Source organism: Oryctolagus cuniculus, chromosome 5 (genome assembly GCF_051225735.1).
Source record: "Oryctolagus cuniculus isolate XC-2025 breed Fujian yellow rabbit chromosome 5, ASM5122573v1, whole genome shotgun sequence".
Lineage (NCBI taxonomy): Eukaryota > Metazoa > Chordata > Mammalia > Lagomorpha > Leporidae > Oryctolagus > Oryctolagus cuniculus.
This window is the reverse complement of record NC_142871.1, coordinates 95818662-95962840: the sequence shown is the minus strand read 5'-3', so window position 1 is coordinate 95962840 and position 144179 is coordinate 95818662. Positions and strand designations below refer to the sequence as shown.

Here is a 144179-nt window from a genome sequence, read left to right as displayed (position 1 = left end):
CCAAAACACTCTGGCAGAAAAAAAAAAAAAAAACAACCCAACCCTAAATGAAAGATCTCTGTGAGTGAGATCCCAGTGGAAAGAACAGGTCTTCAAAGAAGGAGGTACCTTTCTCTGAGGGGAGGAGAGAACCTCCACTTTGAATATGACCTTGTCTAAACAAGATAAGAGTCGGTGAACTCAGAAGGCTTCCATAGCCTTGGAAACTCATGACTGGTGCATAGGGAGATTACTGATGCCATAAACAGGAGTGTCAATTTGTAAAGTCAACAACAGGAGTCACTGTGCACTTACTCCTCATGTAGGATCTCTGTCGTTAATGTGCTGTACATTGAGACTTAATGCTATAATGAGTACTCAAACAGTATATTTCACTTTGTGTTTCTATGGGGGTGCAAACTGTTGAAATCTTTACTTAATGTATACTAAACTGATCTTCTGTAAAAAAAAAAAAAAGAAGAAATTATCAATTCCCAACTTGACTCTCACTGGGATTAAACATGACAATAGGTCTGATCTGATTTCATCATCATTTAAAAAATCATCTATTATTTTTCACTTTATGTTTGTGTGTGAGCAAACTGTTGAAATCTTTACTTAATGTATGCTAAACTGATCTTCTGTATATAAAGAGAATCGAAAATGAATCTTGATGTGAATGGAAGGGGAGAGGGAATGGGAAAGGGGAGGGATGCGGCTGGGCAAGACGATATGGGGGGGAAGCCATTGTAATCCATAAGCCATACTTTGGAAATTTATATACATTAAATAAAAGTTAAAAAAAAGAAATACTAATGAACTGTGATGTCATAACCACTATTGTTATTTCATAGACTATTATATGTGATATCATATTCCATACAAAGCCATTGTAACTTATAAACCAACTGCTCTGATGTAATAATCAATTATGAAGTATCATGATCAAATGTAATTTCATAAACTACCATTGTGATATCATGAACACTGTGATGCCATGGACATTGTGATATCATAAATCATCATAGTACTGTAATAATTGTGATGTTATGAAAATAATTGTCATATACCAATATCCTGATGCTATAAATCTACCATTTTTGTCATTAAACAACCATTACATTGCCATAATAAAAAAAAAGAAAAAGAAAGTAAATGGATACAAATTGGGAAGGAAGAAGTCAAACTATCCCTCTTTGTAGATGATATGATTCTTTATTTAGGGGACCTAAAGTACTCTACTAAGAGACTATTGGAACTCATAGAAGAGTTTGGCAAATTAGCAGGATATAATTTCAATGCACAAAAAACAACAGCCTTTGTATACACAGGAAATGCTATGGCTGAGAAAGAGCTGCTAAGATCAATCCCATTCACAATAGCCACAAAAACAATCAAATACCTTGGAATAAACTTAACCAAGGGCGTTAAAGATCTCTATGATGAGAATTACAAAATCTTAAAGAAAGAAATAGAAGAGGATACCAAAAAATGGAAAAATCTTCCATGCTCATGGATTGGAAGAATCAATATCATCAAAATGTCCATTCTCCCAAAAGCAATTTATAGATTCAATGCAATACCAATCCAGAAACTGATGGCTATACCAATGGAACAGAATAGAAACACCGGAAATCAATCCAAACAACCACATCCAACTTATATTTGATCAAGGATCCACAACCAATACCTGGAGTAAGGACAGTGTCTTCAACAAATGGTGCTGGGAAAATTGGATTTCCATGTGCAGAAGCATGAAGAAAGACCCTTACCTTTCACCTTACACAAAAATCCACTCAACATGGATTAAAGATCTAAATCCAGTACCTGATACCATCAAATCATTACAGAACATTGGGGAAACCCTGCAAGGTATAGGCACCGGCAAAGACTTCTTGGAAAAGACCCTGGAGGCACAGGACGTCAAAGCCAAGATGAACTACTGGGATCGCAACAAACTGAGAAATCTCTGTACTGCAAAAGAAACAGGAAAGTGAAGAGGCAACCAACAGAATGAGAAAAATATTCACAAACTATGTAACAGATAAAGGGTTAATAAGCAGAATTTACAAAGAGATTAAGAAACTCCACAACATCAAAACAAACAACCTGCCTAAGAGATGGGCCAAGGACCTCAATAGACATTTTTCAAAAGAGGAAATCCAAATGGCCAACAGGCACATGAAAACATGTTCAGGATCACTAGCCATCAGGGAAATGCAAATCAAAACCACAATGAGGTTTCACCTCACCCTGGTGAGAATGGCTCACATTCAGAAATCTACCAACAACAGATGCTGGAGAGGATGTAGGGAAAAAGGGACACTAACCCACTGTTGGTGGGAATGTAAACTGGTTAAGCCACTATGGAAACCCAGCCATCCCACTCCTTGGAATTTACCCAAAGGAAATTAAATTGGCAAAAAAAAAAAACAAAAACAAAAACAAAAACAAAACAAAAAAAACCAAAACTCTCTGCACCTTAATGTTTATTGCAGCTCAATTCACGATAGCTAAGACCTGGAATCAACCCAAATGCCATAAACAGTAGACTAGATAAAGAAATTAAGGGACACGTACTCTATAGAATACTATACAGCAGTCAAAAACAATGAAATCCGGTCATTTGCAACAAAAAGGAAGAATCTGGAAAACATCATGCTGAGTGAATTAAGCCAGTCCCAAAGGAACAAATATTTTATGTTCTCCCTGATCGGTGACAACTAACTGAGCACCAAAAAGGAAACCTGTTGAAGTGAAAGGTACACTATGAGAAACAGTCACTTGATCAGGCCTTATTTTGACTATTGATGTACAATTTAATACTTTATCCCTTTTAGTATTTTTTGTTTGGTCTACTTAATACTAGTGGTTGAACTCTGTAATTAACACACAATTATTCTTATGTGTTTAAATTTAACTGAAAAGTAATCCATGTTAAATGTAAGAGTGGGAATAAGAGAGGGAGGAGATGTACAATTTGGGACATGCTCAGTCAGACTTGCCCCAAATGGTGGAGTTAGAAATGTGCCGGGGATTCCAATACAATCCCATCAAGGTGGCATGTACCAATTCCATCTCCCTAGTCCAAGTGATCAGTTTCAGTTCACAATTGATCATAATGATAGGACTAAGAGTCAAAGGGATCACAGAAATAAGACTAGTGTCTGCTAATACTAACTGATAGAATCAAAAATGGAGAGAATGATCCAACATGGGAGGCGGGATACACAGCAGACTCATAGAATGGCAGATGTCCTAAACAGCCCTCTGGCCTCAAAATCAGCCCTTAAGGCATTCAGATCTGGCTGAAAAGCCCATGAGAGTATTTTAGGCATGGAAAGCCAAGACACTCTGGAAAAATTAAAAGGAAGACATAAACGGATGATCTCTGCGAGTGAGATCCCAGTGGAAAGAACGGGGCCATCAAAGAAGGAGGTACCTTTCTCTGAAGGGAGCAGAGAACTTCCACTTTGACTATGGCCTTCTCTAAATAAGATTGAAGTCAGCAAACTCAAAAGGCTTCCATAGTCTTGGGAACTCATGACTAGAGCCTAGGGAGATTCCTGACACCACAAACAAGAGTGTTAAATTGTTAAGTCAACAACAGGAGGTACTGTGTACTTACTGCTCATGTAGGATCTCTGTCCTTAATGTGTTGTCTAATGTGAATTAATGCTATAACTAATACTGAAACATTATTTTACACTTTATATTATGTGTTGGTGCAAACTGATGATATCTTTACTTAATATATACTAAATCGATCTTCTGTATATAAAGATAATTGAAAATGAATCTTGATGTGAATGGAATGGGAGAGGGTGCGGGAGATGGGAGGGTTGTGGGTGGGAGGGAAATTATGGATTGAAATCCGTAAACTATACTTTGGAAATTTATATTCACTAAATAAAAGTTAAAAAAAAAAACAAATTGATGAACTGCACTACACTGCTATGCTTAAGCAACATGTCCAGCCATTCTTACAAAAGATATTTTGGTGCTATAATCATTTGAGTATCTTTTTTCCTAAAGTATAATATTTTGCTCGTCATAAACCTGAGCATTAATGGAACCCAGTGTCTGATAAATAGATTTTTATTTAAAATCAAGTCAAAATAGAAAAACAGAAACCAAAGCAAAATCTATCTCAAAAATTAATGATACTAGGATTCCAAGACAACCCAATAGGGAAAGGGTATACTGCTCAGGCAAGGGATAAATGGGGAAAAAAGGGGTGAAAGAGGGAGCATATTCTCAGGGGAGAGTTAGAGAGTAAACTGCAGTGAGAATTCTATGAAAAGAAGAGGGATGCCATGGATCTGCATGGAAGGTGCAGACATGCGGCACAATCACGGACACAACCCATGATCCCAGCATCCAAGAGTCAGAGAAACTCCAGCTTTGGAGAGTGAGGTGAAATTAGACTGCATTATCCTGTGCCACTGGTGATATAGCCAGAGGGAAAGCTTGGCATGAACTTTGCCTGGAGCACTAAGGGAGATCGGGTATACACTAACAAAGTGGAAAAAAAAATAGTGGCATGTTTCTCTTCACCATCCCCCAACAAAGCCTCCTGGTAACCAGCTGAGAGAGGGAAGGCACCATTTTGGTTGTAAACAGCAGCTGCAGAACCTGTCATGCACGTGCCCAGCAACTGGTCAAGAGAAGACACCATCTCATCAGAAGAACTAGCAGCAGCAGCTTGGGTGTGCACACTTGGCAACCAGCAGGGAGAAGGCAACATAATGTAATGAATAAGGGCGGTGGCTGGTGGCTCTTGTGCATGTGTGTGATCCAGAAAATCTACCAGAGAGAAAAACCCAGGTTCCCCACTGACTTTGAGTCTGGCTAGCAGGATTTACTGGGGTTGGGTACCTATGCAAGACTGTGAGGTGCTCCCAGCCTCTAAATACATCACTTGCTCCAGGGCTCAAACTGCCTTTGCAGTGTAGCCACAGGCGGCTGGCTCTGGGAATGTCTCTGCATCTATGTGGATGGGACAAGCTAATGGGTAAGAATGCATCCTCTGCACGCCATGACTCTGGGAGCCTTGTGTGCAGAGACTGGGAATTCTGTGACTGCAGAAGATGGCTCAATGTGTAGCTAGGTCTCTGGGCAATCTATTTGAGCAGCTCTGCATGCTCAGATATTCCTGATTGCCTGGGTGGGCCATTGCAAGGTAATCCATACTCACACTGAATACTGCACGATCCTTTGGGTGGTTCATATAGCAGCATGGATAATATTGTCCCCAGTGAGGACTAACACCTGGGCATGGATCACCTTGGAAGATAGCAAATGAGAGTGTGATTATGCCAACGGAGATGACCATACCCTTCTTTCTGTTAAAGAGGAACTCTACCACACCTAACTTGCGTGTCACCCTGGATACTTGCACAACCCTGGAGCACTAACCAGAGTTCCCTGGCCATATCCAGCACACACCTCTCAGTATTGACCAAAATATCAGTAAGCTACAGAATCATAGTTCAAAGATAAAAGCCATCAGAGGAAAAAAAAAAAACAAGTATCTCCACAAATACCTAAAAATAAATTCATAAATTCAAGAAATGAATAAGGAAAACAACATGACCCCCTCCCCCAAAGGAACACAAGAACACTTCAGTATTAGAATGTGAAGATGAAGAGATTGATAAAATACCTGAAATAGAATTCTAAATGTCAATCATAGGATTACTCAGAAGCAATGAGAAGAAAATTTACTAGTTAAAAAAATCCATACATGGCATGAATGAAAAATTTTTCATGAAATTGAGATTTTGTATAGAAATAAAAATGAAACATTTAAAATGAAAAATCCAATATGTCAAGTAAAAAGTACAATGGAAAGCCTTAACAACAGACTTGGTGAGGCAGAAAAAAGAATATCTGAACTAGAGAAAAATCTTTGAAAAATTTTCAGGAAGACAAAAAAAGAAACTAGTAAAATTAAAAGCATTGTTGGAGATATATGGGTTATTATCTAGTGACACAATATAGGGGTTATATAGTTACTTCAGCTTTAGAAAGAGATGATGGATTAAAAGTCCTATTTTGTGAAATAATTTTATAAAATTTATCTAATTTGGAGAAAGGGATATTTAAGTACATGAGAAACATAGAACTCCTTATAGACATGACAGAAAAGATCTTCACCATGACACATTGTAGTCAAATTTCAACAGTAAAACATAAAGAAAAGGATCTCAAATGTGCAGGAGAGAATTGCCAAATTACTTTCAGAGGATCTCCAATTAGAATTACAGCTGACTTCTCATCAAAACCCCTACAGGCTAGGAGAGAATGGCATGACACAGTCCAAGTCTTAAGAGAAAAAACTGTCAACACTGAATACTGCACCCTGCAAATCTCTCCTTTATGAATGAGGGTGAAATGAGGACTTTCTGAACAAACAGAAATTGAAAGAAATTGTCACCACTGACCCAGCCTTACAAAAGATGCTCTAGGATGTGCTACACACAGAAAAACAGAAATATAGTGATAATTATGAAAGCATATGAAGGCAGAAAATTTCCTAGTAAAAGTACAAAGAAAATCCAAAGCAAGCAATAGGAACATTTAAGTAAAAATGGCAGGACCAAGTTGTTACTTATCAATAGTAAAATTGAATATAAAAGGTCTAAACTCTCCAGTTAAGTTACACACCATCTGAATGGATTAAAACACAAGACTCATCTATTTGCTGCCAATAAGAAACATACCTCATGAACAAATATACATGCAGACTGAAAGCAAAAGGGCAGGAAAAGATAATCCATGCCAACAGAAAACAAATGAGCAGGTACAGCCATCCTAATATTAGACAAAATAGACTTTAACCAAAAACTGTTAAAAGAAACAAAGAAGGGCACTATGTAATGATTACAGCATTCAACAGGAAGGTATGACCATAATAAATGTATATGCCTCCAATGCCAGGGTATTTAAAACAAATATTAATGGATTTAAAGGGAGACAGACTACATTACAATATGAACGAGGGACTTCAACATCCACTTTCATCAATGGACAGATGAACTAGATAGGAAGTCAACAAAAATCAGAGATAATCAACACTAGGACCAAATGGACTCAACTGATATCTAGAGAACTTTTCATCATCTTGTTACAGATTACATATTATTTTAATATGTGGAACTAATATGGAACTTTCACTAGGATAGGCAAGTCTCAGCAAATTCATAAATATTGATATCATACCATGCATCTTTTGTGACCATAAAGGAATAAAGCTGGTAATTAACAACTCAAAAATCTTGAAAACATATGAAAACATATGGAGACTGAACAACATGCTCCTGAATGAATAGTTGGTCATAGAAAAAATCAAAAAAGAAATGAAAAAATTTCTGGAAATGAATGAAGACAATAATAAAACAGCAAAACTTATGCAATAAGGGAAAAACAGTGTAAAGAGGGAGGTTTATAGCAACTGGTAGTCACAAAAAAAATTGGCAAAGACCAAATAAATAAGCTATCAATTTTTTCATCTCAAGAAAAACACCAAACAAAACTGAAAATTAGAAGATATAATTAAAATTAGACAACAAAATTGAAACAAAAAATGCAAAGATCAGTGGAACAAAGAGATTTTTTGTGAAAAAATAAACAAAATTGATACACCATTGGCCCAATTATCCAAAAAGAGGAAGGAGAACAGAAATCAGTAAAATCAGAGCTGAAAAAGGAAATGTAACAATAGATACCACAGAAATAAAAATGAATCTTGAGAAATTACTACAAAGTGCCTTACACCAACAAATTGTGAAATCGAGAAGTAATGTATAGATTCCTGGACACATACAATTTACCAAAATTGAGTAATGAAGACATAGCAAACCTAAACAGACCAATCACCAAGATGGAGATTGAATCAGTAATATTGACCATCCAAACTTGGGGGCCAGTGCTGTGGCGTAGTGGGTAAAGCTGCCGCCTACAGTGTTGGCATCTCATTTGGGCACCAATTGGAGTCCCAGATGCTCCACTTCTAGTCCAGCTCTCTGCTATGGCCTGGGAAAGCAGTAGAAAATGGCCCAAGTCCTTGGGCCCCTACAGGAGACACAGAAGAATCTATGACTTCAGATCGGCACAGCTCCAGCTGTTGTGGCCAACTGGGAAGTGAACCATCAGATAGAAGACCTCTCTGCCTGTCATCACTCTCTGTAACTCTGGCTTTCAAAATAAATAAATCTTAAAAAAAGACTGTACAAACCAAGAAAAACCCATGGCCAGATGGCTTCAGTGCTGAATTCTACCAGACATTTAAAAAAGTACTAATTCCAATTCTTCTAAAGCTACTCAAAACAATTGAAAGGGAGAGAATCCTCCCAAATTCCTTCTATGAAGCCAGCATCACCTTAATTCCTAAACCAGAAAAGATACAACAAGAGAGAGAACTATAGTTCAATATCCTGGAAGAATATAGATTTGGACATCCCCAACAAGATGCTAGCTAATCGAATCCAACAACACATCAGGAAGATCATATACCTGGACCAAGTGAGATTTTCCCTAGTATGCAGGCAAAGTTCAAAATTCACAAATCAATAAATGTTATACCTCACCTTATCAAACTGAAGGACAAAAACCATATGTTTATCTCAATATATGCAGAAAATGCATTTGATAAAATACAACACCCCTTAATGATGAAAACCTTTAGCAAACTGGGTAAAGAAGGGAAATTCCTCAACAAAATCAAGGCAATTTATGAGAAAACCACATCCAGCATCCTATTGAATGGGGCAAAGTAAGAATTATTCCTACTAAGATCTGGAAACAGAAGATTGGCCATTTATACAATTGATAGACAATATAGTCTTGGAAGCTTTAGCCAGAGGCATTAGGCAAGAAAAATAAAAAGCATACAAATTGCAAAATAGGAAGTCAGACTATTGCTATTTGCAGATGATATGATTTTATATATAGGGGAACTGAAAGACTCCACTAAGACTATAAGAACTCATAAAAACTCTTAAAAGAATTTGGTAAAGTATCAGGATATAAAATTAACACAGAAAAAATCAATAGCTTTTGTATACACAGACAATGCCATGGCTAAGAACTTGTAAGATCAATCCCATTCACGGTCACTATAAAAAATTCAATGCCTTTGAATAAATTTAACCAAAGAGGTGAAAGGTCTATATGATGAAAATTACAAAACATTAAGAAATAGAAGACAAAAAAATGGAAAAATCTTCCATGTTCGTGGTTGAAGAATTAATATTACCAAAATGTTCATACTACAAAAAGCAACTCACAGATTCATTATGAGCTAATCAAAATACCAATGACATACTTTTCAGATCTAGAAAAAATATGCTAAATCAGTTTTATACAACTAAAACAATGCCAGAGACATCACAAGATCAGATTTCAAGACTTAACTGCAATGCAGTTGTAATGAAAATATTCTAATACTGAACAAAATAGATACGTATACCAATGTAACAGAATAGAAACTCTAAAAATGAAGCCATGCATCTCCAAACAACTTACTTTTGGCAAAGGAGTTAAAATTGATCCTTTGAGAAAAGACCATCTCTCTTCAACAAATGGTGCTGGGAAAACTTGATCTTCTCATGCAGCAGTATGAAATAAGATCCCTACCTTGCACAAAAGTCAACTCCAAATGGATGAAGGACATAAATCTATGACCCAATACCATTAAATTACTAGACAACAGGGAAAGTCTACAACACATTGTCATATGCAAAGATTTCTTGGAAAAGACCATAGAAGCAAGAAAATCAAAGCCAAAATTGACAAATGAGTTTACATCAAGCTGAGAATCTTCCGCACTGCAAAAGAAACACTCAGCAAAGTGAAAAGGCAACCAACAGATTGGGAAAAAATATTTGCAACTACATAACCATTAAAGATTAATATTCAGAATCTATAAAGAGCTCAAAGAACACAACAACAAAAAGATAAACAATACAGTTAAGAAATGGGTTAAAGAATTGCATGGGAATTTCTCTAAAGAGGAATGTCAAATGGCCTACAGGCACATGAAAAAATGCTCAGAATTACTAGCCATTAGAGACATGCAAATCAAAACTCAATGAGTTTTCATCTTACTCCAGATACAATGACTCTCATTCTGAAATCATTAAAAAATAAATACTGGTGTGTCTGTGTGGGTACAATCTGTTGAAATCTTTACTTACTATATACTAAATTGATCTTCTGTACATAATTAAAAAAATCTTAATGAAGAATGGGATGGGAGAGGGAATAGGAGATGGGAGGGTAGTTATGGGGGGAAAACCACTATAATCCAAAAGTTGTACTTCCTAAATTTATATTTATTAAATAAAATTTTAAAAATAAATACTGGCCAGGATTTGGGGAAAAAGATACCCTAATCTATTGTTGGTGGGAATGTAAACTGGTACAGTCACTGTGGAGAAGAGTATGGAGATGCCTAAGAAATTTAAAAAAAGATCATATGACCAGAAATCCCACTCCTGGGAATTTATCCAAGGGAAATGGAATCAACATATGAAAGAGCTATCTGTATGTCCATATTCATTGCAGCTCAATCCACAATAGCTAAGCTATGTAATCAATCCAGATGTCTACCAACTGATGACTGGATAAAGAAATTAGATAGATAGATAGATAGATAGATAGATAGATAGATAGAGTGGAATACTACTCTCTAAGCACCAACTCATGTCCTGGCTGCTCTATTTCTGACCAGTTCCTTGTAAAAGCACCTGGGAAAGCAGCAGAAAGTGGCCTAAGTGGGCTTCAGTCACCCATGTTGGAGAACTGGATGGAATCCCAGAAGGAGTTCCAGGCTTCTATCTTCAGCTTGGCCCTACTGTGGCTGTTGCAGCCATTTGGGGATTGAACCAGTGGATAGAAAATATCTCCTTTTCTCTCTTCCGACTCCTTTCTGACACTCTGTCTTCCCAATAAAAATTTTTTAAGCTTTAAATTTTTGGCAAGACTTTGCTGGGATAAATTTCTTTGAAATACGAAAAGATAAATTATATTGGATATACAAGAACCCAGCATTGAACCAGCACGTGTCAAACCCAAAACACTCTGCTCATCCCTTTATAATATAACAAATGTAACATGTATTGAATCATCCCTTCAATGTTAATTGAATGTTTTTATATTATATTTATTAAAATGCATTTTTATTTATTTGAAAGTTAGAGTTACACAGAGATAGAAGAAAAGGCAGAGAGAAAGATAGAGAGAGAGAGAGAGAGAAGTTCTCCAACCACCAGTTCCTTCCCCAATTGGCCGCAATGGTTGGAGCTGCACCTATCCGAAACTATGAGCCAGGAGCTTGTTCCAGGTCTCCCATGCAGCTGCAGGGACCCAAGGACTTGGGCTGTCCTCCACTGCTTTTCCAGGTCATAGCAGAGAGCTGGATTCGAAATGGAGCAGCTGGACTTGAACAGGCACCCATATGGGATGCTGGCACTACAGGCATTAGCTTCACCCACTACACCACAGTGCCACCTCCTACACTTATATTTATAATTGCAAGAGATTGTTATTTTTATCTTTATTTCACAGATGAAGAAACTGATAAGATCATGTAGCTCCATGAAATTTTAATTAGTTTATGTCTAACATCAGAGCTGAAGCTTCCAACCAACAAAGCTATTAATTTTTGAGAAGCCACTCAGATATCCAAGAAAGTCATGATGGTTTTCTTTATGAAAAAAATGGAGAAATGCCCTAGAATATGTAGCTAAAAGGAAATCTTATCTGACACAATTGCAATTACATGATTTTAATACAAAATGGTTTTAAATTTCAAATGAGACAGCGATAATTAACTCACTCTCCTTTAATTCTTTTTCGTTCAATTTCTCATGTTACCTATTTTTTTTTTTTTGACAGGCAGCGTGGACAGTGAGAGAGAGAGACAGAGAGAAAGGTCTTCCTTTGCCGTTGGTTCACCCTCCAATGGCCACCGTGGCCGGCGCACCGCGCTGATCCGATGGCAGGAGCCAGGTGCTTCTCCTGGTGTCCCATGGGGTGCAGGGCCCAAGCACTTGGGCCATCCTCCACTGCCTTCCCGGGCCACAGCAGAGAGCTGGCCTGGAAGAGGGGCAACCGGGACAGAATCCGGCGCCCCGACCGGGACAAGAACCCGGTGTGCCGGCACCGCTAGGTGGAGGATTAGCCTAGTGAGCTGTGGCGCTGGCCATGTTACCTAATTTTTAATCACTTAATTTCTGGCTTCATATCTTTCCACTTTTTCTATATGAAACCAAACCCTAATACAGATTTTCCACAGGTCTTGTTGCATAAGAAACTATTTGTGAGTTGAAGAAATTGATATTTCAGAAAATGACACCATACATATCTAACAGAACAACTTGCCACTTCCAGGATTCATGTGAAGCAGGCAAATATTGTTCTTTTGAGTCATATTTTGGCCTTTAATGTTATTCTCTTCTAAAAGGAATCAGAGTTCCCTTGGTTATAGGCGATTCAGTTGCTTATAGAAGAAAGAGAGGACTCTAGGATTTTCAACAACTTTTACTTATTTGAAAGTCAGCCTTACAGAGAGAATGGGAGAGACAGAGAAAGAGAGGGATCTTCCATCTGCTAGTTCATATTCCAGGTGATCAATATAGAGAGGATTTGGGCCAGGCTGAAACAAGGAGTCAGTAGCCTCATCCTTGTCCCCAGCATGGGTACAGGGGCCCAAGAATTTGAGCCATCTTCTACTGCTTTTCCCAGGGCATTAGCAGGGAGCTGGATTCTAAGTGGAGCAACTGGGACAAGAACTGGTGCCCATCTGGGGTTCCACCATCACAGGCAGTGGCTTTACTCTATAACCACAATACCAGCTCCTACTCTATGATGTTTTCAAAGATCTAATTATTTAAAAGCACTTTTACAGCAAAATTGGGAGGAAGCTACAGAATTTTCCCATTTAGTTTTATCCCTACACATGTGTATACATCATCTCTCATCAATATTCTCCAACACAGGTCATTTGAATAGTTGATGAAAATACACCAACATAGCATAATGACCCAAAGTGCATAGTTTACATTACAGTTCACGCTAGGTGTTTGTGTTGTACATTCTATGGGTTTATACAAATATAGAATGACATGTATTCACTACTACAGTGTACAGAATACTTTCGCTGCCATGAAATTCCTCTGTGTTAATCCCATTCAAACCTCTTTCCCACACCTAAGCTTTAACAACCACTGCTCTTTTTGCTGTCTCTGCATAGTAGCCACAGCTACTCCACTACCTGTGGTTAACTGCAGTATGAAAATATTAAATGGAATATTCCAGAAATAAATGAATCATTAATTGCATACCATTCTGAGCAGTGCGATAAAATTCACTCTGTCCAGTTCTGAAATAAAGCAGATGATTCTCCTTCAAATGTGTTGAAAGAAAGTCAATAGTAGCTTAATGCTACATCAGCAGCTTACATTATTCACCTCAGTTCATCCTGCCACTCAGGCACTATATCTCTCATACTGCCACACCAGAAGGGGGTTCGTACAACAAGATATTTTGAAGGAGATGAAGGAGTATGTTGTTATAATTGTTCTGTTTAGTTATGAGTTAATAATTTCTTACTATACCTAATTTACAAATTAAACTTTCTCAAATATGTAGATACATAGGAAAAAAATCACAGTGTATTCATCTCTCATTATCGTCAGGGAATTGGTTTTTAGTTCTTCCACCAGATACCAGAATCTATGGAGACTCAGGTCTCCTATGTGAGATCACATAGTACTTGCATATGAACTACTCACATCCCTTGCATACTTTAAATATCTTGATTACTTATGAATGCCTAAGACAATGTAATGATATGCAAATAGTTATGCTATATAGCCTAAAGAATAATAAGAGTCACTACACATTCAGTACAGATACAATTTGTTTTTAGAATATTTTGATCTTTGGTTTGGTGAATCCAGCTGTATACACATTAGGCCTTCTATATCCTCAAGTTCTACATCTGTAGATTCAACAGTAGATAAAAATTTTCAGAAAAATTGTACTGAGCATGTGTATATTTTCTTTTAATTGTACCACTAATAACAATTATTGACATGGTAGTTATTATGTATTAGATATTATAGGTAGTCCAGAGATGATGTAAAGTATACAGGAGGATGAATACAAGTTACATGCAAATATGATGCACATGCATACATTATATATTCATTTTACATATATATAATTCAGTTCCATATAACACACTTGTGCAATCATGGATTTGGGTATCGAGGGCAAGGGTGTTCTAGAATCAATCCCTTATGGCTACTAAAAAATAATTGTATAGGATTTGGTACTAGCTATGGCTTCAGAGCATCTACTGAGGTCTTAAAATATGGGTACTAGCTGTAGATAAGGTGGGACTTACTATCGTTTTTCCTTTTCCAGAATGTCACATAGTCAAAATCATATGGTATGTAGCCTTTGCAGAATAATTTATTTAGCAATATACATTCAACATTCCTTCATATCTGTCATGACTTATTAGCACATTGCTTTTTAGCACTGAATATTGTTCTATTATCTGGATATAATACAGTGTATAGATCCTGGAAGTTATGAATATAGTTTCTATAAAATCAATGTGCAGTTGTTAGTCTGGACATGTTTTCAACTCTTAGACAGAATATGGGATTTTTTGTGTGTGTATGTGTCAAAGAATGTGGTCACAGTACTCAATGGTTATAATAATAACAATAAAACAAAGCGAAAGAGAGGGAGCCTAAATTAAAAGAAAGTGACTAAGGAGAAACATTGAGTTGTAATGGAGAAAGCAATCAGAACAGGTTTGTATCGATGCTAACATGAAAAGTAACAAAAGTTGTGCTAAGGGCAAGTTTTTGTCTTGGTAGTTAAGATGCCCACATCCTATACTGGAGTAACTGGGTTCAATGCCTTGCTTCAGCTCCTGACTCCAGCTTCCAGCTAATGTAGACCCTGGGAAGTAGCAGTAAGGACTCAAGTGATTGGGTCTCTGCTGCCTACCAGAATGACCTTGATTGATTTTCCATTTCCTGGCTTTGACTCAACTCAGCCCCAGGTGCTTTGCATTCTGGAAGTAGGTCAGGAGATGGGACCTCTTTCTGCTGTCTACCTCAAAAATAAATTTTTAAAAAATCCTGCTAAAAGAGTAATGTATACGTATTAGCTTTTAGTCACTTTAATAAAGATATTTGAGAGTATCTTCTTAGCAAGAAAAGTTTTATATTGGCTTACAGCATGGAATTCTGCAGTTCAAGATCAGGTGGCCCCACTGGTTTTGGTGAGGCTAGAGGATGGCTGAGAGATGATCACATGTTGAGCCGGCAAGCAGAGAAAAACACAGGGAGCACACTCTTTACCTAACCTGTATGTTGTCTCTCTTTATACTGCCATCATGTTTAACCATTGGCTCTACCCTAGCAATATAATCCAACCCAAGTACTTCTCGAAAGCTCCCACCTCAGACACCATCTTCAATCAAGACTCCACCCTAATCTACCAAGTATTAGCATTAATCCATTAACTATTAGTGTAGGACTTTGGAGTTTATGCACAAAGTCTTATTCCATCTGTAACAGTATAGAAAGGTAAGCTTTCTTGATGTCTATGGTGAGACACAGTCTTAGCTTACCTTAGCTTACCTTTCTATACTGTTACAGATGGAATCTAAGGTTACTGCTGATAAATAGCTTAGGTAAATGATAAAGTTGTCATCTTTGATGTTTAATTTGTTTAGGTTATATCTATCGAAAGAACTGCTTGCTAAAATGTGATCACTGATTTAGAATAAGTCTGCAAAAATTCACTTTAGAATCACATCTAACACATCATATAAATTCCTTGGCTCATTAAATTCATTAAAGAATCAGCCAAGTAAATTTAATAAGTACTTTATATTTTCCCAATTTTATCTGCTTTCCATTTTATAGAACTAAAAAGTAACACTTTGCAGCAGAGTTATAAATTCTGAGTGAAGTACAAATTTAACTAAAACTGATGGATCCAATTTGGGATAATTGCTTATTACAGCTAATTCCTAATAGCTATACAAATTATCATGTACAATAAGTGTTCTATGCATAAAAGTTGTAACTTTCAAGATTCTAAAACATAAGCTCATATGATTTGAAGTTTTATCATGCTTTGTAATTTCTTTGTTCTATAAGTTGTTGGAGAACCAAGTCCCTGTCTAAACTTGATTTTGAATTTCAAACCTAGAATGTTTCATGAGCACAGGAGATTAATCATATAGCCTGCAACTATAACCTCAACATTTTTTGGTCACTGACTCCATGTTTTTTTTCCCGATAATCTTAGATGAATGTGCTTAATTTTCTGTATTTCTTCTTAGTACACATTTCTCTTTAAAATTATACCCTATTATGGCACAACACTTTGGCCTCTGCTTCAATAGTGCAATTCTTGTTCTTTTTAATTTCTCCATTCCCTTCATGGATTTGAATTTAATTAACCTGGATTCAGAAATGTATTCTAAAATGTTAGCTGAAGGTGCATCCTACCAAATGTGTCAGGATCGAACAGTTTAATCCTTAAGGACTGAAATGTTAACCAAATTTCATCTAGTTGTTCAAGCACCATGGTTTTTTAACAAGCAATAGAAAAGGCACCTGCCTTCTCCCACTGGTTAATTCTAATCCTTGCACAAATCACTGAACAGGCCTCTGAGTCAAATATATGAATTTCTGCATCAATATGTATGAGTATTTTTATTAAAGCATATATTTGATATGAAGTCTTCTGATGTGGCTATTTATGAAAACAGGATTTTGTTATCCATCAAGTTGCTAACATCTCTATGATCTTTTACATTTTTATTCATGTTTTATCTCTTGCTGAAATCAATGAGCTGTGTGAATTTCAACATATGGTATAACTGCAACACAGATAAAACACAAATCTTCAGAATCCTTTTCTTTAATACCTTTTTGTTTGCTTTTCTATGCACCTCTAGTACAAGCATTGGAATGTCATTTTTATAGACAACATTTTGTACTGAATGGATAAAATCAAACTCAGAATGTTTCAGTAGTAAATTTAAATAATTGCAAATGTATTTTAAAAATAATTTTGAATATTTAAAAAAAGTACCTATTGTTACTTGGGGAAATGGACCATAATAAATTTAACAGCAAACTTTATTATATTAGCGGTGATTGGCCAGTTAACCTGTAATAGAGGAAGGCATTAAAAGTATTCGTCCTAAAGTCAACCTATCGTGCTCTCAATTATAAAACAAAGTTTGGTGATATAAATACTGATGTTGGCCCAAAATGTAATGTAACATTATTAGCTCTTAAGAACCTTTAGGTTCTCTGCAATTTTACTGCTTCTAAAGTTAGTACCATCATCTATTCCCTTAATATAATGTAGCAAATAAATCCAATACTTATTTTTACTGGCTCCTAAACCCCCATTTTTAAGCCACTAAGCAACCAGCTCACACATAGTCCACAGCTTATGAGTTCTGCCTTTTATGTTCATTATTTAATTTTGTGTTGTGTATATTTACCCCAGAGCATGACATTTCAATTCTACCTGACTTCTAAAAGCTTGCCTCAGCAGATGTTCCATATGGAGCTGGGAGGAGTTGCCTGGTAGTTCAGTTTCTCTAATTTTAATCTAATGTTCAGTCATGTGAAGCCAGAAGGAGTTTCTATTTGAATTACTAGAAATTCCACACAGTGCCACTGTGTAATGCAAAAAAGCTAAAAGGTTGGAAAGTCAGTCGAAGTACAAATAAAGCTGTATATCTGATTCTTTCTCTTGATTCATCTAAATTTAAATTGTAAGGTAGGATTTTCTCTAAAGCCTCACTCCCATCTGGTGTCATAAATTGTTTTTCGGCATATATATGTAAGTCTCAAATCATCACAAATTTGAAATGTGTGTATTCTTGAGAAAAGGAAAACTACTGACTTTCTACAAAGGTGTTGATTACTGGTATTAGACCTATGGATTGAATAATCATTGAGGGTGGGAGAGGTATTGACAGAGGATGGGGCAAAGGACTTAAACAAGAAAAGAGGAAGCTAAAGCCACATTTTCTCCAATTTACAACCTAAGACAGCTCTTTCCTTCAATCTTGGAAAAGATGTGCAAAACCGACAACCAAAAATTGAAATGACTAAAAATGATTACAATCAAGCTCATATAATGATTTTATAGATTTTATAGCAGCATTTGTCCCTTTATATTATCCTACTTTAAAACTAAACTCACATACCAGTTTAATGAAAAAAGCTGAAACCTTTAAAATGGTGGGAGATATATTTAATATTTATATACCCTTCCCTTTGTTTTTTTTTCAGATGATATGATGTACAGATTAAGATCATATAATAGTTTGAAGAGAAAAATCTTAAGTCAGAGAACTTTTTATGCCTTTGCACACATTCGTCTGAACTCTTGGTGTGTTAAGTAATTTTAATTACTACTTTCACTAGTGCTATAAAAATCTAATATCTATAGAGATATCATTTGTGTTATTTAGACAAATGAAACATAATTTATATGGTAAATTTTAAAGTAAAAATATGAGTTCCTATCATGCAAAAAATGATTTAAAATTGTTTCCAGTCATTAGTTAATAGTAGTGTTTTGGACTTGAAAAATAGTTTTGAAAGATATTTGCAGAACAATTCACAGTTCAGCACAGAACTACCTCAGTCTAAAGGATAAAGCCGCTGAGGACAGGTTAAATTATGTTGCACTGATAACCTCAAAGTTGCAGGGGCCTAATGCTTCATGTCCAAGGCAGACGTGTAAGAGGTCTATTCTTCACACTAATTCAAATATCATATGAACAGATATCAAACTGACACATAACTCCATGATCTCTGAGGAAAGTGTAAGTGTGGCAAATCACATGCTGGCTCTAAACCTACAGCACGGAAATGACACAAGACATAGCTGGTCAAGATGTCACTGGCTAAGGCAGGTTGGATGACCATGCTTATTAAATTAATAATAAAGTCCAATTCTATTTGTTCCTGGAAGGACAAGGAGTTGGATATTTGTGATTAGACTCAATGGTCACTGTCAAGAAAAGGGAAGGGCAACAAAGAGGAAGAAAACAAAGAGCAAGCATTTCTCAAACCTGGAGGCTGCTCAGAAGCTGCAAAAAATGGTGGTGGATGTGGAAATAGGCAGTAATGACAGGATTCAATCCATTCCACCGTAGGAAGATGGCTATTGAAAAAGCCACAGCATAGCTCCAAAGGGCTTCCAAAATACTCTGCTGCCGCTAATTCTCACTGATAATAGTAAAAGCAAGACAAGAGTAACTGAGGAATAAATGGATCATAAAGACTCAAACCATAACTGTAAATGCCCTGTGTGTATGAATCAATGTTAACTATATAGGCAAATAATTATCTGTTCACTTAAATTGCATTCTTTTGTTCTACAAAAAATTCATGCTGCTTACTTATTAGTAGTATGTCTTTTATTCTCATAGAAAGTGAGTACTTACCTATGGTTTTATCTGCAAGTGTGACATTCACCCAGCTCCCAACACACCTTCCACAGGTTCCCCTTTGGCAACAGTTTCCTGTTGCAATCTCTGAACACTAATGGCAGCATGTTTCTATCTATTTACCAATATGTATCTACATTAAATTGTCTTACCCTTTTATAGAAATCTGATATAGAGTTATGTTTGAATGAAAAGCACATGCATTTTAGCTGTTCCTTGTCCATGCACTTAACAAAAACTATGACAGTATCATTACTTAGAGTTCAAGGCTATTTATATATCTGTCTTTCATAGTCATAGAGAGCAGAGTCAAGGACAGAGAGAAATTTTCCACTGGTTCACTCCCCAAATACTCAGAACAGCTGTGTGGTTCAGGCTGAAATCAGGAATCTAAAACTCAATCTGGGGTTCACACATCAGTGTCAGGAACCCAAGTACTTAGTAATCAACTGATGCTCCCCAGCACACAGGTCAGTAGGACGAAAGAATCAGAAGCAGAGTTGGGACACAAACCCAGGAACTTTGATCAGGGATGTGGTGTCCCAAACAGCATCTTAAATGCTGTATCTAAATGCACGTCACACTTCCCCACAAACTTCTTGAAGTACCCTTGTGTAGGTTTCAACTAGACTTGATAAGATTTTCTTTCTGCAAACAAAATCATTTATTAACTAAATTTGTTAGCAAATATCAGCAATGCTTCCCTCAGTGCTAGGGAACAGCATCCTGGCATGATATTTCGGTTTAGCGGTTTCCTATTTATAATTGCATTCATCCTGTGGCTGTACTGCCTGACTTCTAGGAAGTTCGTCATTAAAGTTTAAATTCTCTCTTGCTCTAAGTAAAGTTCCTTTTTTCCTTTGAAATTTTCATTAAATTCTTAGTCTAAATGCATAATGCCTTAAATTAAAATGAAAAATACCATAGCAGAACTTTTACTGGACATTATTGTTATTCGTATTACTCTTTAATTTGTTGATTTTACTGTCTCCAACTTTTAATATTTTTCATGGAAAAACAGTTTTTGGAGATTTAAGAAACTGACAGACTAAGAGCTCTTCTTGGGGATATATAAAAATGTTTTGCCCTGCTCTCAGTGAAAATTAAGGGAAAAAAATAGATTTTATTTTTTCCTTATAAGATAGCTCTGTTTGTTTTCATAACTCCTGATAATAAGTAGCTTTCATGATATTCTTTTATAATAAATAACTTTGCCCCCAAGTATGCAACCAAATTGAGAGGAATCAACAATGTTAATGAAGTTTTAAGTTCAATGTTAAACAAAATCAGAGTTGATCTCAAATGGGTACTGTTTATCAAATTCAGTCTTACCTAAAGCAAGTATAATTTTAAAATACTTTTATTTTGATTTTAATTGGAATTTTTCATTTCCCATTGGCAATAGTGAAATATTAATCAGTATATTGTATAGTTCCTGATTTCTTAAAGAGGAAAGAAAATAAGAAGAGAAAATAAACGAATGTATTTCTGTGAAAGATATGAGACACCACTTATCCACCTGTGCTTATATAACTATCTCTGGGCATTTCAACTCTGAGGTTTATAGTACTAGTTTCAGCAAAGGAGATATAACACCCATTTCATCATACTGTTGCAAAGTCCAAGGGAGACTGAATATGATAGGGGCAAGGTCAGTGCCTATAAGTCGCATCCAAAAATGGAAACTAGTGTTACAACATAGGCCACGGCTCGGACTAGGAATTTCAAGTGATCCTTCACTTCTCTCTGACTTGCATGCTGCACAAAACCAATTTAGCACTATTCTGTATATTTAATTATTCTTTAACTTCCAGTTGGGTATCATTTGAATCTGTGCATACCTTTCTAGTCACACCACAACTATTTTATTTCAAGCCTCACTTTTCATGAGGTTTACTCTCTAAATATTTATTGAATGAATGAATATTTGGCCATCAATTTCATTTATATCCTGTTAATATTGCTTCTTCAAATTTATCCTGTCTCCTCCTGTCTCCTGAGTTAATTGTTATTTATTTATTTACTTTTGAGGGGGGGGGTAACATTACTGCTCATGCCTGAATTGTCTTCTTTCGGAGGATCCTATGGGGACCTAGTTTGTCAAAGTCTTGTTTAGCAAGCCCCCTGGATGCTTTTCCCCATGCAAAAAGAAAGTAATATGCTCTTAAATTTAGCTAACGAAACACGAGGTCTGTAGCTTAAATGCTTCTAAGAGCCTAAAACAATTTCTTGTACTTAATTGAAGCACAGTATTCTTTGCAATGTATATGAGGAAATTTTTAGGATGCAAATTCCCAGGATCTATCCTAGCCTAAAAATTCCAAACTGCTTGCACAGGATTGCAGGACATTTCAGGTGGTTCTGATGCATCCTCTATGTGGATAAGCAACACAAAATACTTACATATTCACTAGCTATTGCCAATGCCCTTGTGTGACCTCATCCCCCTGCCTGGTCATACCTGGGTGCCCACCAGCCAATCAGGTTAATTAACCACTCCCCTTTGGAAGTGGGTTAAAAGCCTGGAACATGGTGTGTCCTGGCCCTAGGCTTCCTGGCCTAGATGCTCCTCCACGTGGCTGGTTCCTGGTGCTTGGTATGAACCCAGATTTACCTCTCTCTTAATAAAGCTCTCACTCTCCTATGCATCTTTCTCACTAAATAAAAGCTTAAATGTACCATGCTGCTTCGTTTATCTGTGCTGGTATTTAGAATTCTTCTCTAAATATTAGGCAAGAACCCTCTTGGGCTTATTAATATTGGGGATTTATTAATAAGCATATGGTGAAATCGTATGGCACCCCAAATTCCGGCACATATGTAGCAACCCAGATGGCGCTTCTGGGGAGCTCTAAAGGGCCACATTTTAGTATAAATTTTAGGGGTCATCTCCAATTTCACATCCAGTTCTCACACATGGGTAGCAGGAACCCAAGTACTCAGTCCATCATCTGCTGTTTCTCCATTTTATTAACATAATGCTGGATTGGCAGCAGAATCAGGATGTGATCCCAAGCACTTTCATATAGGATGCAAACATCCTAAGTGATGGCTTAACCTGCTGTGCCACAATTCTATAGTGAAAAAGTTCTGAGATATTTACATTTTTTTAGAAGACTATGGTTTTAGATGCCATCTAATATTTAAAATGAATAGAAAAAAATCTTCAGGCCATTATAAACCATTACTGGAAATTTTCAAATATCAATTTTTATAAACATGAAGGAAAAACAGAAACATTTAAAAACAGTGATCTAAGAGCATTTATGTTTCACAGTTTGATGGAAACCAGTAGAGCAATCAGAACATTGAGGGAACCATGAGAAAAGCATTACAGTTGACTCATCTCTAGTTAAAAAGAACTAAAGATGTTTTTCCAAAAAGTGCATAATCCTGAAAATTAAGGTAGAGGCAATGAATATGAACATTGGAAAGCAAATTGAACTTGCAAATCAGTTTTGTTTTCAAAAGTCATAACGGTTGGGCAACCTAACTCTGTTGAAACATTTTGAATGTCTGAAAACTCTCAACATGGTATGTTAGGTATTTGTTGTAGTGACAAAAACTAAGCCTAGCCACTAATGAGAAAAGAAGATTGATTTTGTCTCATGGTATAGAAAGTCTACAGTCCAAAGATCAGGCAGGTTCTTGATTCAGTGTCTAGTGAGGCTGGAAGATGGCAATGAAATAACATGTATTGAGTAGCGAGAAGAGGGCGGCAAGATGGTGGTATAGCCATGAGATGTTCTGAGTCGCAAAGGGACAAATGGATAATCACTGAGAAGAGGGGATAAAGCAGGTGTTGGAATCATGAATAGTCCATGCGGAGTGGCCCAGGAGTTCACCAGAGATTGCTCAGGTCCATGCCGGGGAAAGTAGAGAGGTGCCCAAAGTGCAGAAAGGGAATGGTGCGAACCCAGCAAGGAGACAGCCACTGCTCCCTCAGCGAACCAGGTGAGAGGTTGCGAGCCCACAGAGATGCAGACACAGATGAGTGGGGAAATTTGGTGAACAGCACTTGGAGCTCTAAGTGGGAAGAAGGAGAAATTCTAGGGGACGGGCAGAGAGGTTGAACATGCCATGGTCCCTCGGTGTTTTCCCCCTCCCCCCAGTGGGAGCTGCAGCTGATGGGGAGAGGCTATATTGATTGTTTACGTTTTAAAAAAAGATTTATTTTATTTATTTGATAGAATTACAGAGAGAGGTAGAGACATAAAGAGAGGTCTTCCATCCACTAATTAAGTCCCCAGATGGCCACAACAGCCAGAGCTGTACGGATCCAAAGCCAGGAGCTTCTTCTGGGTCTCCCACATGGGTGCAGAGGCCTAAGGACATGGGCCATCTTCTACTGCTACCCTTGGACATAGCAGAGAGCTAGATTGGAAGAGGAGCAGCTGGAACTAGAACCGGAGCCCATATGGGATGCCGGCATTTCAGGCTAGGGCTTTAACCCACTGCACCACAGTGCTGGCCCCTGATTGTTTACATTTTCAAGTGTGGGCAGCAGTGTGCCACTTTTTTAAAAAAAAGATTTAGTTATTTATTTGAAAATCAGAGTTACAGAGAGAGGAGATGCAGAGAGAGAGAGAGAGAGAGAAAGAGAGAGAGAGAGAGAAAGGTCTTCCATCTGATGGTTCACTCCCCAATTGGACATAACAGCCAGAGCTGCGCCGATCTGAAGCCAGGAGCTTTCTCCATGACTCCCACATGGGTGCTGGGGCCCAAGGATTTGGGCCATCCTTCACTGCTTTCCCAAGCCATAGCAGAGAGCTGAATCAGTAGTGGAGCAGCTGGGTCAGGAACCGGTGCCCATGTGGAATGCCGGTGCCTCAGGCCAGGGCGTTAATCCACTGTGCCACAGTGCCGGCCACATTGCCAGCATCATATTGAATGTGGAAAACTTGGAGGCATTTCCACTGAAATCTGATACCATACAGGGTTGCCCACTCTCACCATTGCTATTCAATATAGTCCTAGGAGTTTTAGCCAGAGCCATTAGGCAAGACAAAGAAATCAAAAGGATACAAATTGGTAAGGAGGAAGTCAAACTATCCCTACTTGCAGATGATATGATTCTATATATAGGGGATCCAAAAGATTTCACTAACAGACTATCAGAATTCATAGAAGATTTTGGTAAAGTAGCAGGATACAAAATCAATGTACAGAAATCAACAGCCTCTGTACACACAGACAATACCATGGCTGGGAAAGAATTTCTAAGATCAATCCCATTCAAAATAGCCACAAAAACAATCAAGTACCTTGGAATAAATTTAATCAAGGATGTCAAAGATCTCTATGATGAGATCTTTGAGATTTATAAAATGTTAAAGAAAGAAATAGAGGATACAAGAAATGGAAAAATATGTCATGTTCATGGATTGGAAAAATCAATATCATTAAAATGTCCACTCTTCTGAATGTAATTTACAGATTCAATGCTAAACTAATAAAAATACCAAAGACATTCTTCTCAGATCTAGAAAAAAATGATGCTAAAATTCATATAGAGAAACAGGAGACCTCAAATAGCTAAAGCAATCTTATACAACATAAACAAAGCTGAAGGCATCACAATACTAGACTTCAAGACATACTGCAAGGAAGTTATAATCAAAACAACCTGGTACTGGTACAGAAACAGATGGATAGACCAATGGAATAAAATAGAAACCCTGGAAATCAATAGAAACATCTATAACCAACTTATATTTGATCAAGGAGCTAAAACCAATCCCTGGAGCAGGGACAGTCTCTTCAACAAATGGGGCTGGGAAAACTGGATGTCCACATGTAGATGTCTGAAGCAAAACCCCTACCGTATACCCTATACAAAAATCCACTCAACATGGATTAAAGATCTAAATCTATGCCACGACATCATCAAATTAATTGATAATATTGGGGAAACCCTGCAAGACATTGGCACAGGCCAAGAATTCCTGGAAAGACCCCACAGGCAAAGATAGTCAAAGCCAAAATGAAGAAATAATATTACTTCAAATTGATAAGCTTCCATAAAACAAAATAAACATGAAAGAGAAGAGGCAACCAACAAAATGGGAGAAATTATTTACAAACTATGCAACTGATAAAGGATTAATAACCAGAATCTACAAAGAGATCAAGAAAATCCACAGTTGCAAAACAAACAACCTAGTTAAGAGAAGGGCCAAGAACATAAACAGACATTTTTCAAAAGAGGAAATCCAAATGGCCAACAGACACATGAAAAAATGTTCAGGATCTCTAGCCACCAGGGAAATGCAAATCAAAACCACAATGAGGTTTCACCTCACCCCAGTTAGAATGACCTTCATATGGAAATAATCAAGCAAAAAATGCTGGAGAGGATGTGGGGGAAAAGGGCACCCTAACTCACTGTTGGTGGGAATGCAAACTTGTAAAGCCACTATGGAAAACAGTATGGAGATACTTCAAAAATCTGAATATAGACCTACCATATGACCCAGCCATCCCACTTCTTGGAATTTACCCAAGCGAAATGAAGTCAGTAAACAAAAGAGCTATCTACACCTCCATGTTTATTGCAGCTCAATTTACAACAGCTAAGAGATGGAAATAACCTAAATGCCCATCAACTGAAGACTGGATAAAGAAGTTGTGAGATATGTACAATATGGAATACTACATACCAGTAAAAAAGGATGAAATCCAGTCATTTGCAACAAAATGGAGCAAGCTAGAAAACATCATACTTAGTGAAATAACCCAGTTCCAAAGAGCCAAACACCATATGTTCTCCCTGATTTGGGAGTGCTGTTAACATGAAAGCTATAGAAGAGAAATTGACACTTTTAGAATCATTGAGTTTAATAGTCCTTGACCTATCAAGGGACAGTTTATCATTGTTACTTTTTATTTGTATATCTTTTTTTCTTTTTTTTTTCTTTTCTCCTCTTCATACTGTATGTTGAACTCTTTACGTAATATCTAGTTAATCATATGCATATTGAATCAATTAGAAAAAGATCCCAGTTAAAAATAGGAGGGGGAATAAGAGTGGGAGGAAGTAGTCTGTAACTGTAAAGCAGTATAGTTCTGCATACAATTCCACAGACTTAACTTCTAAAGGTACAGCCTAAAAACATGTCATGGGACTCCAAACCCATAGAAATTGTTGGTGTAAATGCCCTCTTAACTTTTAAAATAATCATATTAAATGTTAAAGTCAACATGTAGATAGGTTTAAGTGATTATATAAATAATATAAAGTGCCTAGTAATAATAATAGAATTAAAAAGGAAGGAAAGTCCAATATGGGAAACAGTCCACAGAGCAGACTCCTAGAATGACACTTGCTGTAAATAACACTGTGACCTCAGAATCAATACTTAAGGCTCTAAGTCTGGCTTAAAGGCCTGTGAGAGCATTTCAGGCATGGAAATCCAAGACTGTAGCAAAAAATATCCTACACAGAGCATCTCTCTGAGACCTCAGTGGAAAGAAATGGCTATCAAAAAGGATGTACTTTTCTCTGAAAAGAGGAGCAAACACCCACTTTGCTAATGGCCATGTCCAAATTCTGATGGAGTCTATGGTCACAAAAGGATTCCATAACCTTGATAGCCCATGCAAAGAGCCTCAGGTGATCACTGACATCAGAAATAAGTGTGTTATTTATTAGAGGAACAACAGAGGTCACTGTGTACTTACTCCCCATGTAGGACCCCATCCTCAATGAGTTGTACTATGAGAATGAACTGCAAATCTTGTTCTCAAACTGTACTTTATATGCTGTATGTGTGTTCAAACTGTTGAAATCTAACATTGAGTTTGTCTTCTGTATACAAAATTAAACTAAAAATGAGCCATAATGAAGAAGGGGATGGGAGGGGGAGAGGAAGGAGGGATGGGAGTTAGGGAGGGAGAGGGTATGGGGGAAAGAACCACTATATTCCTAAAGTTGTATCTAAGCCACTATGGAAGTCAGTCTGGAGATTCCTCAGAAACCTGAATATGACCCTACCATACAACCCAGCCATCCCACTCCTTGGAATTTACCCAAAGGAAATTAAATTGCAAACAAAAAAGCGGTCTGCAAATTAATGTTTATTGCAGCTCAATTCATAATAGCTAAGACCTGGAATCAACCCAAATGCCCATCAACAGTATACTGGATAAAGAAATTATGGGACATGTACTCTATAGAATACTATACAGCAGTAAAAAAATGAAATCCGGTCACTTGCAACAAAATGGAGGAATCTGGAACACATCATGCTGAATGAAATAAGCCAATCCCAAAGGGACAAATATCATATTTTCTCCCTGATCAGAGACAACTAACCAAGCACCAAAGGGGAAACCTGTTGAAGTGAAATGGACACTATGAGAAACAGTGACTTGATCAGCCCTTGCCCTGGCTGTTGATGAACAACTTAATACTTTATGCCTTTTAGAATTTTTTTTTTGTTCTACTAAATACTGGTGGTTGAACTCTGTAATTAATAGACAATTATTCTTAAGTGTTGAAACGTAACTGAAAAGTGATCCCTGTTAAATATAAGAGTGGGAATAAGAGAGGGAGAAGATGTACAATTTGGGACATGCTCAAGCTGACTTGCCCCAGATGGTAGAGGTAGAAACATGCCAGGGGATTCCAATTCAATCCCATCAAGGTGGCATCTCACTAGGCCAAGTGATCAGTTTCAGTTCACAATTGATCATAATGATAGGACTAAGAGTCAAAGGGATCACATAAACAAAACTAGTGTCTGCTAATACTAACTGATAGAATTAAAAAGGGAGAGAACAATCCAACTTGGGAAGCGGGATACACAGCAGACTCATAGAATGGCAGATGTCCTAAACAGCACTCTGGCCTCAGAATCAGCCCTTAAGGCATGCGGATCCAGCTGAAAAGCCCATGAGAGTATTTCAGACATGGAAAGCCAAGACACTCTGGGAAAAAAAAAATGAAATGACCTAAATGAAAGATCTCTGTGATTGAGATTCCAGTGGAGAGAACAGGCCATCAAAGAAGGAGGTACCTTTCTCAGAAGGGAGGAGAGAACTTCTACTTTGACTATGACCTTGTCTAACTAAGATCGAAGTCGGCGAACTCAAATGGCTTCCATAACCTTGACAACTCACAACAAGAGCCTAGGGTGATTCCTGACACCATAAACAAGAGTGTCCAATTGTTAAGTCAACAACAGGAGTCACTGTGCACTTACTCCTCATGTAGGATCTCTGTCCTTAATGTGTTGTACAATGTGAATTAATGCTATAACTAGTATTCAAATAGTATTTTACACTTTGTGTTTCTGTGTGGGTGCAAACTGTTGAAATCTTTACTTAATATATGCTAAATTGATCTTCTGTATATAAATTTAATTGAAAATTAATCTTGATATGAATGGAAGGGGAGAGATAGCGGGAAAGGGGAGGGTTGCGGTGAGAGGGAAGTCATTGCGGGGGAAGACATTGTAATCCATAAGCTGTACTTTGGCAATTTTTATTCATTAAATAAAAGTTAAAAAAATAAAAAAATGCACTCATTAAATAAAAAAAAAGAAAGTGAAGTAGCAGTCAAAAAAATGTACATGTGTTGAGGAATGACCACATGCTGCATGAAAAAGCAGAGAGAAAAATTGCATGAGCAAAAGCTGATACAACTAGCCCTCTCATGACAACTATCTTCCAATGGCATATACCCTCTATGACCTAAGGATTCACCATTAGGACTACCTTCTACTAACTACAATTGGATAAAGCCTGAATCCTATAACTATAACCAATCCATGACTTTTGGATTTGATGTCTACATGAGTTGGTGAGCCATTCAGTTGAAACTATAAAGCAGATGGCAATTTTGTCTACTTTCTAGGAGGTTCTTATAGTGAAAATGTTATTCTTACATGGAATTAAAAGTTACTTTGAAGACATTCTTCTCAGATCTTAAAAAAAAAAGACCCAAAAATTCATAGGGGAAAACAAGAGACCCTGAATAGCCAAGCTAAAGCAATCTTAGACAACAAAAACAAAACCAGAAGAATCACAATACCAGATTTCAAGACATACTACAGAGCAGTTACAATTAAAAAAAAAACAAAACCTGACACTGGCACAAAAATAGACATGTAGACCAATGTAACAAATTAGAAAATGCAGAAATTACTCTACGCATCTACAACCAACTAATCTTTGATGAATGAATTAAAATTAATCCCCAAAGAAAGGACAATCTCTTCAACTAATGGTATTGGGTAAATTGGATCTCTCCATATGGAAGTATGAAACAAGATTCCTACCTTACACACTATACAAATATCAACTTACAATGAGTCAAGGATATAAACTGAAACCATCAAATTACTAGAGGAAAACATAGGTGAAACATGTTAAGACATTGATATAGGCAAAGACTTCCTCAGATTATACCATAGAAGCACAGGAAATAAGAAGGAAGACAAATGGGATTACATTAAGTTAATGAGATTCTGGACAGCAAACAAAATACTCAATAACATGATAAAATGAGAGAAAATATTTGCAAACTACACATCTGATAAAGGATTAATATTCAGAGTACTTAAAGTACTCAAGAAACTCAACAACAAAATAATCCAGTTAAGAAATTGGCAAAGGATACAGGCAGGCATTTTTATAAAGATGAAATACAAATGACCAAGTTGCACATGACAAGATGCTTAGAATCACTTGCCATCAAATACAAATCAAGATCACAATGAGGTTTCACTTCATCCCAGTTACAATGGCTATCACTGAAAAATCAAAAATAATAAATGCTGATGAGGATATGGGGGAACTGGTACCCTAATACACTGCTGATGGGAATGAAAACTAGTATGACAATTATAGAAGACAGTATGGAGATTCCTTAGAAATCCAAAAATGATCTACCATAAGACCCAACAAACATACTCCTGGGAATTTACCCAAAAGAAATGAAATCAGCCTATGAAAGAATCGTCTGTACCCCCATGTTTACTGAAGTTCAATTCATAATACCTTAGATATGGAATCTGGGTGTATTTGGATGATGAGACAAAGAATATGTGAATAATAAAATAATGAAATCCTATCTTTTGAAAGAAAATAATGAAATCCTATCTTTTGAAAGAAAATAAATACAATTGGAGACCATTATGCTTAGTGAAATAATTCAGTCCCCAAAAAGACAAATATCAAGTTGTCTTTGATTTGTGGTATATAGAGAATACAAAAAATGTAATGTATATGAGGGAAAACAAATGACTTTGTAAATAAATATAATAGTTTATTCCAAACACATTTCATCTTGTTAGATATAGAACAGATTTACAGCTCATAGAGATCAATTTGAGTAGTGATTCTGTAACCTAATATATCTGTTATACTCCAAGTTTCATGATATCTGTGCTAAGGAATCACCTGGTGTACCCCAAACATGATAAAGCTTTGTTCTGGGATGAAGAAATGTTTACCTAATCTGCCCCATACAAAAATCCAAGAGCAAGATGGCAGTTTGTACTGGGGTTCATTTAGACAAGATGTGTCCAGTGCATCTGAGATTTTTATTTTAGCCTTTGTAAAGGAAAAAATGGAATGGGATAAAAGGAAGTTTATGTGGACAACATAGAACATAAACTGGGAAAAAAGTATATACACCTTTCTAAAGGATTCATCAACTTCTGAACTAAAACAAAATGGAAATTAATCACCTCTTGAATACAACTGAATGTGGTTCAAATTTTTACATGTTTAAATTATCTGGAAAGCTAATTCTGAACCTCTCTAACTTGCAGACTAGGTTTAGTCCTGCATGATTTATAGCTGGTAGCTTTTATAAACCATGCATGCATCCTAAAAGCAGGGAGCAGTCACAGAAGATGCTTTAGGAAACTATCTCTGTTTTATGTTTACTCTCATCTTCCTCATTCTAGAGATGTTAGTTTCCTTCCCCTCTCGGTTCCTCTAGAGTTGATAATTTTCTTGACCTTTTCCTTGTGAAAGAGATGAGATTTGATTTTTAGTTATATCAGTCCTCCACTATAGAAGCTTTTTAAACTTTTATTTAATGAATATAAATTTCCAAAGTACAGAATATGGATTACAATGGCTTCCCCCACATAACGTCCCTCCCACCCGCAACCCTCCCCTTTCCCACTCCCTCTCCCCTTCCATTCACATCAAGATTCATTTTCATTTCTCTTTATATACAGAAGATCAGTTTAGCATACATTAAGTAAAGATTTCAACAGTTTGCTCCCACACAGAAACATAAAGTGAAAAATACTGTTTGAGTACTAGTTATAGCATTAAATCTCAATGTACAGCACACTAAGGACAAAGATCCTACATGAGGAGTAAGTGCACAGTGACTCCTGTTGTTGACTTAACAAATTGTCACTCTTGTTGATGGCCTCAGTAATCACCCTAGGCTCTTGTCATGAGCTGCCAAGGCTATGGAAGCCCCCTGAGTTCACCGACTCTGATCATATTTAGACAAGGCCATGGTCAAAGTGGAAGTTCTCTCCTCCCTTCAGAGAAAGGTACCTCCTTCTTTGATGACCTGTTCTTTCCACTGGGATCTCACTCGCGGAGATCTTTCATTTAGGTATTTTTTTTGCCAGAGTGTCTTGGTTTTCCATGCCTAAAATACTCTCATGGGCTTTTTAGCCAGATCAGAATGCCTTTAGGGCTGATTCTGAGGCCAGAGTGCTGTTTAGGACATCTGCCATTCTATGGGTCTGCTGTGTATCTCACTTCCCATGTTGGATCATTCTCTCCCTTTTTGATTCTATCAGCTAGTATTTGCAGACACTATTCTTGTTTATGTGATCCCTTTGGTTCTTAGTCCTATCATTATGATCAATTGTGAACAGAAATTGATCACTGGGACTAGTGAGATGGCATTGGTACATGCCACCTTGATGGGATTGAATTGGAATCCCCTGGTATGTTTCTAACTCTACAGTTTGAGGTAAGTCAGCTTGAGCATGTCCCGAATTGCACATCTCTTCCCTCTCTTATTCCCACTCTTATATTTGATGAGCAACTTGATATGTTATCCCTCTTAGTATTTTTTTTTGTTTGTTCTACTTAATACTTTTGGTTGAATACTGTAATCAATACACAATTCTCCTTAAGTGCTGAAACTTAACTGGAAAGTGATCACTGTTAAATATAAGAGTGGGAAGAAGGTTTTTTTTAAAAATTTCTTTGACAGGTAGAGTTATAGACGGTGAGAATGAGAAACAGAAAGGTCTTTCTTCTGTCGGTTCACTCCCCAAATGGCCGCTACTTCTGGAGCTGCGCTGATCCAGAGCCAGGAGCCACGTGCTTCTTCCTGGTCTCCCATGTGAGTGCAGGGGCCCAAGGACTTGGGTCATCCTCCACTGCCCTCCTGGGCCACAGCAGACAGCTGGACTGAAAGAGGAGCAACCGGAACTAGAACCGGCGCCCATATGGGATGCTGGCGCCACAGGCAGAGGATTAACCAAGTGAGCCACGGCACCGGCCCTTATAGAAGGGTTTTGAACTTTATAGGATCACTCAGTAGTCTGAATGCTTTTATCCTTCCAAAAATCACGTGTTGAAATCCTACCCTCCAAGGCAATGGTATTAGTTATTGGGGACTGAAGAAAGTGATTAGTTTATACAGGCAGACCGCTCATTAACAGGACAGGTGTTCTTATAAGAGACCTCCAAGGTATCGCAGTGACCTCTTTCTCAGAAGACACAGAAAAAGGAACGAGCATTTTAATGCCAACCTGGATCTTGGACACCTGCATCCCATATCAGAGTCCTGGTTCAAATCATGGCTACTTCATTTCCAATCAAGCTGCCTGTTAAAGCACCTAGAGAATGCAGCAAATGATGGTCCAAGTCCTGACGACCATGTGGGAATAGATTTGGCCTGGCACAGTCCCATTTGTTGCATTTAGGGAGTAAACTAGTATGTAGAAGACCTGTCTGTGTCTCTCTAACTCTTTCTGCTAGTCAGATAAGTAGATAAATCAATTTTTAAAAAGCCCCTGTAAAAAAGTTCTATAAATAAACTAGAAAGTGGGTTGTAACAATATGTCAATTCTGCCTTTCTGCCTTGATCTTAAATTTCCCAGTTTCCAAAGTTCTAAAGAACACATTTCCTTATGCTTATGTTGTGCCATTTTAGATTTTTATTTCATTCCCCTTCCTAACACTTTCCATTTCCTTTTTGAATTATCCATTTCTCATTTTGTCTGTGCTGCCATAGGAATCCTTTCAAAGTTTGTTGTACTCATCAACTGAGAGCCAAATTAGGTCAGTAGGTGTTTCTTGTGAAGCTTCAAATCCTAAGGAGAGAACTTCAATGGCTTAAAAATGGCTGGTGTGCACTTGGTTTAGCTCCTCCTCAGGAAAGTTCATTGAATATGCAATTATACACAGTTGCCCAGAGCCCTGGTGCTTATACTGAGGATTGTGCTGTACTACATGTGTAACCTTGGGCAACTTGCTTAGTTCTATTTCTTTAGCTGTAAAACAAGAACATTAATAACATATCTCCTAGGATTATGGTGAAGATTGAATGAGACACCCTAGTGCTGCTGTTCTAGTTCTTTTCACATATTAAGCACTACACCCAGTGCATGTTGCCATTAAGCTTGCTTCTCCAGCCTTACAAAAAATTTCCTTTTGGCAAAATTTAATGTGTTGTTTTTGTTTCTTGAGATCAACACAACCTGTCTGATTTATCCATCATCTTCTGCTTCCAGCTCATCAGACCATAGCCTGTTCACACAAGGCTATGCATTCAAAGGAAGCAATGGACTAAGGCAGTCACTACCCAGCCTCTAAGGACAGTTCATAAGCTATTTGGATAATAAATTTTTTTTACTTATTCAATTTCCTTCAATAAACCCTGTTTTATAGTAGAAAAGGGCTGGATTTCAATTGAAGTACCAAAAAGAACACTTGCTTGGGAAATAAGACAAACACTAAAACTGTGTTACTCATATGTTCTTCTTCTTTTTTTTTATATGTTCTTACTTTAAAGCAGTTCTTGATATACCTATGGCTGACAAGGATGAAAATTGCATCAAATGCCTTGTCAATTCATTTGGAACCCTCAAAACAGCAAATCACTCATTACCCATTACACAACTCACTACTCCCCTGATCAATGGTTGTGGTCAGTTTTCAAAGCAGCATTATCCTAACTTGCACTGTCACTGTTTACAGGTAATATTCTGTTGAGAACTTAATTGATATAATAACTTGTACTGGGGGCATGCATTCAGCCTAGAGGTTATAACTCTAGTTATCATGTCCATGTTCCACAAGGGAGTGCCTGCATTTGATTCCCAGCTCCAGATCCAACATCTGACACTCAATTCCAGCTTCCTGCTAATGTGAGCCTTTTCAGGCATTGATGGCAACTCAAGCAGTGGGGCCTTGAGCACCTGTGAGGTAGATTTGTTTTGAGTTTCTGGATTCCAGCTTTGGCTATTTACCCTGCCCATTGCAGGCATTTGGAGATCTCTCTCTTCTCTTTCTCCCTCTCTGTGTCAAATAATTTATTTTATGAAATATTCTATTGAAATTTAGTTGTTTAAAATATTGAGGATATTGAAATGCAGTTACTAAAATAGAAAATATTTTGGCTTCTCATTAGATTTACTACTTGTAACTTAAAAGTTATATGAAGTTTATATATTTTATGATTTTTTAAAATAGATTATTTGAAAGGTAGAGTTATAGAGAAAGAGACAGATCTTCCATCTGTGAGTTCACTCCCCAAGTGTCTGCAACAACCAGGCATGTGCCAGGCTGAAGCCAGGAGCTTCTTCCAGGTCTCTCATGTGGGTACAGGGATCCCAAGGACATGGGCCATCTCCCACTGCTTTCCCAGATGCATTATCCAAGAGCTGGCTCAGAAGTGAAGCAGTTGATATTTGAACCAGTGCCCAAATCGGATACTGATACTGCAGGCTGCAGGTTAACCCACAGTGCTGTCCCCAAATTTTATGATTTTAAAAGTAATTTAAAAACTTTTCAGACTTTCCATACAATTACAATTTTGACTTGGAAAGATGTTTGCCATTATCTCATAGCTTAGCACAGGGCTTAGCATGTCGTTGTATACAACTCAGGCATCAATTTGTTAATAGATAATTCTAATACAATCCATCATGTGATTTGTTTGTAATAGACAAATTTCAAATTTTGATTCATTTAAGATAATAAATATTTAAACTTTGAAAACACTGAACATTCTGTGCACAAAATAGCTGCAGAGACTTTATTGGTAAGGAAAATTCTTTACAAAGTTTTACTTTGTTGGACAATAAAACTTTAAAAAAAAGCAGAATATGAATATGTAGGCTTGGAAAAGAAATTGACATAACTCTGTAGGATCATTCAGATTAAGATGCTAACACTGGCAGCTTTTAGGTTAGTCTTTTTTTTCCCTATGAAATCCATGACATAAAAATTTAGTGCTACAAAAAGCTAGATTTAAATAGCTGTGGTTGAACCAGCAGTAAAATGAAAAGTTTTCATCTCTTTCCACTTCAGTCCCCAAAGGCACTAGCTCACATTTGATGTGGGTGATTTTGTCAATAATGACTAAATTATGGACAGTTGAAATGTCTTTTGAAATGAACAATTCAACTCAGTTTTTCTCTAATAATATTTTTTTAAGATTTATATTGAGATAAGGAAAAAATCTTCTGGCACCTTTCACTGAATTTAACAAAAAGTTAAGCAAAAATTATTCTACCTTTTTTGTCATAGGATTATTCAATATCCAAGCAGTTATAAGTCAAATATAATATTCAGCAATGGCATGTTTTGAAATTTATATTATAGGCTGGCACCGCAGCTCAATAGGCTAATCCTCCGCCTTGCAGCGCTGATACACCATGTTCTAGTCCCGGTCGGGGCCCCAGATTCTGTCCCGGTTGCCCCTCTTCCAGGCCGGCTCTCTGCTATGGCCCGGAGTACAGTGGAGGATGGCCCAAGTCCCTGTGCCCTGCACCCAAATGGGAGACCAGGAGAAACACCTGGTCCTGGCTTCAGATCAGCGCAATGTGCCGGCCGCAGCAGCCATTGGAGGGTGAACTCACTGCAAAAGGAAGACCTTTCTCTCTGTCTCTCTCTCTCTCACAGTCCACTCTGCCTGTCAAAAAAAATTATATTATAGAAAAGCAATTTTATTGTTCCAGAAAAGTGTTTTATTACTCTAAAACTTAAAAAATCACTAGTGCACATGTATTATTGTATTCCAAACTAGCAGCAATTTATGTGGAAGTCTTTCTTTCTCCTTTTTACATTCTATAATATTGAGTCAAAATATTTATTGATTTGTTTGGTTTCCAATACATAAAATGAATTATCAACAATTATTAATGGCAATTTTCTATTAATATGTGCCAGCTAAATGGGATTATCTCTGGGTTCTTTGCTTTCTGACCAAGCTAATAAGTTAGGAAATATCATACATGGTTTCCTCAGTTTTCTCTTCCAATAATCGATATTTATCTGATTGAGGCAAGCATTGTGGCATAGCAGGTTAAGTCTTAGCCTGCAACACTGACATCTCATATGGGTGTTGGTTAGAGTCCTGGTTGTTCCACTTTTGATTCAGCTCCATTCTAATGCACCTGGGAAAGCAGCAGAGTAGGGCCCAGAGGCTTGGGCCATCCACCCATGTAGGAAACCCAGAAGAAGCTCTGGGCTCTTGGCTCTTGCATGTCCCAGCCCTGGCTATTGCAGCTATTTGGGGACTGAACACTTGGACCCTCTCGGATTGACCCTGATACTCTGACACTCTTTCTCTCTCTCCTCTCTTTCTAATAAATAAAAAATCTTAAAAAGTCTATCTGGTGAAAGTTCAGGATGATGTTCTTGCACATACTGTACAAATTTAGCCTCATTTGCATTTTAGAACCAGCCTGGGTTGATTCAGATTGATCTTTTGGTACTGAGAAGTTCTACAGATAATGTTAAGTTTTGTAGTTTTTTTTTAAATAGCACAGAAAATTCCCTTTAAAAATTATTCTAAGTTACAACATGAGTCTATTAGTTTTATTCTCTAGTAACAAACATAACTAAAAACTGTGGTCATGGTTTTCTAAGGTTAATTAATTTGAAATTATTACATGTTTTTCAAATATATTAACAAAATATCAAATCTGTAAATTTTTTACAAATGCATTAATATCTGGTAAATTATATAGGGACTAATAGCTGGGAATTTCATTAGTAGCTAGAATAGAATCAATTTCAGATCATGACTTTGTATTTCTAGTGCTGGTAACTCAGTGTGTGTACCTTTGTTAAACTGTGCTTTAAAGCTTATATTCATGTTTTCAGTAAGACCTGTGTCATGTTAATCAACACTCCAGAAAAAGTCAATAAAGATGAAATAAATGATTATCAAATTTAAAACAAGCTAATTAAAGAGCTTGTTATTTTAAAATATTTGATATGTTCATTATTTCCAGGATTTTGATCTCAAAGTTATCCATTTTCTATGTTTGTGTGATAGATTGCACCAAAGGCCATGCTCTTTATTCCTCTCCATGTCTTTTGCAAGGTTTCTTTGTAGCTATTTTACCAAGAGATCTCTTGAATCCCAGATAATTTTATGACTGTTTTGACAAATAACAATAGAGTAAATATGACAGTGTGTCAATTCCAAGACTAGATTTCAGAAGCTGCATATGCATCCTTCTCTATTGGCACTCTGCACAACCACCCTATGAACAATCAAGAGCTAAGCTGCTGGACCATAAGAGACTGTGATCCAGTGTGGTGTCAGTCTAGTTTTTCAAAAAATGCCCCCATGACAATGAGAAAGCCCAGCCAATATTAGCTAAGCTGAATACCCAACTAAGCGTGAATAGGGGAGCCCAGCCAAGAGAAAAACTCAACTGAGCCTTTCTAAATTCCCATCCAGGAAAGTTATTACTTTCCATTTATTAATGGACATCATTTGAAGCCAGTAAGTTTTGAACCGCTTTATTTCATAGTAAGAGTTGATGCAAATAGAGCTTGCAAAGTCTAATAGATTTATGCTATCAGTTGATATTTCACTATGAAATACCATTCTATAACATGTAGGTAGCAATGATTCTTGTGTACAATGTCAATATTTCCCCTATTGCAGTTATCTAAAATTATACATGCTAAAATATGTTGCAGTTGTTTTACTGAAAGCCAGACGAACATTCTCTTTCTGCTTATAACTCATCTTGTCCTCCTTTTTTCTTCCTAAATCTGTCTATACTTTTATCCCTAATTCCCCTCTGTCTCACATAGAAGGACAGAGGCAACTCAAAGCTCCAACAAAAGCTAGAGATGGCTTACTTATTCTACTGGCAAATTAGGCTATTTACTGATTTATATAGAAGTCTATCAGAGCAGTAATTCCCAGACTTTCTCTCAAAACATTTAGTGCAACAGTTCAACAGTATGCCACTTTGTTTAGTTTTCTTTCAATCATTTATTACAGATTTAATAAAATGTTAGGAAATGATGATGGAAAGTTCCAAGGGCTTTTTATTATTTCCACTTAATGAAGCAATGTGTATGGAACAGAGATTGCCACTTTTTTTTTTTAACCTTCAAATAGGTTTTCAGCTACTCCTATGTAATTATATTACCTGAATGTACTAGATCTCTCAGGAACTATTTGCTTCCCTAAGACATTTTAGAACGTGTTTGTTTCTTATGAATCATTTCAAATCAGTTTTTAAATTTATGTTAATGCCCTCAAAATGAAATTTTCAAAATAGTATAGAATTTTATATTATATCTTTCAGTTGGTTCTATTATTGTATACTTATTTACATTATTTGAGATATCAAGCTAACTCTTACAGTCATGACTTAAATCTCATCACTAAATTATGGGTACCATGGAAAACTAGACCTGTACCATGGTTCCAAATAGCTGCAGTGAGTCCCCATTTAAATGAAGAGCTTGTGTTTGAATACGCTGATTTAGCTAACAAATATTTCCAAGCAAATACTTAGGATCCTGCATTTTACTAGTTTCTGGAGGACACAAAGTCAGATTTTTTTCTTCTTTGAGATGCTCACCATATGCACCATATGGAAGAGAAGACAATATATAACTAAAGATTGTATGTGAGAGTATAAGAAATTGAATAAAGGTGAGGAAAAGTAAATAGGAGTAGCTTTCTGAAAAGTTGAAAAATCTTCACAAAAAGAGACAGTTTGGACTGGAAAAATCCTTTGATTTATCATGTATGAAGATGAAAAGAGCAGGTACTGATTTATAAGAAGAGCTGTTTCCATCACCTCCTATTCACCCTGTTAGCGGGGGAGGTATTCTCACTGTATGGTTATAGGAATGACTGCAAACATCCACCAAACATGAAAGATGAGAGTAACAGCAGTTATCAGTCATATACCCTTGGGGCCAGGAAGAAGAGGACACTGCCAGACAGGACCACACTGGGGCATCTCTGTGGAAGAGAAAATCAGGGCTCTCACAACAGGCTTTGTAGTTACAAGAGGGAGGAGTACTCCCTTTGCTCTCATGTGATTGGTTCATTTGAATAATTCCCTGGCTATTGGGAAACATCACTCAGAGACAAGCAGGAAATATGTCTTCCTCTTTGAAAAGTAGGTTTGTTTAGTTAGGAGCCCTTATCTGTAGAGGCAGAATGTGGAGGGGAATTTGATGTTAGGACATTCAAATCCCTCTTGATTTTACCAATGTCAAGGTAGCTAATAATTTTGAATATTAATTTTAATAATTACACTGCAAAAATGCATATAAAGGAATAGAATTTTGAATATTCTTGATTTTATCAAAAAGGATTAGTTAAGTGTTAAGGAATACATCAATGAAACATGACAGAGATGGGAGGTTTTACATATATTTGGTCTCTATGACAGGTTTTAAGAAAATAGTAATGCTGTGTATTTTGTTCAAGACTACATGCCCAGACTCTAGAAAACTGATACTTAGAATGATTTTACAAAATGTATTCTGAGTGAATTACTAAAATAGTGTTTTTTTGACAAGACATGTTGGCACTGAGGTACACAGGAAGAAGATAAAATCTGGACTTTATTTCACAGGCACATTGTCAGAAAAATAAGAAAAAATATAATCACATAAGTGGCCTATGAAAAGTATACTTAAGTATTATGTTGGGGATATATTTGCTTAATAGGCATTGAGAAAGAGAGACAGACCTCCCATTCACTGTTTCACTACCCAAATGCCCAGGAGCCAGGAATTCTATTGAAGTTCCCCATGTGTATGGCATGGGCCCAACAACTTGAGTTATAATCCCCCATTTGCCAGACTGTACAAAAACAAGAAGCTGGAATCAGGAACAGTGCCAGGACTTGAAATCAGGCACTCCTATACAACATATGAACATCTTAACTGCAGGGTCAAACTCCCACTCCTGGGAACACCTATTTTTAAGAAACCTATAAGGTAAATTGCAAGTTTATATTTCTTTTATAAAACTTATTTGAAAGGCAAAGCAACAGAGATATAAAAAAGAAGAGAGGAGAAAGGGGGAGAGGAGAGAGGAAAAGAGAAGGGGAGAGGGAGAGGGAGGGAGGGAGGGAGGGAGAGAGAGATATCTTACATTTCCTGGTTCACTTCCTAAATGGCCACAACAGCCAAATCTGGGCTGAGCAGAAGCCCTGAGCCAGGAACTACATCCTGGTTTCCTACATGAGTGGCATGGGCCCAAGTACTTGGGACCATCTTCCACTTCCTTCCCAGGCACATTAGCAGGAAGATGTATTGGAACTGGAGTAGTTGGGACTCCATCAGCACACAGATATGGGATAGTGGCATCACAGATGGTGGGTTAACCACTATGCCACAAGGCCAGCCCATATGTTTAATTTTATAGTCAATGGGGTGATGAGGGAAGTGTCAAACCCTCCACTAATATTATTTGTTATTGAGGTAGAGAACTATAGTGACAAGAATAAGTTTCAACTGAATTGGCAAGAGGCCATAACTTGTACTAATCAAGAAGAGACATTATAGGTATGTGTATTAAAATAGAAATATTTGGCATGGGTGGAGTAATAGATAAGATCATTTCAAATTCCTATAAAAAAGCACATCAGGAAGTGGTGATTGGCATATAGTATAGGAAGCCATCTCCTAGACTATGTGCAAAGGGGAATTAATTTGAATTGCTAGACCCTGAAAAAGCTTAATACTTTGAAGCAGTGTCAAAGAATGTGGTTGTGTGTAGGCAGCCTTTGGACAAGTTAAGGCCAATCTTGGCTTATGGAATTCCTGGGATAAGAAAGTCACATACTCCCATCCTGAAGGAGGATGACATCCTGAAGGAGGATGATAATCAAGAACACTCTGTTAAAATTATCTGTGCCACTGGAGGCCCCGATAAGTTGGTTACGTATGTTGTTATCTTTTGTGCTTCTTTGTTCTGCAGCTGGTTATGTATAAATACCACTGGGACTTTAGAATAAACGAGCCTTGATCACCCTTGTTGTCTTGGCTCCATTCTCTATGCCCTTGTCCCTCTTTTCATTCCCACTCCCTCCTTCAGGTTCCATTAGACTGGTGTGGCAGGCCCACACAGTTGTGAAAATTGAAACATTTGCAGAATGAATAGAGAACAATAGAATGTTGCACTCTTGTGTATAGAATGCTTGCAGGTGAGTATTTATTCCCTCAAATTGGAAGGGAGGGAAGAAACAACAGCAATATGTTTATTTTCTATAGAAAGCAAACAGTGTACAAATATTTTTAGTTACAAATGGATATGCAAAGAATATTACACATTGAAGATAACTAACATGGTAAATATAAAAAGACCAAATTAAAACACAAACAATGACTGTAGGTCCAACAATGACAAACCAAGGATCATGACTAACACATGAGTTCAATATCTAGTTAACAAGAATATGAGGATAAGAAAACAGAAGGGAGAACTTTTCAAAGAAAAGTTTATTTAGGGGCTGGTGCTGTGGTGTAGCTGGTAAAGTGGCTACCTGCCACTGGCTGCTCCACTTCCAATCCAGCTCTCTGCTATGGCCTGAGAAAGCAGTGGAAGATGGTCCAAGCCCTTGGGCCCCTCACCCATGTAGGGGACCTGGAAGAAGCTCCTGGCTTTGGATTGGTGTAGCTCTGGCTGTTGAGGCCACCTGGGGAGTGAGCCAGCAGTTAGAAGACCTCTCTCTATGTCTCTACCTCTCTGTAACTCTGTATTTCAAATAAATAAATCTTTTTTTTCAAAAAAGAAAAAAGTGTATCCTAAAATGGAAGTTGTATAAGTCTTTAGATAGGAAGTGCCAACCATGTGAATTTTAAATTTAATAAAGCAAATGAAGACATAAAGATAAATCTCTGTAATTCCATAGCATCAAATAAATGTTCAAAAGCACACAGAGCTAAAACAGATGATTTATAAAAGAATCAGAATAAAGCAGTCTTAACAACACAAAGTACCAGAATCTAAGGGAATTCATTCCACATTTCAGTGAGGTGAGATCTTTTTACTCTGGCTACACAACATGCCTGCACAACTGTTTGCCTTTTATTCTTATCTCATCAACTTTAAAAATTATAAAAGCCAAACCAAACCAAACACAAACCTCATTCTGACAATAGGGTAGTGACTCTTAATTTTTCAGTGATGAGTTTTTATTTTTTCATTTTTTTATTAGGACTTAAGAATATTTGGGAGAGTTTCTAGGTAGCTGTTGAATCAGGTGCCTAAAACACATTATGAAATGCTAATTCAAACAGTAGTATTCAGCAGGATTATATAGCCTCGCTTTATTGCTTTCTATTGGCAAAAGCTAACAAGAAAACAGCAGACAAAGAAGAAATACATTTTGTGAAGTCCTTGATCCATCAACATAAAGCAAAGTATGGAAGGGTGAATTCAAAGCTCAGAGACTATTTTTACCCATATAGCAATAATACTTTCAACAAGATGAAGTTCTCACTTAGGGATACTCTTCTGAAAAATGCAACCAAATCTCAACTATCTATCAATTTCTGATTACCAGCTGCCGCGTTCATGTCCTCCAATTCAATCACAGTCTTAACTGACTAGTACGTAACTTTTAAAAGTCACTCATCAGATAGGCATTTTGGTACAGCAGGTTAAGCCACCACTTGGGATATGTATACTCCACATTCATTGGAATGCCTGTAATTGATTCCACCTCTATTTCCAATTCAGCATCCCACTAATGCATACTCTGGTAAGAAGCAGGTGATGCTCAAATAGTTGGGTCCCTGCCACCAAGTGGGAGACCTGGATGGAATTCCTGGCTCCTGGATTTGACCCGGCTCAGCCCTAGCTGTTTTGGGTATTTGGAGTGAACTAGTAGATAAAAGCACACTCTCTCTTGCTCTCTCTCTCTCTCAAAATGAGTAAGTCAATCTTAAAAGAAAATTGTAGCCAGCATCACGGCTCACTTGGCTAATCCTCCGCCTGTGGCACTGGCACCCCGAGTTCTAGTCCCAGGTGGGGCGCTGGATTCTGTCCTGGTTGCTCCTCTTCCAGTCCAGCTCTCTGCTGTGGCCCAGGAGTGCAGTGGAGGATGGCTAGGTGCTTGGGCTCTGTACCTGCATGGGAGACCTGGAGGAAGCACCTGGATCCTGGCTTTGGATCGGCGCTGCGCACTGGCCGTAGCGAACATTTTGGGGGTGAACCAACAGAAGGAAGACCTTTCTCTATCTCTCTCTCTCTAACTCTGCTTGTCAAAAATAAATAAATAAATAAATAAATAAATAAATAAAATTGTAGTTAACCAGTGACAAGAATCCTTATATAAAATGAGAAAAATTTGTGTACATATCAAAAGCAAACAAGGTAATCTGTATACCTACAATTGGTTCATTTCTCCAACTAGATCTCCTACATGGGTGGCAGGGACCCCAGCAGTTGGGCAATCTTAGACCACTTTCCCAGTTTCATTAGCAGGGAACTTTTTGGAAGCCAAGTAGCTTGAACTCAAACTGGAACTCCCATAGCAGAAAGCTGATGCGAGTGTCAGTCAGTGGCTTACCATGCTGTGGGACAACTGCCCAGATAGTTTTATTTCTATAACTGACCACAAGGCTGTAGTTGACATTTGAAACTTCCTTCTTCCACAAACCATCCCATGTTCCCTGTATAGTTGGTTAATACCTAAGGGATTTGGAATTCTTCACCAGGTTATCCCTGATAGGTTTGAAATCTCAGGGCTGCTGCCAGTTTTGGACTATTTTGTACCCCATGCTTGGAAGCATTGCTTTCCTTATGAACTAAAATTACCTTCACGAACAGGGGAGCAAAATTCCAGGTGATATGGATAGGAAGTAATCTACAGCTAAGTTGATTAAGTATAACAGTGAAAAGAGCTAATCCCACTTCCACCTTTAGGAGAAAAAAGTAAGGGAATTGACTTCTGAACCATTTCTTTGTCAACTGCCAGGATCAAGGAAGAATACCCCAGGTAAAGGCAGTCAGGAAATTGTGAATGATCAACACATAAACAGGTTGGTGTCTGGTTCTCCTGGTAAACAAACAAATGATATTGAGTAGGAAGAGAATATTTCTCCTAAGAATGATTTCAGTAGGCTGTGTCTGCCTTTGGTTTGGTATTGCTTATGGTGTAAACTCACAATTCTTTCATGCAGACTGACATATGAGAATACAACTTGGAGCCGGCGCCGTGGCTCAATAGGCTAATCCTCCACCTTGCGGCGCCGGCACACCGGGTTCTAGTCCCGGTTGGGGCGCCGGATTCTGTCCCGGTTGCCCCTCTTCCAGGCCAGCTCTCTGCTATGGCCAGGGAGTGCAGTGGAGGATGGCCCAGGTGCTTGGGCCCTGCACCCCATGGGAGACCAGGAAAAGCACCTGGATCCTGGCTCCTGCCATCGGATCAGCGCGGTGCGCCGGCTGCAGCGGCGGCCATTGGAGGGTGATCCAACGGCAAAGGAAGACCTTTCTCTCTCTGTCTCTCTCTCTCACTGTCCACTCTGCCTGTCAAAAAAAAAAAAAAAAAAAAGAATACAACTTGGTGTGGAAACAGAAATACTATACACCCTGAACACTTCCTGGTGTGTGAAATGACTTACACTCTTCACTGGATACATCATCTGTTTCTCTAGGTCAGAAGGTCCTGGAGAATCACACAGAATGGCACAGAGCTATCTCACTTCACCTGTAGCTTTTGATTGTTTTTGACCTTGAAATTATCACAAAAATATGTTACTGGGTAACATATCTAGTTGTGATTTTGATCCAATAATTCAATCTGCTCTGTTAGTTCCTTCATTTAATTCTTAGACCCATGTATCATAGCTGTAGGGGTAAATAGCACCATTTGTTGGTCACTAATTAAAAATTTTTCTACAAACAATTCATAAATTTACATAAAAATTCATTTTAAGAGTGAAAACCTACCTGTAGACATTGTCTAAATGAACTAGAATTAATTTTGCATTTATTAAATGAGAACATTTTAAATAAAGTAGTAAAACTCCATTTCTGGGGCTGGATTGTGGCAAGCAAGTTCAGCCTCAGCCTGCAATGTCAGCATCCCATATGGGCACTAATTCAAGTCCCAGCTGCTCTACTTCTGATTCAGCTCCCTGCTAATGTGCCTGGGAAAGCAGCAGCACATGGCCCAAGTCCTTGGGCCCCTGCACCCATGTGAGAAATGTAGAAAAACTCCTGCCTTCAGTCTAGCCCAGTCCTGGCCATTGTGACCATTTGGGGAGTAAACCAGCAGATAGAAGATCTCTTTTTCTCTGTAACTCTGCCTTAAAAAAATCTCCAATACCATCATGCTTCTCTTAAATTGAATGCAAAAAAATCTTGCAGAAGTACAATGTATCTTCTGTTCAGAAAGAATAGGTGACAGCAAGTGCCAGAAGCTAGCATTTGATTGCTCAAATTCTCTGGGATTATTTCATAGTAAGCTTGTCTAAAAATAAAGATCCTGAGACCATCCTGGCAAAACCAAATGGCAGGTGAATATATTTTGATAAATGGTCATCTATCACCCATCCACCTATTGATTCTTCCCAGAAGAAATATATGGCTTAGGGGCCAGTGCTGTGATATAGTAGGTTAATCCTCCGCCTGTGGTGCCTGCAGCCCATATGGGCGCTGATTCTAGTTCAGCTACTCCTCTTCTTATCCAGCTCTCTGTTATGGCCTGGGGAAGCAGTGGAAAATGGCCCAAGTGCTTGGGCCCCTAGTACCCATATGGGAAACCTGGAAGAAGCTCCTGGCTCCTGATTGGCTCAGCTCCAGCTGTTGCAGCCATTTGGAGAGTGAACCAGAGGATGGAAGACCTTTCTCTGTCTCTCATTTTCACTGTCCGTAACTCAACCTCTCAAATAAAAACTTAAAAAAAAATACTGCTTAAGTCAATGTTCTGTTAATATGTATAGGTATTTTCCAGGTAAAATATACTTGTCATTAATAAATGGATAGCTCATTAAGTGATTAGTAATTGGCTTAATTAGCAAGCACATCACACACATATAAGCATGACTACAGTTTATCAGATCCATTGATTTTGAAGAATGTAATCTGTCAGGTTTCCACTGAAATATTCATGGAAAATATCCCTAGTGTTGTAATTGATCAACCATAGGGATATATTTCAACCCTGAACTTGGTTTTTCTCAGGTGGTAGCTTTTGCCTATACTAAACAAATTTGACTAGGAAAGACTCAAAGAAAAACTACATGACTTAGAGATATAGGAAGACTCCTCCTGACAGAGATATTTGTCAAATTGAAATAAATGTTCTTCATAGACCTTTAATGATTAGTTATCTCCATACAAATACTTAAGCACTCATGTGATGAGAACAAATGCAGCTTAAGTTGTCATTGATTTTATTGTCAAATTCATGGTTAAAAACCACAGTAAATGGGGTCAGCGTTGTGACATAGCAGGTAAAGTTGCTGCCTGTGGCAGCAGTATCCCATATGAGCACTGCTTCAAGCCCCATCCACTCCACTTCCAATCAAGACCTTCGCTAATGCACATGGGAAGATAATGGGAGATGGCCCAACTGCCTGGGCCCCTGTACTTGCATGGGAGACCTGGAAGAAGCTCCTGGCTTTTGGTTTCATTCTGGCCCATTTCTGGGTGTTGCAGCCAATTGGGGAGTGAACCAGTGGATGGAAGATTTCACTCTCTGTCTCTGTATAACTCTACCTTTCAAATAAATAAAATACATATTTTAAAAAATACCATAAAATCATCCCTCTCACCCATGTTATTCTCTGTAAAGAAAAATATCCATAGTAAGTTAGTCTGTTTAGTCAATAGATACTTCTCTAAGTTCTTTCAGTTTAGGACAAGAAACAGGCCATGATGTTTTAAAGCTGGAAAAAGTTTTAATCAAGAAATTACATTCTTTAAGGAGCAGATTCTAGGCTGGATCTCTTATAATGATTACCAGAACAACATGGAATTGATGCTTGAAAACCACTACCACACAAAAACTAAAACCAAAAACAGAACATCAGTTACCAACATATCTCACACCCAGAATAACAAAAATGAACTTAACTTTAGGCGTTAAGAAGCACAAACAAAATCTCACCTCTACGACTATTTTCTTGATACCTGAAAGAAGATATTGCATTGTTGAAAGCCAGCCACATGTTTCTGAGGACTTTCTGGTCAACAGCAAAGCCATGAGGCATGTAGCTTCCGTCTCATTTCTGCTTTCCAAAAATTATGAACACATCTCAATGGCAGAAACTAACTCATAACAGCCCAGTTGCAAGAGTATTTGGGAAAAGTTTTCAAATTTTCCTCATAGAAAGAAGTTCAATAGGATAAGCCAAAGTGATCCATAAAAATCTTAGGGTTTCAGGAATTTTATGGATAAATTAAAGAATAAGCTCCCTTTACTAGTTAAAAAAATATCCTGACCATGTATCTGATAACCTAAGCTATAAGTTTGCAGACAGCAACATTTGCCTGATAGCAACAAAGAACAAATAGAAATTTACAAAATGAGAAAATTAAACAGAAAAAACAGGTCCTACTATATCATTTAGGATATAGTAGTTATAATTTCTTATATTGTTTCCACTTCTTCAACTTAAAAATGGTGGTATATTGATGATTTCAGTCTATAATTATAATTTGGTCAATGTAGCTCTATAATACCAGTATTTTGGTATGTGAAATTATAGCCCAATGTGGTCATTTCAAAATTTACAAAATCTGTGAAGCACACTTATTCGTTAGTTTTGGAGTGAGTGCACCTATATTTGTCCAGTAGATCAAACCTGATCACGGAGCTATTTAAATCTTAAATATATCTTGGTTATTAAAGTTATTTTATCTAAGAATAAATTGATCTGTTCCTTGAAGTTATGTAAATTTTTTCACTATGTATTTTAAAGATGTAGAATTATTAAAAATCAAGACAGAGCAGACTGAGGCACTTCTAAGATTTTAGGCCAGAGGACACAGAGACTTCAGTCACAAATATATCAGAGAGGTTTTTGTCCCTGCACAGAGATGTGTTCCTTTTCCAGCATATCTGAGCCCTCTTAACATCCAAGACTCTCTACATCCTGTTATTTATGGGCTGAGAACGATAGTTTTCATTAAACTATGCAATACTCCCAATCTACAGATAGCCAACAGTATTGTCTCACCCCTCCGTCCCTTTCTTTCTTAGTTATTTGTCCCTAACCTTTCAATCTTCTCTTAGGTAAAATGCTACACAAAATTGCTTCATGTAGATTCCTTACTTATCCAATCTTTTACCTACAAGACAGTCTGTTACCTTGCCTGCACTGATCTAAAGTCTTGACAAACAATTTGTGTAATCCCCCATCCCACTTAAAGTCTTTGCTATTAATACCTATTTTAGATCTTGAGACCTTGGAACATGGTCTGGTCATGTCATGCCTGGTCATGTCTTTGCTGGCTGCAGCTCTGAAGAAGTTCAAATAAACTTTTTGTTTCTTAATTGATTTTTCCCTTAGTTTCTCCAAAAGGTCATAATTGGTTATAAATTGCAACTTAAATCTTCAAAGTATATTAAATCTTTTTAAGAGAACAGTAAATTCATTTTTAAGATTTTTTCCCTTAAAATCTATTCTGCAAAGAACTAGCATGAGTCCAAGACCAATTTTTACTTGATTTTAAAGCTGATATTGATTTTTCCATCCATTTAGGTTCAGCTTGCCTTTCACATTATAATCAGTTGCGTTTCTTGTAGCAGTTTGATTTTTGACTGTCTTTTATTATTAGATCACTTTCAGTGGTTATGACTGTTTATGTATTTCTATTCATTTCTATCTTTTTTGTGTTTGATATTTGTTATATTCTAGCTATTTTTCTGCTTTGATTTTTGCTTTTTCAGATTTTATCATTCTATTGTTTTTTAGCGATTATCTATGATGTTTTAATAGATATTTAAATCTGAATGAAGTTAAAATAATCAATCTTTTTCTCTTCCTGAAAAAAATATGAGCTGCTTAAGTTATTTTCACTAATATCATTACACTTACAACGCATTTGCTGTTTTCTAGAAGTTTAATTCTAGCTTGATTTTAACCCTCAATTTTGGATTTTTTTAATACAAGTAATGTTTTTCAATTTACTCAGATTTGTCATTTTATCCATTGGCATTTTCTTTTTGTGTCCTAGCCTGTGGTCATTTTCTTTACACTGAAGTAGATTTTATATGGACCAAAGGTTCCTTTAATGTACGTCTGTGTGTAGCAAACACTCTTGATAGTTACTATCTGACAATACCTTTATTCTGAGGTCTTTACTGAAATGTAGTCTTTCTTGTCGCTCCCCCTCTTCGTGGAGGAGCAACACAGGACCCTGCGCTGTTCTTTCGTCTGCTCGGCCCTCCCCGGGTTTGCTGCTGGTTCTTCCCGGGTTGGCTACTATCCCTTCCACCTCCGTGGAAGGGCAGTTCCCCCTGGCCACATTCCCCACTTCCGCAGGGGAGCGGCACACCGCCGGCCGGCTCTTCTCGGGGGCTGCACAGGTGTTCCTTCAGCTAGATGTTCCCCTTAGATGTTCCCCGGTGCATGCCGTCTCTCTCCTCCTTTATAGTCCTCCTCCGCCAATCCCAACTCGGCTGCCCACACGCCGAGTACGCTGCTCTCCTCCAATCAGGAGCGAGTCCTACAGTTTATTGGTTGAACTGGAGGCAGCTGTGCGGAAGCTGTTCACTTCTCTCCCAGCGCCATATTGTGGGAGAGCAGATGCATAGAATAAGTCTTAATTCCAGTAACTCAGTCTAGTCCGGTTTGCTCCCCACATTTCTGAATTTACATTTATGAACTAGAATATTCTTTCTCAACATGTGAAATATATTACTATTTTCTTTCAGTTTCTATGAGAAAATAGTGTTTAAGTAATCAGTCTTTTATCTCTGGCTAGTTTTAAGATCTTCCCTTTGTCTTTTTGATTCTTTAGTATTTACTACAGTGTGTTTAGGTGTGAGTTTAAAAAAAAAAATTATCCTGGGGATGGCATTGCGGTGTAACAAGTTAAGCCACTGCCTGTTGCACTGGCATCCATATTGGTGTCAGTTCGAGTCCCAGTTGCTTCACTTCCTTTTCGGCTCCTTACTAATGAACCTGGAAAAGCAGCAGAAGATGGCTCAAGTCCTTTGGCCCTGCACACATGTGGGAGACCCAGATGAAGCTCCGGGCTCCTGGCTTCAATCTGGTCCAGCCTCAGCTTTTGTAGCCATTTGGGGAGTAAACAAGTAGATGAAAGATCTCTCTCCCCCGTCCTCCTATCTTTACTTTTCAAATAAGCAATGAATCTTTAAAAATTATCCTGCTCCAGGTACATGGGCCTTTCTGAATCTGAGAATTTATGACTTTAAAAAATTCTAGGAGGGGAAACATTATCAATCATAACACCTTTCTTCTGCTTATTATCTCGCTCTTGAACACTTTTGGATGTGGGTTGGACTGTCTTGTTGGACTGTTTGTGTTCCAATCTCACTTTCATTTTCCTATTTGTCTTAGTTTCATTCTGAATAATTTCCTTTGCTCTTTCTTGTTATTAATTACATCTTTGTATCTATAAGAAGTTATGTTTGTTTCAATTGATACATGCTGTTTTTATTCTAGAAATTCTACTAGATTCTTAAAATCTACCTTGTAAATATTAGCAAGCTAATATTCTCTAATCATTCTTGCAGTTCTTTTAAAGATTGTATCTTTAATTTATATTCTTTCTCTCATCATTCTAATATCTCTAATCTTTATGGAAGTCTGATTCTGCAGCTTGTCAATCTACGACTCTTATTCATAGTAGAGTGTCTTTTCATATATGCATGTATCGCATTTTGCCTATTTTTCCTTTGATGAAAATTTGTTTACAGTCATCCACGTTCATATATTTTAGACATATGTACTAATCTGTTTTACAGATACATAGGACTTAAATGACTGATAACAGTGTTTAGCCTCTGAAATAGCTTTATACAATTATTTCCACTGATAGTGTGAAAGGTGAGTTACTTTCTAGAAAACCTCATCAATACCTGTTATTAGAATTTTACATTTTTACTATAATAATTCCGTCATACATAATTACAAAATTATGTATTTCAAGATCACAATATTGTAATACATTTGTGATAGCAATAAATAGTTTTATACCTTTTATTCACTTCTAAAATCAAATAATGATTATTATTATTTGTTGTGTTTGTTATTGCTTTCTTCTAAAACCTGATACTTGGCTTTGTGATTGGAAAGTCATGTATGTATTTTATTTTCCAGACATGCTAGCAAGGTTGCTGTATTTTAACATTATGAATGATCAATATTAAAAAGTTTCATGCTAAGAATCATTTACAACCCACCCTCCCTTATAATCCATACACTTTCTAACCATTCTGTTTCTGAAGTAACACCTGGAAATGATATCGCAGTAGGTAGCAGGGAAAGTAATTTGCACACTTATGCCTTGAGAGCTATGTGAAAAACAAGTCCTACACATAATATTTCATATTTTAAAAAGTTGTATCATGGCTTGAGCAAAGAAAAAGTAACTTTAGATGAATTTAGCTTTAATTATCTTTTTAGAAAGTAAAAATATTCTGAATTTTAGGCGTCAAGGTGCTATCTTGCTAATGCCATAAGATGTTAAAGTACAAATGTCAAAACTCAAGATGCGATGTTAAAGTACAAATGTCAAAACTCAAAATGCCACTTGTCTCCAATATTACATTAAATTCTACAAATAGATAATATGACTGCCTCAAAGATTTTGGAAACGTAAAATAAACAATCCCAAAGCAGCAAGCATCTAGTCCTACATCAATTGTCATAGCTCAAACTAATTAGCTCAAATGTGAACCGTCAGAATTATTTTCAGGCTGATTACTCCAAATGCCTGCACCCTTTCAGCGATTTATATAATCATTGAGAAAAAAGCACTTTAATAGAACTTAAGATCCACAAATATTTAAAACCCCAAAGAAATTATAAGGAATTTCTTTGCTTCATAAATTGAAATTTATATATGTATACACACTCACACATACAAACACGGATAGAGCTATGCATTATAACATTTAATAAACTAAAGCCTTATATGAGTCTAAGAAGCCAATTTTAACTAATTTCCATAACCAGGAATCAACCATTAACAATTAATCTGGAGCCTACTTATAAGTCTATTGTGAAGAGTAATTATTTGCTAACTTAAACTTTATATTTTGACTACTGCTACTAATAAAATATTTAGTAAGACTGGATACTTTAAAGATATATAGGGAACATACAATTCTGTAGATGCTTGTAAAATTCAAAGATATTAGCTCTTAGTTGTAAGCAGTAAACGACAAAGGAGACAGATTTTAGATAGAAAACTTTAGAATTTTTTTCAAACAACTTTTAACTATGTATTTATTCATGCTGATGAAGTTCATTCACATGATTAGTTGTAAAAATTCAGATTTGTTTGGTGAATGTGAATAACAAAATTTATTAGTGTATACCTATGTCCAAAAGCAATATTGTGAAAGAGGGCATGAAACACTGTTGCTAGGCAACAGGCTGTCCTTTCAACTGCAGCCAGCCATTTTAAAAGAACTAATGTGAGAGTGAAAAATTCTCAAGATTATTAAACGTACAGCCAATATTCCATCATTCAATTAAGTGAAACCATTACTTGAAAAACAGCTGAATAAAGAGGTCAAACTGTTCAACAAACATTTTAAAGTAAGGAGGCATTGTGGTGTAGCAGTTAAAGCTGCTGCCTGAAATGCCACCAGCCCACATGGGCGCTGGTTTGTGTCCCGACTGCACTTCCTCTGATCTAGCTCCCTGCTAAGGGCCTGGCAGATGCAGTGGAAGATGGCACAAGTGCTTGGGCCTCTGCTAACCTTTTGGGAGGATCTTGAAGAAGCTCTTCGCTCCAGCTTGGCACAGCCCTGGCCGTTGTGACCATCTGGAGAGTGAATCAGCAGAAGAAAGATCTCTCTCTCCCTCCCTCTATGACTCTCAATTTCAAATATCTTTAAACAATAAGATAACCTCTGATCTGATTTTCATAACAGCTGATAGGACAACCATGTAAATATTATTTTCATCCTACAAATGAAGTTATGACCCAGAGAAATTACACACCTACTAGGCTATAGACACACAATTCAAACTTGGTTTGTTGGTACACAAATCAATTTTTTATGGGACATTTTTAAAAACTTGACTTTTGGGTTGGTGCTGTGGTGTAGCGGATAAAGCCACTGCTTGCAGTGCTGGCATCCCATATTGGCATTGGTTCAAGTCCTAGCTGCTCCACTTCTGATCCAGTCCTCTGTTATGGCCTGGGAAAGCAATGGAAAACAGCCCAAGTTCTTGGGCCTCTGCACCCACATGCGAGACCCGGAAGACGCTCCTGACTCCTGATCGGCATAGCTCCTGCTGATGTGGCCATTTGGGGAGTGAACTAGTGAATGGAAGACTTCTCTCTCTGCCTCTCCGTAACTCTTTCAAGTAATAAACTCTTTCAAGAAATAAATATTTTTAAAAAAACATGAATTATGCTAAAATATGTATTTCAAACCATTGGTTAAGCCCAGTTTGATATGGAAAGAGATTAAGGAAAAATAACCTAATGAACCTCATTAGATTTTGCTTTACATGTAAAAAATAAAGATAATTGAAAACAAATCTTGATGTGAATGGAATGGGAGAGGGAGCGGGAGATGGGAGGGGTGTGAGTGGGAGGGAAATTATGGGGGGGGGGAGCCATTGTAATCCATAAACTGTACTTTGGAAATTTATATTTACTAAATTAAAAAAAAAAGAAAAAAAATAATGAATGGGCAAGAACCCAAACAGAAATATCCTCTCTGTCATGGAAGTAACTTGAATGGCTATCGTAACCTTATGCTCCCAGTAATATTCAATGGTTCTTTTCTATAAAAGAAAACCCGAGACTCATAAAAAGGAGTATTAGTCTCTGCCAACTGATAAATGACAGAGCAGGAGTTTGGATTCAAAATATCAAAAGCAGTTTTCTGTCAAAATTCCAGGATTATCATAGAACTCCTAGGATAATTTAAAATAGTAAGAATTAGATCTTCCCAGAACATCGGAGATACATTAAACTTGAACTACAGTGATACAATATTGATAATTAGTGTTCTCATTATGCGACCAACACAGGCTTTAGATTATGTCAATAGTTAACAAGTTACACTTTTTGGAATATAACTCTGTAGATGGTAGTTCATTTGGACACTGTTAATCAACTATCCACTGTCTAGATAAATTTTTAGCAAGCCACAAGTCTTCATGTCTCAGTTAACTGTGAAATGTTATTCCCACTGTGTCCCTTATTCAGTGTCCTCTCTGTGCTGCTTTTCTGACTCACTGAGTAGAAATAAGTCGATTTGGACCCACAGGTTTACATATCATCTGAAGAACTCACTGGGTTATAGCTAGTAGTTAACAGTTGAACATTCAAATGTTAAATAACAATTTTACATGACAAATTTAGAAATATCTATTTGTCCATGACTGTAAAATAAAGCCATAAATTGTGTCTACAAAAGCATTTTATGCAAATAGATATTTTTAGGTTTATACATATTCAAAAATTCATATTACTCTATTCAAATTAATAAATCTATCCTAAAGTTTTTGAAAGAGAATTGAGATCTATGCAAAAATAATAGCTCTAAAATAATCATTTTGTGGACTTTATTATGAACAGTTAAATTAGTACCGTTAAATTTGGTGATTTGTGGTGGGATGGAAAATTTGATACAAATTAATTTTTAAAGAAAATAAAATTTTTATGAATATTCCCTGTTGCACAGCCTAAACTTGAAATATTGCACATTCATGACATTTTCTTAAATGACACTATTTTTTTAACTTTTATTTATTGAATATAAATTTCCAAAGTACAGCTTATGAATTACAACGGTTTCCCCCCATAACGAAATGACACTATTTTTATGTTATTTAGTAATAAAAAGAGATCATAATGGCTACCATGTATTAGGCACCAAATACTATACTGTGTAGGCAGTCTTCATACACATCTTCACATTGAAATTTCAAACCAATGCTAGGCTGTAGGTGTCTTTATTTGCCCTATTTTATAAGTTCACAAATGACAAGTAAGTAACCCAGTCACACTGATAGTAAATAGAAAAATCAGAGCTTAATATCTAATGCTAATTCCTGAGTCAGTGCTTCTAACAACCATGAATTATGTTTACCATGGAGTATTTAGGATGATCATAGAGTAGAAGAGATTATAAACATGTCTACATTCTTTGCCTAGCCATTTTATGATGACATTGTCCAACATATTGCTCACAAAAGATTAACTTTCCTAAGCTATAATGGGCATTACAGAGTATGTAATTAGATAAATTAATGCAATTCAATGCCTACTTATTTGGCAAAAATTATTTTCTCTTGCCATAGAACACAATTCCACTTCAGGTCTCACATATTTCACATTTTTCATGACAATACGCCAAACTGCGACAAGTTTAAACACAAAGCAGGAAACTGCCTAGGAAAAATAAAGAAATCCATACAATATAGATTTAGTTATAAAACCATTAAACCACACTGGTAGCAATCATTAAATGATAGTTTATATAACATTGAATGCAGAGCCTGTTAGGAAAGACAGATTATCTCAGACTAGAAGGCCCTTATTAGTCTCTAAATTGTTAGTCATTTGTATGTCTCAGAAGATTTTTTTTTTTTAAAGCCAAAGACCAGGCCTATTAAAATTCCTCCATGCTAGTGTGACCTCAGATTCTCTTTGGAAGTTGGGTAAGTCAGGTACTCTCAAATACTTTTTTTGCATCATGTCAAATATGTTTAAAAGACCATACTATTCAATGACATTAAGTGTTATAATGACACTATTACTAAAAATGACTACTTGGATTCCTATTAGATGCATTTTATATTCTACAGCACTCATTACTTTAATTGAAAGTACTTCAATTTAAGTTCTACAATTATTTCAAAAGAAATGCCATCTAAACTTCATAATATACATTCACCGTTGCACAATTTTAATCACATTAATAGTATGATACAAGTCTTATGGGACACATTTATAAGAAATAAGGCTGTGCAGTCAGAGTATCGAGTTTTATCATTGAAAATGATTTTAACACATATAAAAGTGTTTGTAGAACTTCGTTCATAAGAATTGGAGTCAAACCAGGGCCAGGGCTGCGGTGCAGCAGGCTAAGCTGCTGAGATGCCAGTATCCCATATGTGTACCAGTTTGAGTCCCAGTTGCTAAACTTATGATACAGCTCCCTGCTGATACATCTGGGAAAGCAATGGAAGATGGCTCAAATACTTGGACTCTTGCACACATGTGGGAAACCTGTGTGAACTTTCTAGCCCCTACCTTTGCCTGACTAATCCTTGGCTGTCACAGCCATTTAGGAAGTAAACCAGTGGATAGAAGGTTGGTTCTCTCTCTCTCTCTCTCTCTCTCTCCCCGCATCCCCCTTCTCCATGTAACTCTGCCTTTCATGTTAAAAAGAATTGGAGTCACCTCCAAATCTTGAGATAGCCAAGTGTCAAGTGATGATGATTAAATATCAATATGAGGATTAGAAATTAAGGAATAGGACAGTAAAGATGTGGAGAAGTGCCACTCCGTCAGGTTGTTCAGTACACTCGAGACAAAAATATATAGGACTGGTTCATGAAATAGATGGCAGCATGATACAATTAGTGATGATTTACTGTATTAAAATCTTCAGGCTTACATTCACAATAGTTCATCATATCTACCAACATAAGTGGAAAAATAGGAAGAGATAGATTATTTTAAGTATTTTTGACATTCATTAGTAGGAGATGAAATACATATCTATACACCCACACACCCACACACACAGCTGGTAGGCTGTGTTCTAAACTATTTTTAATGGGGTAGAAGGAAGATGACAGTAGAGTAAAAAGCTCTGGTGAACACATCTCCATAGACACATCAATGTGAATGGCTACACATACACCAAATCACTTTCACAAGTTTGGAAGCCAGATCAACAACTATACTAACAAATTCAGCATGTTCTAGTATTTTAAACATGATGTGTAAGTCATTTATATTTTTACCAGGAATAAAAACATACAATTACTACATTAAAATGTTGAGGGAGAGGCAGAGATTCTAGGAACTTGCCCCAATATCAACTCTGCACCTTGCTAAGACAGACTTTTTTTTTTTTTTTTTTTTAATCACCACCTGCATCTCAGAAGCCTGGTATGCACTCAAAATATTGCACAGGGTACAGTGATTGTAGGACTCAGATGTGACCTACCCAGGTCCTGCCTATGTAGTTGAGGAGCTCCATCTCTTAACTCCTCCTAAAATCTTAAGCAGACATCAAGGAATTACAGGACTGTTTTAAAGCTCCATGTCAATTTGATAAAATCCAGCATTGAACATATTCTAGCAGACCTTGTTCCCAGGTCAGTGTTTGCAGACAAAGCCTCTGGACCTGCTTCCGTGCCCAGTAGGGTTCTATGGTCCCTGATGAGCAGTTTCAGCACTTAAGAATAACTGTGTATTGATTAAAGTATTCAACCAAAAGTATTAAGTAGAACAAAAAAAAATACTAAGAGGGATAACATATTAAGTTGCTCATCAACAGTCAGGGTGAGGGCTGATCAGGTCACTGTTTCTCATTTGACAGGTAGAGTGGACAGTGAGAGAGGGAGACAGAGAGAAAGGTCTTCCTTTTGTTGTTGGTTTACCCTCCAATGGCACACCACGCTGATCTGAAGCCAGGAGCCAGGTGCTTTTCCTGGTCTCCCATGCGGGTGCAGGGCCCAAACAAGTGGGCCATCCTCCACTGCACTCCCAGGCCATAGCAGAGAGCTGGCCTGGAAGAGGGGCAACCAGGACAGAATCCAGTGCCCCGACTGGGACTAGAACCTGGTGTGTCGGCGCCGCAAGGCGGAGGATTAGCCTATTAAGCCAGGGTGCCGCACCGGCCAGTAATTGTAATTTTTAAGCACACATTCTTCCAGTATTAAAGCATTCTGACTTCTTTGCTAAGTTACTTGTACAAATGAGTTTTCTACCTTTTGAAGTTTTCTTAGTATTTCTTTAAATTTGAAGAGCTCCTCCCCGCTCTCTCATTTGAAGGAGAGCTTTAAGGATGTAGTATTCTTAGTTGGCAATTTTCTTTCCCTTCAGTATCATAAAAGTTTCTTCCTACCCTCTCCTGACCTGAAAGGTTTCTGTTAAGTAGTTTGCAGTCAGATGAACTGCAACCCCTTTATGTATTATTGGCTTCCCTATTGCAGCTTTGAAAACAGTCTATAAGTGAATAGCCTGATTATGTCGTGAGGTAGACTTATTTTGGTTGAATCTAATTCATAACCTTAGATCTTCCTTGTTTGGATAGTTGTAGCTTTACCTATGCTTGGAAATTCTTTCTCTTATCTTCTTGGATATGCTTTGGACCTCTTTGGCATTCTCAAGTCCCACTTAATTCCCAATAATTTGAATATTTTCTTTCATGCCCTCATAAGCTTTCATGCTTCTCATAAGCTTTCTTCATTCCTATTGATCATTTTCCCCTCCTACTGTATATTTTAAAATAATCTGTCTTGAGTTTACTGCTTTTGAGCTGCTTCTGCTTGAACTATTCCATCAATATCCATCAATGCCTTCAATGAAGTTTTTAATTTCATATAGTACATCCTTTTTTCAAAGATTTACTTATTTATTTGAAAAGCAGAGTTACAGAAAGGCAGAGAGAGAGAGAGACAGAGAGAGAGTTCTTCCTTCTGCTGATTCACTCCCCAGATGGCCAGAACAGCTAGAGCTGTGCTGATCCAGAGCCAGGAGTTTCTTCTGGGTCTCCAACATGGGTGCAGGGGCCCAAGGACTTCAGCCATCTTCTGCTTTCTCAGGCCATAGCAGAGAGCTGGATTGGAAGTGGAGCATTTGAGACTTGAACCTGCATCCATATGGGATGCCGGCACTGCAGGCAGCAGCTTTACCCACCATGCAACAGCACCGGCCCCTCATGTAGTATCTCTTTTAGTTCAATGATATCTGTTTCGCTTAGCTACTTCTATCCTTCCATCAAATCTCTTGATTAGAATATTGAATAGTTTTTCTGTGCTTTCTAGAGTTTAATTGAGTTTACATAAAATGGCTACTTTAAAATGATGACCTTTGGTGCTTAGTTGTCACCGATCAGGGAGAATATATGATATTTGTCCCTTTGGGGAAACTTGCTGAAGTGAAATTGACACTATGAGAAACAGTGACCTGATCAGCTCTTGTCCTGACTGTTGATATACAATGTAATACTTTATCCATTTTAGTATTTTTTTTGTGCTAGTACTATTGGTTGAATTCTGTAATTAACACACAATTATTCTTAGGTGTTTAAACTTTAACTGAAAAGTGATCCCTGTTAGGAATTTGGAAAGCATTATGCTGAGTGAAATAAGCCAGTCCCAAAGGGACAAATACCATATGTTCTCCCTGATCGGTGACAACTAACTGAGCACCAAAAAGGAAACCTGTTAAAGTGAAATGAACACTATGAGAAAGGGTGACTTGATCAGCCCTTGCCCTGACTGTTGATGAACAACTTAATGTGTTATCCCTCTTAGTATTTTTTTTTTGTTTATTTGTTCTACTTAATACTTTTGGTTGAATACTGTAATCAATACACAATTCTTCTTAAGTGCTGAAACTTAACTGAAAAGTGATCCCTGTTAAATATAATAGTGGGAATAAGAGAGTAAAGAGATGTGCAATTTGGGACATACTCAAGCTGACTTACCTCAAACGGTAGAGTTAGAAACATACCAAGGAATTCCAATGCAATCCTGTGGGGAGCAATCCGGACTGGACTGTTACTGGAATTAAGACTTATTCTATGCATCTGCTCTCCCACAATATGGCGCTGGGAGAGAAGAAAACAGCTTCTACACAGCTGCCTCCAATTCAGCCAATAAACTGTAGGACTTGCTCCTGATTGGAGGAGAGCAGCGTACTCGGCGTGTGGGTAGCAGAGTTGGGATTGGTGGAAGGACTATAAAGGAGGAGAGAGACGGCATGCACCAGGAACATCTAAGAGGAACATCTAAGGGGAACACCTGTGCAGCCCCCGAGAGAGCCGGCCGGCGGTGTGCCGCTCCCCTGCGGAAGTGGGGAATGTGGCCAGGGGGAACTGCCCTTCCACGGAGGTGGAAGGGATAGTAGCCAACCCGGGAAGAACCAGCAGCAAACCCGGGGAGGGCCGAGCAGACGAAAGAACAGCGTAGGGTCCTGTGTCGTTCCTCCATGAAGAGGGGGAGCGACATAATGGTGCCGTGACTCGGATATGAAGCCTAGGCAGGGCTTAGTGTCGTTCCTCCATGAAGAGGGGGAGCGACAAATCCCATCAAGGTGGCATGTACCAATGCCATCTCACTAGTCCCAGTGATCAATTTCTGTTCACAATTGATCATAATGATAGGACTACAAACTAAAGGGATCACATAAACAAGAATAGTGTCTGCAAATACTAGCTGATAGAATCAAAAAGGGAGAGAATGATCCAACATGGGAAGTGAGATACAAAGCAGACCCATAGAATGGCAGATGTCCTAAACAGCACTCTGGCCTCAGAATCAGCCCTTAAGGCATGCGCATCCGGCTGAAAAGCCCATGAGAGTATTTTAGGCATGGAAAGCCAAGACACTCTGGAAAAAACAACAACAACAACAACAAAAACCAAATGAAAGACCTCTGTGAGTGAGATCCCAGTGGAAAGAACGGGTCATCAAAGAAGGAGGTACCTTTCTCTGAAGGGAGGAGAGAACTTCTACTTTGACCATGGCCTTGTCTAAAAATGATCAGAGTCAGTGAACTCAGGGGGCTTCCATAGCCTTGGCAGCTCATGACAAGAGCCTAGGGTGATTACTGATGCCATAAACAAGAGTGTCAATTTGTTAAGTCAACAAGAGGAGTCCCTGTGCACTTACTCCTCATGTAGGATGTTTGTCCTTAGTGTGCTGTACATTGAGATTTAATCCTATGACTAGTACTCAAACAGTATTTTTCACTTTATGTTTCTGTGTGGGAGCAAACTGTTGAAATCTTTATTTAATGTATGCTAAACTGATCTTCTGTATATAAAGAGAATTGAAAATGAATCTTGATGTGAATGGAAGGGGAGAGAGTGTGGAAAAGGGGAGGGTTGTGTGTGGGAGGGAAGATATGGAGGGGGGGAGCCATTGTAATCCATAAGCTGTACTTTGGAAATTTATATTCATTAAATGAATGTTAAAAAAAATTACAATTACTACATTAAAGTGTTAAGAGATGTGCTTTATAAAAAGTGAAATTTAACGTAAATTCAAAATGTAGGGAGGAATGGAGTACAAATTTAAATACATTTGTTAGGATTTCTTATGACTGTTTTAAAATAATTTTTATTTGCATAAGGTAAACAAATTTCATGTATTTCATATGAACAGATTTAGGAGCATAGTCATACTTTGCACCCTACCCTCCCTACTGCCCATGTTCCCACCTATCTCCTTCCTTTCTTATATTTTAAATTTTTTTTCTTTTTTTATTTAGTAAATATAAATTTTCAAAGTACAGTTAATGGATTACAATGGTTCCCCCCCCATAATTTCCCTCCCACACACACCCCTCCCATCTCCTGCTCCCTCTCCCATTCCATTCACATCAAGATTCATTTTCAATTATCTTTATATACAGAAGATCAATTCAGTATATGTTAAGTAAAGATTTCATCAGTTTGCACCCACACAGAAACACAAAGTGTAAAATACTGTTTCAGTAGTAGTTATAGCATTACTTCACATTGGACAACACACTAAGGACAGATCCCACATGAAAAGTAAGTACACAGTGATTCCTGTTGTTGACTTAACAATTTGACACTCTTGTTTATGGCATCAGTAATCTCCCTAGGCTCTAGTGATGAGTTGCCAAGGCTATGGAAGCCTTTTGAGTTCGCCGACTTTGATGTTATTGCAACAGGGTCATAGTCAAAGTGGAAGTTCTCTCCTCCCTTCAGAGAAAGGTACCTCCTTCTTTGATCTTATATTTTAAATTTTATTTAAGTTATGCAATTTTCATGTAATTCACATATACAGATTTAGGAACACAGTGATACTTCCATCCCTATGCTCCCTACTGCCCATGCTCCAACAGTTGCTCCTCCTCCATCTCATATTTCCACTCTTAATTTTTACTAAGATCTATTTCAGTTTACTTAATGATCATATAGTTAACCCTATACTAAGTAAAAGAGTTAAAAATAGTGTGAAGAGAAAAAAAAAACTGTTCTAAAATGGAAGAGACAAGGCCTGCAAACAATTATCTTATTCTTTCTCTGAATTTTTACAATGACTTACTGTCATTTTATTTTATAATCATAAGCTTACCCTTCCACTTAAATAATTCAACAGTAAAAACTGTTCCTCAACAGTAGAGACAAGCACTGTAGACACTGAAATCTCTAAATGTTACTTTAAATATCATGAACCGAAATCTCCAATTAAAAAATATAGATTGATTCAATGGGTTTTTGCAAATAGGACCCCCATATATGCTACTTACATGAAACCCACATCACCTCTAAGAATACACATGGAGTAAAATTGAAAGGATGGGATAAGATATTTCATTCAATTGGAACTAGATCATAGCAGAAATAGGCATACTTCTATCAATTCAAATATATTTTAAGTTAAAAGCAGTACAAAGATACAAGGCCATTATATAGTGATAAAGGGTTCAATCTAGCAACAAGACATAACACTTGTAAATTTATATGCACCCAGTATTGGAGCAGCCAAATATATAAAGCAAATATTAATAGATCTAAAGAAAGAGACTCCAATACAATAGGGGAACTTCACACTGCATATTCATGAATGGAAGAATCATCTAGATTAAAAATAAACAACAGAGTCATGTTGAACTCAGAACAGTCGGATCTAAAGATCTCTACCAAATTTTCTTTCCAACAGCTAGAGAATACCCATTGTTCTAAACAGCACACGGTACATTCTCCAGAATAGATCATATTGTAGGTCACAAAACAAGTAAACAAGTTTAAAAGAAAAGAAATTGTACTGAGTATTATCTCTGACCACAATGCAATAAAACGAGAAATCAATAAGAAAACATATGTAAACTACTGAAACACATGTAAATTAAAGTACTCATCCCTGTTCAACCAATTAATTAGGGAAAAAACCAAGGAGGAAACAAATGAAAAGGGAAATACCACATACTGAAACCTATGGGATAGATCAAAAGCAGCACTAAGAAAGTTTATAGCAATCAATGTCAGGATTAAATTCAAATGTTACCACAAAAAATTAAAGGAAACAAATAAAAGGAAGGAGGGTTGAGGGATGGAGGGAGAGGGAATAATGGTTATCTTCTTAGAATAGTATCTGTGAAATACATGCAATATGTTCTCTTTGTATTAATAAAACTTTAAAATTGAATTAAAAAACTCTAAAAGATCTCAAATAAGCAACTTATCACTGTACTCCAAGAACTAGAAGAACAAATCAAATTCAAGATTGGTAGAAGAAGGGCCAGTGCTGTGGCGTAGCCAATAAAACTGCCTCCTGCAGCACCAGCATCCCATACGGTGCCAGTTTGAGTCCTGGCTGCTCCTCTTCCAATTTGGCTCCCTGCTAATGTGCCTGGGAAAGCAGCTGAAGATGGCCCAGGCCCTTGTGCTCCTGCACACATGAAGGAGACCCAGAAGAAGCTATCGGCTTTGGATGGGCTCAGCTCTGGCCATTGTGGCCATTTGAGGAGTGAACCAGCAGATGGAAGACCTCTCTGTTCTCTGTAACTCTGCCTTTCAAATAAGTCAGTCTTAAAAACAAAAGAACAGAATTGGTAGAAGAAATAAAACAGTAAAAATAAATGCCTTAGGGAGTAAAAAAATAGTGCCAATACTAATCAATTACATATTGAGTTGGTTGTTTGAAAGCAAAGAGTTTTTACTCTTAGCTAGATTCATCAAGAAAAAAAGAAAAGCTGGCATTGTGGTACAGCAGTTAAGCTACTGCTGTGATGCCAGCATCTCATATCAGGCTGCTAATCTGAGTCCCAGCTACTCGAATATCCAGCCCAGCTCCATGTGAATGTGCCTGGGCAAGCAGCAGATGCTGCTGAGTACTTGGGGTCCTGCCTGCCACGTGGGAACCCTGGTTGGCAGGGGATGGAAGTGGGGAGGGAGACATTGGGAACGGTTGATTGATGAGCACTTGATTAAATATAGGTAGTATTAAGAACTTCGGAGGTTCTATTGCACTGTAGGGTAAGGTTAAAAAAATGGTAATTTACTGTATTTTTCTCTATGGATAACAGATAAGACATTTGGATGCTTTCTCTTCAAGGAGATGTTAAATGCTTGAAAGAATAAATGTATTCATATCAACTTGACGTTATACAATGTACTCATTTAAAGAAATATCACCTCATATCTTGTAAATATGTATAACTTTACATTTCTGTTAGCTTTTTAGTAAGGAATTGTTTAACTCTGGAGTTTGTAACAGGTGGACACATCTTTTTTGGAGAATCCAGTTCAATAATAGATATAGGGACTGGGTGAAGGAAATGAGAAGAGGGAAAATATTGGAGATAGGGTGACTTTAATAAGTTTGTCATCTATAATGTTTCAGGTTACTTGATTTTAATAGTTCAAGTCCTTACTTCATTTTTTAAAGATTTTATTGATTTGAAAAACAAAGTTTAGAGATAGGTAGAGAGAGAGGTCTTCCATTTGCTGGTTCACTCTCCAAATGGCTGCAATAGCCAGAGCTGTTCCAATCCAAAGCCAGGAGCTTCTTCCAAGTCTCTCACATGGGTGCAGGGGCCCAAACACTTGGACCATCCTCCGCTGCTTCCCAGGTGCATTAGTGGGGAGCTGGAATGGAAGTAGAGCAATGAGGATTAAAACCTGCACACATATGGGATGCTGCCACTGCAGACTGGGACTTTAACCTGTTGCACCATAGCATAGCCACCCCCCCCCCTTCATTTTACCAGTTTAATGGTTTGAGAATATCCAGTGTAGGTACAAATTAAACATGTAAAGTAGTTTTTCTGTGAGCTGATAAATATCTTCACTTTCTCACTGGCTACATTAAAAGTCATCAAATAGGGTAATTCCATTTTCCACCACTTAAGCTTTACAAATGAGGAAGTGTCATATTTTTGCAAATTCTCCCCCAAGGGCTGTACTGAATTTTAGTTTGCTAATGGACTTAGAATTTTCTAATCGATAACAAATATGACATTAGAAAATCAAAATGATTTTAATTATTTTAATTGCTCTCTGAACCTTGTCTGGTACATTTAGAAAAACAACAGTGACCCTTTCATCATTAATCAACAAAAGATGTATAAATAATAGAAGCCAGAAATGATGTATTTTTCAGCAGAATTCTTAGTTTAAAATATTGAGAGAACAGGCTGCATTTATTCCAGTTCATTGGCACTGGGCCCTTTGGGGTTCTTCAGTCTGAAGAAAGCTAAAGCTTTCTCTCCAGAAATACAATGAACATAGACTCTTTAAAATAATTTTGGTCAGTGAAGTTTTTTGCAATGGGGTCAGGGACCCAACCTGCTTATTTTTCTAGTTCCTTTAAAAAGCTTCAGAAAATACCTTTCTATGAATAACATTGTATTTTTCTGCCCTAACATGTAAATACTGATTTTATCCTTCTTATTAATAGCCTAAAATCTTTTCCAAATGTCCATTTAAAATGATATAATCTATTTTACTTAAGAAGCATGCCCCTTGGGGCCTGCGCTGTGGTGCATGGGTTAAAGCCTTAGCCTGAAGCGCCAGCATCCCATATGGGCACTGGTTCTAGTCCCAGCATCTCCTATTCCGATCCAGCTCTCTGCTACGGCCTGGGATAGCAGAAGATGGCCCAAGTCCTTGGGTCCCTGCACCTGTGTGGGAGACCTGGAAGAAGGTCCTGGCTCCTGGCTCCTGATAAGTGCAGCTCCAGCTGTTGAGGCCATTTGGGAGTGAACCAGCAGATGGAAGACCTCTCTCTCTGTCTCTACCTCTCTCTGTAACTCTTTCAAATAAATAAATCTTTAAAAAAAATAGAAGCATGTTCCCAATGAACTGCCTCTTTCAATATCAGTAAGAATAAAATGCCACATTTCACAAGACCAGTGACATATTTAAAATTAACTACAAAATAAACAATACAATTAATAATACATTCTCATCTTGCCAGGCTATGTAAATTTTATATAGTTACCATGTGAGATGGTGTTGGCACATTAACTTGCTTTTGAACAAAAAGTATGAGTTACAGATGCATCTGATATGTAGCTCACACTTAAGAAATATTTGGTGAATAAGTGGCCCAATGCTGCCTTTGAGATGGAAGTGAAGTAGGCAGGCATACAGGATAAAATAGATCAGGTTTGTGAGCTGGAAGACCATGCCTTCGCCACACCCCTGTGTGACCTCATTCCCCTACTTGGCCACACCTGGGTGCCCACCGCCAATCAGGTTAATTAACCACTCCCCTTTGGAAGTGGGTTAAAAGCCTGGGACTTGGTGTGTCCTGGCCCCTCTCTTCTTCGCCCTGGCCTCTAGTCAGGAGGGGTCTGGCTGTAGCCCTGCGCCTCCAGGGCACAAGGCCTTTGGGCCACCCGCCCTAGGCTTCCTGGCCTAGATGCTCCTCCATGTGGCTGGTTCCTGGTGCTCAGTATGAACCCAGATTTACCTCTCTTAGATAAAGCTCTCACTCTCCTATGCATCTTTCGCACTAAATAAAAGCCTAAAATGTATCATGCTGCCTCGTTTATTGATGCCAGTATTTAGAATTCTTCTCTAAATATTAGGCAAGAACTCTCTCAGGCTTATTAATATTGGGATTTATTAATAAGGATATAGTGATATCATAAGTCACCCCAAATCCCAGTAACATATGTGGTATTCCAGATGGCGCTTCTGGGGAACTTTAAGAAGCCACATTTTGGTATAGATTTTAGGGGGTCACTCCCGATATCAGAAGCAAGTGAGAGAGTGTGTGTTTAGGGAAGCCTCCACAGCATGTCATATTATTGTCCTTATTAACATTAACATTCCTTGCTCATATCTAACATTTTCACATCTTACACTAGCAGTGCGGCATATCTGCTATCAAAATGTCATGAAGTATCCAAAATGCACTCATTTTTCAACCAGGGGACAGGTCTACACAACTGTTTAATAAAATGTATATATTCTTCTCATTTAAGCTGCTGGTCCCTAGGAATAATTTAACCTTTTCTTATTGATTCATGTTCACCTTTAACAACATCAATAAAAGCAAGAATTCAAGCCTCGGGAGTATGCCCTCACGGACACTAAAATTGGGTGTGACAGTTTTTACTTAATATTAAACAACTACAGGAAAACTGCTTAAATTATTTTCAGAGAAAAACTTTTGCATCATTTTGTTTGGGTTTCATGGATTTTTTTCCTGTTCTCCCTGTTATTGCCAGATGAATAAACATTTCAAGATTGGTTCTATCTTTGCTGACACAAAACAGACAACTTCATTTTTCTAAGCTGCTCTGTCTGATCTGCTTTCAATTAGCACAAAGGGTAATTATGTGCAAAATTAGACTAAATGATCAGTTGAGTAAAGCCTTGAGGGAAAAGTAATACTTGGCTATTGGACCTGTATGTCTGGTACTTGTTCTGTAGTATTTGCAGTTGCCAGCTATATCTATGTGTCATAATTACTACACATAGGATGAACACTGAAAGGATAAACATTGATAAGATCCACACTTCTTTGTTGAGGTTGTGTTTTATAGGCAAAGGTCCTCCCTGTGCTTGTTATGTGTCTGATAATTCCCATTAGTTCCCACCTCCTACTCTACTATGTCCAGTTGATTTGACCAAGGAGGGCACTCGAAGACAGTTAGATAGCTGGAGGAGGGGGAAGTGAGTGTATTTTCCCCACCACCTGCTTAAGTGGCATTTTTATTTGGTCAGTGGCTACATATCCTTAATATTCCAGCTTCCATTGAACAGCTGCTCCCAATCTGGGTCCAGATGCAGGCTTCTGAGTCCTGCTGATACCCTCTTTTCAGCATTTTTTCAACTCTGGGAGTGCTGTCACCATCCTCTTATTGCTAATCTCTGGACAGAGTTGTCATGACGTTGTTTACAAAACATAACCTGTCAAATATTGCAGTTTCACTCTACATACAGTAAAGGAGAATGACCACTCAGATTATCCATGAGCCTTTAGAATACATGAAGTGAAAGTATATGGATATTCACAGCTCGGCAGTCTAGAAAAATTTGTAAAGCTTCTAGATACTACTTACCCTTTGCTTTTTTAATTTTTTTTTTTTTATTTGACAGATAGAGTTAGACAGTGAGAGAGAGAAAGAGAGAAAGGTCTTCCTTCCATTGGTTCACCCTCCAAATGGCCGCCACAGCCGGAGCTATGCCGATCTGAAGCCAGGAGCCAGGTACTTCTTCCTGGTCTCCGATGTGGGTGCAGACGCCCAAGCACTTGGGCCATCCTCCACTGCCTTCCTGGGCCACAGCAGAGAGCTGGACTGGAGAGGAGCAACCGGGACTAGAACCCGGTGCCCATATGGGATGCTGGCGCCACAGGCAAAGAATTAACCAAGTGAGCTACGGTGCCGGCCCCGGCAGTCTAGAAATTTTGTCCTGTCTCCTTACACATTTTTTTTATTTGACATATAGAGTTATAGACAGAGAAAAAGATCTTCCTTCTGTTGGTTCACTCCCCAAATTGCCTCTACAGCAGGGCATGAGCTATGCTGAGCTGAAGCCAGGAGCCAGGAGCTTCTTCTTGGTCTCCCATGTGGATGCAGGGGCCTGAGCACTTGGGTCATCCTCCACTGCCCTCCCAGGTCACAGCAGAGAGCTGGACTGGTAGAGTAGCAACCGGGATTAGAACCCCATGCCCATATGGGATGCCGGCACCGTAGGCAGAGGATTAACCAAGTGAGCCAAGGTGCCGGCCCTGTCCTTCCACATTTTAATGTATTATTTTATTTGAAGGGCCAACACAGAGATGGAGGGGAGAGGGAGAGAGGGAGATGGGTCTAGGGGAGAGAGGGAAATGGTTGGAGGGGAGAGAGGAAGATGGGATACAGGGGAGAGAGGGAGAGAGGGGGAGAGGGGGAGAAGGAGAGAGGAGAGGGAAAGAGAGGGAGAGAGGGACCAACCTTACTTCTGCTTATTACTCATTAAATGCCTACAACATCCAGGGACAGGCTGAAGCCAAGGGCCAGGAACCTACTCTGGACCTACCACTTGGGTTGCAGGGACCCAACTACTTGGGTCATCACTTGCTGCATCTGAAGGTGTGTATTACTGGGGAGCTGGAATTGGAAGTTGAATTGAGACTGAAACACAGAAAATCCAATACAAGATGCAGGCATCCCAAGTAGAATCTTAACTGCTGTGTCAAATGCCTGCCCTCTTCTCACATTTTAATTTTAGAAATGTGTCCTTAATCAAAGGCTAGAAGAGAGGTTATATAAACAAACAATACAGGAATAGACAATTTTGGCCTATGTGGCTGAATAGAAAATCAGAATGGAACAAACCAGAAGCTTCATTGTGTAATTGCTGAGATAATAATGTGACAACTACAAGGAAGGCAATATACTTTATAAGAACAAAAGTAACATAATAGTAACTCAGGTTAGATCTCTGTGAACTAGGCTACAAGTCACACATTGAGACAGATGCAAATGGAGTTTACATACTTAGTTCACGCTGTCACTTTCCCTCTGTTCAAAGTATCTCTCCAACAAATGCTTTTAGCATAAAATATTTGCTAACATGTTATTGTAATTTATGATTTCTTTAAAAATATTATCAAATTTACATGCTACAAAACTGTAAACTTTCTTGCTTTCATTTAACAAGACTGAAGTTCAATTTTCATTGCAATGGTAATAAGTGGGACCATTAAGAGGTGAGAAGGCCATAGGGTTTTGTTCTCATGAACGAATGAATTTCATCGTTGAAGGAGTAGTTCCTTGTAAAATTTTTCTGGCTATCCCAATCCTTTATTCTCTGCCATAGAATTGTGCAGTATATGTCTTTCTCAGATGCCAGCCTCTTGACCTTGCACTTCCTGGCCTCTAGAACTTTAAGAAATAAATTTCTGTTCTTCATACATTACCCAGTGTGTTGCATTTTATTACAGCAGCAATAAATAGGCTAATACAAGGACATGAAACCTACATCTTTCAAATAAAAATAAATGTTACATTTAAAAAAGTGAAAGGTTCTCTTAAAGATTTATGATTTTTAAAGGCAGAGTTAGAGAGAGAATGACAGATCTTTGATCTACTGGTTCACTCCCCAAATGGCTACAACAGCCTAGGTCTGGGCCAGGACTCAGCCAGAACACCGAAACTCAATTCAGGTCTCCCATGTGGATGGTAGGGGTCAACATATTTGGACCATCTTTCACTGCCCTTCCAGGCACATTAGCAGGGAGCTGAATTGGCAGTGGAGCAGCTGGGACCCAAGTTTGGGCTCATATGGGATGTCAGTGTTGCCGGTGGTGGCTTAACCTGCTGGGCCACAATGCTGGCTCCGAGAATCTTCCCACTATTAAGATACAAAACTACAATTTAAAACTTTTTAAATTAAACCTTTTATAGAACCTATGCTTTATTGCCTATTTATTGCTTTTCTTGATTTTTTTTGGCTTCAATAGAGCATAGTGCTTATATTTTATTAAAATTTGACAAATATTAATAAAATATAAAAGTGAAAATTATAAATGTTTTAAGTATAAAATTGACAGTATCTTAAAAAATTTTTCTATGATTTCTAATTGGAGAATATTTCTTTTTTTTTTAACTTTTATTTAATGAATATAAATTTCCAAAGTATGATTTATGGATTACAATGGCTTCCCCCACATGCCGTCCCTCCCACCCACTACCCTCCCCTTTCCCACTCCCTCTCCCCTCCATTCACATCAAGATTCATTTTCGATTATCTTAATATACAGAAGATCAGCTTAGTATACATTAAGTAAGGATTTCAACAGTTTGCTCTCACACAGAAACATAAAGTGAAAAATAATAGATGATTTTTTTAAATGATGATGAAATCAGAGCAGACCTATTGTCATGTTTAATCCCAGTGAGAGTCAAGTTGGGAATTGATAATTTTTTTTTTTTTTTTTTTTTTTTACAGAGGATCAGTTTAGTATACATTAAGTAAAGATTTCAACAGTTTGCACCCCCATAGAAACACAAAGTGAAATATATTGTTTGAGTACTTGTTATAGCATTAAATCTCAATACACAGCACATTAAGGACAGAGATCCTACATGAGGAGTAAGTGCACAGTGACTCCTGTTGTTGACTTTACCAATTGACACTCCTGTCTATGGCATCAGTAGTCTCCCTATGCTCCAGTCATGAGTTTCCAAGGCTATGGAAGCCCTCTGAGTTCTCCGATTCTTATCTTGTTTAGACAAGGTCATAGTCAAAGTGGAGGTTCTCTCCTCCCTTCAGAGAAAGGCACCTCCTTCTTTGAAGACCTGTTCTTTCCACTGGGATCTCACTCGCAGAGATCTTTTGCCAGAGTGTCTTGGCTTTCCATGCCTGAAATACTCTCATGGGCTTTTCAGCTAGATCCGAATGCCTTTAGGGCTGATTCTGAGGCCAGAGTGCTGTTTAGGACATCTGCCATTCTATGAGTCTGCTGAGTATTTCACTTCCCATGTTGGCTCACTCTCCCCTTTATTTATTCCATCGGTTAGCGTTAGCAGGTACTAGACTTGTTTATGTGCTCCCTTTGACTCTTAGTCCTTTCATTATGATCAATTGTGAACTGAAATTGATCACTTGGAATAGTGAGATGGCATTGGTACATGCCACCTTGATGGGATTGAATTGGAATCCCCTGGTATGTTTTTAACTCTACCATTTGGGGCAATTTATTTGACAGGTAGAGTTATAGACAATGAGAGAGAGAGACAGAGAGAAAGGTCTTCCTTCCGTTGGTTCACCCCCCTAAATGGCCGCCACAGCCAACGCTGCGCCAATCTGAAGCCAGGAGCCAGGTGCTTCCTCCTGGTCTCCCATGCAGGTGCAGGGGCCACAGCAGAGAGCTGGACTGGAAGTGGAGCAACCAGGACTAGAACCTGGTTGTCCATATGGGATGCTGGCACCACAGGTGGAGGATTAGCCAAGTGAGCCACAGCACCAGCCCCAACTTGTCTTGATTTTTTAAGGTAGAAATTTTAATGCCTTTCTGTTGGTAGGCTTAGTGTTGAATAATCACAGTTGAATATTTTTATTAAAGATTCCAAATTGTATTTGAGCAAAATGCAATGTTTAAGGAATCATTTACTGAATTTTTAAAATCTTTATTTGAAAGGCACAGACACACACACACACACACAGCTCTCCCATTTGCTATTTGACTCCCCAAATGCCCACAACAGCTGGAAAGGGTCAGGTCAAAGTCAGGAGCCAATAACTGAGTCTGGGTCTCCCACTTAGGTATAAGGAACACAACTACTTAAACCATCACTGCTACCTTCCTGGGATGTTCATCAGTAGGAAGCTGGAATTGGTCATGGAACCAGAATTTGAATCCAATCACACTGATGTAGGATATGGATGGGCCATGTATCATCACTGCTAAGTGCAACATCTGCCTCCAAAATGCTTAAAACCATTTACAAAAAACTTTAATTGTCCCAAGCATTTGATAATTCTCAAACACTTTTAAAAATAAGAAAACCAGAAATTTTGAGATCTGTGGGATACTATCACCTAACCAAACATATGTGTCTTAGAAATTCCTGAAGGTCTGAAAAAAAGGATGGATTAAAAATCTATTCAGTGAAATAATAGCAGAAAAATTCCCTAGTTGGGAGAAAGTTACATTCAAGTACAGGAAACATATGGAACTGATAACAGACATAATCGGAAAAGATTTTCACCACAATACACTATAGTCGAACTTTCCACAGTAAAGCATGAAGAAAAGGTTTCAAAACGTGTATGAGAGAAACATCAGATTACATGCAAAGATACTCAATTAGAGTAACAGCTGATTTCTTATCAGAAACCCTACAAGCTAGAGGAGAATGGAGAGAAATAGTACAAGTCAAAACAGAAAAAGAAATGTGAACCCAGAATACTGTACCCAGTACATTTATAAATGAAGGTGAAATAAAGATGTTCCATAACAAACAAACCGAAAGAATTTGTCACCACTTTTCCAGCCTTACAAATGATTCTTAGTGATGTGCTATGCACATAAAATAGTTATCTTTATGAAAAAATATGAAGAAAAAAGTGGAAAGAGTACAGACTCAGGGAAGACAGGGAGAAAATAGCAAAGGAAACTATGTAAATTGGAGGAACACAGTGTATCTATGTGGAGGGTGAAGATGCGCACTACTTGGGACTCCACCAACCTGCACACCAGCGTTGGAGAGCAAGAAGAGAGCAGCCTAAGCCACTGGTAGAAACGCTGTAGGGAGCCCCATGGGGGATGTGTACCCACCAAGCTAGAGGAGAAAATTCAAAGGGCAGGGGCACAATTTCTTTTTCCCTGATCACCCAGCAAAAGCGTCCTATAACAGGCTGACAGAAAGCATGTGCCATTTTAGACATATGTAACAGCTGCACTAGCTCATGTTCATGCCCAGCAACCAGCCAAGCAGAGGTTCTTGAGCTTGGTGGGGGAGAATAGAGGGTGCTGGGTGCCCATGACTAGGAGAGGCTTGTGTGTTGGGAATGTGAAAACACTGAGGGTATGTGGGAAGACTCAGGGCACAGCTGGGACTTTGGGCAATTATTGTGGGAGGCCCCACATGATCAGGGCTCCTTAGTTACCTGGCAAGAGACACTGAGGGGGAATCTAAGCTTACACTGTGGACTGCACAGATCCTTTGTGTGGTTCTTGTGGCAGAGTGGACAAATAATATACTCACTGGAGCTAATGCCAATGCACTGGTCTCCTTTGAGGAGGGGAGCTCAGCTGAGTCTATGCCAACAGAGAAGAAATTTCCCACATGATATCTGATAATTAAAAAAAAAAATAACCACAGCAAACTTGGAAACCTGGGTATGTCACCGCAGATAAGCCCTTCACCCTGGAGCACTTAACATAGCTCTCTGGCCACTCCCACCACAACCTCTAGTTATTCCCCGAAAGCAGACACTCCATTAATTCAATCAGACATAGTCCAAAGATATAAACCACCACAGTAAAAAAAAAAAAAAAAAAAAAAGCACAGAAAAGAAAAAGAAAAAGAAACCAAATAGTATTTCCACAAATGCCAAATAACAAACGTACCAATCCAAGAAACAACAAGGAAGACAACATGGCACCCCCCAAAAGAACACAACACTTCAATACTAGATTGTGAAGATGATGAGATTGAAGAAATGCCAGAAATGGAAACATTTGATCACAGGATTACTTGGAAGGAATCAGAAGCAAATGCGCGAACTAATAAAATGAACACATGACATGAAAGAAAATTTCTCCCATGAAATTGAGATATTAAGGAGAAATCAAAATTAAATCTTAAAAATGAAGAATAGAATAAAAAATACAGTGGAGAGCCTTAACAACAGAATTGGTGAAGTAGAAGAAAGAATATATGACTTATTAGACAAAGCACAGGAAATCATACAGTCAGACCAAACAGAAGAAGAAATTAGAAAACCAAAAAGACAACTTTTGTTCATCTACAGGATACTGTGAAATGACACAACATACAGGTTCTAGGATTTCCTGAAGGCATGGAAAGAGAAAAAGGATGAGAAGGCATTTTTAGTGAAATAATGGAAAATCTCCCCAATTTGGAAAAGAAAGGGGCATCCAAGTAAAGGAAGCACATAGAACTCCTAATAGACATGACCAGAAAAGATCTTCACTATGACAATTAGTAGTAGTCAAACTCTCCACACTAAAACATAAAGAAAAGATTATAAAATGTGCACGAGATAAATACCAGATTACTTTCAGAGGATCTCCAATTAGATTCACATCAGACTTATCAGAAATCCTACAGGCCAAGAGACAATGGTGAGACATAGTCCAAGTCTTAAGAGAAAAAACAACTGTCAACCCAGAATACATGGCAAAGCTCTCATTTATGAATTAAGGTGAAATAAAGATCTTCTGGGACAAAAAAAAAGAATGTCACCATCCGTCCAGCTGTGCAGAAGATACTTAAGGATGTGCTGCACACAAAAACACAAACATGGTCATAAATAAGAACGGAGGTAAAGGAAGAAAATATTCCAGTAAAAGTAAAAAGTAAATCCAAAGTAAAAAACAGGAATATTTATGGGAAAATGGAAGGGCAAAGTCATTACTTATCAATAGTCACCTTGAATATAAGTGGACTTAGTTCCCCAGTTAAAAGACACAGACTGTCAGAATGGATTAAATCACAAATCCCATCTATTTGCTGCCTACAAGAAACACATCTCACCAACAAAGTTGCAAACAGATTGAAAGTTAAAAGATGGAAAAAGATGTACTATGTGAACAGAAACCAAAAAAGAGCTGGTGTAGCCTTCCTAATATCAAACAATATAGACTTTAACACAAAAATTATTGAGACAACGTACCCTATGTAATGATTAAGGGATCAATCCAACAGGAAGATGTAACAATTATAAATGCATATGCACCTAATTACAGGGGAAATGGCTATTTAAAAGAAACGTTAAGGGATCTAAAGGGAGGCATAGTGTCATATACAATAGTAATGGGAGATTTCAATACCTCACTTTCAGCAGTGGACTGATCAACCAGACAGAAAATCAGCAAGGGGACAGCAGAGTTGATCGACACTATAGATCAAATGGACATAATAGATACCTATAGAACTTTTTATCCTTCAGTTGCAGAATACACATTCTTCTCACCTGTGCATGGAACCTTCACTAGGATTGACTATATGCTAAGCCATAAAGCAAATCTTAAATTAAAAAAAATTGAAACCATACCATGCTTCTTCTTGGACCACAATGCAATGAAGCTGGAAATCAGCAACTCTAGAACATACGTACTCACATGGAGACTGAACAACACACCAGAAAGATCATTCACCTGGACCAAGTGGGATTTCTCTCTCATATGTAAGGATAGTTCAACATTCACAAATCAATCAATGTGATACAAAACATTCTGGGGTATGTACTTTATGGAATATTAAACAGTCATAAGAAAAAATGAAATACAGTCATTTGCAACAAAATGGACGAATCTGGAAAACATCACACTTAGTGAAATAACCTGGTCCCAAGGGACAGTTACCATATGTTTTCTCTGATCTGTGAGGACTAACCGAGCACCTAAAAGGAAATCTGTAGAGGTGAAATTGACACTTTATGAAGCCATGAATTGAATAGCCCTTGTCTTTGACAATCAAGGGAACAGATTTTTTTTTCCTTAATGGAGAATGGACTGGGAATGGGAGAGGGAGGAGGTAGGGTGGGAAGGCAGGTATGATGGAATTAATCGCTATATTCTTAAAGTTGTACTTATGAATTTTGTACTCAATGAACAGTTTCTTTGGGGAAAGAAAAAGAATATGAAGGCAGAAAATCTCCTAGTAAAAGCACAAAGGCAATCCAAAGCAAACAATAGAATATGTATGGAAAATGGTAGGAGCAAATTGTTACTTATAACTAACAATCTTGAATGTAAATGGCCTAAACTCTCCTATGAAGAGATACAGATTGGCTCAGTGGATTAAAAAACAAGACCCATGTATTTGCTGCCTGTAGGAGTCACACCTCACCTACAAAGACAAAGACAAAGTGAAAGGATGAGAAAAATAATCCATGGTAACATAAGGCAAAAACTAGCAAGTGTAACCATTTAATATCAGACAAAATAGACTTTAACACAAAAAAAATTTTTAAAACAAAGGGCATTATGTAATGATTAAGGGATCAGTTACAACATGAAGATGTGACATTTGAAAAAACTCTCAGTATCACTACCCAACAGAGAAATGCAAATAACAGCAACAACGGGGTATCTCCTTACCCTAGTTAGAATGGCTATCATCCAAAAATTGAAGAATAAATTATGGTGAGGATGTGGGGTAAAAGGTCTCCTAATACACTGTTGGTGGGAATGTAAACCAGTACAGCCTTTATGGAAGATAATATGGAGTTTCCTCAGAGATCTAAAAATAGATCTACATACAATCCACCCATCCCACTCCTAGGAATTTACCCAGATGAAATTAAATCAGCATATGAATTATTTGTATACTCCATGTTTACTGCAGCTCAATTCATAATCACTAAGATATGGAGTCAACCCAGATGTCCATCAACTGATAACTAGATAAAGAGAATGTGGAATATATATATATATATACACTATGGAATATGACACAGCAACAAAAAAGAGTGAAGTCTTGTGTTTTGCAACAGAGTAGATTCAAGTGGAAACCATTATGCTTAGTGAAATACGCCAGTCTGAAAGACAAATATGTTTTTTCTGATATGTGGCATTTAATATAGAATATCAAAAATTGTATAGGAAGTGAAATGGTCATTGTGAGATATGTTTGTCATTTCCAGCTCTTGTTTTTACTCCTGTGGAACTGTTGTTTTCTTAGTTTTTACTTGTTGAATACTGTGATTAGTGGTAAATTAAGCCTGTGAATATAGACTGAATTAAAATTATGACTTTGCAAAACTGATGGAGAGTGTGAAGGAAGGTTGGTGGGGAACAAGTGAGTGAAGGAAGTGTGGTTGTATTTTTGGAGCTGCACTTACAGAAAGCCTAAAATCAGTTTTCTTTATATTAATGAAGAAAAATGAGCAAATGGATATAGAACAATTCTCACTTACCCAAAAGCCCTCTCTCAAAAATAAGTATGTAGATACATCTCCTGCAACTATGTGTGTAAAGTTATTGCCTTAATGCACATAAGACAAGGGCTAACATTTTAGTAGGTTCTGATAATTTTTAGCAGTATTAGTGCTTGTTTGGATTTTTCTTTGAATTTTTAAATTTAACATAAAATATCTTTACATTTTTGGGAAAAAGTGTAACATTTCAGCAACTTAATGCAATTATGCCAGGCATCTAATCCTTCCATTTCCTTTATCACATATTATAGTTTTCCTACTCTTCAGTGGAACACCAGAATCCACTCCCTTGACCTGCCTGTACTTTAGTTTCCTTTTTTTTTTAATTTATTTGACAGGTAATGTTATAGACAGTGAGAGAGCGAGACAGAGAGAAAGGTCTTCCTTCCATTGATTCATTTCCCAGATGGCCACTATGGCCAGCGCTGCACCGATCCGAAGCCAGGAGCCAGGTGCTTCTTCCTGGTCTCCCATGCAGGTGCAGGGGCCCAAGCACTTGGGCCATCCTCCACTGCCCTCCTGGGCCATGGCAAAGAGCTGAACTGGAAGAGGAGCAACCAGGACTAGAACCAGTGCCCACATGGGATGCTGGCACCAAAGGTGGAGGATTAACCAAGTGAGCCATGGTGCCAACCTCAGTTTCCATTTTCTGATCACCTCTATCACCTTACTCTTTCCAGCCTCTAAGAATCACTATTTTAGATAGACTATATATAACATACATATTTTTATTTATTTTATTTATTTTATTTTTTATTTGACATGTAGAGTTAGACAGTGAAAGAGAGAGAAAGAGAGAAAGGTCTTCCTTCTGTTGGTTCACCTCCAATGGCCGCCACGGCCAGAGCTACGCCGATCTGAAGCCAGGAGCCAGGTGCTTCCTCCTGGTCTCCCACGTGGGTGCAGGAACTCAAACACTTAGGCCATCCTCCACTGCCCTCCCAGGCCACAGCAGAGAGCTGGACTGGAAGAGGAGCAGCTGGGACTAGAATCTGGCGCCCATATGGGATGCCGGCACCGCAGGTGGAGGATTAGCCCAGTGAGCCACGGTGCCATCCCAACATGCATATTTAATATGTAGTATTTGTCTAGATTTTTTCAGTAAGCATAATGATCTCCATCTCTGCCACGAGCGTCTCGGGGAGTCTGGCCAGCAGACTCAACCCAGGGCCCCCAGGGCCGTGACAACGGTTTCTCGGAAAAGAACGAACGATGTTTATCCGTCTTCAGTTGACTTTTTATTAGAGAAAGTAAACGTGACAGAGGTAGAGAGGAAGGAGGAGAGGAGAGGAGAGAAAGAGAGCTTCCTCCTTACACCCGCGGCTTATATACAAAATGCGACCAATCAGGAGCAAGCTAGAGTCCATGCATCAGGCACACCAATCCGGTCTCTGTTCATGTGAAGGGCACGCGTCATTCGGCCAATCAGGTGAGGTGTCACGCAGCAGGCAGGCAGGGGTCCTGCCGCCATCTTGTTGTTTACCGCGACCTCGATCCCTTTGCCTCCGGAGAGCCCCACCCTTAGGAAAGCCCGTGGTCACAACCGAAAGTAAAAACCTCCGCCTAGCGATACTGCTGCGGACTATTCCCTGACACATCTCATCTGTATTTTGCAAATATAATGATTTTGTTCTTTTTTGACTAATATTCTAATAATATATTTTATTCATTTATCCATTAATGGGCATCTATGTTGATTTTGTATCTTGCTGGCTGTGAATAGTGTTCTAATATACAAGAACATTACAGGTACATTTATAAACTAATTTCTTTCAGTTACATTTCCAGATTGGGATAGCTGTGTCATATGTATACCTATTTTTAGTTTGAGGAACTTCCATACTGTTCTCCTTCTGGTTTTAATTTTATGAATAATCTCTCTATAGATTTCATGGGAGATGTAAATATTGATAGACATGTACAAGTTGCACAGTCATCAACTTTGAGATTCAGATATTCAATTTTAATGTTTAGTTAAGCATGTGGTCACATTTTTTCATTTACTGCTTCCAAAATGCATATTGATAAACTGTTTATGAAATAAAGGATCTAGTTGAATATTTACATCTTATGATAAATGACAGATGATAGCAAACATGCTATTGATTTCTACATGTTCTAGAGAAGGTTTAAGTCTTCACTCTCTGTAATAATATTTTCCTTCTAGAAACCTTTTGTTTAAGGTACACAAACTTCATGTATTTCATAAGCACAACTTTAGGAACATAGTTATTCTTCCCACCCTACCTGACCTTTCACCCTCACTCCCACCCTTCTTCCTCCTCCCTCCCATTCTTGATTTTTACTAAAATCTATTTTAAATTAAATTTATACATATATGATTAACTCTATTCTAAGTAAAGAGTTCAACAAATAGTATGGAGGGAAATTATGGGATATGTACACCATGTAATCCTATATAGCAGTTTAAAGTGGGAAAAAAAAAAATCCAGTCATTTGAAATGGATGCAACTGGAAAATATACTGAAGTAGGCCAGTCCCAAAAGGACAAATAGCATATGTTCTCCCTGTTCTGTGGTAACTAACAGAACACCTAAAAGGTAACCTATGGAAGTGAAATTGACAATTTCAAATGTGATGAGTTTGAACAGCCCTTGTCTCAACTACAATAATATTCTTTACTGAAATATACTTCAGTACATGTAATCTACAATTTCCTACATTTGTTTTTGTCAACTTGAAAGCTTGCAAGTTCAGCATTAGCCAAACTCAGGCCAAGGCACAATAGCTAGTACACCAAAGACCAGCAGAGACAACAGAAGATTTGTTCCATCACTACCTAAGATCAACTGTGGTGCCTAGGAAATCTTTATTTCAATTTCCTTTTCTATATATGGACATACTCTCCTGCACCAAAATGTTGGTTAAGCCAATTAGGTGAATGGCCAGAATAAAGAATACCTCATTTAAAGAACTCAGTGGAGGGCCGGCTCCGCCGCATCTCACTAGGCTAATCCTCCGCCTTGCGGCGCCAGCACACTGGGTTCTAGTCCCAGTCCAGGCGCCGGATTCTGTCCCGGTTGCCCCTCTTCCAGGCCAGCTCTCTGCTGTGGCCAGGCAGTGCAGTGGAGGATGGCCCAAGTGCTTGGGCCCTGCACCCCATGGGAGACCAGGATAAGTACCTGGCTCCTGCCATCGGATCAGCGCGCTGGCGGTGGCAGCCATTGGAGGGTGAACCAATGGCAAAAAGGGAAGACCTTTCTCTCTGTCTCTCTCTCTGTCTACTTTGCCTGTCAAAAACAAAAACAAAAACAAAAACAAAAAACTCAGTGGGGAAAGGAGGCTAATCTTCAGAATGAAACTATGTATACTACATATAATTGGATGTAACTCATTACTAACATTGTATAACATCAAATAAGGCAAGAGCTGAATTTAGAGGAGGCTTTGAAATCTAGCTGTGGATATATTTTAATTGTTAGTAGTGTTCCCTTTATTTGAGTTTCCATGCTTCTAAACCACCTTCAATTTAATTAATGTGTATAATTTCAATTTGGGGGACCAGCACTGTGGCACAGTGGATAAAGCTGCCGTCTGCAGTGCCAGCATCCCATACGTGTGCCTATCTGAATCCCAGCAACTCAACTTCTGTTCCAGCTCTCTGCTATGGCCTGGGAAAGCAGTAGAAGATGACCCAAGTCCTTGGGCCCCTGCAACTGCGAAGAGCTGCATGCAGGAAAGAAGCTCCTGACTTTGGATTGGCCCAATTCTGGCCATTGCAGCCATCTGGGGAGTGAACCAGCAGATGGAAGATTTCTCTGCTTCTGCCTCTCTGTAACTCACTGCCTTTCAAATAAGTAAATAATTATTCAAAATAAAGAATTTCAACTTGTTATGAGAAAAAAAGAATATCGGCCGGCACCGCAGCTCAATAGGCTAATCCTCCGCCTGCAGCGCTGTCACACAAGGTTGTAGTCCTGGATGGGGCGCCAGATTCTGTCCCGGTTGCCCCTCTTCCAGGCCAGCTCTCTGCTGTGGCCCAGGAGTGCAGTGGAGGATGGCCCACGTGCTTGGGTCCTGCACTCGCATGGGAGACGAGGGGAGGCACCTGGCTCCTGGCTTTGGATCAACATGGTACGCCGGCCACGGCGGCCATTGGAGGGCGAACCAATGGCAAAGGAAGACCTTTCTCTCTGTCTCTCTCTCTCACTGTCCACTCTGCCTGTCAAAAAATAAAAAAAAGAAATAAAAGAATATCTTAAGAGGTAAAGAAAGTTGAAGAAGTGAAAAGAAAATCAAACAATAAGAAAAATGAGGCTATGACAATAAAGGAGAGATACTAAGAAGAAATGTATGAAACTTGTAAAGCCACATCACTGTCTACACATTAATAGCTTGATGAGAAACAATGTAAATAGAAAAAACATTTTAAAAAATCAAAGGTAAGTTATCAAAGAATAGAGTCACAATACAACATTTTAATTATAGGTGACTTTCTTTTCAAAAAGAAATGTCTTCTCTTAGTTGAGGCAGTTATTGGTTGTAAAAATAGGAGATGTAAACAGTTACATTTAAACACCAAGTGGGGTCCCAAAGATAGGAAATTGGAAATGCTGGTATTCTCTACACTGTCAAATATTTAATGTATTATTTTTGTAGTGCCATAAGTTTTTGACTCTTATATAACCTTTTATTGACCCTAGAGGCTATTTTATCAAAGTGTTCATAAAGTAGCTTGCAAAAAAACTACTTACCTAGTTTTGCACTTTTATTGGCAAAGGAAATTGTCATATTCTAATTAAATTTTAATAAGGAGGCATTTGCATGTTTACTGTTACTTATCCAGCAACATGCCTTACAAAGTAAAGAAAAATAAAAATTTGTATGTCTTTAGAATTTTTATTTACTGTAACTCCTACAATAATTTTTCTACAGAATAAAAAGTGTTTAAACTTCACAGATATAAAACATTAATTCTATGCAAATAATTGCAAATCCTGAAAACTCAGATCATGAAAGAAACATCCTACCGCAAAAGTGTTATCCCCAGCCTTTACAATACATACTGCAAAGGCAGTTTTTGTCTTCAGCTTCTCTATATTGATCTAGATTATATGCATAGTTCTTGGGATTGCTTAGCAAACACTTAGCACATACCACTACCCTACAGTTTTCTTATGAAGCCCTTGGTTTCTGAAAATATATATTTCAGCATTTTTGCTTATTTGATTTATATTCAAAGCTTCCATGGAAATGCCCCATTTTATCACTTTATCCAAGATAGGTAAAAGTGAAAATATAAGTGACAAGTACAAAGTGACAGAAAATATTATTTATATAATGTACTGAATAAAACTGATAATCATTTTCCTTATAAAACGTCATTTAATTTTCAGTCTTTGTCACAGTAAAATTAATATTTACTTGAAAGTGCTCTCACCAACTTTGATAAGTTGTGATTCTGGATGTTCTCAGAGGAAGAAACTCTTTATAATAGATTTTATTATAATACATTATATATACTATATTACAACAATCAAGCCATCAGACTAATCTGCAAATGGGATGAAAGAAGCCATTTTTCTTCTAAAAGTTATTGAAAAGTTGATACAACTATTTGTTAAGTTTTTCAAAGAGTTATTATTAAAGAAATTTGAACACTTAAAAGCTGGAAAAAATCTTAGTAAATTCACTGAGATACAGGATGATACAAACTGCTCAGACAAGAGCTGTGGTTTGGATTAATAATCAAAGACATGACACACAATAGGTTTTTCCAGTGAAAAGTGATTTAATGTTAACAAAGAGGCAGCAAAGGCACCAAGCATAGAAAATCCACAGCAAGGCAGAAATACCATGGCTGTCCCCAAACTCAGAAGGTCAGGAGAGATGACACTGCACATAAGCAATCACCTCAGCCTAAGGAAGACATCAGCCCTACGTTCCCCTACTGCTCCCTCAGGGTACGTGACCGCATCTTGTATTTATGTACTGCTAGTCTCATTGGGCCCTCAAGGTACAAGAGTCACACTAATTCTCTGCTGGAGCAACTTCTCACCAATTATACTACTTCAGCAAATACTAGTACAGGTGACTCAATAAGCTATTCCTAGGATGAGCTATAGGTGCTTGGTAGGCATGTACTGTTATGAAAAATCTGTTATATTTTTATAATGGCTTGAGTCATAGGAGGATTCAATTCTGCATCAAATTATCAGGTTTTGGAGATTTTAGGAAATGCCATGGACCAGCTATTTCCTTCCACAGAAAAAATTAAAACCAGCAAGTTAAAAATAAGCATCTAAGTACCTGGGATGCACTTGATACTTCTACAATAACATCTGCTTTTTTTCCATTTGTGTGGCCCTTACTTTTCTTCAGATGAATATCTCTCATTTCCACTCATTTATGGTGACCACTGATTCTCTAGAATTATAAGGTCAGATTCAGATAGAGCACATCATTAGTGCCACATACTCTATATCTTCAAATTCCCAGTAGTTATGTAGTTTTCAATCTCTCATAAGAGAATCAGGTTGATTCTCCTAACAAGTTTTACGTCCATTTTATTCTTAGTGGAAAATGAATTTTTTCTAAATGTAAAATGGCTAAAATACAAATACAATCGTATAGAAAAAGGGCTGGAAGAAAAGTATAAAAATAACCTAGAGTTTTGACTTCAGAGAAAACCATTGCTACAATTTCAGTTATGGGAGTAGTATTGTAATTATGTTGGGGGATGCCATATTTGAAATTGCATTATTGGAGAGAAGACCCTGAAGGTTGAATAAGCTATTGTTGAGGGTTATTGCTGATCCTGCCCACATCTTTCCAAAGGGAACTCCCCATGCCTCAATCTGGAGCTTGAACATCATGTTGCACATCATGTGGGTACTGCGATCATTCTCTTAGAACGTAACACAACTCTTATTAAGGGGGAGTCTGCCAAGATGTTCCTAGTTTTTCATAGACTCAGATGAATGACAAGATAAGCCAAGTCTCCCTCTTTCTCACTTAGCCATCAAACCCCTGCATTTCTTATCTTAGTGCATTTCATCATTTAGAAATTAATTTGAGGTTCCGTGTATGCTGATACACGGAAAACAAACATGGAAGGTCAAACATTCAAGCTTTCACACTTTTTTTTTATCTTTTATTTAATGAATATAAATTTCCAAAGTACGACTCATGTGTTACAATGGCTTCCCCCCCCCATACTGTCCCTCCCACCCACAACCCTCCCCTTTCCCACTCCCTCTCCCCTTCCATTCACATCAAGATTCATTTTCGATTATCTTAATATACAGAAGATCAGTCAAGCTTTCACACTTAAACACTCTCCTGTCACTAACTTATTACTGCTTTCAACACACTGATGGAGTGGGGAAAACTGGAAGAAGAGCTGAATGAAGGATTCAGCACCTGCTGCAGGGAAATGGGGAGAAATTTTCTATCTTCAACACCATCACCCTGAAATGTGCAAGAGCGTTCAGAATATGAAAGTTGGGATAAGCACATGCTGATCTGCATTCTTTTTTTTTTTTTTTTTTTTTTTTTTTGGACAGGCAGAGTGGACAGTAAGAGAGAGAGACAGAGAGAAAGATCTTCCTTTGCCGTTGGTTCACCCTCCAGTGGCCGCCACGGCCGGCACACCACGCTGATCCGAAGCCAGGAGCCAGGCGCTTCTCCTGGTCTCCCATGGGGTGCAGGACCCAAGCACTTGGGCCATCCTCCACTGCACTTCCAGGCCACAGCAGAGAGCTGGCCTGGAAGAGGGGCAACCGGGACAGAATCCGGTGCCCGACCAGGACTAGAACCTGGGGTGTCGGTGCCGGTGCAGGTGCTGCAGGCAGGCAGAGGATTAGCCTATTGAGTCACAGAGCTGGCCTGATTTGCATTCTTTTAAGTTGTTTTATTCCTAGAGTGAGAGTGGCACAATGTGTGCTGTATTCTCCAATTCTAAATAAAAGTCAAATGTATTAACGTGACCTAGACTTCCAAAGGAGGAATAATTTTGAATTCACGGGAAGGAATGTCAAACTCCCTCCCCCTCTAAAGACTGTAAGTTAAAGAAGTTCAAAGCCATTCTGTAAATAACCTCTCTCATACTTTTAATGGTCCATGAAGTTATCAGCTAGGTTATATCCTAAGAACAGTTTTTTATTAATATGGTTAATGGGCTAGACAGAATTTTTTTTTTCTGCTTCCTATTTTGCCTCTTTAGGTTACAAACATTAAATCTCACTCACATTTAGAAAACATAGATGTCTTTACTTCAGGAAGTAATATATAGCTTAACATTATTGCCTTAGTACTATCCTAAATCTTCTTATCTAAAACTAAAAAACATTGATAGTATTTGTTCACATTTCACTGCATTTCTACACTCAAGAAGTTTTCATTATGCGACTCTAAATGCTGCAATGCATAGTTGTCTAGGAAGCTAGAGATAATTGTGCATTTAGAATACAACATATGTGAGCATAATGATAACTACAGGTCTGCACTGCCTTTCCAATGAGCAATATATAATGCTGTTAGAATATCTGCTAATGGGGCCAGCCCAATGGCACAGCAGGTAAAGCTGCCACCTGCAATGCCGGCATCCCATATGGGTGCCAGTTCCTGTCCTGTCTGCTCTGCTTTCAATGCAGCTCTCTGCTGTGGCCTGGGAAAACAATGGAAGATGGCTCAAGTCCTTGGGCCCCTGCACCCATGTGGGAGAACTGGAAGGAACTCCTGGCTCTGGATCAGCACAGCTCCTGCTGTTGCGGCCAGCTGGGGAATGAACCAGTGGATGGAAGACCTCTCTCTCTGCCTCTCTCCTGTGTAACTCTGATTTTCAAATAAATAAAAAATCTTTAAAAAAAAAGGATATCCTATAAAGATATCCACAGTTCTAATTTGTTAACAAGAACAGGGTACAGCCTTGGGGAATGAGAGAGGGGTTCTTCTTTTGCAGGCAGACTACCCATATTTGAAGTATTTTCATGACTTTGCAAGTACTTACTAACATATAGCATAATTATATAGGGTTGATGCCACTAATTCAAACAAAGAGATTTTCCTGAGAAATCATTTCAAGTAGGAGAAAAATTTTACAACCTCTTAGACTAAATCATGTACTGTGACAGGTATCTGCAATTTAGATGTCAATATCACATATACATCTGAAATCCCTTGAATGATTAATATTTACATTTTACCTCCAGTTTTTGGTATCCCTTTGCCCGATAGGTGGGAAATGGGTGTCCTAACCAGGAGAGTAACAATTCCCAAAGTGAAGCAAAATTCTAGGTTTTGTAGCCCAAAGTAGGTTTGCTACAAAAGATTTCTTACCCTGCAGCAATATAAAGGTAATCATCGATTAAGTAAGTAATCCCATGAAATTACACTTGTGTAATTCAATTTTGTCTTTAGAATAATAAAATTCTCAAAGCCTTGCTTCATTTTTATTATTAATGAAATGCTATCCACCTTGATGATGCATTTATTCTACACTGTAGAAGTGAGATAGGGCAATTAAGGCCAAAGTGATGACTTGTAGCCTAGTTCCTGGCTTACCTGGATGGCAGGCTACTTCAGTGTGATCATTAAATCTTTTGTTCTTCTCACTCTACTTGTCAGGCAGTGAAAAGGAGTCTATTTAATGCAGTTGGTTGGAAATATAATCTAACTCACAAAAGTGTGAAAGAGAATAAATTTCAGGTTAAGATTAGTTATGTTCATATTTCTTTGGGACAAGAAATATGAAGGTGCACAATCATAATGGTTCAAATGGTTCATTGTTTTAATTCTTTTTACAGCAAGTGCTTATGGGAAAGGTTCACAGAATTAACATAAGGAACCAGGCTGCAAGAAATCTCATTTTACAGTGGGATTTGCAGGCAATAGTATATTTTGTAGGCAGGATATAGGAATAATTTACTCAGTATATTGCAAATAGAAAATAGTTAAAGTAAAATTGATTTTTTTTGGCTGTGGAAACAGCAATGTGCCAGTTTTTTAATTAATTTATTTGACAGGTAGAGTTACAGACAGTGAGAGACAGAAAGGTCTTCCTTTCGTTGGTTCACTCCCCAAATGGCCACCATGGCTGGCGCTGTGCCGATCCGAAGCCAAGAGCCAGGTGCTTCCTCCTGGTCTCCCACGTGCGTGCAGGGGCCCAAGCACCTTGGCCATCCTCCATTGCCCTTTTGGGCCACAGCAGTGAACTGGACTGGAAGAGGAACAACCGGGACTAGAACCCAGCACCTATATGGGATGCCGGTGCCGCAGGCAGAGGATTAACCAAGTGAGCCACGGCACCGGCCCCAGCAATGTGTCATAAAACTTGTTTTAGTTCCCTAACTTTTTCTACAGCAGGAAGAAATGGCAGTGTTTTGAAATGGGAAGACAAGAATTTTTTAAATCTCAGAAACAGAAGTCCTGTATCCTAAAGTACTGTCTTTTTTTCTGGGTACAGTCATGGTAGAGGCACTCTGCTAGGGAGACAGGCTCCCCAACATCCCAGGAATCATGAGAGTATGTAAACCAGCTCTCCTATCACAGCAGAAACTAAGAATAGCCTGCAATTATTCAGGCTCACCTCATCTCACTTGGGAAAGCCCAGGAGAAAAAAAACTTATTTCTCTGCAATAAAGTATAAATCCTATAGGAGAGTTTTTGGTTAGCCAGCCAGGTTCCAAGCTGTATCAACACACTCCTTCCTGAGGGGACTGGACAAAGAGCAGTTCCCCAAAGAGGAGGAGTGTTGTGATTACAGACCCTCCAATTCCAGGGAATGCTAAAGATTCCCCCCACAACTCTTCTGTGGTTGTTAGTTGGGTCTATGCAAACCCATGCTGACTCTAGAAACCTGTTCCCCACTTAGCATGAAAGCCTGGTCGCATATGTAAGACAAGATAGTTGCGTGCCTCTCAAAATTGCTTTTAAATTATAATTTACTCATTCCTGTATAGTACAACTATCTTACCTTGCCATTGCAACTTGTTAATCCCCGAGGCCCTAAGATAACAGTGTGCTCCCTGAAACTGCCGTGGTACTGCCTTGGTAAATTTAAGGTATGAAAGCAGGGAAAGGACAGAGGATCGGGGCTTTTTCTCTTGAGACAGGAGTGCAGTCAAGTCCACACGAGTAAATAAACTGTTCCTTTCCTCCAAAAGCCTCCAGTGCCTTTTGATTTATGTGGTCTTTGTCCGTGACAGTCTCCAGAAAAAAAAGAGAAGGGATGGTAGTCAATTAAAAAACAAGTAATTGTCCCCCACAAATGGGAGAGATGAGTACCTCTGCAAGGAAATAGATATCTCCTATATTGTTGCATGCTCTAGATGTTTAACAGTGTGGTGGATATTTAAGACGAAAAGGATAAGCTGAAGTGCATATGATGCCTACTTGAGTAACTTTTCTGAAAAAGTCTTTTGGAATGCTCTGCAACATGAAAAGCCCAACCTTTCAGGGCTCTTGGTGGGAAGGGCGTTTCAAAGACAGTCACTGGACAGTTGTTGCAGAGGGTGAGCACTGGATCCATTCATTATAAATAGAAATTGTCCTTGAAGATTCTGAGTTGATGAGCCATAGTTTAGTGATTAAAATATTGATTATGTAGCAATCTGTGCCTACAGAGACAGTATAAGAGGGAAAATGAAAAGAAAATTTGCGCATAGAAAGCTTTACATCACATCAAAGCCTTATACAGGTTCTACGGTAGAGAATTTAATATTTGGTAGCAACCTGCTCTAGTCACTTCGTTTTCCATAATGAAATATTACTCTGAAGCTTGACTGATTAAGAAAATAAAAGTGAAGCTACTAGATTTGAGTGTGGTAGGGGAGCATTGCATAGCCCTAATTGTCCAGTTCTAGCTTCTTTTGCCATCAAACACAGTGGAGCTGGGACTTCAAGGAGAGCAAATGAAAATCCAGCATGCTGGTGAACAGTAAGTCTAAAAGCAAACAAAGAAGTAGGACTTATGTTAAAGTTATTGCTCTGCCTTATGCCAACTTCTAGACACACAATAAAATTCAGAGTAATTTTTAAATGTGGACAATTTAACTATAAATATGCCAGTAGAAGACAGCAAAAAGAAAAACCCTATATGGGAAACTTCAGCACAAAATACAGAATATCTGGAAAGCAAAACGTCTGCTGTGACAGTAGATATGATAAAATGAAGCATTGAGTGGATAAAAATTCAAGGTACTACATCTAACCCTCGAAGAGCAACACAGTTTTCCTAGCAATATATCCATATTATAAGGCCTGGAGGGAACGGAAATCTCTGCAGAGAGAATATCAACCATCAGTTTATGGAAGGGAATTAAAGACTTGGAAGACAAATTCTAACTTGGAAAATTTATTTTAAACAAGAATTTAAAAATAAGATTTCAAATAGCTTTCTGGGAGAAAATGTCATTGAAAAAAAATATCATTAAGCAATATCTCAGATTGACCAGTGATTATTTATATTTTCCCAAATGCACAGAACAATTGCTTTTCTCACATTGAATCAGTCACCAAGGTAAAGTATATAGAAAATGAGCCATCTTAATTATGTGCAAATTCCTAAAAGCCATTAGGCAAAGTCTAGTAACTTCTAGAGGACTAAATAGAGGTGGGCACTTGGCCTGTGAGGGCCCCAGTAAGATGCACATGCCCCACATGTACCTGGGTCTGATACATCTCTCCAGTTCATGACTCCTGCTTCCTGCTAATGCAGATCCTGGAAGGCAGCAATGATGGTTCAAGTAAAGAATTGCTGTCATCCACACTGGAGACCTGGACTGAGTTCCCAGTTTCTATTTTTAGCCTATGCTCCAGTCATTGTAGGAATTTGAGAAATGACCAGCAGAGGGATCCTGTCTCTTTCTACCTCTCCCTTCCTCTCAAATAAAAAGTTTAAAGAAAGAGGGTAATACAAAAACCTTTGTAATGGTATCTAACTAAAAATCTCCAAATAAATTTATTCTCCTCAGAATCCTGACAGCATCTAGAGGGTGTCATCCAACCTGTCTATTCCTACTGTTTATAGCCCTTGTCTGTATTCCTGCTGAACTATGGTCTATTCACCTTCTACTTGAACTATTTAGCAGAGTATTAAGCCTTTGACTATAAAATAAATTAAAAATATTACCTCAAGGAGGGAGGTGGGGAGAGGGTAAAGTGGGGAGAATAAAGCGGGGAGGGTAAAGCAGGGAGGGTAAGCGGGTGGGAGCGGAGGAAATAAGAAAGGGCTATCATTACATTAGAATTATATCTATGTGTTACATTGAATCGGCTCTCTTTGTATTAATATCACATTCCCATGAAAATGAGAAGTATCAGATGGCATAAAAAAGAAAAATGCTATTTTATGGGAGAGCCATCTGCTATATTAAAAATATTTTGAAAGACTCAAGGAATCTGACAGAAGAATTGGATGCTTTTATCTATCCACTTAGCAAACAGATACCAGGAATGGTGCCCTCTATATTGGACACTTGAGATGCATGGTGAATGAGATACAATCTCCATAAAGAATGCACAGTCTAATAGTCACAACAGTTCAAGAGGTCATTTCAGTATACTGTATGCATTTTCAGAAACAGTTAAGATATTATCTTTGGAAACATGAGTTTGGTATTTACTGACGCTAGGAGAGAAGATTTAATCAAGAAAGGGTTTTACTCTGAGGCTGGGCACATAAGTTTGCCAGGTAAAGAAAACAATGAAAGGATATTCCAGTGAGGAGAGACAGACTATGCAAAAGCCTAAAGACCAAAGAGGAAGAGATATATAGGATGCTCTGGTACAGTGTAGGGTGACTAGAGAAGTGGGGTTGAAGGGGGTGTACTGAGATACCAGGCTGCTGGGACAAGCAGCGTCTTGGTAACAGAAGGCTGTGGATATTACATTGGATATGTGAGGCACTGGTGTGCACACAATGAAAAAGCAATAAGGCTTTTAAGCATAAGACGTATTTAATTAGATCTAAACATAAAATAGATTATTCAGGGTAGGAATAGAGAATGGTTTGAAAGCAGGCGAGACTAAAGGCAAGAAGGGCAGTTAAGAGTTTATTATAGCAAGTCCTTTGAGAGAGGATTCTGAATTCAGTTCAGATCAAACCAAGGAAGCAGTAGTGACAGCAGAGCAAGTTAGCCTAATCTAATCTCTTTATGAGGAAAAACAGGTAACTTCACAGCAGACAGGATATGGAGAGTAAAAGGGAGAAATTCAGGATACTTCCTCAATATTTGGCTTTGGCACTGAGTGTCCCTTGATGGGAAATATAGGAGGGGATGCCACGGACTCAAGATGAGTATTTTGAATTTCAGGTACTTGTGATTCATCCAGGACAGAATTTTTATTCTTATAGTTATCTTGCCTTGTTGTATGCAGCTCTTTAAAGTGAGACAAGGAAAAGGAAAGATTATATAACAAATGAAGGCAAGCAGCAATGAAAACAGAAAGGGCAATTGGAAAATAAAACACTGAACCAGAAAGGAGAAGAAGGTGCTTCTTGATGAAATAGTTACATAATCATAATAATGTAAATTTACACAACTAATAGGAACATTTGCAAGATGAAAGAAACATGCAGCTGCTGGTTTGAGTGTATGTATAGCTTCACTCTGGGTATGACCCAGGTATGTGCACACAGAAGTCAGCAAATACATGGGGTCAGTAGACAGTAAAGTTGTGGACCAAGTATGAGGTTGGTTGTCTCAATCTGATTCACCTTTTCATCTGTGCTGACGTCTTAATGATGCAGTGTATGGGCAGAGCAGCTCTTTAGTACAGTACACATTGTGTATCCTGAGGCTTCTTGCCTGGAGTTTTTAAACAGAGAAAGGTACAATTTCTGAAAGACCCATTGTTATTGTGAACAAAATTTTGCATGGTCTCATTTCTTCCCCTTCAGTCAACTTATATATAGAATGCAAACATCATTAGTCGTGAGTTTGAGGAACTTCCCCTCCATGTAGTATCTAGTTGATAATTGTTAATATTGGCGATGTAAGAATAAGATACAAATAAAAATTTGGACTAGAGGTTCTGCCAAGAGGAATAAGAATCCATAATATCTATGTTTATAAGGTAGGAGTTTTTAAATTACTTTTATAATTGGCAGATCATAAGTAGACATATAAGAATACTTTTTAATGTTTCTGGTAAAGTTAAGGAACAAATGCTATTACAGTTTTTTGGAAGAAAGGAAGAGGACCAAATATTATTCTATCTTATCAAGAATTTAGCATAAAATGTATAAGAACTGGCAATCAAGAAATTCCACTACACAAATTTTCAGATATGCAGATAAGCCTTCAAGTGAAGGATGTGGGAAAGATAGTGATAGGGGTGGAGAGCTACTCATTTTGCTTAAACCCTTCAATTTGTCTCTAACAGAATGCTTTTACAAAAATGGAAAAAAATGTAAAATCATAGAAAGCACATTACTATGTCACCTAAGATTTAAATAGCTCCTAGTTCTGTGCAAGGTTCAACTGTAGCCATTACAAGGGCATTGGCAAGTATGTGTAAGCAAAGACTATCAATCAGGACAGGTATAGATGATGAATGTGCCAATGTGCATCTAAAAAACTCAAGGGAGAAGTAAGCTGTGTCCAACAGACTTGGAGAAGAATGACTTAGATATATCATACTTAGAAACTTTGCTTAGGATCACCTGTTCTCATTCCACACTAACCAGGCTACCTCATGTTTATAATCAAATATGCCATTCAAACTAGTCCCTGAGAAGACAAGCCATTTCACACTAACACAAGTATTCTGATATGTGCTGAATTTTATCACACTATAAAGTACTAGATCAACATTCGAGTTTATACGTCATCTCTGAAGAACTGAGTTATTGTAATTTAACTTATTTTCATCTGTCCAACTCTAATGAAACCCATTCTTGGTCTGGAAGACTGAGATTAAGATTTTGGGCAGTTTTTAACTTAACATAGACCTCTAGTTACATAGACCCAGAGAGCATCCTGGGAGTGCCTGAGCTCCCAAACTCATGTTTTTACCTTCAACAGTTTGAACTGACTAGGCCTCCATTTTTCCAGTTGGGCACACACTCTTTGCTTCCTTCCAACTTCTTACTGTCTAGAATGTTGTGAGCCATTCATATTTTAGTATCCATATAGAATTGCTACTCTAAGAAATAGAGAACTCTGAGGTCGCAACTTCAGTGCCTTTGGAATAACTCAACTTTTGAGAAATAGGAATAAGAAAAACAAATAAACAAAACAAGATCAAAGGTGTCATACCTGTGTTTGGAGAAAGTAAGTCTCTCTGGGAAAGCCTTTTACTCAGAAGTTGTAATTAGGGGAAAATTTGCTGTAACACTGATAAAGCTTAATTCTAAGGCACCTCACTTACATGAGATCATTGTAATATCCTAGGAGGCTCCCTTGTGATGTATTCATGTAATTCTGTTTTTCCTAAAGTTTTCAAAAGTGAGATAATCAGAAGCACTGGTTTTGTTAGTATTTCTTTCCTGACTTTCTCTCCATCACAAATCCTCTAGACTCAAATAGCAACGGTGGGGTCATGGATATTTAGAATCTGATTAAGGGAAAATTAATTGAAGATATATTTATTTGGGTCCAATATAAATTTTCTTTTGCAGTATTTTGCATTTGTACTTAAGTTGTTGCTGACTAACCAAGCATCTAATACATAGATCCAGATACCATAGTGTTATATGAGCATGCCTATGATTCCCAGTACAGAACATTCATAGTTTACACTGCTAATATTCATGGTTAATAAAGTAATAAGGGTTGAAATGTATGGAGCAGGAAATTAGGATATGTAAAATTTTTCTAATTATCAGATATGTGGAATTAGAAACAGAAAGTTCAATTCTTTGATGCCAGTCAAAATAGAAGTTCTATTCAAGAATATTTTCAATAATGCTACAATATGATTATACAACAAATTTTACAGGAATCCCACACCATAGAATTTATTAGAATCTCTGCATTTGTATGGTTCCAACTAAGAACACCAATATAAGCAATAAACATATTGTAAAATTTCACATTGAATGCATCATAGCTATTACTAGTAAGAAATAACTTTTAATCAGACAGAAGAAAACTAAATTATCTTTCTATGGACTTTATACAGAGTACTTCAAAATTGTTTTATAATGAGGTAAAAACAGCATGCAACTAAATGCATAAGGAAGAGTGATATAGAACATTAGGCATTATGATTATTTAATAAACTTTCTAGATTTTAGAATATGTAAACAATTTTCACATTTGTAGGTTGTATTTTTTGTCCTATGAAAAAGTTCAGTTTGTAACTTTTGTATTTTATATTCTTTTATGAAATAGGGCCCTCAACATTTACATAATATTGGGATACAAAACTGGAAGTTAATCCTGCATACATTATAAAATTTAATCTCTGAAAACACAAGTTAACAGAATGTGCTGGAGTACCATCTATCTTTTATCAGACTTACATAGCATATATACTGAGAAGGCTTCCTGTTTCTAAGGAATAGTAAACATATACATATTTTGTGTATTATCAAATGATACCAATGAGGTGAATCAATAGCCAATTTTCCCTAACTTTTTTTTAAAGTAATCAGGAAAAGAAAGTTTGTTTATTAAGGAAACATAGGGAAGAAAAATCTTCTCAGATGTTGTATGGAATTCCAGGTACTTTCATAAGGGAAAAAATACACTAAGGCATTTTGAAGGTTATCAGTGGTATAGCAACAAAAGGAGTTTTATCTGAGGACAAGTGAAGTAGCTGTCCTTAATGACTCCCCAAAATCATAAAAAATGAATAGCACCATCACAGTACAAATGAATAATTAAAGTTGTGCTCCAATTCTGCATCTATAAGAATCAGGGAAGCACAAGAAGAGGGAACTATTCATACTTATTCTTTCTAGATTGAGGCCCAAATTTTATGATAAAATTTAATACTAAATAAGACTATCAAGAGGACCATAATATTACAAACAACATTTGGTATGCATTTGTGGAGCAGTTATACAAATAAAATGCTGAGTAGGAATACAGGTAGACTCCTACTGGTTAGGAGAAAAAAATAAAGTGAGACAAGAAAGGTCTTTCAGTCACACAGAAGAACGTAGAAGTAGTGGTGAGAAAGGAGACCCGAGAGAGTGAACCAATTTGGGCAGACAGCATTTTCAAAGACATGCATGTTCCCCACAATGCAGTAAGTATTTGCTATTTCCTAAAACCATTTAAGAAATATCATAACGCCCAGAAGATATTATAGTAACTATTTTATAGAATAAAAACTTGAAGCACACAGAATTAAAATGATTTGTCCAAGAGTACGTAACTGTAAGAGTGAAGCTTAGATTTACAGGAAGCAGAACATCTACAAGTTTCTTTAAAAACTTGATGGAAGATGTGTTCTTTTTATGCTATGCATAAATTTCAACAAATTTTTATGCCTAAAAATTTTTTAATTCCATTTTTCCTCAATCTTTTTTTTTTTTTTTTTTATTTTTGACAGGCAGAGTGGACAGTGAGAGAGAGAGACAGAGAGAAAGGTCTTCCTTTGCCGTTGGTTCACCCTCCAATGGCCGCCGCTGCAGCCGGCGCACCGCGCTGATCCGATGGCAGGAGCCAGGAGCCAGGTGCTTTTCCTGGTCTCCCATGGGGTGCAGGGCCCAAGCACCTGGGCCATCCTCCACTGCACTCCCTGGCCATAGCAGAGAGCTGGCCTGGAAGAGGGGCAACCGGGACAGAATCCGGCGCCCTGACCGGGACTAGAACCCGGTGTGCCGGCGTCGCAAGGTGGAGGATTAGCCTATTGAGCCACGGCGCCGGCTCAATCTTTTTGACATATTGGGCAGACTGTAACAATAACAATTATTCTATTAATAATAAAGCAAACATCCATGGCATTTACTATCTGCAAATCAGGATTCTAAGCATTTTATATATATATTACCTCATTTAATCCTCCTAAACTCTTGGTATGGATAATATTATTTACATTGGACTAAGGAAAACATTCCCTAGGTTTTTCTTTTACTTTGCCCTGATAAAATGATCTGCACTTAATGATGTTAATGGCACCAAGATTCTTTATCTCAATAAACTGGGTGGAGGGGCCAGCACCATGGCTCCCTTGGTTAACCCTTCACCTGCAGTGCCAGCATCCCATATGGGCACTGGGTTCTAGTCCCGGTTTCTTCTCTTCCAGCCCAGCTCTCTGCTGTGGCCTGAGAAGGCAGTGAAGGATGGCCCATGTGCTTGGGCCCCTGCATTCACATGGGAGACCAGGAGGAAGCACCTGGCTCCTGGCTTTGGATTGACGTGGCTCGGCTGTAGCGGCCATCTGGGGGGTGAACCAGCGGAGGGAAGACCTTTCTCTCTGTCTCTCTCTCTCACTGTCTAACTCTATCTGTCAAATTAAAAAAAAAGGGTCTTTTAAAAAAAGTAAACTGGATGGAAAAGATATTAAAATATACCCAAAATGGGAAGAAAATCTCCAAAAGCAAAGGAAATTTTAAAAATATATTCTTTTCTGTAACATGATAAAAAGACAAGCCGTTTGTAACATAAGCCCACTATTTGAAGTATATAGAGTAATTTCCCCAACTTCATTGCTATCATATTCCAGATAAGACAGGGACACACGAACATTCACGAACACTTAATTATGCCTAATGGGCATCTTTTTAAGTACTTAAATTGGAGTCATAATGCATGTGAATATTTTGTAAGCAGTATGCCATAATTTATATGTTCTATAATTTATTGAAACAGCTGTTTTTATAATTAACATTTTAATTAAAATTTTAATGACACATATCTATATAAGCTTTGCCTACCAAAGGCAGAAATTACCCCTACTTTTGTAAAAACATATCACAGATGTTAAGAATTCTACTGCAGCAATAGATCATTTAACTGACCTTACCCAATTGACTCAAATTAGCCAAAGCTCTTCATTTCCTCAGTGAAATTTCATAAATTATCACTGTGCGATATATTAAATACAGAGTTGTGAAGCTAATCTGTTGGGTCTTTTTTGTTCCCATCAAGTTCCAAGTCCCGATTCTGTTTTTATCTAGATGAGTTAATGCCAGTTTTACATGCTATTATTTCAAATGGAAGAAATAAAAGTGGTAAACCTAGCTATTTTTGTGAGAACTAAATTGAATTCTTTGAGGAAGATAACAAAGGCAAGTTGCTAAAATAAAACTATCACTTTATGGTATATACCAAACAGAATTTAAATCAGTATGTCAAACAGATACCTGAGCTCCTAGTTTAGCATATGGAATCAACCTAAGTGCCCAAATAGATTTTCTAAAAATACAGACTATATATGCAATGGAATACTATTCAGGCATGAAAGTGTATGGAATCCAATTATTTGCTGCAATATGGATGGAACTGGAACACATTATGTTAATGAAATAAACAAAACAGGAAGCTACTGCATTCTCTATACTCAGGTGTGAAATCTTAAAACAAGTAGATTTCATACATTTAAAATGGAATAGTTGTTATCAAAATCTGGGAGAGTAGACAAAAAAGAAGATGGTCAAAGAGAACAAAGCTTGGAGGACCAACTTCTATTTTAGTGCACAGTAGCCTAACTATAGGTATTTCAAAATAGCTAGCAAGAAAGATATTCAATGTTCTTTCCACCAAGAAATGATAAATATTTTAGGTGATAGATATGCTCAGTACCCTGATTTGAACATTATACAATGTATACATGTATCAAAATATCATGCTGCATTTTATGAGTTTGCATAATTGGCATACATAAATTAAAAATGAAGCTAAAAACAATTGTGGTACAGTGGAATAATATACAACAAGAAAAACAAATGAAATATTGATAAACACAATAGCATGAATGAATCTCAAATGCCTTAAGTGAAAGATGGCAAACATGAAAAGTTCCATATTACTTGATTCTAGAAAATCTGGACTGGAGGTTGAGGGGCAGGGGATGAAATCAGAAGTTGCCAGAGTCAGAAGAGAATAGAATTTATAGTGACATTATGAATCATTTGAAGTAAATAGAATTGTTCTATATCTTAGTTATGATGGTGTTTACAGGAATATGATTACATACAATTTTTTATTAAGACTCATACAATGGCATAGCAAAAGGTGAATTTTACCAAATGTAAGTCCTACATCAACAAACCTTACTTAAAAAAATCAAAGGGCTATGAAATAAGATACATAAGAAAATAATTAAAATGGCAAGTAAATCTACAAAACTCTGCAATGATTATGTGCTCAGAATACTTTGCAGATGTCTTCAAAACACCTATACTTTTTAATTAACACACAATTATTCTTAGGTGTTTAATTTTAACTGAAAAGTGATTGCTGTTAAATATAAGAGTGGGAATAAGAGAAGGAGATGTACAGTTCGGCACATGCTCACTTAGACTTAGCCCTAACAGTAGAGTTAGAAAGGTGCCAGGGGATTCCAATTCAATCCCATCAAGCTGGCATGTACCAATGCCATCTCACTAGTCCAAGTGATCAGTTTCAGTTCATAATTGATCATAATGATAGGATTAAGAGTCAAAGGGATCACATACACAAGACTAGTGTCTGCTAATACTAACTGACAGAATTAAAAATGAGAGAACAATCTAACATGGGAAGTAGAAAACACAGCAGACTCATAGAATTGCAGATGTCCTAAACAGCACTCTGGCCTCAGAATCAGCCCTTAAGCCATTTGGATCTGGCTGAAGAGCCCATGAGAGTATTTCAGGCATGAAAAGCCAAGACACTGTGGCAAAAAAAAAAAAAAAAAAAAAAAAAAAAAAAAAAAAAAAAAAAAACAAAAACACACACACAAAAAAAAAACCACCTAAATGTAAGAGATGTGAGATCCCAGTGGAAAGAATGGGCCATCAAAGGAGGAAGTACCTTTCTCTGAAGGGAGGAGAGAACTTCCACTTTGACTATGGCCTTGTCTAAATAAGATCAGAGTTGGCGAACTCAAGAGGCTTCCATAGCCTTGGCAGCTCATGATAAGAGCCTAGGGTGATTTCTGACGCTATAAACAAGAGTGTCAATTGTTGAATCAACAACAGGAGTCACTATGTACTTACTCCCCATGTAGGATTTCTGTCCTTAATGTGTTGTACAATATGAATTAATGCTACAACTAGTACTCAAACAGTACTTTATACTTTGTGTTTCTGTGTGGGTGCAAACTGTTGAAATATTTACTTAGTATATACTAAATTGATCTTCTGTATATAAAGATAATTGAAAGGAATCTTGATGTGAATGGAGTGGGAGAGGGAGTTGTAGATGGGAGGGATACAGGTGAGAGGGAAGTTATGGGGGGAAAAAGCCACTGTAATCCCAAAGCTGTACTTTGGAAATTTATATTTATTAAATAAAAGTTAAAAAAATCCATTCATGTTATTGCTCATTTTAGACATCCATTCTTTAAATCACTAAATAGTATTTGATTGCACAAATTCACCCCTGTTTAGTTTTTCCCTCTTCATATGCATTTTTGTTGTTCTCAGTTTGGAGCTATTATCAATAAAGCTTTTATAAATTATATTTATACAAAAAACACTTATAGTAAACGCAGCTAAATACACACATAAAATATACAGGAAGATAAGTACAAACAGAAAATATTCAGAGGACCAGAGTTCTTCCTCCATAACAGTACAGGAAAATTGTAGATTTAGTGAGTGAATTGGCATTTAGGAAGATTAATTCATTCTCAGTCTCTCTCCACCCCCCCTCCTTTCAAATAAAATTATAAAGCAAGTCCTAAAGTGTACATTTAAGTCTGTAAATAGGGACCTGGGATGACTTCAGAGTTCAGGAAGGAGTCATATGGAGACATGTCCTTGGAGAGAGAAGACATGAGAAATGGGTCACCTAAAAAGGATCAGAGGACTCTAAAGCATTGCTGTTTTATAAATGGAAATAATCAAGTGAGTTTAGATGTTAATTTGTAGGGAATGAAGAACTGGAAAACCTCCTACTTTGAATAGGAGATGATTTGGAGCAAGCAAGGTCAGTCTTATTTATTTGAACAGACAGGGATCTCCTATACACTGGTTCATTCCCCAAATGAATGCAACAGCCAGGTCTGGGTTGTATTGTACCAGGCCAAAGCCAGGAGTCAGGAACCCAATTCCAGTATTCCCCCATGGGGGTCAGGGATCCAGCTGGTTGAACCATTGTCTACTACCTCCTGGAGTATTCATTAGCAGGAAGCTGGAATCCAGACCAGAGCCTGGACTTCAATCCAGGAAAACCAATAGGGGATGCAGGCATCCCAAGCTGATCCTTAACTGCTACATCAATTCTCCCCTGATTAACTCTTTTCCTCTTCTTAGTCCCCTGCCTCAGGTTTCTCCGCAGCAGTCTGTGCCTGGGTCACTTCTTGTGAAGCTGCTCCAGCTATTTAAACTCATGGGAGCCAACAATGCTGAAGGGCTGTCTCTATTCAGTAATGCTGGAGCTGGGACCATCAACAACAACTTCCCGTTTGGGAATGCTTTACCCCGTGCTCTAACTCTTGACTCTGCAGCTCCAAGGGTAAAGCCCTCGGTTCCTGATGTTCCACACTATCACAATCTGCCTCCTGGTCATGCATTCCATGGGAAAGACTGTGAAAAGTGGGGCTTTCTTTGCTGCTATTATGCCCTCATCCTGCTGCTTTCAAAGCTGATGCCCTTGGCGGTAGTCAGCCTGCCCCAGGCCTCCAGTGTGCTTACTGTGCTGGTGGGGAAGCTGCTGCAGACAGCATCTCAGTGGTCACAGTCTCTTGCTACTGGGGGCTTCCAGACCTGAATCTTCAGTTCCAGCCAGGAAGCTGGAGACCAAGTCATGGCTAGAGTCTTTGCGGTCTCCTTCCTCTGCCATGGCTTCATCACTGCTGAAGTCTTCTACTAGAATGCAAAGCTCCTGACAAGCAGAAAAAGGAGCAATAGGGCTGAAGCACCTGTTGGATCCACTGCCAGTCTCCATTTATCCACTTAACCTCCAGGTGCTTGCCACCTGAGCCACACTGCCAGTGTGACTTCTAATCTCCCTCTATTCTTCTCTCCACACTTCTGCATATCTCGTGCCAAACACAGAAAGTACGTTTTCTGGAGACATTGTGCCTTTACTACATGTTACTTGACAGGTAAATTGGAAACCATTATACTTAGTGAAATAAGTCAGTCCCACAAAGACAAATGTTTCCCTGGTCTGGGGTAATTAATAGAGTACCTAAAATGTAATGTATTTTGAGATTTGATGATGGTTTATAGCTCTTGTCTCTGCTATTGAGGAACAGTGATTTTATTTCTTCATCCTATTTGTTGAACTCTAAATTTAGAGTGTGGTTAACCTTATGATTATAAAGTATACTGAAAATGGATGTAAAAATCAAGAGTGGGAATAGGAGAGGGAGGAGGAAGAAGGGTTAGGAGCATGTTCTTAAATCTGTATATATGAAATACATGAAACTTATACCTTAAGTTTGAAATGTATGTTAGATCTTAAACTGCAAGTTAAAATTAGAAAAAAGCACACATAAGCATTCAAAGTACACATGTAGCTATGTTGAAAAGGAAAATGCTCATGATGTAATTTATATAAAATTTCTTTATAAGTGTAAATCAACATGGATGTATAATCGATAGAGAAGGTAGGTGAATTGTGCTTTAGAACTAAAGTGTAAGGTTTCACTATCTTTTAGAAAAAAAAGGTATGTGCCCTCAAAGAAATATCATCTTTCCAGGCATAAAGTAATACAGAAATTTAAGAGGTAGATTTTTTTCTTAAGGTTTTAGACTTTTCCATTCCAATTTTTATAAAATTTTTAATGATTGCCTTTTTTAAAGATTTATTTGAAAGGCAGAAGGAGAGAGAAAACAGATATGATGTATTTCATAGATACAATTCTAAGAACATAAAAAAACTTATGTCTATTCATTTGCCCTAGATTATATCCTATCAATTTATGTGAATAGAATAGCAATTCTGACACTTAATTGAAAAGAATGCTTTAAAAAATTGTTATTTAGAATATTTAAGACATTTATAGATTTCCTAAAAAATCATATAGATAATAAAAGGATATATAAAATATATTCTTTTATTTTTATTAGAACTAATAGGCATATAAGTAGTTACTATACACATAAATTATATTTCAATGATGAATAATTTTCACATTTGAGTATTTCCAAAATATTTAACTATCTTGCTAACAAATATTTATAGATTGTTTCTGTTATTGCACATACTGCAAACTATATCTTATTTCCAAGGATATCAGCATTAAAATAACTAAGACATATGTGTATATATATATAAGATTCTGTAGAAGGACAGAATTACAATGTAAAATGTTTGTCAAGTAACCCTCAAGTAGAAATCAATAAGTTTGAAATTTTTTCTGAAAAGCAATTCAGAGTCCATCCAAACACTGGAAATTCTTTGTAATTGCTAATATAAAGATAAAGATAATTATTTGCAAAATTCTGCAGAGCTTGCTTGAATGTTAATGATCATGAATTTTTAAAAGGTAAACAAACTACAAGTGTGGAAAATACAAATAATAGAGGTTAATTGTACTGAAAACTTTTAGATTGGAACAAACTTTTTTCTATATAAACTTCTCTGAAGGTAATACTGTTCTGGTTATACTACTTCCCCTTTCCCTCCTGGAGCACTTCAAGATACAAAGTTCAAAAGAATTTAATTCAATCAGCGTTCTGGGCCAGTAACTAGTATTTTAGTTAACAACAATATATAGCTTCTATTAACAAAGAAATACTTGTTTCTAAAGTTCATCACTGAAACTACAAGATTTAATAGAAACATACTTGATTCTCACCAGGATGAGCTATACCTATCATTCTCACAACATGAAGTACTTGAACACTATCTCTAATCCATTTCACCATAAATCTGAGGAAATCCCTAATTTTATTAAATCAGGATTGGTGTCCTTAAAATGTGTCCTGGAGTTTCTAGTGAAACATTATGGATTAAATATATACATTAACCTCCCTCTTAAGCCCCAGTAGAGTTACAATGAAAGAATTAAAATATTGATCTAGAGGGGCTGGTACAGTAGTGTAGTGGGATAAAGCCACGGCCTGCAATACTGACATCCCATATGGGAGCCAGTTCGAGTCCTGGCCACTCCACTTCTGATCCAGCTCTCTGTTATGACCTGGGAAAGCAGTAGAAGATGGCCCAAGTCCTTGAGCCCCTGCACCTGTGTGGGTGATCCAAAAGAAGCTCCTGGCTCCAGATCAGTGTAGCCCCGGCCATCACAGCCAATTAGGGAGTGAACCAGAGCATGGAAGACCCCTCTCTCTGCCTCTGCTTCCCTCTGTGTAACTGACTTTCAAATAAATTAATCTTAAAAATATTTAGAGAGTAAATTCTTTTATTTTAGAAGTAACAGTGATAGTGCACGGATATCTATACAAAGGAGAGAAGGATGTTACTTAGCAGATAAAGTGTGTGGAATTAAAAAAAATCAGAAAATGCACATCTCAGAAACTTGGAGAAGTCTCAAGAATTAGAGCTACAAGGAGCTCAAAAAACAGAGCTACCAATAAAGCAGAAATACTATGGAGTTTTAGAATAGAAGGATTGGCTAAAGATTGTAGGATGTAATTAAACACCAAAACATTTCAGAACTGCCAAGCAGTTCTCTCTACTCTGGGAAACCCAGCCATTTAATCTCCAGTGATGCTGAACAGAATGTCTTTTGACTTGAGTTACTAGATAGAACTCATGGGGAGGTCAGAATCAGGAACTGGAAAACTGAGCAAACTATGACAAACGAGCAACAAGAACCACTGGGGCTCCCAGAACCTTGGTTTATATCCCCAGACATGATTGAGAATATTTTCTTAGGGGAAACCGACTAGGGCAAGAGAAATGGTCCATTGATACTGACAGTTATGGATCCCTTAATGAGATGGCCAACCTTGACTCATCAGTAAAACTCTGCAGTCAATAAGTTTTTCCCTTAGAAGAATCCGTAGTCAGAATTTTAGTGTTTTACTCCATAACATGAAAATATAACTGAGAAACACTTGACAAATTAAATAAAAAGCTTCAATATTAAATCTAGATCTAAAACAAGTAGCTGAAGGCAACAGACTTTTCTGGAATCAAAAGAAACTTAAAATAAACTGCAGTTTATAACACTATGTATATATTTTACAAATTACATATGCTTATACACAGATAACGAAATGCATCACATCAGTTAATGTGTTTTGATTATACTATAATTAATACTATATCCACTCAAAAAGGAAAATGCTTAAAAAAAGCATCAGGACATAATTCTCAGATATTAAAAATATAGGAACAATATTAATTCAATGAAGTTATTCATCTGTCTCAGAATGTGAAGTAAAAATAAAAACAAAAAGAGCTAAGAAAATTGACAGCAACTTGCAGTGTTTAATGCTCAGGTAATTTCTCTGAAGGGAGGAGAGAACTTCTACTGTGACTGTGACCCTGTCTGAATGAGATCGAAGTCGGTGAACCCAAAAGGCTTCCATAGCCTTGGCAACTCATGACTAGAGCCTAGGGAGATTACTGACGCCATAAACGAGAGTGTCAAATTGTTAAGTCAATAACAGGAGTCACTGTGTACTTACTCCTCATGTGGGATCTGTCCTTAGTGTGTTGTCCAATGTTAAGTAATGCTATAACTAGTACTGAAACAGTATTTTTACACTTTGTGTTTCTGTGTGAGTGCAAACTGATGAAATCTTTACTTAATACACACTGAATCGATCTTCTGTATATAAAGATAGTTGAAAATGAATCTTGATATGAATGGAATGGGAGAGGGAGCAGGAGATGGGAGGGGTGCAAGTGGGAGGGAAATTATGGGGGGGGAGCCAATGTAATCCATAAGCTGTACTTTGGAAATTTATATTTACTAAATAAAAAAAGAAAAAATGCTCAGGTAAAAGAAATCCCAGACTATAAAAAGACAGTTGACAGGGTAAAAATTCTTAAATAACAGTAATAATTTCTTCAAGGTCTGAAGTACATAACAACCAGGTTTAAAAAGACCACTGAAGCACTGAAGAAAATTGGATGAATACTACACTTACTAAGGAATAACATCAAATATTTGAGAACTTCAGATATAATTACAATCTTTTAAAAGCAATGAGAAAAAAAGGCAAAGCCTAGAAGTAAAATATCATACTTCTGTCTGGTAACTTTTGGATGTGTGACTATAAATTCTGAGGCTAAGGGATTCTGATCCATTATTTTATACCCAGCCAGACCATCCATCACATGTGAATGGAGGAGAAATACATTTTCAGAAAACTCAATTTTACTCCAAAATATTTTTACAAATAGCATGAATGATGCAAGTTCATCTGAAAGTAGAACATAAACCAGGAAGATAGAAAATGAAGGCAGGAAACAGTAATCCAAGAAAAGGAAGGCAAGAAGGAAGTTCTAGAAGGATGCCTGTGTCACAGTTTGTGGGAACTTAGTTTCGTTGGAGAGAAGGGCTTAGAATAGAGAATGAGGACTTCAGGAGGGGTATCTTCAGGAAAATGAAAAATATTTAACGATTCGAATGAGTTGAAAAAAATAAAGCTGGGAAGTTAATGGGTCAATCCCTAATAAGGATATTAAAACTAACTTTAAAATGTAAAATTAACATTAGAGAATCATACAAGAAAGAAAATACTTCCGCCCACTAAAAACTAGCTGAGTTGTGCTCATATAGCTGATAGAATGTAGGCACTAGATGTTAATCCAAAAATTTGATATAAAAATATCAGGGTGATTGGAAAAACAAAGATGTGTATGAGAAGAGATTGGTACAAAAAGGGAGAGAAATATAAAAGAGAAAGATAGTTAAGAAACAGCAATATGGACATGTTTTTACCAAACAATGGAGGTATATAGCAGAAGCAATTCTTATCTGTTGAAAATTAGAATTTCAAGGTCAAAAAGGGCAGGAAAGTAGATAATTCTTCATGCTATAAGTCTTACTATGGTCTGAGGATTTTTATAAAAATATCTACAAGTCTTATTTGGATAAAAATTGAATCAAAAAACTAAGTGCATATGGGAATATGACTATCACATAAGAAGTGGAGATCCATGTCCACTCTTAATAGTAATCCCATTTTGGCCAAAACAACACTCTCCTCTTTCACATTTGTCTAATTTCTTGGGTACCTCAGTGCCTGGAAGTGGGGTATGTATTCTCCTTGCTCTTCACTATTGTTTCCAAATCACTTCCCCACTCTTCTCTTTCAAAACTGCTGCTCCTTTAAAGCTAAAATCTTCCAGCAGTAGCAACTTACTAGTTATTTCTTCTTTTTTAAAAAAAGATTTATTTTATTTATTTGAATGACAGCGTTACAGAGTTACACAGAGAAGTAGAGACAGAGAGAGGTCTTCTATCTGATGGTTCACTCTCCAGATGGCCGCAACGGCCAGAGATGCACCGATCAGGAGCCAGGAGCCAGGAGCCTCCTCCTGGTCTCTGACATGGGTGCAGGGGCCCAAAGACTTGGGCAAACCTCCACTGCTTTCCCAGGCCATAGCAGAGAGCTGGGTTGGAAGAGGAGCAGCCGGGACTAGAACCAGCGCCCATATGGGATGCCGGCGCCGCAGGCCAGGGCTTTAACCCACTGCGCCACAACACTGGCCCTTAGTTATTATTTCAGTCAGTGTGTTTTCCTGTCACTCTTCTTTACTAGTAAAGCCTTTTCTTCCTACCTCACTTTGTCACTTCAAGTGTGTTTTATTATGTGTATACTTCAATAGATTTAAAAAATAAAAACAGAAAAACTAGTGTCATAGGCTCCCAACATTTATCCAGCCATTGATCAAGGTACTAACCTCTCTGGACATAAGAGAATGAAGAAAAGATCAATTCAATGATAACAGTGAGACGAACAACAGAAAGATACAGACGAGGAGAAGCTACCAGATTCCAAGTGAGAAACCTAGACTCGGTAAGTATTGCTAAGACCCCACAAACTTCTTCAAATACGCAATTGGAGAGCTGTACATCCAGGGCAAAGACAGTAACTGATTTGATTAGAGGATATTTGAGACAATAAATCCCAAATAAAAGCTATGGACTGCACCAGTTCAGTCACCACACTTCTTCCAAATCCTTCATTAAAAACATACCTGGTCACATTGAAACCTAAGTAATACTCAAAAAATCAGCCAAAAATTTTAAAGAGGTAGTAAAGGCAAAACTGATATATGAGTATGAATTAAAACACAAAATTTGTTCGTGTTTTTCTAGTCTCAAATTACAACAAACATATCTCCACAGAGGGAAGAAGTTCAAAGAAAAAGTTTCAAAGACAAGTTTGCATGAAAATGTGAAAAGACAAAAAGTAAGCTGGTAGGGCTCAGTAAAGAAAAGAAGGCTGTGTAAAAACATCACCAAAAAAATCAGGTTAATCAACTTAAAATGCAATAAATAAACTCTAGGAAGAGGCTCCATTGGTCAACAAGAGGTAATAAAATTAACAATAATTTTTTGTAAAATAGACCTTTCCTGGAAAAAATGCAAAAAAGTAGATCTAAAGCATATGTGATGATTATTCCTGAAAAAAAATTCCAGCAGATGAAATTGCCAAAGGTACAAGGTTGCTGCAAATGTTCATGGAATAAATGGAATTAAAAGTATGTTTATTTTGGGGCAAAATATTTGAAGTCAATACAGTTTTATTCCATACTGATATTTTCTATGAAACTCTTGAAGCCTCTACATACACGAATTTGAAATTTGCACCAACATAAATATTTTAATTTTCCATTAACTTTCTTTTTAAAGGCAGGCAGGCAGAGAGACAGACACAGACGTATCTTCCATCCACTGAGAAACAGAGATGGTATTTTGTGCTGTTCCATGGTGACCATGGTTGAGTTCAATAGAAGATGTAGATTATTTGGATGTCTACCAGACTAGGATTCTTTATTATAATTGTATCCTTTTGGGTCCCTATAGCTATACAGGGATTTTTGTCCGTCTCATGTGTCTCTATCATACAGGCTGAGATGATGGGACATGAGTCCATAATTAAACAGAAGACAAGTTAGATGCTCTTCCCTGAGGACTGGGGTTGAGACACTGTAATAGAAGATATGCATTACTATAATTTGCATCATGGCTAAGCAGAATGGAATAGAATATATAGAGAAATAAATGATAGAGATGAATAATCAACTTAGAGGAAACTAAGAGGGTATCTATTTAAGTTTATATTTCATGTCTTTCTTAAAGCCTAATACATTTCTCCTGTTAGACTACGAAGAGTTATCAGTTTGCATTTGTAATAGCTTCTTTTACTTAAGCTGCTTTGAGTGGATTTCAGTTATTTTCAGCAATATTGATGAGAAAAATGAAGTATATTAACTTTTGGAATGAAAGCATGTGCAATAAGGTGGAAGGTTAGAATATCACTTTGCTCATTTGGTTCCTTCATGAGGTAGGGTGGGCACCCTAGCAACAACTTATCACATAAGTAAATACCCTAAAAGCTAAATTGAATTTCATGACTTGGAAGTGATAAACATGGATAAGGGGATAAGGAATGTGCTCTTTTGGATTTTTGTTTCTCTTTTAGGCCTTAAGGCAAAGATTATTAGGCAGATAAAGATGGAAGAAGGCAGAAATCCCAGGAAGGAGTGTTAGTAAGAATAATAACCTCAGCTCTGGCAAATCAGCCAAACAAGCAGACCAACACAATGCTACACATTTTCTGGCTTGGTTTACTGTAAACAGAGCTCCCTCAAACCAAACAATATCAATAATTTTACCAAAGATTACAAGACTTTTAACACCAGAAAATAAGACAAAGAGAAAATTCTCAACCTTATCAAAAGAACGTGGATCAAATCAAGATAGGAAATGCTAACAAGTTTTATTTTTTTTCACTTTTATTTAATAAGTAAAAATTTCCACAGTACAGCTTTTGAATTATAGTGGCTTTTTCCCCCCATAACCTCCTGCCCACCCACAAATATCCCATCTCCCTCTCCCTCTCCCATCCCATTCACATCAATTTATTTTCAATTATCTTTATATACAGAATATCAATTTAGGATATACTAAGTAAAGATTTTAACAGTTTGCACCCACACAGAAACACAAAGTATAAAGTACTGTTTGAATACTAGTTATGCTGTTGATTCACATAGCACAACACATTAAGGAAAGATATCCTACATGGGGAATAAGTACACAGTGACTCCTGTTGTTGAATTAACAATTGATACTCTTATTTATTATGTCAGTAATCACCCTAGGCTCTTGTCATGAGCTGCCAAGGCTATGGAAGCCTCTTGAGTTCGCCAGCTCCGATCTAATTTAGACAATGCCATAGTCAAAGTGGAAGTTCTCTCCTCCCTTCAGAGAAAGGTACCTCCTTCTTTGATGGCCCATTCTTTCCACTGGGATCTCACTATCATGAGCTTTTAGCCAGATCCGAATGCCTTAATGGCTGATTCTGAGGCCAGAATGCTGTTTAGGATCTGCCATTCTATGAGTCTGCTGTGTATCCCACTTCCCATGTTGGATTGTTCTCTCCTTTTTAATTCTATCAGTTAGTCTTGTGTATGTGATCCCTTTGACTCTTAATCCTATCATTATGATCAATTATGAACTGAAATTGATCACTTGGACTAGTGAGATGGCATTGGTACATGCCAGCTTGAAGGAATTGAATTGGAATCCCCTGGCACCTTTATAACTCTACCATTAGGGCTAAGTCTGAGTGAGCATGTGCCGAACTATACATCTCTTCCCTCTCTTATTCCCACTCTTACATTTAACAGAGATCACTTTTCAGTTACATTTAAACACCTAAGAATAATTACGTGTTAATTGAAGAGTTCAACCAATGGTATTAAGTAGAACAAAAAAAATACTAAAAGGAATAAAATAGTAAGTTGTTCCTTGACAGTCAGGACAAAAGCTGATCAAGTCATTGTTTCTCATAGTGCCCATTTCACTTCAACAGGTTTCCTTTTCAGTGTTCAGTTAGTTTTCAGCAATCAGGTAGAACATATGCTATTTGTCCCTTTGGGATTGGCTTATTTCTCTCAGCATGATGTTTTCCAGATTCCTCCATTTTGTTGCAAATGACAGGATTTCATTGTTTTTGACTACTGTATAGTATTTTATAGAGTACATGTCCCATAATTTCTTTATCCAGACTACTGTTGATGGACATTTAGGTTGATTCCAGGTCTTAGCTATTGTGAATTGAGCTGCAATAAACATTGAGGTGCAGACAACTCTTTTATTTGCCAATTTAATTTCCTTTGGGTAAATTCCAAGGAGTGGGATGGCTGGGTTTTATGGTAGGATTATTATTATTATTTTTTTTTTTTGACAGGCAGAGTGGACAGTGAGAGAGAGAGAGAGAAAGGTCTTCTTTTGCCGTTGGTTCACCCTCCAATGGCCGCCGCGGCCGGCGCGCTGCGGCCGGCGCAGCGCGCTGATCCGATGGCAGGAGCCAGGAGCCAGGTGCTTTTCCTGGTCTCCCATGGGGTGCAGGGCCCAAGCACCTGGGCCATCCTCCACTGTACTCCCTGGCCACAGCAGAGGGCTGGCCTGGAAGAGGGGCAACCGGGACAGAATCGGCGCCCCGACCGGGACTAGAACCCGGTGTGCCGGCGCCGCTAGGCGGAGGATTAGCCTAGTGAGCCGCGGCGCCGGCCAAGGATTATATTCAGGTTTCTGAAAAATCTCCAAACTGAGTTCTATAGTGGCTTTACCAGTTTGCATTCCCACCAACAGTGGGTTAGTGTTCCTTTTTCCCCACATCCTCGCCAGCGTCTGTTGTTGGTAGATTTCTGTATGTGAGCCATTCTAACTGGGGTGAAGTGAAACTTCATTGTGGTTTTGATTTGTATTTCCCTGATTGCTTGTGATCCTGAACATTTTTTTCATGTGTCTGTTGGCCATTTGGATTTCCTCCTTTGAAAAAAAAATGTGTATTTAGGTCCTTACAATTTTTAAAGATATGACTAGGCCAGGGCTGTGGCTCAGTGGGTTAAAGCTCCAGCCTGCAGTGTTTGCATCCAATATAGGCAACACTTCGAGTCCCAGCTGTTCTACTCTTGATCTTTTAATTTTTGAAAGGTAGAGTTACAGAGAGGCTGACAGAGAGGGAGGGAGGGAAGGGAGACAGAGGAAGCAAGGGAGAGGGAGAGGGAGAGGGAGTCTTCCATCTGCTGCTTTACTCCTCAGATGGCTATAACGGCCTGAGATGTGCCTATCCAAAGCCAGGAGTTCTTAAGTCTCTCCCATGTGGGTGCAGGGGCCCAAGCACTTGGGGCATCTTCCACTGCTTTCCCAGGCCATAGCAGAGAGCTGGATCAGAAGTGGAGCAGCCAGGACTTGAACTGGCACCCATATGGGATACCTGCCCTGCAGGTGGCAGCTTTATCCCTCTATACCACAGCATCTAACCCTGACCCAGATTCTTGCTGATGAGCCTGGGAAAACAACAGAGGATGGCCCAAGTGCTTGGGCCCTGGCACCCATGTAGGAGACCCAAAAAAACTCCTGGCTTTGGTGTGGCTCAGTCCTGGCTATTGGGGCAATTGGGGAGTGAACCAGTGGATGGAAGATAGGTCTCTGCTTCTACTCTGTCTTTCAAATAAGTAAAGATTTACAAGAAGGATATGATTACAAAAGATATTGACATAGACAGACTGGATTCCTATAAGTTGACTGGTCCCCTTGTGGAAACGCTCCTCATTGTACTCCTCAGGTGCCTCTGAAGGCCATCAGAGGAGATAGTACCAGTGGACAGAACCTAAGGCAGCTCCATTAAGTATGCAGCTTACTCTGCAGCAAAGAAGATGAGTCAGCAAAACGTCAGCCTAGGATATTAACTGCTTGGTCACACTCCTTCAATTTCCAGTGTACCTTTCCTTGGTCCCATAATGTATCTCAGATAAACTAATGCAAAGAGACATAACACACAGCTATATTAAAAACTATTCAGTTTTTTTTTTCTTTTGCAATGGTAAAATCTTAGTATTTTGTGAAAATAAAAGCTAAAAATAAGGAACCACTGAATGCCATCTCATGGAAGAAGCAATCAATATCTTCTCCAGCAGGCCCTCCTCCAATAGTTTTAGTCACACTATATCTTTGACCTTCTCATAGCAACCCCGGGCCACAGGAGGCTCCAAACACAAAAAGCCAGAGGCAACAATTACAGAGTGATGAGAGTAGAGAAACAGAGTTTTGGTGCCTTGCAGAGAGCAAAGCTGTTCCCAGGGTATAAGTAATCAACAACAAGCATTTTGTAAGGTATTTAGAGATGTAAAAGCTCCTCCGTAAAGCAGTGATAAAGACTAGGATTCAAATGAATGCTGAGCAAAGGATCAGGCAGCAGCTAGAAATATTATGCAAATCACAGTTGCAGAAAAACATCCTGGAACAGATTGACATAGGACTAAAATACTGTGGAACAAGAACAGGAGGGGTACAGAACAGAGTCAGTAGGATCTGGAAGAAGAAACACAAAAATTAAACATGAAAAAACTACTCTTATGTCCATATTCTGAGCGCTTTTCACCAATTCCATTATGAAAAAAAATGGAAATGCATTAATAGCACCTATTGCTGAGAATCCACAGGTATAAAACACACATAACCAAGTTTATAATCCAGTACTGCTATACATAGTGTTTGTTGCATAGAAAGCATTCATTGTGTTGTCTTATAAAAATACTAACTTTAACTCCTCCATATATTCATCAAAATGTTTTTCCTTTAGAGCAAGCAAAACTGATGAGTAAATAGGGAAGATAAACAAGTGGAGGGGCCAGCTCTGTGGCTCACTTGGTTAATCCTCTGCACCAGCATCCCATATGGTTGCCAGGTTCTAGTTCCGGTTGCTCCTCTTCCAGTTCAGCTCCTTGCTGTGGCTCTGGAGGGCAGTGGAGGATGGCCCAAGTGCTTGGGCTCCTGCACCCGCAGGGGAAACCAGGAGGATGAACCTGGCTCCTGGCTTCGGATTGGCGCAGTGCCAGCCGTGGTGGCAATTTGGGGAGTGAATCAGCAGAAGGAAGACCTTTCTCTCTGTCTCTCTCTCACTGTCTATATCTCTACCTGTCAAATAAAAAAAATATAAATAAAAAAAAAAAAACAAGTGGAAAGGTTTAACGTACAGCATAAAGACTATAGTCACTGTATTGTATTTGAAAGTTATGCTCAATAGTCTGATTATATTTGTTCTTGGTGTGTAGCCATTTTACCATTTATCTGTATCTTATAACATCCTGTTAAATACTTTAAGTATATAGAACAGCATTAATTTTCACTCAATCCAGCTCTTCCCAATCCAGCTCTCCCACATGCATGGGTACACAATGGCAGGAAACTAGAATCAGAATAACCAGGACTTGAACCCAAGCACTCAAATATGGAATGCAGGCATCATAAGAATCATCTTAATCACTGTGTCCAATGTCCACTTTTTTTTAGATTTTAGTTATTTGAAACAGTTACAGAGGGAGGTAGCACGAGAGCACGTGAGAGAGGTCTTCCATCTTTAACTCGCTGGGCCACAGTGCTGGCACCCCCAACTCTATTCTTAAAAAACAGTAATATTGTAGGGCCAGCACTGTGGTGCAGCGGATTAAGCCACCACCTGTGACACCGGCATCCTACATGGGTGCCAGTTTCAGTTCTGTCTGTTCCACTTCTTATCCAGCTCCCTACTAACGCACCTGGAAAAGCAGCAGAAAATGGCCCAAGTCCTTGGGCTCCTGCAACCCGCCTAAGAGACCTAGAAGAAGCTCTAGGCTCCTTATATAAGCCTGGCCCAGGCCATCTGGGGAGAGAACCGGTGGATGGAATCCCTGTTCCTCCCTGTCCCCTCCCCACTGTTACTTTTTCAAATAAATAAAAATCTTTAAGAAATCCTCTAGTACATTTAATACATAATTTTCTTGATTTTCTCAGAAATGATCTTTGTTTAGATAAATATGCCCAATATCACTGGCTGAGATACAACACATAAAGCATTTATGTGCCTGCCACGTAAAATATATGATAACTATTTTAGCAATCATTATCACTAGCACCATTCCCATCATCACTGCAATGACACAATTAAATTTAGCACATGTAAGAAAATGTGTTATATCTATTAAGTAAAAGAAAGTTAAGAAGCAGTGAGTAAAAATAAAAATGTAAATGATTGCCAAATATGAGTTTAAGGTATACTGGTGTTCTTAATAATTGAGTCAACCAAAAAATTTCCTTTTAAAGTGTAATCCCGAAACAGTACAATATAGGCTAGTGAGTTCAGTAAATACAGTTTATATAATCTGTGGCTATACACTTGTTAATGTGTGTATATATGCAAGCATCATATGCATTATAAACATCCTTATAGAAAAAGGGATTATCTCAATCAAGAACAATTGTACTTGTTTATGTTACTTGGGATAATATTTTTATACATGTTATATCAATATTCAAATTTTAAATAGATATTATGTCTGAAATAGAAATAGAATATTTTTTGTTTTGTTTTTTTTTTGTTTTTCTTAAAAATTTTTTAAACTTTTATTTAATTAATATTTATTTCCAAAGTACAGCTTATGGATTACAATGGCTTCCCCCCTATAATGTCCCTCCCACCCGCAACCCTCCCATCTCCCACTCCCTCTCCCCTTCCATTCACATCAAGATTCATTTTCGTTTCTCTTTATATACAGAAGATCAGTTTAGCATACATTAAGTAAAGATTTCAACAGTTTGCTCCCACACAGAAACATAAAGTGAAAAATACTGTTTGAGTACTAGTTATAGCATTAAATCTCAATGTACAGCACACTAAGGACAAAGATCCTACATGAGGAGTAAGTGCACAGTGACTCCTGTTGTTGACTTAACAAATTGACACTCTTGTTTATGGCATCAGTAATCAACCTAGGTTCTTGTCATGAGCTCTCTAAAAATTGAAAATTCTTTAAGGGAAGTTTGAATAACAGCTTCAAAATACAACTCAGCCCCTATACTTTTATATTTTTTTAATTTATTTGACAGGTAGAGTTATAGACAGTGAGAGAAAGAAAGAGAGGGAGAGAAAGGTGTTCCTTCTGTTGGTTTACCAACGGCCGCTACGGCAGGAGCTACGCTGATCCGAAGCCAGGAGTCAGGTGCTTCCTCCCGGTCTCCCATGCGGTTGCAGGAGCCCAAGCACTTGGGCCATCCGCCACTGGCCTCTTGGGCCACAGCAGAGAGCTGGACTGGAAGAGGAACAACCGGGACTACAACTGGTGCCCATATGGGATGCTGGTTCTGCAGGCGGAGGATTAACCAACTGAGCCACAGCGCCAGCCCCAGCCCCAACTTTTATTTAAATCAAAGTTTTCCAATAAGATATTTCAAAGAATACTCATTATGCAAGAAAATGGGAATATGAACTTTCAGAAACTCATGAAGAGGGTTGGCATTGTGGAACAGCAGGTTAAGCCACCACCTGCAACTCCAGCATCCCATATGGGTGCCAGTTGGAGTCCTGGCTGCTCCACTTTTAATCCATATCCCTACCAATGTGCCTGGGAAAGAAGATGATGGCCCAAGTACTCAAACCCTTTCACCCACATGGGAGAGCAAGATGAACTTCTAGGCTCATGGTTTATGGTTTGGCCCAGGTCCAACTGTCGCAACCATTTAAGGAGGGATGGGATGGAAGACATTTTCTCTCACACAATTTCCCCCTCCTCCAACTCTTTCAAACTAATCACACACATAAGGAGAAATAGATAGAGAATGAGAATCTTCCACCTGCTGGTCCACTCCCCAAGTGACTGCAATGGCCAGGAGTAAGCCAGGCCAAAGTCAGGAGCTTTATTCCGGTCTCCTATGTGGAGATCAAACTTAGGAGCTTTATTTGGGGGTCTCCTGTATGGAGACCATGGAACCATCTTTCACTGCTTTCCCAGGCACATTAAGAGGGAGCTGTATCACAAGTGGAGCAACCAGAACACAAACTAGCACCCACGTGGGATGCCGGCATTGCAGGCAGCTCACTACACCACAACTCTAGCCCTAATTTTATTTAACTCTGCCTTTCAAATAAATCTTTAAAAAAACAAATCTTTAAATGGCGTGAAGTTCAAGACTGAACTATAATGTTTGGGGTTCCAACTTGGTTTAAGCTCAATCTGAAGAAACCATGGAGGTGAAGGAGACTGTCTTACAAGTCCACTTACTGGACTCACTTGATCTAACGGAGTTATGTTCAAGTTACACAGAGCAGCTCTAATTGTAAGTTAACACACTGATCAGAGGAATGGATTTTGTATTGAGTAGGCAGAGCAGAATAAGTGAAATGCCAGGAGTATCTGTTAAAAACAAAGGGAGGATGAACGAATCATCAAGAGCAAAGGAAAATAAATCTTGAGCTGGCAGAATCTCAACTTGAAAATTTAGGTTCCAAAGGAGTCCGTGATGCTTGGTCCTGTTTTCTGATCCACATCACAGATCGTGAAGGACTCCCTGGGGTGGGGAGGATAGTCACTTGGCTGAAAGTCTGTTTTCCTCACATGAGAAGGCTAATAAAGAAGACTACCATTATCCCAAGTAGCAAAGAACCAATACTCATGTTTCTGAATAAAATTCATGTTCTCCAACAAACAGTAAAACTACATTCTAACATGTGAACATATCTGAACACTTTTAAATATTGGGCAATTTTTCCATGCTCAGCTGTTCCTCTGCTCTTGAGTATAACTATTGAATAAATATTTACCAAAACTTCAGAGACTGAACTCGTTTCTAAAGGGAAGAAGTATTACAGAAATCATTGCAATTAACAAGAAAAAGATTTTCCTATACAGTGTGACAGATGAAAAAGCAAGCATTTTTCAAAAGTTCTGAATGCTCCTAAGAAAATTCAGTATTGGTTCAGGGTAAGAAAGACATACCACTGCAATAGCCTTCACTAAGGATTCCAGAATGTCAAGGAAAAATGGCCACAAACAAGAGGTAAATCCCTCATTTCTCACAAGAGTAAGTGCCCATGTCAGTGGTTCAGCCGTTACTATACAGAGATTCTGCATGGGCTCCTCTGCTCTACCCCCAGGCACAGGTTAATTGTTAATTTTCAAACACATTCCCAGGCTAAAATTCAGACTGAACAGCTAGCTATGCCTATTACCTAATTGGTTTGGACTAGCAGACATTCAGCTTTGGGGGTGCACAATAAGTAAATGGAGGTCCTGTTTAGAATAAGGAGTAGTGGTGGTGTATGCATTCAGGCATCATCTGTCCTAGAAGAGTTCCAGATAGAGCAAACCAAAAAGGGACAACTATTTTGCCACCATACGTGAGTCCCATGCACCTTTGCTGCAGCTTTAACTTTTAACTTGAACAGGGAAAGTCTTACACTCATCCTGTCTTTGGAAATTTGGTCCCTTCATCCTATATTGCATTTCCCACCATTTTATTTCAGTCATAGTTAGATTTATCTTTCAAAGCAACTCCTCTGCTTCTCCATAACACAGTTTATTCCTCCTGTCCCTGGCATTGAAGGGTTTAAGAATGTCTGTTTGGCACTTAGGGCTTTCTATTTTTGTATCAGCCATATCTTTCACCATACTGGAGTGAAACTTCTTACAAAAATGGTGTTGTAGTCATCTTTCATGTGTGATTATAGATATTTCTACATAATAGCTATTTAGTAAATACCTGTGGCATGTGTTTAAAAGTCATTCTTTAAGAACAGTGAAATTCTACAGTAAGACCTCAAATCTGTCAATCATGTATTTTTTAAGAATGCATAATGAGGGATAGGTGTACTGGGAATGCTTAGGATTCTTGCACCCCACATCCTAGTACCTGGTTTGAGTCCCAGGTACCTTGCTTCAAATACAATATCCTGCTAATGCATCCTGGGAGGTAGCAGCTAATACTCAAGTAATTTAAATCGCTGACATCCATGTGTGAGAGCCAGATGGAATTCCAGTCTCAGCTATTGAGGACATTTGAGAAGTGAATCAACACATGGATGATCGCTCCCCTGTGTATACCCACTCTCCTGTTACTCTGACTCATTTTTTTTTTTAAAGAAAATGGGCAAAGAGATAGGTCCTCATGAAATCAATTTCAGAGTAAATTCATTTTTAAGATTTAATTGCGTGTTTTGTTTATATAATTAGAGAAACATTTACATTTTCAAAATACTCAGTGGAATCACAGTATTAGTTTGTCACTAAAACTTTGGGATGCTTTTGCAAAAGAACAAAGTGTTCTTACGTGACTTATCAGATCCCGCTCTGTCCTTTTCCATTTGTGTTTTGTCTATGTTTAAAGCCCTAATTTCCTGCTCCTTTAATGATGAAACTTTCAAAATAAGCATCAGTTAAATATTACAAGCTCAAAGAGGTAATATTGATAAATGATTTACAAGTCTGATCAAATGACAATTTATTTCTAAATCTCTGGGAGACAGGTGTTTGACCTAGAAGTTAAAAGGTCTGCACCCTATATCAGAGTACCTGAGCTCAGTATACACTTCTACATCCTTACTCTTGCTTCCAGCCAATACAGATCCCAGGAAGCAACTGTGATGGCTCAAGTAATTGGGTTCTTACCACCCATATGTGGGAGATCTGGACTGACCCAGTCCTGGCCATGGTTACATTTGGAATGTGAACAATTGGGTTAGAGAACTGTTTCTTTCTACATATAGAGAGGACTGTTTCTCATTATATATATATATATATGTGTATTATATGAAGCAAGAGAGAATTTTGTCTCACTGCTTCCAATTTTTTTAAAAATTTTTTTGACAGACAGTGAGAGAGACACACAGAGACAAAGGTCTTTCATGCACTGGTTCACCCCTGAAATGGCCGCATGGCCGGCACTGCGCTGATCTGAAGCCAGGAGCCAGGTGCTTCCTCCTGGTTTCCCATGCTGGTGCAGGGGCCCAAGGACTTGAGCCATCCTCCACTGCCTTTCCGGGCCACAGCAGAGAGCTGGGCTGGAAGAGGAGCAGCCAGGACTAGAACCCGGCACCCATATGGGATGCTGGCGCCGCAGGCAGAGGATTAGCCAAGTGAGCCACAGCGCCGGCCCTCTGCTTCTCATTTTTAGAAGATATCTCTAGAAAGAGGACAGCAGAGCCATTCAGGAAATTACGCTTAATAGTTTCTGATCAGGACAGCTTTTCCTTTGACCTGTTATAGATGTTTTATACATCTTAAACCCTCTTTACTTTGAATCTATTTGTAATAGAGCTAAAACTAGACTCTATATAACTATGGTCAGGTTTTATTTTATGTTTTCATCACCCAGCATCTAATCATTCCAGCTTATTTGTGAAATTCTCAAACTAATGACTTATAAGAGACAGTCTTTTCCAACAGAAATAAAGAAAAACAAAAAACTTCCAGGTCCTCAAGACTCTAAGTCCCTTCCAGGTGGGGTGTCATCATGTGATACAGGCCAGCACATTAGGTGCATCAGATCAGAAATGTGATGCCACAGCCAGTGATGGAGGAAGGAATCTTAAAGATTCATTTATTCTTTTTCATTTGTTTCTTAGTTTTGAGGGGCTAGGATAAAAGGTTTTGCCATTGGGGTGGACACTTTAAGACAATTAGGGTATGTAAGCCTCCCAAGTGGTATCCTATGGAAGTGTCTGGCTTCTAAGCCCAACTCCACTGATAATTTAGCTTCTTGCTAATGAATACCTTGGGAAGCAGGTAATGGCTGAAGTACTCATACCACTGTCACCATGTAGGAGACTCAAATTGAGTTTGATTCAGCCTAGTCCAGCCCCAATTGTTAGAGGCAGTTTGGAAATGAAACTTCAGAGAAAAGATTTTTCTGCCTGCCTGGCTCTCTGATTTTATGCCTTTCAAATAAAAGCTCTAACTACACAAATATAAAGATTTCTTAGAAAGCTTTAATGATATATACTTCACGTTGTCAAAAACTTTTCTCCATCTCTAAGTTCAGTGATGGATGTAAAACTCATGGGAAGCTAACAATATGGTATAATCATCACTGACCTTCAAACATCCCATAAAGAACGAAATGGGCAAAGGTGTTTCTGGCACTTGAAAGCCAGCTGATTTTCCTTGGCCAGGTTTTAAACAAGCATGGTATTGCATTTCCTGAATAGTAGTAATTACAATAATGGGCAAGTCACATTTTGTTCTAAATATTCTTCATATATCTTGTGCGGGGGGATTTTGTGCAATGTACAGCATGAAGTTTTTAGTTTTTGACCTTCTGCCTGGTACACCTCAAAGTGCAGTGAATATGCAAGAAAATGAGCCCATGTTAAACTCGGGGAAACACTGCTACTTCAGAAGATACCAGTGGTTGCTCTCAGAAGAACCTTGTTGAATTTGTTGCAAGAATTCTGACTTATCACAAGGATACATATACAGCAAATCTTATTTGGCATGTGAAAGTCATGTGAGAAACTAGTAAAGATAAATTCTCATTGTGAAATGCTGAGTAAGGCCCTCAACAAGACAGGTGCTCATTCACCTTCCTCATCATATTCCAGTATGCCCTCCACTTCATTGTCCATTCTGGACCTGGTGAGGGTGACTTGCAGCATCTCCGAGCTCACTAGCTGATCAGCTTCATTTAAGCCAGTGGAATTCACAGACAGGAGATAAGGATGTGGGAGGATAAACAGGAAGCAGCATTTCTGCCCTGTTCCTTCTCTGCTTTTTTTTCTGCCCAATATCTTCAAATAGCCACTTCCTTTCATGACTGCAACTCCCACTAGACTGGCAAACATGCCTCAGTGGTTTCCACTTCTGCAGTACTCTGATAACTCCATCTCTCCTTATCCCTAGAGATAGTTTTTGTTTGCAGTCTGTAGGTAAATCACTCTCTGCTTGTTCTTTTAACCTTTGCCCACAGTGGGGCAGGGAGTTCCTTAGCTGAGGCTCTTTGTTTGAAACACCCAGGGTATATTCCATTTCTATCAAAACCTGCCCTGCATAAAGGATGGAACTACTTGGTGCACTTATCCTTAACCATGAGCTTATTTACTTCCTCTTAGTTCAGGACCCTGTCTTGTTAGCATACTAGATTCATACTTTAAGAGAAGGCCTCAAGGAAACAGAGCTCAGGAAGGCATCATAAAATCTGGTTTTATTGAAATATGAGTATTGTTAATACTGTTTAAGATTGGAAGCCTGAGCATTCCAAGTTTACTTTTTTGCCGTAGTATTTTACATGAAAAGCCAACTTGTGTTTAGTAAGTCTAGATTCAGATTGAGGAGAATTAATTACATTACTTGTATATTTGGTAATCTCAGTCTGACATACCTTGGGACCTCTTCATTTGCCTTTGATATCTCCAGAGGTGCAGTGGGCCACAAAATCTATCCTCAAAGAAGTGCCTCCATCTGTACTGCCAAAATTTATCTCACTTACTCTCCTTTCATGGAGTTTAAGGTAACAGACATGTCCTCCCCATTCTAGTGCTTTTCATGTACAGTTATGATCAGTAGGTTTCTTTCTTCAGTTTTTTTTTCTTCATTTATATAACTTATAGTTTAGGGCTATTCAGTCTCTACAAGGTCATTTTCATTCATGTTTTTTAAAAGATTTATTTATTTATTTGACAGGTAGAGTTACAGACAGTGAGAGAGAGACAGAGAGAAAGGTCTTCCCTCCGTTGGTTCACTCCCCAAATGGCCACAATGGTTGGAGCTGTGCCGATCCGAAGCCAGGTGCCAGATGCTTCCTCTCGGTCTCTCATGTGGGTGCAGGGGCTCAAGCATTTGTGCCATACTCCACTGTTTTCCCAGGCCACAGCAGAGAGCTGGACTGGAAGAGGAGCAACCAGGACAGAATCCGGTGCCCCAACCGGGACTAGAATCCAGTGCCCATATGGGATGCTGGCACCACAGGTGGAGGATTAACCTACTGTGCCATGGTGCCGGCCCCCATACATGCTTTCTGAACACAGACAGTGTTTACTCCAAGATATGGAGACTAAGTTTAAGAATGTACCCTACGGAGTCAAATTATTCTTCTTACTCATTATATTATATTTTCATTTCTTATTTTAACAGTAATGCTCTTATATCCTTAATTCCAACATGTTTGGGGACATTACATAGTATAGTATTACTATACTGTTGGTATAATTATTATTCATGTGAATAAAGGAATCAGTGCTGGATCAATAAAAAAGGTATAAAAAAAATCTTACAGAACCATTTTAACATTCTAAACATCTTGAATTCTACCAACAAGGATCTCTTTTCTAATATGATTCAATTACTTTTCTTTACTTTTTATAATTATGGTCTGTTTATATGTAAAATATATGGATCAATTGCCACTGGAAAGCAAGGCTGATCCAGATCAACTTGCTTACTAGTCAAACTGTCTACTCTACATCTCCATCTACCTATGAAAATGTTCTTCAGTAAAGCACACTTCAATATGCATATTCAGCTGCTATATTAAACAGGCTGTCAACACCGAAGTGAAGTATGAAATAACTGAAGCAACTATGAAGGGAAAAGGTCTATTTAGCTTACAGTTTTGGAGGCCTGATGTCCACAATTCTGTGGCCCCGTTGGCTAGGCATCTGGTGACAGTGGTAGATGGCAATGGGGAACACTTGCGGAGAAAGGATCACGTGGTGAGCCAGGAAGTAGAGAGGTTGGGCACACATCAACCTTCTCTCATGAGGCACACCTTCCAAGGGCATGCCCAGATGACCTATGGGCCTCCTGCTAGGTTCCAGTTTCTATCCTCTCCACCAACTGGCAAAAGTTCTACCCTGGAAAGCAAATACTTCAACACTTGGGCTGTGGGGGAACATTCAACACAAACTATATCCAATCCACAGCACTCACACAACCAGTTCTTTTTACTACTCTTTTATAGTAGTCTTTGCTAGCTTACCTGCTTTTATTGCCACTCTACATGTTCTCTATTCAGCAGTAAAGAGATCATTTAAAAATCTCATCCAGATTTGTCACTTCCTGGCTATGTGACCAATGGCAAATTAAGTGACACTGCTTTTTTGTGCCTCCATCTCATCTGTGAAGCAGTATGTCACAAGATGGTTGTGCCTTAAATGATTGAAGGTGTGGCAGTTGCTTAAATGGATGTCTGTTTATTAGTAGGTTAGCTATTGTTTCAGATTGACAGTGTTTTCCATGGTTCTTGTGACACTCCCGCTCAGGCTGCAGCTAGGGCGTTTTATGCTTGTTGCCTCAAGGGAAGAATGGTATGGGGGGTTGTTATGCCATCACAAAACACACTGAACACCAGAGTAAGGGAAAGGGTTTATTGGGGAAAACTCAACATACCAGAGGGGTGGGGTGACGAAAGGAAAAAGGGAGAGAAGGAGAGTGTAAGAGAGAGACAAGAGAGAAGAAGAGCTAGTGAGGAGAGAAGAGAGCAGAGAGAAGAGAGACGAGAGGATGAGAGGAGAGCAGATGAGAGGAGCCAAGAGAGCCACTTGTTCAGGAACAAGCCCTTTTTAAACTTTGCCGGAGGGTGGCAGGGAAGCAGGAATAGCCAATCCCATTAGGTTGGGGGTGGAGCTTGGCACCGGTGGTTGGGCCATGTGGTTACCTGGCTTTCAGCAATGGCAGCGGGAGCAGGGGCATAGGATGTAAATCAGGATGTAGATTGCGCCATAGATAAAACTGCACCAATTTCATAACAGGGATGGAAGAGAAAAATATTTGGAAGTCAGTCTTGACAGATGCATTCATTTGAGAAACCAAAAGACAATTTGAGTTTCAAAGGTTTCAGGCTATATCTGAAAACAGATGATTTGGGGGAAAGAAGTTTACAGGGGCAGGAAAGCACCTTTCCCAGCTCCAGACTAGAAAAGTATCTATGGTCAGGAAAGAATCAGAATATTGAGACAGCCCCTGGACTTTTCCCCACCCATATGGATAAATTTAGGCAAAGGGAAAAAACATAACCTGTGTATGTTTGGGAAAACTCAGAACAAGGGACCTTGTATCCCAAATAAAACCTTGGACAAACTGTTACACCCAGGAGTTTTGAGCCCAACACAGTACAGGAATTTGAAAGAGAAGACTGCACATTTCCTCTTAAAAGAATGAAAGAGGAACCAGCATTTTAGCACAGTGGGTTAAACTGCCACATGTGACCCACCCGTCCCAATATTGGGGTGCCTGTTCAAGTCCTAGATTCACTGCATCTGACAGAACTTCCTATAATGCATGCAAGAAGGCAGCAGAGGATATCCTAACTACTTGGAACCCTGACACCTATGTGTGACACCAGGATGGAGTTCCTGGCTCTTGGTTTTTCCTTGACCTAGATCAGGCTGTTATAGTCATTTGGGGGAGTGAATCCGCAGATGCAGGATCTCTCTCCCTCTGTCATTCAAATATTTTAAAATATAAAAGGAAAAGAAAAATCCATGAAGTTTCCCTCTTTCCTAGTCAACCAAAAGAGAGTAATCAAATACTATTTGTCTCCAAGAGACAGAAAATGAGAAAGGAGGGAGCATTATAATAGAAGGACAAAAACATAGTTTTCAGGGCTAATTACTAATGATCAGATAAGAAATACACCTCAAGGAAGGCCCATATGGAGAAGTGGAACTGACCACAGCCATCTATACCCTCTCCATGCCTTGGTAAAATATAAGAATCCCTTCCAAGATGGCAGGTGATTGTATACTTCATACTGAGTTGAATGATTCACCAAAAAATTAAGTCCAACTGTAGAAACATAATTACCTACATTTTAAAAATACCTTCACTATTTGTTTTAAATATTTTTTTTTGAATGACAGAGTTAGAGAAGCAGAGGCAGAGAGAATCTTCCATCCATTGGCTTATTCCTCAAATGGCTGAAACAGCCAGAACTGTGCCAATCCAAAGCTAGGAGCTTCTTCCAGGTCTCCCATATGGGTACAGGGGCCCCAAGGACTTGTGCCATCTTCCACTGCTTTCCCAGGCCATAGTCATGAGCTGGATTGGAAGTGGAGCAGCCAGGACTCCAACGAGCGCCCATATGTGATGCTGGCATTGCAGGCAGTGACCTCATCCACCATACCACAGTGCTGACTCAACCATTATTCTTAAAATCAGCCCCAAGGTGCTTATCTTCACATACAAGCACTGCATAATGAGGCTCCTGCATCTTTAACTTCATCTGGTACCATTTTCCCTTTGTTAGTACATGCCAGCTTTAACAGCATCCTTTCTTATCTGAGAACTGTATGGAGGCTCAAATCTTTTCCATCCTGTTTCTTTGCAATGTTGTATGCTTCGAGCACATATACTAACATGGTGTAGGTATACAATAAATACTTGTTCAGCAAATGAGGAAACACTTTCCCTCATCCAACCACAGAGAAGTTCATATTGTAGTGGTGACTTACTATATCTTTTTTTTTTTTTTTTTTTGACAGGCGGAGTGGAGAGTGAGAGAGAGAGACAGAGAGAAAGGTCTTCCTTTGCAGTTGGTTCACCCTCCAATGGCTGCCACGGCTGGCGTGCTGCGGCCAGCGCACCGCTCTGATCCAAAGGCGGGAGCCAGGTGCTTCTCCTGGTCTCCCATGGGGTGCAGGGCCCAAGCGCTTGGGCCATCCTCCACTGCCTTCCCGGGCCACAGCAGAGAGCTGGCCTGGAAGAGGGGCAACTGGGAAAGAATCCGGCTCCCTGACCGGAACTAGAACCCGGTGTGCCGGTGCCGCTAGGTGGAGGATTAGCCTATTGAGCCGCGGCGCCGGCCAGACTTACTGTATCTTTTTAATTTAAAAACATTTTTGAAAACAAATTTTGAAAGATTGTCTATCCCACGTATATAAAGTGCATTACATGTTTAGGAATCCCCAAACCACCCTCAGAGTCAGTGATCTTTGAGAAGGTCTTTGAGAACTCTATAAATCTGATACACTAAGAAAGAGTTTAGTACAATGGAAAAAGTCATATAGGGTAATATCTAGGAGAGGCGAAGCGGAAGCACTTAGTTGTTTTTTCAGGGTTTAGTTTTTCTAAGCAGCAGTGTTTTATGATATGCATGCAGTATTTCCCCATGGATAAACTCCCCAACTCTCAGGGCTTTCACTAGGGGCCAGTCACATAGTAATGGCCAACTGCCATAGGTCAAACCAAGATTGTGTGACCCAGGACCCCTAGTTAAAGAAGATTAGCTATCATGGTGCAAGGCTCCTAGAATAAACAAAAAACAGTCTGGTAAATCAGCATATTCTAAGAGTTTAGAGGTTGCCTTCCAAGAGCCCAGCAAGTGCCCAACTTTTAGAATATTCAGGATTTGGACCACTCAGATTTGCTTAGTTCATACTATAGTTTCACAATAATAAAGTATCAGGATATTGAAAACTAGCTCATACATATAAGGACCATCTCCAAACCTCTAAAATACAATCATGTAAACAGACCACTGTAAGTGAGCTCCAAGAAATTACTGGTTGTGTGTACATAACTGTGCATGCTAACATAGGGTACAGTGAAGGAGAATTCTTAGAGATGGATTGTTGCACATCTTGTGAGAATGACCCTGAAGGAGAAAAGCTTAACCTCCATCCGAATAATAGAATATCTGGAATGGCTCTAAAATTTCCTTTCAGGAAGAGCATGCCTTCTCTATATAGCAAAGAGTATACATTAGCTTCCTATTTGGGAATTTCCCTTAGCAAGAAATTATCTCAAGGATTCTAGAAGTCAATTGATTAATACTAATTCACACCTACTATTTCAATGCAACAAGATATCTACCCAGACTGGCAGTACTTGAGGAGAGAAGAATGGAGTGGGAGGGGAAGATCAATAAAATCAAGCATCTCACATAAATCCGATAGCCAGTGGGACCGTCTCTGTCCACTTTACACAGAAGGAGGAAGGCAGAAACAGTGACCAACTTTGTTCAACTTCTGAGAATTACTTTATTCTTTTCCAAAGTCCGCAGAGAACATAATTAAACCATTAAGGCAGAAATGGTGCGTCTATTGAGGTTTTCTATCAGACAAAAGTATTGCTGAGGATGTGATGTCCTACTTGGCCACAGGTCTTAGGGAGGAACCTGAATAACATGTGGCAACTCTGAAGAGATCTAATTGAATATCCAGAATTCTGAAGTAGAAGATGAAACTGTTCATGAACCCATAATTTTAGTTTATGCTATCAAAGACATGGAATCCCATGAGGTTCCTTCTGGCAAACAATCTTGTACACTCGATTCATCAAACATGTGAACATGATCCAAAACAAATATGTTACCACAGGGTAATGTTTATACCCAGTCTCAACCCAAAAAAGAATTTGACAAGTTTAATTTACCTATGTATTTATCACATTAAACAATAGTACAGCAGTGAATATTAAAATATTGGGTAAGTTTCAAGAATCTTGGAAGAACATTCACTACCCCTAACAGATTTCTAAGACAGAGTTACAATCAGGTAAATAAGAGAAGCGAAACCTTTTCACCTACTTGCCTTTGAAACGGGGACCTATAATATCCTGAGGCAAGACTATCTCCACATGCAGAAATTCTGTGTAAGGATTATTAGCACTTTTTTAGAACTCATACCCTCATCTTTCTGCTCTCAAGTTTTACTATTTTATTCATCCCTTTTGTGATGATATGGTATGTAATACCATATAGCTAAAAGAATGCATAAAGGAAAGCGTCTGTACTGTAAATACTAGGATTAATGATACTAGAAAGGACAAACATTAACTAAAAGTTGTACGGACGGTGTAAGGAACTTTGAAATCCTTCAAATTGTTTTTGCATCAAGTACCTTGCATGTTAAGATAATAATGGCAGATGAATTTGCCAGTCTGGAACAGTCATATTCAATAGGTTCCATTGACACTATCACTTTGATCAGAGGATGAATTCATCATTTGGCCTGAGATCTAAAAGGAAGCATCTAGCACCCATGATCACAAAAGGATTGGGTGGGGGGAGGTTCCATCTGGCTAGTTTGTTATTACAATAAATGACCAACTGTCAAACTATTTTTCCAGATAATCCAATCTCCTTCAGCTGTGTTATTCCCAAATTTCTAAGATTTATTCTTGAATGAATAAATTAACAGTAGAAGCTATAGGACTGTGGACCTGGAAAAAGTGAATTTTTAAAAATGAGACAAATAAAAAAATTTATGAAGTCCCAAATATATTGATAATAAAATCATATGTTCTCCTATAAGGTGCAGACTCTGCACTGTAGAAATTTTGAATTATTGATTTGGTATACAAAATTGAAGTTCTTCTCTAAAGACAAAGAAGGCAGGCGCTGCAGCTCACTAGGCTAATTCTCTGCCTTGCGGCGCTGGCACACCGGGTTCTAGTCCTGGTCGGGGCGCCAGCTTCTGTCCCAGTTGCCCCTCTTCCAGGCCAGCTCTCTGCTGTGGCCAGGGAGTGCAGTGGAGGATGGCCCAGGTACTTGGGCCCTGCACCCCATGGGAGACCAGGATAAGTACCTGGATCCTGCCATCAGATAAGCACGGTGCGCCGGCCACAGCACGCCTGCCGCGGCAGCCATTGGAGGGTGAACCAATGGCAAAAGGAAGACCTTTCTCTCTGTCTCTCTCTCTCACTGTCCACTCTGCCTGTCAAATAAAAATAAAAAAATAAAATAAAGACAAAGAAAAATAACAAAGGAAGGCAAACTATGAAAAATATGAGGGGTGGGCATTGTATAATGGGTTAAGCCCTCACTTGGGACACCCCCATCCCATATTGGGATACCTGTTCAAGTCCCTTCTATCCTACTTCTGATCCAGCTTCCATATATACACCCTGGGAGGCAATATGATAGTCAAGTAGTTGAGCTCCTGCCACCCACGAGGAGACCTGGATTGAGTTTCAAGCTAAGCTCCTGGCTTGCATCTGGCCCAGCCTTGGCTGTTACACGCATTTAGGGGAATCAGACAGTTGATTGAAGACACCGCTCTCCTTTCTGCCTTCCAAGTGGATGAGACTAAATAAGCATTTTTAAAAAGGAAAATAAAAAGATTCAATTTACTAATAACTTCATTACAGAGTATGTCAGACTAAGCAAAAGTAGAAAGAACAGAAACTGGACAAAAGCTGTCCCAAATTTTTTAATCCAAGTCTCTGTGGAGATCCAAGTGGCTATAAGGTCATCGTCTTGTGCCTATCCTCCAGAACAGCACGAGAAAAGTAGTCAACAACTACTTGTACAATAAATATAAGTAATGAGAAGGTCTTTGCCTTAATCAGAAAGATTTTAATTTTATTTTATTCCTAAGGATATTGAAAATATTAACAGATGAAGATATATTATGTACGTATGCACCTTGTACAGTGTCAAGACTGTTAGAAGCAAAATGTTGTTTTAAAGCATTTAATAAGGATCATAGAATAAAACCTCAGAAGCAATTACTCATCTTCTTCCTCATCACTACTCTGAACAGTTTTAACCACTTGACAGACAATTGATAAAGACAAGTCTGTATTACAGAGACATCTTCCAAACACCTTTAGTCCTAAAGGCTTCCTTAAGGGCCTCTTTTATTAATGGGATAAAGGATAAATACTTTAAGTATTAGTGTCATGCATAATTTATCTGAGAAACAGCTTATTTTGTTGTACTAATGTTATCAATTAAAGAGAATAAGCACAGGCTTACCTAGGAAAATCCTGCACCACAACTTGCTGAGGTGTTCAGGCAGGACCACATCAGCTTGAAGGGCAGAAAGCTGTGACCCGAGTCTTTCCCAATGAGATGATAATTATGCACAAAGATAAAAGATAATCTGGAATCAAGCCCTCAGACAGTGTACAACTCATATCCTTCCCCAAATAAAAACTTAGTTCAAAATGTTAACTAGAGGGGGTGGTACATCTCTTCCTCAAAGAACTTGAAAGTAAAAATGTCATGGTATTTTTAAAAAGAATTCCTAACCAACACAAGAAATAAAAAAATGAAAAAGCAAAGCTTCCAATATTTGCAGATGAAAAAATTATCTTTCCGGGAATCCCAGGATGATCAGCAGAAAATTTTCTGGGATAAATAGCTCTCTAAAGGTGTCAATTTAAACAGATATTTTCATGCCTTTATTTTACACCTGAAATCAAGGGAAAATTACTATTCAAACATGAGAGTAAAGTACATACTTGAGAATAAGAAAACAAAAATATGGAACCTATTTGTAGAAAACTGGCACTAGTTATCAAGGCATATAAATACAAACTTTAAAAAACTACTATCTCATTTTCCTTAATTGGAAGGCTGAAAGAAATAGAGATGAATTTTTAAATACACTTGGAAAAAATAAAGGATTTCTAAGCTTTGCAAAAGTCATAAAGGATGGCGCAGACACATAAAAAGCATTAAAATTTTTAATATCTGTGAATCTACAATCTCTATAAGCAAAATAAAAGGTACACATCAACCTGGGAACAAATACTTTCTATATGGCAGGCAAATAGTAACTTTAGATGAATTAAAAATACATTTCAATATAAAGATGTCATTCCCTCTAGAACAATACACATGAATATCACTACACTATCTCCGAAAGATAGAAGTAAATGGCTATTATGAAGAGCTATTCAAGCACAGTGGTATTTTTGTGAGAGAAGTTGAACTACAGTTCCCCTCTCCTTTACAATCCTCTTCATCATGTTTCTAATGTGGCTGAGGTGAATTCTTAAAATCTTAGTTCATTCCCAAGAAAACTGTTTCAATAATATCACAAACCACAAGTATTGATCTTTCAAAGGATTAAAAGATCACATAGAGAAATCAAATTATCTACTTGAGTTTATATATATATCCACATGACAAAAAGAACCAGCTTGCCTGCCCACCCCCCTTGTGTGTGGTATGGGCATGTACATTCCTTGCATCCCTTCCAGTTTGGATATAGTTATTCACAAAAGCATGGACGAAAATACAGAGTTGGGGCTTTCTTCCTCTGATAGGATGCAAAATATGACTTCAGACATATATATACACAAAGATAATGTGACATTTTGCAAACAACTGACAGATAGCAATATGCTAAAAAATATATGTAGATAAATGACCGATTACATGATTGACATCACGAAGTCTTAAAAGTATATATACCAAAGTGGTAACTGCCATATGTGTACCCGATTCTGTCATTTTTTCCATTCATCCTAGTTCTGTTTCTAACATGGATCTTCTTGTTCATCCAATAGTTTCCATCCCCTAATGACTTTATTAAGGAGTTTATTTCTTTGTATCCAGTGTACTACTGTGGGAATTTCATGTGCATATTTAATGCATTCTGGAACTTTATAGTAACCACTCTATTAAACTTTTATTACATTCTAACAATTGAACACCTTGTTTTGAATATTGAGCTCATTTTTTGCATCAGCCAAGATTAGTAACAACATTGTGTTTATTTTTATACAAATGAGTAAACCAAGCCTCAGAGAAGTGAAACAAGTTTAGTTTGTAAGAACAAGGGGTTGGTGTTGTGGTACAGTGGGTGAAGCTACCACCTATATGGGTGCCAATTCGAGTCCTGGTTTCTCCACTTCCCATCCAGTTCCCTGCTAATACTTCTGGAATGGCAGTGGAGGATAACTTGTATCTCAAATTAATCAAAAAAGAGACAGGATATGAGCCAATATAGTTCTGATTCAAAGTGAATGCACTGTTTACCATCTGCAGTGATGGTTGTTCCCTATCTAAGGAAATATTTAAAGGCAGCGACAGATGAGACAGAGACCTTCTGTCCACTAGTTCACTTACCAAATGGCCTTAATGGCCTGGGGTAGGTCTACCCGGAGCTAGGTGCCAGGAACTCCATCCAGGTCTCCCACACAGGTGTCAGAGACCAAGACACCCGTGTCATCTTCACTGCCTTACCAGAAACATTAGCAGGAAGCTGGATCTGAAGCAGAGCAGCTGGAACTCCAACAGGTGCTCCCATATGGTTTGCTGGGGTCGGCACTGGTGACTTAACCTGTTGGACCACATTAGCAGCCCCATTTGCTTTTCCTTCTATCAGCCTATAACCCTAAAATGGCTATTTATCTTTACTTTCTCCCCCAGCATGTTTGTAGTAGAGTGATGAAAATGTCATATACAGTGATACTATTAGGCAAGAGGAAAACAATTTATAGAATAAGTACTACCTATAAAAGTATACAGTTATGCATTTCACTAATCCATAATTTTTCTAAATTATACCATCATGTAGGAAGTAACCTGAGGTTTCACACTTTAGTGAAGTTATCCATATCCCATATTGGAGTGCCTAGAATCAATTCTTAGCTCTGGTCCCTGACTTCAACTTCCTGCTAACACAGATCTCTGAAGGGAACAGTGTTGGCTCATGTAATTGGGTTCCTATCACCCATGTGGGGAACCTAAGTTTCATTCCAGACTCCTGGTTTTGGTCACAGCTCAGCCCAGCGTTTTTGGGCATTTGAGGAATGAAATAATAGGATTGATCAGTCTGATTTTTGTAGATTATTTTTAGTCCTTCACTTGTACGAGTAAAAGAGGGAGAGAGAACTTTCCATCAACTGGTTCAATCAACAGATGTCTGCAATGGTCAGGGCAGGCCAGGCCTAAACCAGTAGCATCTTCCAGGTCTCCCAAACGTGCAAAAGGGGCCTAAGCATATGGGCCATCTTCATTGCTTTTCCTTGGCCATTAGCAGGGAGCCAGATTGAAAGCGGAGCAGTCAGGATACGAACAGGTGCCCACCTAGGATACCAATATTACAGGCAGCAGCTTTAGCTACTCCACGACCCTGGTCCCCAAGTCAGTTTTTAGAAATAAGTGATTGACAAGTATCTTTTATTTTCCTATGGGCTAAATGCTGTGCTCTGTTTTGGTATATAATTTAAGCAAGAGCAGAGTGGCCTTTTCACTCATGAAGCTTGCAATTAGGAATTCTCTTTAGCTCATCCATGTTTTATATAATTCCTATAGCACTCAATATCTGTATAATAAATACATTATGATTAAATTTCTAACGGATAGAACAATGTTTTGTCCATCTTTGTTTAATCTCACTCTCCAACATAAATCTTGGTAGAAGGATATATTCAATGCCTAAGTTTCGGCATTTTTACATTCTCCAACCAAAGTACCTGGTATCATGAAAGACTTCATAGGCATGAATGCATTTTGTGTAAAAAAAAAATGTGCCCAGCTTGGGGTCAAATAGTTCATGTGATTTTTTTATTTAATAAATATAAATTTCCAAAGTACAGTTAATGGATTACAATGGCTCCCCCCCCATAATTTCCCTCCCACACACACCCCTCCCATCTCCCGCTCCCTCTCCCATTCCATTCACATCAAGATTCATTTTCAATTATCTTTATATACAGAAGATCAATTCAGTATATATTAAGTAAAGATTTCATCAGTTGACACCCACACAGAAACACAAAGTGTAAAATACTGTTTCAGTACTAGTTATAGCATTACTTCATATTGGACAACACATTAAGGACAGATCCCACATGAGAAGTAAGTACAGGATTTGTATAATAAAGTTAATGAGTTTAAGTTCACATTTTACAACTTAGGAAGCTGCTTTTGAATTTGAGATGTAATGTTTCCCTCCAACCCCCTAGAAAGTCTCCATTCAAACCATTTTCTCCTGTCATCAAAATACACCACACAGAGCTCCCTCAGGCATGAATTCTGTCAATACACAGCAGGTTTCTGAGAGATTCTCTAAATGCAGCTGACGCTACCTTCAAAACAATGCAGAACCACTGCCCAGAGCATCAGAACAGGTGGAACGAAACACTGTCAGAGTCAATGATTCACTCAGGCACCTCACAGGAAGGGGAAGTGGAGTCCTCCATTTCAGGCATCAGGTGCCATTTCTCCACCTCTGCAACATCCCTGTGGCTCAGTAGAGGCGCAGCCGACACAACTGTTTCTCGTTGTGAAATTCGACAATGAGCACCCTATGGACCATCAGCCTCAGCTCCCTCACTTCTCCATCAGATGTTGATAAGCAGCCATTTGACCAGTGAGCGCCAGATGGCAGCTGAGCCGGAAAGATGGGCTGTAGAAATGGCTGCAGTTAAAGAAAAGCTTTCCTTCCCATTTTTAACTGATGAAATTTCATCTTAAAAAAATAAAAATAAAAAGAAAGACCTTGTTCCAAGGTAGGTGTTTGGTGCTACAGGAAGGACAACATTTGAGATGCCCATTTCGGAGGGCCTTGGCTGAGTCCCAACCCCACTCTCAGCTACAGTTTCCTGCTAATGCAGACCCTGGTAGGCAATAGGTGTTGGGTCAATACTCGTGTCCTTAGCACCCATGTGCGAGACCTATGCTGAGTTCCTAACTCCCAAGCATTTGGGGAGTGAACTAGTAGATGCAAGGTTCCCCTCTATTCCTCCCCACATAGTTTGTCCTCCTAACACTCCTCCACTCCCATCTCTCATTTCATCCCTCCCTCAAATAAACATACCTGAAAGCTAGCACTGGGGCATGGCTGGTTAAGCTGTAGCCTATGATGCCAGCATTCCACATCAGAGTGCCAATTTAAGTCCTGGCTGCTCCATTTCTGATCCAGCTCCCAAGATGCCTCAAGTTCTTGGGTCCCTACACAAATGGAAAACCCAGAAGGACTTGCTGGTTCCTGGCTTCAGCCTGGACCAGTTAAGGATATTACAGCCATTTTGAGAGAAAACCAGCAGATGCAAGAACTCTGTCACTGCATTTCAAAAAACTGCATAAGTGTTGCTCACACAACTCAGGTAACTTTTAGCAATGTGTTCCCAATTCTGCCCTAACATGTAGTTCTCCCTAAATTACAAAAACAAAACAAAAACCTTACAGTATAGTGAACCACAAATATTTGTCCATAGAAGTACATGTGTGAGTAATTAGGGTAATTTTGTTCAAGTAAATTTTGTTACAATCAGAATAGCATCTGTCTCACTAAAACTTACAAAATTTTCAAATTACAACATTTCAAGTACATTAACTGTTTAAATTTATTGTTTACTGTCCTGACAATAGCGTAGATATTTTCACATGGCTTCAGTGTAAAATATGAATGGAGACTTTTGTTTATGAACTTGTTACTTAAAAATAGCAACTCTTAAAATTATGATGCATTTCTCTCCTGTTTATAATGTTAACCACCACCAGTACTCAGACTTATTTAGACTTCCTCAAAATTGTTAGGGTACAGTAGTCAGGATTTTACTTCCAACAGCCTTGGAGCGACGGGAAACTATGAGAGAATATATCCTAAGGGAGGAAGGAACAAAAGTCAGTTGGACCTGCTAAAAAAGCCACTCACCAGTCAACAGAGAGGGACACCAAGCCTGGCATGGAGGTGGTCACTTGGGTTTGCCATACGATCTAGCTTCAGGGAAATCCCAGGGAGAAAGGTGCACGAGCAAAGGCCTTAAAATGACCTGTTGCAGGTCTCAGCAGTGTGCTAGGGACGCGAGGCCGTCCTGTTCTGAGTCCTCTCTAGCTGCCTGCAGCACATGAGTGAAGGTCATTCTCTTCGTTTCGGCAAGAATTGGCATGGCTATGGCGTGTACCTTTGGCAGTGCCTCTCCAGTCCTTTCCTCCACGGAGCTGAACTCGGACCCCGTGTTGGTCTCCAGCTCCTTTTAAGTGGTCTCTGGGAACAGGTGTTTTATGTAGACATTAAGATGCCCATATCCCAGATCAGAGCTCCTGGATTTGATTCTTGACTCTCATAACTCCAGCAAGGGCAGACTCTAGGAGCAGCAGTGATGACTCAAGTAATTGAGTTCTACAACTCACCAGGGAGAACTATTTTTTATTCCTAGCTCCTGCCTCTGGGCCCTAGCTCACCCCACCCATTTCAGGCAATTCAGGAGTGAACCAGAAAATTCTCTCTCCCAATCTCTACCCCTCAGGTAAAAATAATACATTAAGTATTCCTTATCTATCAAATTTTTTCCAGTGCAAATGCTCAATTTTTGCATTGATGTTCCTTACAGCTATCCATAAAAGCAGAATATTTGTATATGGTACAAATGTAATTATCAATTATTATAAAAATAAACTAAAATGTTTCTTTAAATTCTATGTTATTTCTTTTTCATGTACATGTATAAAATACTCCCAAGGTTGTAGCATTAATTGTTTTACTCAGGAAATGTTAAATTATTATGGGACTTTGCACAAAGTATGTAATTTCTCTGTTGTTTCCTTATTTATAAAATGGGATTTGCTAAATGACACTAAGATTCCCCTTAGGTTTAACAGTCTAGGGTCCAATTCACTCTTTTAAAAATTCCAAGTCACTAAACAGACTACTTTGCTATATAATGTGTTTCTATAGTACCAATCAAGTGATGTACAATTGGGAAAGAGAAGAATTATGTCAGTATAATGTGGACATAATCTGGTTAATAGGGATTTTTTTTTTTTTAGAAGCACAGAGAATCAGAAAAAAACAAGAGTAGAAATAGAACTTTCAGGAAGTTGATGACCTTTTTGCTTTACTTTAGTAAAATTATCAATAAGTCTTTTATCAGGGAATCTATCTGTAGAGAGGAGCACCTAACCATTATGTGGGTTTGCCTTGTGAGAGGTTGCACTCCTCCCCAGATTACCTTCAAAACAACCTCACTGGTTTAGAAATATACTTTCATCTACCTGCCAGCCTGATGCTAATTAAGAGTTGCCAACATGTCCACTGTATTTTTCTGATCTTTCTCTTCTGTAGCAGTTGTAAACTATACTGAATTGCCTGAGTGGTCTGTTATCTCCAAGGTATCCATTACTCTCTTGTTAGAGAGCTGGTCACGAGTCACACCTGTGAGTGGTCTCCACTCATGCTCTCTGTGTTTTCCATTAAATCTTATTAGTGCTGGTGAAAAACTTAGTAGAACAGCAAGTTTGGGATGTGAGGCTTTTCAATATCACAGAACCCCTGCACTGATCACACATTCTTCTAATCTACCTAAAACTGTGAAAATATAGTAATAAGGCTCTACAGATTGCTTGCCTGTTTACCCAAAAATTAAGTGTCTGCCCTGTGCCAAGCACTGTGCTATCACTTCATTATCCCAGCTGAAAACACCTGAATGTTTTGCAGCTCCAATAAACGCAGAAGCATTTTTGGTGCATTGTGCATTTACATTCGTGTTTTCTATTCAAATATCCTTTATATGCATGAAAATTCACTCCCAGACCTAGAGAAAATTCTTGCTTTCAGACTCATTCATTTGCTACTTCTATGGAATGCTGTAACTCAGATTTTGTCTCACTCGCATTTCAGCATTTTCTCTACCTCACTGTTACCAGGCTCTGAGGATGGGGATGAGCCCTGACAAGAAGATCTCTATCAATTCCAGCTGGCAGCTCCCTTCACAGCTGCTCACTCTTTTACCTCCACATCCTCAGGCTTTATTTCACAGCTGTTGGTTTCACTCAGCAAACCAGATCACATTTGGCTTTTCATCTTCCTAGAGCTGATTCATAACACAGCCTCTAAAACAAAGCAAACCTGAACAAAACACACACACACACACACACACACACTTCACTCTTATTTTATTATAAACCAAACATTTCTCTACCAACAAGGGGAAATAATTCTGTAGAATTTAGTACTTCCAAAGCTATCATTTAAAATGGTAAGGGATATTCTCATTCAGCTTTAATTTATATAGCCTCCCATGATTATTAGGATTTTTGCAGAGACTTTTAGACTAAAATATATTATTTGCTTTTATAAGAACTGGTAAAAAAAAAAGAACTGGTAAAGACACAAGTAATATAGAAAGATAATCAAAACCTTGTCCTAAATAGATGGTGGGATGATAAAGTTAAACTTGCCTTAGTGTATGTATGAGTGGAAGCACACCAAGATATGCCTCAAAAAATATGATATATTGGGGCTGGTGCTGTGGCATAGCAGGTAAAGCTGCCACCTGCAGTGCCAGCATCTCCTATGGATGCCAGTTTGAGTCCTGGCTGCACCACTTCTGATCCAGCTCTCTACTATGGCCTGGGAAAGCAGTAGAAGCTGGCTCAAGTCCTTGGGCCCCTGCACCCATATGGGAGACCTGGAAGATGCTCCTGGCTCCTGGCTTCAGATTGGCACAGCTCCAGCCATTATGGCCAATTAGGGAGTGAACCAGAGGATGGAAGACAGACCTGTCTTTCTTTCTTTCTCTCGTTCTCGCTCTCACTCTCGCGCTTGCTCTCTCTGCCTCTCCTTCTCTATGTAACTCTGACTTTCAAATAAATAAATAAATAAATCTTTAAAAATTATATATGATACAGAAAATTCAAATAATAAAATAAGTTTCCCCACCCCAACCCACATACAAATGGGAAGTAGGAATCTTCATGCTGTATACTAATATATGTGTTCCTGCCAAAATCCATATGTTCAAATCCTAACCTCCAAAATGATGGTGTTAGCAGGTGGCACCTTTGGGACATGAGTAGGTCAGGAGGACAGAGTCTTATAAAAGAGTCCTGAGGGAGCTTGCTCTCTTCTTTTACCATGTAAGGCCACAATGAGAAGGTGCGATTGTTGTGCCTGAGTGAGTGCTGACAGAGGAGCACCACACATTGATAAAATTTGACTGTCCTTTATTGATAGTGGTGGAGAGTAAGCTCATGTCCTAAAGAACTCTCAACCTCAGAGCCCAAACCAACAGCGTTCATAAAGGCAAAAACCACAATATCTGGTGGGGAATATATGGTTGCTAGGATCAGGGAGATACATGGTTAATAGGGTCAAGCTGACCTAAGGCCTATAGGAAACTAATATAAATTACAATCTTGACAATAGACAAATTACAATCTTATTATAATCCAGGTGAAGCCTATCTGTTTTAAGCTTGAGAGATCATGCGGTTATTGTCTGAGTTTTTTAGAATATAGTTTCAGACCAGAGTCTCATGGTGTGTGTGTGTGTGTGTGTGTGTGTGTGCTTTCTCAAGATGGAGTCTCAGGTGCTCCAAAATGGAGTCCCTACAGTCAAGGTGTTACTTCACAATAAATGAACTAGAAAGAAGGCCCTTACTAGATATCAATTATGCCTTGATCTTGGACTTCCCAGTTTCTAGAAATGTAAGAAATAAATTCATTGCTTATATGTTGCTCAGTTTATGGCATATTTTTAAAGCAACGTAAACAGAGTAGGAAAGTTTGTTGCAAGCATTAATGATTTACAAGCAATTATTTTAAACTTTATCCTAGGTACTTAGACAATGGCTTTTAAGAAGCATATGACTCAGCTGTAACCCGAGGGACACCGTTCAATTATTGAATAATAACGTGAAGTGCTGATTGCATTATCTTGAGGTAGCCTTTCACTTTAAATTGTAGTTAGGAAACTATCTTCTTTCTCCTTAACATTTCAGAATATACTGTCTCAGGGAATTAACACATATTCTCCAGAACTCTGTAATTTGTGTGTGCCTCTGATCTTCTAGATGAGTGAAAAGACTCAGAGACATATCTAAATTACATGCCTAGAAAAGATCACCCTAGGGCTGGAGGAACATTTCACTCCCTGTGCATCTGCTGAATAGTATTTGGCATAACTAATATCAACCACAGATTGAACTCTTGGGGCCCCTCAGGGTGTCATTCTAGACCACTGATTCTCCACTGTGGCAGCACAGTAAAATCACCAGGACATTTTAAAACAATTCACATAAACATATTTTGTAAATGACTGGGTCTTAGTCCAAACAAGTAAGTCAGAATATCTTGGAGCTGGGCAATTCTAGCTCAAGTATTCATAGTTGAATAATTGAAGAGAATGACAGGTATAGGGATGATGATGGTGAAGCAGTGGGGACTGGTAGAAATTTGCATGGCTGAAGTCAGAACCTCATGCTTTCAAGAGAGGCCTCAGAAGGGGAACACAAAGACAAGTTTAAGAAGTGAGTCATTTACAGGAAATCTCTCTCATGAAAATCTAAACTACCCAATAGGATGGAGAAAATCATATGCATCATTTTCTGGTACTGTATAACAGACTACCCCCTTAGCTGTATCAAATGGAACTCATTCATTATCTCACAATTCTTTAGTGCATGTCCAGGCACATCTTGACTTAATTCTCTGATCAGAGTCTCATAAAGCTGGAAACAAAGTTCTTTCTAGTTCATGTGACTCTTCCAAGTTGAAGTGACTGTTGACAGTGCTTTATAGTTGCTGGATGGGGGTCCCTAATTTCATGCTGATTATTAGTCTCAGTTGTGAGAGGCTATGTACCATACCCTATCATGTGATTCTCTATACAGCATAATAGTTAGCTCCATAAAGGGCAACAAAATATTTCTGATTTCTTTCTGATAAGGGTGAGTCCCATTCAGAAAAAAATTTCACTTTTGATTAACTCAAAGCCAACTGGGTAGGAACTGGAAAGTCCCTTCCACATACAGAATATGATGAGAGTGATATCCCATCATATTCACAAGTCTAGCTCCTGCTCAAGGATAGAGTACAATACAAGGCATGTGTACTTGGGCAGAGCAATCTTTTTGTTTGTTTTGTTTTGTTTTAAACAGAGACAGAAAACAGTGGTTATGATGCTGCTTGGAAAGCCAACCCCCAAATTAGAGTAGCTGGGTTCAAGTTCTCACTCTGCTTCTGATTCTAGCTTCCTGTAATACAGACCCAGGGAGATAGCACGGGATGGCTTTTGCACAGCAATATTTAAAGCACCTTAGAATTTCCAGAAGCTTAGAAGAGTGATTAGCTTTCTCTGCCTCTGCTTCCTCAACTGTAACATTAGAATAATAATAGTGCTTTTGAATGGGATTCTTTTGAGAATGGAATCAATTAATAGACTCAGTATTCTTAAAATAGAAATGAAGACATAGTAATCACTACATAATGTTAATAATCACTACATAAATGTTAGTTGTTATTCTTGACCCAACTTTTCAGGAGGACAGATATACTCTTTCAGCTGCAGTGGTATGGTTGGGACAATAAACAAACATTTGTGGCCAGCACATATTCACTGCTCTTTGGACTCACTTAGAGAAAGCAACATTCTGCTGAAGACAATGTGAATTAACAGTGAATGACTAGCAACAAAATTATCCATGGTTCCAGATGATACTAGAAGTAACATAGAACCATGAATTTCTTTAGTTCAAAATTTATTTCTAATCAACTGCTTAGAAAAAATGCCCAGCATCATCATGTATGCTACTAAATGGCCATTTATTTTGCAATGCTATTTTCATTTTTGCATTACCCATCAATAAACTATTGTATTTCATGTAAACACACAGGTTTGATGAAAAAATTGTGTTATAAGTATTATTAGTAGATCAGAATCCCAAAGAGTTCTCTATCAACTGCAAGACGCAGCTTATGTAAACAGAAGAGGGCAGAATACCTGTCATTCAGTGCGGACTCCATCACTTTGTGTAAACAACTTATTTCATATAGCATGTGTTATCAACATAAAGTCCAACAAAGAATACAGTTGGTCACCTATGCTATCAGTGCTGAAGGTAGAAAGGCACCATACAAAGTCAAGATAGTAAGATCATTAAATTTTACATTCTTGTGTTTTTTTTTTTAAATGTCTACAATAACTCTACAGTAGTGCTTAGTGAGAAATGAAGTAAATTTTGTAAACCATCGTGTGTGGAAGACAAACATATTTTCAATCAGGCTATTTCCTCAGTTCCAGTGGGCATCTAACACTGTCCCCTCGAATTTAACCACCAAGTCTCTCACAGGGGTTCAGGGGCCCTAGGACTTGGGCCATCTTCCACTGTTTTTCTAGGCCATAGCAGAGAATTGGATTGAAAGTGAAGCAGCCGGGACTTGGATCAGCACCCACAAGGGATGCCGGCACTATAGGCAGCGGCTTATGCCACAGCGCTGGCCCCCTAGCTCAGTTTATAAGGAAACACCATACTATTTTTTATAATGTTGGTTCCAGTTTACAATTCTACTAACAATGTATAAGAGATGACCTTTCTCTACCTCCTCACAAGCATTTGTTACCTTTCTTCTTTTTTTTTAATTTTTTTTTATTTTTTTTTTAACTTTTATTTAATGCATATAAATTTCCAAAGTACGACTTATGGATTACAATGGCTTCCCCCCCATACCGTCCCTCCCACCCACAACCCTCCCCTTTCCCACTCCCTCTCCCCTTCCATTCACATCAAGATTCATTTTCGATTATCTTAATATACAGAAGATCAGCTTAGTATACATTAAGTATGGATTTCAACAGTTTGCTCCCACACAGAAACATAAAGTGAAAAATAATAGATGATTTTTTTAAATGATGATGAAATCAGAGCAGACCTATT

At 38.3% G+C, this 144179-nt stretch overlaps 1 long non-coding RNA gene and 1 pseudogene across 2 annotated transcripts; one reads left to right on the top strand and one right to left on the bottom strand.

Annotated features, from left to right (window-relative positions):
- The first annotated feature begins 23367 nt into the window (after positions 1-23367).
- Positions 23368-102838, top strand: LOC127493257 (mannose-P-dolichol utilization defect 1 protein pseudogene; annotated as a pseudogene).
- Positions 102839-135258: 32420 nt separating this feature from the next.
- LOC149126585 (uncharacterized) lies at positions 135259-137508 on the bottom strand. Of its 2 annotated transcripts, none has more exons than XR_016233429.1 (3): positions 137180-137508; positions 136340-136473; positions 135259-135928 (listed from the first exon to the last, which is right to left on the bottom strand). It is a non-coding gene; the product is annotated as an uncharacterized LOC149126585 (long non-coding RNA). The 2 variants fall into 2 exon arrangements; XR_016233430.1 differs by having other exon boundaries at positions 135259-135940; positions 137180-137319.
- Between the last annotated feature and the right edge of the window lie 6671 nt (positions 137509-144179).